The following is a 144,179-nucleotide window of genomic DNA, read 5'->3' as shown; positions in this document are numbered from 1 at the left end:
AAACTTTTCCTTTTTTTTTTATTATATATATATTTTTTTATATTTCAGTCCAGTTCCGAAACTGTAGCTTTTTTGTTTTACACTCAAGACACAGCCATGCACAATTTAGAATTCAAAAAGTATATTGCTTCAACCACAATTTAAAATAGCTTATCCAAAACAATAGTTCCCCCCTCTCTCATACGCCTCACATCCAGCCTAGTTTCAAAGAGCAGGGCAGGGGCTTGCTGAGAGGAGTCCAGCAGTTCTCAAATGTCATAATCAGAATAATAATTTAAAAAGAAAACATTTGTGTTTGTAAGCACGTACAGTCTTGTTTCTTTCTCATATTAGACACCAATAGAGGGATTTCGTCACAGCACGTGTACAGGGTTCACACATTCAGAAGAAAAGGGGAATTTACAAGAGACGAGAGGAATCCTGGAGTGAGTCGCTTTCCACATTCGTGGTGCTTTTCATCCTTTTACGTTTTCATGTGCTCCTAGTTCACATCAGGTCCGAGCCCTGATTAAATATGAAGGGTCTTTTAATAGCGAAGTCCACAATCTAGAAATAAATTTGCATTGTGTTTGAGAGTGTGTTTCTCCTTGTACATCTGCTCCAGTACATAGGTGAAGGCTGCAGTATAGGTCGCTCGGTGAGTGTTTACGATGGTCGTGTTAGCCTGGTTAATGGGGCTGTAGTCTCCGTGACAGGCACAAGATGCTGCTATCTGTGGGATTTGCACAACCATGTCCATCATCGATTTGATCTGTTGTATTTCTTGGAACCAGGGTGCACAATATTTACAAATACATATCAAAGAGCAGCCTGTCGTAAGGTTTTCATTAAAAAAAACAAAGAATAAAACACAACAATGTACATTAAATATCATCCTCAAAATACCTTTTGTAATGCTAACTTATCAAAGGTTATCAGAGCTGAAGGAAAGTAATTCAGTAATGTCATGCATGAAACTGGTTCCTACAATAAAACCACACTCCCATTTACCTGCTTTGATACTCACTGTAGGTTGGGTTGTGACATCCATTGCGACATACACTGAAGCAGTAGCGCTATAGATATTGCTACCCATGCCTTTAGATGTCTATGGTTGTCGCTAACTACTGTTCTACATCTACTCTAGTACCCTTCTGTCTATGGTAGGGTAGTCTAGGTGTAGTATCCTGAATTTTCACAGTGATTTGAAAGACGGACTAAAAGCAGGCTGAGGTTATCCTATCTACGCACAAACATAGCACAACTCTCACACAAACACTCATTTGTAAAGAAAGATACCAAGTTGACATGATCTATCAGACACCTACATCCACTACAAGGGCGTACACTTAAGACTTCTACTCATGTACTGTATTGAATCCATATTCTTCAACCAAGGGAGAATTAAGATAACCTCAGCAAAAATCAAACATTTTTGACTTGTGACCGTAGTTGAAAAAGGCATCAGAAATAGCACCCCTATTGATGTTTGTTGCAAACCAGAAAGTCTTAAAAACTAAAGAGCGCCAACAGTTGGGAAGGGGGTTGGGTTGGATTTACAGACTGTTCTCTTATGCCCTGTTTAGGGTATTATAAGATGCGTTTTGGTCGATCAGATCACAAGTAGAAGAGGGAGACGTTCCTCTTTACACCTGGTGTTTTAATCCACTTTTGTCCACTTTCAACCACTTCTGTCCTGATTTCTCCGAGGGGAGGGTCTATGGGCTGGTAAATGTATGTTTTCAGATCTTGCGATCTAATGGCCAAAATAAGTAAGCACAATTTACATATGAACGCACCGAAGACGACGGAAAAACATACGGAGAGCATCAGCTTTTGTTTCTGCTCTGACAGGCACAAGATCACGCTGAACGCTGCGAGTGTGTGTTAGAAATCAGGAATGCTGAGAGAACATTGTGCTTGGCATGTACGTTTTAGTCTTCAAACCAAACTTGGGTCTCCAGCCAACAAAGCTTAAATCCCGTCTGGCTAGTGTGCTTCCCATAATGTTTACACATTAGATCAGTAGGCGGAGAGTAGATGGTCTTTTGTGGCTATTTGAACACATTCGACCACATGAGCGTTTACACTACGAAAGGAATCAGGTCAAATGCGTTTTCGACTACCTCTGGAAGTGGTCAAAAGTGGACAAGCTCAAAACGTTATTTACACCTGTACTTTCCGTCGTCCACTTGTGATCCGATCAACCAAAACGCATCTTAATACCAGGTGGCCTTAGGGACCATTCACAAAAGATGCGATCTAGTGTTCACAATGGAATGGAGTAGAACTGTTTGCAACCCAGTCTTGGGCAGAACATTCTCTACGCAAGTATGCAAACACTGATGCGAATGCTTGGCCAACACATTGCGAATGTATGCTCCACGTGTATTCTGAATGTTGAATACATACAATACATTATTGTGTTACTGTTGCTTTTATAAAGCTCAGTTTTCTAGGCAGTAAAGTTATCCTTAAATATCCTTCATCAAACTGAATGTTATTATTCTAAGTACCTGGCTAGATAAGATGCAATTTGCCCAGTGAGATTCTCTTCAAATTGCACTCCTTGTGGCAATGAGAATGCAATGTGTACTCGCTTTATATTATGAAGTGCATTCGGACACTGGAATTGGGCTTGCGTGGCTCGAAGTGTCCGCGTAATTGCGTAGAGCTTTGAGCCTTAAAAACATGGCACTCATGTCGCAAGACAACACAGCAAAGCCAAAGACTGACGCCAATGTGTGCCGCATGGCCAAAAACAATAATGAGTCTTATGTGAATGGCCCTTCATCATGCAAATATTTTCAGCCAATCACTGCTCTCTGAAAGATTGTACAGAATGTTTTCTAATAATGTGTGATGAGCAGAGTCAAAACACCAGCATGGATTTCATATAATGCCCAAGAAGTAGCTCATTAGCCTGCTCTACATTTGGCTCCTCATGGCTTGGTTTTCAGCATTTTTCATTTTCTCTTAAAATGCATAGTATAGACCTATATGTTGTGGTATTCATGCCTAAATGCTGGGTTCTGTGGCAGAAATATTGCACAAGAAAATGCAGTCTGTGAATCCATTCTGAGAGAGTGACAAAAAGAGAGAGAGAGAGAGAGGATGCTCTTTTCCTTTCAAATGCTTGTTATCTGTGTTTAATCCAGTAGCAAAGTAGTTTACATATCGAATCTTTGAGTAAATATTTTGAAACATTTCAAGAACATGTCCAGGTTACATTTAACCCCAAAATCAAAAGAAATATGAAATTATATTTTGCTTAAAGAAAATGAAGCCTGTTTAAGGAACCATTAAGATTTATTGAATTGTTAAATTATTTTCATAACAATCAAAGATGAAGTGCGCATTTTTTAAAATTAAAATAACTTTCTCTTAGTATTTATAAATCTTATTACTAGAATGAAAAAATTATCCTCATTAATTTGAAAAAAAAAAAAGAGGTAATTTTTTAAAAGGTAAATATCATGCAGTAATGAAATTTTATTTCAGCAATAAAAAGACATTTGGGGAATTTTTTTTTACTTTTTTTTAGACTTTGTTCAAATGTCTTAATACAGAAATCGTAGTATTAATAGTCCTGAAAATAGGCATCATTTCATTTATGCAGAATAGATCTTAATTCCCCCCCCCCCCCTCTTTATTTTGGGATGAAATGTGACCTGGACATGTTTTTTTGTGAGATTAATCTTTGTTCTTATATGTCTCTTGCTCTCAAGCGCTCTCTCTCTGTCTCTCTAGCATACTGTCGTGTGCTCTCTTGTTTTGCGCACACACAGTGTAGAAAGGAAATGATTGCTGTGAATAGCTGTGGTAGACAGTCATGCAGATGTCTTGAGGAGATCCCGAGATTTGGAGGTACACTTCTTCAGGCACAGGAAAAACTGTAAAACCCAAAGAAGGTTGCTTGTAATCCAAGACAGTACAGAATAGATTAAATAAGAGATTGGATGATTTTAAAGGTCTACTGTAATCCATATCATCTTTCATTTCAGAGAGAAGGAACACAGGAGTTGTTTTTCAGTTTGTCTCCTTTCCAGATGTGTAGAGGTGAACACACACTGATGGACTGGTGCAGCAGTTCCATACATCACAACTTTTGTGTCTGTGTGTGAGGGCAGGCAGCAGGGGCCAATCCCATCCCAAAGGCCTTGAATTGCTGTCAATCACCCTTATAAGGGTAAGTGCATGTGCAAGCATGTGCTTGTGTTATTGTTTGTGTCCAGATTCAGATATTGTGTAATTGTGCTATGACACATAAACACACTGTACCTGCACTCTGTGCGTATGAATGTGTATGTATGTGTGTGTGTGTGTGTGTGTGTGTGTGTGTGTGTGTGTGCGTGTGTGTGTGTGTGTGTGTGTGTAGGGGGAAGTTCCTAGCGGCTGCTATTCTTGATGGCTTCCTTGGCAGCTACAATCAGCGGACTCAAACTGGAGAGGGGTTTGGCAAGCTTCAGGAATGAGTGCTGGAAAGAGAAAGAATACATTTAGGAAACTTCACTTTTTATATCCATTTTGGTCTATATATATTCCTTTAAAACCTTGGAATTACAGTAGTCAACATTTGAAGTGGATCAAAAAAGTTAATCAAAGTTGTCCTAAGAGTATTGTTCAAAATTCATGTATAACTTTGATGAAAGGTTTTGATCCACTTCAAAAGTTGACTACTGTAGTTAGATTTGTAGTAAGAGAGTATTGCAGATGGATTAAGTACATTTGCAAGTGTCTACTGCCTAAGCAGCAGCATGCTCTTCTGAGGTTTTTAGTCTTAGCCCAAGACTCTGAAAATGGTTGAAAACCAAATTCCGATGCAATGACAAATTGCTAACTCCCATGACTACACCAAAATGAGCTAATCATTGAGGAAGTTCAAAACCCGCACACACTGGAGCCTCAACGGGGCCAGAGTGGCATCCATACACTTCACGGAGCCAAGGCCAGTCCGAACTGAAGAGCCAAAAATGGATAAGCTTTGCCCCCGAAGCAAACCTAAGGAACTGCCTGTGTCTCTGAATGATCTGAATATGAAAATATGCAACCTTCAGATTGATCGTAACAAACAAATCTTGGGTTCGAACTTGAGATCCCAATTGTTAGCTACCAGCGCCAAGTCAGCAGCTCGCCTGAGCTCTTTAACTGCCTCATCAGCTAAACCAGAACCCTCATCCATCTCCTTCAAAACGTAAGCTTGATAAGCCACCATAGTATGCAAAGCCACACACGCTTGACTGGATGCCATATAGGATTTGCTGATCAGAGCAGATGTGACTCTACACGGCTTTCCCAGCAGCAAAGGCCAGGACATCCGAGTGGGAGCTGAGGTTTGCCAGAGATCAGTCGCTTCTCTTCGACCACCAGCACCTCCACATACCACTGTTTCGCCAGTCTAAAGCAGCTATATTAGTAGCCAAAACACTCATTAGCTTAGATTGAGCCTGAAGGTCCTTTCACACTGGACGCGATTTTGACGCACGAATAATTCGCGCGATAGTTTTATTTTTTGATCAGCTGTTTGTGTAATGAGTGCTTCCACACCGAACGCGAATGTGCTGCGGCGAAAAAACGAGTTTTATTTTTTTCGCTTCGATGTCGATTTTTTTTAACTTTTGCGGCGACAGAAAAGGCTTCAGCCAATCACATACAGGGAAACAAAGGCGAAGCTTGTTGACGCTTTGGTTGCTCTGACGTAGCAGCATTATGTGCGAGAGAAGAGAAGTGTCACAACATGAAATGTAAACTAAAAACAAGCAATACATTGAAACTAGAAACCTTTTAGAATGACAGCATTATTATATTGCCTATTCCGCATCTCAACGCACGCATACCCTATCATTTATGACATCTCACCAGCAAAAGAACGAGGCATGGGATAAAATAGCTGGGATAGTTGGTGTCTCCAGCGAGTTGATGAAGTGCGTGCTGATGATTTATAATATTTTTGACTAGGAGGGAAATAATTGATTTGGAATATTTTCAACATTCATGGTTGTGTGTTTCATATTATTTTTGCATGCATGTATAGGCCACACACCAGAGCATGTGCGTAAATAAAGCAGAGCGGGGTGACGCTTAAATAGGCCTATAAGTTAAAAAACATACGTTTCATATATACGTTTAAATAATATAATGCTATTTTTTAAATTTCATCTATGTTGATGATCTATATGAAAAGGGAACCGCATGAGATGAGTAAGGATCGTAAGATGCCCAATATATCGAAAACATTTGGAATGGGTCAGACATAATTGACCACTTATTAAGTTTTGTTTTGTGGAAAGCCTTTCTTTAAAGTGAATTTCGTTTTGTATAAATTGTATCTTAATTTTAATCAATGTTTCATCAACAAATTGCCTGGATTAATAGGAATAAGAAGCAAATATAGTAGACAATATAATTAGGACACGGAGGCGCCGGCGCGTGAACTGGAGCGCGTCTCATACGGAAAACTGACAGAAAACACTTTATTAATAAACAATTCAAATGTTTAATAGATAATCCTTACTTTGGCCGGTTCTTTGTGGCAAAGTTTTAGCTACTTTACAAGATTAGCATACTCCCCTTCAGACTCTCTGTTCTTTAAGATTGGGTGCACACAAAACCGTCTTTTCTGTCTTTATAAAGAAAACAAAAAGCTCGTCTTCACTGGATGATGATAATGATGATGATGAAGTGTCCGTGTTTTCTCAGCTGTCGGCGCGAAAGTTTTGGAATGTTGAAGCTCTGAACGTCGCAAATTCGCGTCGCGGCTGATGTGAATGGTTTTGACGCGAACTATTCGCTTTTCCGTTTCGCTTTTTCGTTACGCGTCCGGTGTGAAAGGGCCTTGAGGCTGGGCTGATTCATCCCAAACCAGACATTTTATCTATTGCATCTTTTAAGGATATCTGAGAGTTAGATTAGTAGCCAAAACACTAATCCAGCTTAGATTGAGCCTGAGGCTGGGCTGATTCATCCCAATCCAGACTTTGTATCTATTGCATCTTTTAAGGATATCTGAGAGTTGCATTAAAAAAGACCACATCTGTATATGTGCTTTGTTATTGTATACTTATTGTAAGTGTTACCAAATTATTCATTTAATAGTGACTTTTCATTTAATAGTGCATTTGTTGGAATCAGTGGAAGGCAACACTAAACAACCACTAACAGTCAAACCTGCTAAAATTCACCAGTCTTATATTAGGACTTTGGCTGACGATGATGGTGTTTTAGCTTGTCAGTTGAAATTGTAGTGTAACAATGGGGTTATAGGAACAACTATTTCTATATACCTATTAAGGTGCTAATATAGAGCAGTATGAGGTAATGCATAATCTGTACAAATGTAGTTAAAAAAACGATATTACTTAATACAGATGTCTGAAGCATAGTTTGTTACCTGCAGCAATTCTTTTGCTGACCCTCTCCGGTCTACATCCATCTCCAGACAGCGGTTCAGGAAGTCTCGAAACACTGAGGATAGCCGTTCAGGATTTTGTAGCTCTGGAGTTCCATTGGTTGCAATTAAATACAGGGCCTACCACAAGGGAAAAACATTAATGTAGTGGAACAATTATAGAAAAGTCTGCATATCCAATCCAAGTTACAATACAGCAAAAGAGGAAATGTTCAGACATTAATGTTATTTCTCCCAACTTTCTATTATGCTTTTTCGAATGTTACCCTTCATGCCGTGTGTAATAAATATGCTGTGCATAATGCCAGCCTATGGGCTTTATTGGCTGCCCGTGAACAACGTCTACTTATTACTTTGACCCGCCCTCAAACACTGTAGTTGTAGCTAAGCAGCGACATGTTGTAGTAACGTGTCATGTTGTGGACATGTTGAAAAGATGCTGTTTTCTGATGTGTAAATCCACACTGGATATTGATACAGTGAAACTGACACCATTGTTTCTGTTCTCATCAGTGTATACAAGTGCCGAGGAAGCTAAAATTCAGATATGGTAATGGACGTTTTGTTTCCGACACGTACTCTAAGCGGTAGACCAATCACAACAGACTGGTCCATCTGACCAATCAGAGCAGAGGAAGCTCTGAGAAAGGAGAGGTTTAGAGAGACTGAATCCTTGATCGAAGCGTTTCAGAGACTGTGAGAAAAGAGTTGATGCTGCAATGTATATTATGAGAAAATTAAGTGTTTTTTGACCTTGGATGCATGTAAACCTATTGTAGGAGACCTTTAAAACAAAATTAGGAACTTGTAAAATAGCATAATAGGGGCACTTTAAATGTTTTACTCATTTGTGTTACCAGCTCAGATGCTTTACACTTAGACCAACCTCAACACAGTTCACTACTGTACTTTAAATTGTTTTAGGAAATTCCTGCGCTAAGGATTAATTGCCATTTTTTAAAAAGAACATTTATAATGTGTCTTTTATAAAGCTCTGTAAGGTCTTACCCTGAGTGGGTTCTCATTCAGGTATGGCGGTTCTCCCTCCACCATTTCAATAGCCATGATGCCCAGGGACCAGATGTCCACTTTAGGGCCATAGGCCTTCCGGGTTACGACCTCTGGGGCCATCCAGTAGGGTGTACCCACCATAGTGCTACGCTTGTTCTGCTCAGGTGTGATCTGAGCACAAAACCCGAAATCCGCTTTAGAAACAAAGAGAGAGGGGGTTAAGATGTTGGTCTTGATGCATAACAGGAAATTACATTAACATTTCTGAAGAATTTGTGTGTTCACACTTGGCATGTTTGGTTAGATTAAAAACGAAACCCTGGTGCGATCGCTCTGTTAGTGCGGTTCATTTGAATAAGTGTGAACATTGCCACCCGAACCCTGGTGTGCGCCAAACAAGCGGCACCGAGACTGCTGAAAAGATAGGTCAAATGAACTCTGGTGTGGTTTGAATGAAATATGAACACAACACGAATTATAAAAAGGACAGAATGCTTAAGCAAACCTGTTTTTTCTCGTCACAGTCGCGATGTTGCCCATTACTGTTCAGAACTGCGTCTCCTCACAGCACATCTTCATTTGAGTGTGTGACGGAGGGATTCCTGATGCTGTTTTGACTCCATTACACATTTCATAATCTCTTCACGAGTTCTCAGCTGGTCAAAATACCATCATATGTAGGCTATGCACATATAACGAGCGCATTTAGCACATATCGCTATTCCTTTAGGTTCTGTGTTATAACGCCAATGTGAATGCTAAGCGAACCAGGACTAAATTTTGGTTTTTTTGGTCCGGACCAAGCGAACTGCACTATAAGTTTGAACACACCAAAAAAAGGAAGTTATAAAATAAGTTAATAACTTACTGAGTTTCACAGAACCATCCATGCCCAGGAGAATGTTGTCACTCTTGATATCTCTATGAATCACCTGATTAGAATGGAGGAAGTCCAGAGCCTGTAGACACTGTGAAGACAAATACAGAGTAAGATCAGATCTTCATAGTAATTCAGAGACTGTAGGTGTGTAAATACGCAGTGTAATTTGAGTGTGTATGTTACCTCTCTGCACACTGCAGCAATCTGTCCCTCATCCATGCAGGTCTCGGTTACCACATCAGTTAGTGAACCACCTGCCAAATACTCCATCACCACCCACAACTCATCTCCTACTAGATAACTGAGACAGAAAGATGAAAACGATTTAGATTACAGGCACCAACCTGACCACTGAATGAGAAGTTAGATGATAGTAACACGGTACCTGCATTTAAGGTTTAGTACATCTTTATAGGTAGTTTTCAGTATTTCAGGTTGGACAAAAAGTTAAAGTTTTTAATGGCATTTACAATTATTCATATAGCAGATGCTTTTATCCAAAAAGACAAAAATGTGAATACTACAAGTAGAAACATTAAATCCAAGGGAGAAAACTATTCATAACAAATATTTTGAAAAAATTGTTCAAAATGACATTAACATTATGGCTATCGATAGAATAAAATAACCAATATTAATCAAGTTTTTGCCATTGTCGTGATTCATTTCACATTTTGCCTCTAAATACATATTTTTGTCATTTGTAGTCCATTTTCTCTTTTCAGGAAAGAACAGAAAACTAAATAATATGTAAAAAAAATCCACATAAATAATAGCAAATTGCTAAAAATGTCATAGTAATAAAAACAACTATTTTACCCAAACTGTCACACTGTATTTGAGAATGCTTCCATGAACAATTTACACAGACTTAGTGAATAAAGGCAGTTTTTAAAACAATAATAATAGTTTTTGTAAATAATTGCATTAATTGAACTCTGTTAAATGTTAACACGTTAATCAGTTAATATATACTACTGTAGAAGGTTGTACCTGTCCAGGTAGTTGACTATATTGGGGTTTTTGTTTTCCCTCATCACGAGAATCTCGTTAATAATGAGCTCTTTCTTTGGCTGCTGTTGCAGATTCATCTGTTTAATGGCCACCTGAACCAAGTAAAAGGGAGAGAGGTCAGCAAAGAGCAGAAGGCAATGTGGAGGCTTTCTTCAGATCGAAGCGTAATCTGGTTTACCTCTTGTCCTGTGGCAATGTCAATAGCTGTGTATACTGTCCCAGATGCCCTTAAAACACACAGTGGAGAAGCAGGTTAAAACTTTTCTATACTGTAGTGACTTAGCATGGACTCATCCATTATTCAGTGCCCAATAGAGGGCAGCTCTGGATTTCTTAATGCCCTTAGAGATCACCTCTCAAGAAATATGTACATGTATATGGGTGGGTAGTTGACATGTCCTGCTGTGTGATATGCTAAACAACAGTTTTCTAATTTAGCTTTAATGACCTCACATGGCTTGGAAGGTGCTTTTACAAATGCATGTCACACTCACAACACAGGACCATTTAAAATGAACTAATAAAGGCAATAAAGAAAGAAAAATTGGTGATGATGGTTGAGCAGTCTTAACCTAAAATATACATTTCCCTTATACATTCGACATATTAATAGACATGTTATGTGTCAATCATATCCATAAAAAAACTTAAATGAAACATTTAAATAAAATGAAAAAATATATATAATATAATATTCAAGGCTTATTTTGATTATTAACTCATTGGCAGTGAAATAAAACAAGGTAGTGGTAATATTATTGTGAGCGATGGATTTGTTTTAATCTCCACACAGTAAATGCTAATACCAACACAAATTTACAGGGATATAAAATATCTAACCTTTGACCTCTACACCCACAATCATAGTAGTATACTGGGGTATTTACACAAGGCTGAAAAAAAATGTGATGCATGAAGATTAACATAATCTTACCAGTGTCATCAGTGTATAATTCCCCACTATCTAATACACACATATAAGAGTAATACATACATGTGTAAGCTTGAAGTAACGGCTGCTCTACTTGATATATGAGGCTGTTTATCTCCTTTGTCAATCCATGAACACACATCTTTTCTCTCTTTCTAGGGCATCAGGCCACAGATTATTATCAGGGTGCATAAATAATAGAGCAAGGGTGCAACTGGATCAGGTGCATTCAGGGTAAAGCCACATTGGACTGATCCTGGAGCAGTATTTGCTGCTCAGAATACAGGGACTGACAAGAATATGTACAGGTCCGACATCATTTGTGCACGAGCACAAGGGTAAAATGAAAATATAAACCAATTTATGTGTTTAATTGAATGCAATAACTTAGAAAATAATGTATAATAAAAAATATACAGAAAAAAAAAAACGACAGGTACACTAAAGTTAAAAAAAGAGAAAATAAATGTTTAAGAAACATTAAAAAAACTGCCCACTCAAGTTAACTCACCCTCATGCAAAGATGAATGATTTTAGAACATCTGGAAAACAGTATGAGAGTCATAAGGGCTACTTTTTTGGTAATTTTATGGCACTTTTTTGAAAACATCTGAAAACAGCCTTGCTTTGAGAGGAGGTCAGCTGATGACCTCAAAACACACTCCCTCTCTTTGGCCTGTAGTCATGTCTGAATTAAATTTTCATTTGCTCACTTTATTCTTGACTTCTTAAACCTGACATCCAACCCCTCCTATCCTTTCTTCTCTGTTGAACCAGTCTTGATCTTCTCATATCCATACGTCTTTGAAATATGAAATGAGAGGTGTGGTGTGGTGTGTACATAGATGATGACTGTATAAACATACCCTTGTCCAATTTTCTCAAAACGTGTATATTTCTTCTTGGGATCACCAACACTAACAATGCTTCCTGGAAGAAAGAGGAGAACCTTGTAAGACTATATGCACACAGAAGCAAATGCATACAACCAAAGCTTTTGGACGGGTAACTGCTGAAGAGAGATGCATGATGAGTTTGGTTAACAATATAAATAATTGTTAATGATGGTCAGTGACATAGATCTGTTTGAGTGTGTCTGTTGGGAGTACTGTTGGCAGAGTAAGAACAGTAATCTCTGTCTGTTATAAAACCTATAATCTCTGTTTTAGTGCTTAGTGCTGTCAGTAATCTGGATCACAAGTGTAGAGTCAAATGGAAAAAAGACAATGATTCACAGAGTGCACACAAAAGAGACCAGATCTGCATTCCTATTAAAACAAATTCTAAAGAAATGTGTGTAAGATACGTATAGGAATTTGATCCGAATTGGGAACCGACTCCAAAGGATCCTAATGGTATCGAATGAGATTTATCTAAAAATCAAAAATGATCATCTTGGGTGTTATTAAAAAAAATTCTTATTTGCCATTGGAGAAGAACATTTAAAAATGGGAACCTTTAAAGCAACTTGACAATTATATATCAAGTATTGTGGCTGAAACAATATTACAACACAGCACAGAATTTTCCATATCATACCACATCGATTAACTGACAATGAAGTATCAGTTCATTGAAATATTATTACTAATACTTTTTGGATTTCTGAGTAGATGTATAACTTTTTAAAGGCTAAAGGGTAACACTTTACTTGAAGGGGTGTGCATAAGACTGACATGACACCTTCATAATCATGACATGACACATGTTATGAATATGAAGGAAGTTTTATGCATGTTTGTGACAACTGTCATTAAGTGTCATTTGCTCAATTATGACATTGTTAATGCAAATATGACATTGTTTGAGATGTCTTTGTTATGACACCTTGGCATAAACCAATACATCATAACCTGTCAGTGTCTTTGTCATGACAACTTGACATTACTAAGACAACACAACCTGTCATAAACATGACACAGCAGATTAATTATCAAACTTAAGAAACCACTTAGCTTTATTGGTTAACATTACATTAAACTGTCAGGTGGTTGGTTTTGACATTGGCTGTCATGAAGCCATTATAACTGTTTAATGACAAATTCAATTTGTACCACTGTAGTTGAGGTCACAAAAATATTCATGACACAATTATAATGGACTGATGACAGCCAATGTCAAAACCAACCACATGACAGTTTAACTTAATTTAATGTCAAGTTGTTATGACAAAGACACTGACAGGTTATGATGTTATGGTTTATGTCAAGGTGTCATAACAAAGACATCTTAAACAATGTCATATTTGCATTCAAAATGTCATTATTGAGCGAAAGACACTTAATGACAGTTGTCATAAACTTGCATAAACCCTACTTCATATTCATGACATATGTCATGTCATGGTTATGAAGGTGTCATGTCAGTCTTATGTACACCCCTTCAAGTAAAGTGTTACCGGCTAGGGTTATGGTTACACTATTTTGATGGGCCACTTTGGAGATTCTACTAACTATGAGTAGCTTTGCAACTACATGTCAACTAACACTCATTCAAGTATAAGTAGACTATAGTAGACTGTTAGGGTTCGGGTTAGTAGAATAAGTTGAGTTAAGTAAAGTTACTTATAGTTAGTAAACTGCCTAAAGTGGACCATTGAAATAAAATGAAACCAAATATTGCTATATTATCTTATTACAGTTCAAATAAATAATATTCTACCACCACATGCACAGCTAAAATCAACACGCTTGACCACATACTGAGTTTTTCCAGTATTTCCTCATCTGTCATCTTGGATTTCTTCCTCTGTCGGTCAGTGTGACGGTACAGCGTACTAGACGTGTTCTCCGGCTGGACTTGTGACTCTGGAGGGGTCGTGACCTCTTTGACAGAAGCAGGAGGTGCAACTGGCTCAATAACAGAGCGTGTGAAGATCTACAAAAAACACAGTGATAGAGTAAATGCATAGGAGAGAGAAACAGACAGGGATGAAAGGAGATTTTGAATACATTTCTTAATTGTTTCTCATAGACACAAAGATTAAATGGAGACTTTAAGGGTGTGTTCACACTTGTAGTTAGTTTCTCTTGGTTGTTTTGGCCCAGACCAAAAAATGAAAAATGATACAATTAGTTCTGGTTTCGACGGAACTTACCGAACATGTCAGTGTGCTAAATGCACACATTGTTATTGGGTACAGACAGTGGTATTTTTACCAGCTGAAAACTCGTGATGAGCTCATAAAATGTGTTTAGGATTCAAAATAGCACCAGGAATTCCTCCGTTTACACACACAAGTGAAGATCAGCTGCAAGGAGACGCTGTTCTGACGGTTACACTGAACTGTAAAGGGCAAAGTAGCTCCTATGATCAGAAGAACCAGGTATCCTTGAGCATTCTGTCCTTTTAAGGGTCGCATCTTGTGTCACATCCTGTTTTTGGTTCATTTAATGTCTTTAGTGCGGTTTAAATATGAATGTAACACAGACCAGAGTTCATTTAGAAGCGGACCAGGACCCAATGAAAATGTGGGTCTCGGTCCATTTATTTGGCGCACACCAGGGTTCGGATGGCAGTGTTCACACTTATTCAAATGAACCGCACTAACAGAGCGATCGCACCAGAGTTCGTCTTAATTGAACCAAACCTGCCAAATGTGAACACAGCCTAAGTTTCCCCCTTTTCTCCGATTTTTCTCCTGAGAAAGTACCCTAGTAGTCTGACATCTCACTCTAGAATTTTGTACATTATTAAACACGGTTTTGTTCATAATGTATTATATATCTAATCTACAAAATAAACATGCTGTACTAACAGATTTGGTGTGCTCAGGCCGTGGAGCGATGATGGGTGGAACCTCATCCTCATCCTCATCTTCTTCTTCTTCCTCTTCATCCTCCTCTTCCTCGTCTTCTTCTTCAGACACCGGAGGTGCAATAGGAGGTTCAGAAGTTGTCTTAGCCCCTTGCTGCGCTCCCACAGACACACACACACACACACACGAGTAGAGTGCAAACAGGGTTGAGCACTTGATCCACAATCAATAAATATCACATATACTGCTCATTTGTAGCCTTCATAACTAGCACATTTAAACAAGAGCGCAATGTTCTACATATATAATTCAAGCTGTCATGGTTAGGCCTGTACTACTTTGTTTCAGTCATTTCGACCTCTAGAGGGCGACATCATAAACACAGTAGACCCGGGTAAACTGAGGCTATTCCAGTTCATGGCTATGTCTGGAATGGAATACTAGTTTATACTAATAAATAGTGTTTACACATTTAAAATTAAACATTAGAGATTACTACACAATAACAGCTTCAAACAAGAATATTTCAATTTGTCCAGTTATAGTTATATTTTTAAATACATTTTAGGTTTATTTGTCAAATAATATGAGTCAAAACTGCTGCAACTACATCTGGTTCATTCATCACACATTAAAACAAAGCAAATTGCATTGTGCACTCAGTACAGCGCAGTGCGTTTAATTGCATTCTCCACATTTTGCAAATGTGTTTTTGAAATGTGTATACTATGAACAGTATACATGCGTTACTAATCCTTATGCTAGTTTGCTTATTCTTTTTATGTACATTCATGTGTGTTTTAATTTTCTGACAAAGACTTGGCTAAAGGACTATTTTTATACTGTTATTGCTGTGCTATGTCCGATTGGTGTATCTGGTTTAGGGTTCTACAGTAAAAGTAGTTCATAAATACGCCATAGACACTTTACAAAGTCAGCTGAGACTAAGAGCACTGAAATTATTAAAGGCATTATCATAATGGAATGGATACTCGCAGGACCAGTGAAAACCCAAAGATTTACTATTATTTACTATCATCAAACGTAGCAAAATCTAACCCATTTAGTGCAAACATACATATCAACAACACAAGTGAGGTTTGGGATCAACGTCTTTAAAAGCCAGCTGCGATGTTGTGATGATTAAATTATGAAAGGATTTTTAAAAGAAGCTTTGGCTTGAGAAAATCTCTACACTCTTAAAAATAAAGGTTCCCAAAGGGGGTCTTCGTAGCAATACAACAGAAGAACCATTTTGGGTTCCCTAAAGAACCCTTTGTGCAATGGATGTTAAATGTTCTTCATGAAACCATCAATGCCAATTAAGAACCTTTATTTTTAAGTGTACAATCTGAACTTTCAATTCAGAGCACTTGTTTTGTCAGAATGCATGGGAATTAAAACAGCTGAAACTGAAAACATAGCATACTACTTCCTAAAGAGTAAGCATTAAACAAACCCATATGCTCTACAAGGGGAATCTGAATTAAAACAGCAGCCTTATTTGTGTAAAGGTCACACTTACAGAATTAAGCATCACATGCATTTCCATATTTGTCTCTGCCAATTAAAAACTGGAATTTGGGCCATAAAAAAATAAAAAATAAATCTAAACCTGAAATATAAGGAAGAGATTCCAGAAGCGTCCAGCACCTGTTGGTATGAGATGGATGGCGAAAGATAAAAGACACACATACACACACTTGCATGCACGTGACGCTGTTGTTGTATGTTTTCATGGTTAACTGCACTTTAGGGAGTATTTAATAAGGCAAGCAGCAATTGTTTTATAGCTAGCAAGCAAATCTAAATGGAGCACTAGGGTATAAATCAAAGAAATTAAATATCAGAGGGAAAAAAATAAGAACGATACCAAATTTACCTAAATTGACATTAAGGTCCCTAAATTTCTTTCTCTTTAAAACCCCAAGAAATAAAAATAGGAGAATTCCTAAAAGTTGACAAATATATTTTAAAAATGAACTTCATATGAAATCAAGAAACTCCTGCTTGCCAAGCAATAGCAAGTAGCAGTCATGCCTTGATAGCAACCCTCTGGCCTAGATAGAAACACTGATGAATTTCACTTAATACATTACATAGAATTCCAATTAATACAGGAAATAAATGATTTCCTGAATACAGGAAAGACAAATTCATTCGCCAATCAATTTCATGGGGTATTTGTTAAAATGTTGGTGTATTATGGACTAGCTTTGTTGTGCATCCAACCTAAATTTTCATTCTCGTTTTAGATGAGAAATAAAACATTGTGTTAGAGATATTACTGAGATTAGCCCAGGCAAGCCTTGAGTTTCCAGTGAGATCTCAATTTTTTTTTAGTTATTTTTTTCTCACTGCAGTGAGTAAAGTACAGACTACAAAAACTAGCTTGTGGAAAACCACAAATTTGGGCTGTTGGGTCCCTGCTAGCTTGTGTACAGTAATGTGTTTAGGTATCAAATGCCCAAATATAGTGTCTCTGACTCATGGCTGCACAGTAGAGGCATTAGCTTTGCCAAATGATGCAGCTTCCTTAGTGCTGTACAGTATAAAGGTGAAGTGTTACCTTGTCAAAAAACGCGCTGCAGGTTCTAAGGCTGACAGGTGGCCCGGAAGACAGGAGGCGGTTCTGAATGATGATAAGGTTGAGAACGGGAGGATATTTTACTTGACACAAAAAAAAAACCCACAGAGTATTCAAACACTACAACCAGGCAACAGAGGATAGGAGGGAAAGTGTGACAGGAGGGAGGAAGGTAAAGGAGAAAGGTGGCTTGGAGGTGAGACTCTTGTGAAAATAATGGGCGAGGAGGAAAATACAACTAAGAAAAGGAGTGAGCATCTTCATTATTGCGGTCTAAACATGGACATTCATTTGCCAACACTTTACAGTTCACAGTCACCAAACAATCAAGCTGTCAAAGTGTTTATAAAAAGATCAGATCAATTGTCCCAGCAAAACCGGATTTTCTGCCAGATAAAATGTCAGATGAAGCGAGATAGACGCACATTAATCTGGGCAGTGTTTAACTGACATTTGAACATCTTAAGGGTCCCTGACACTTAAATAATCAATGCTTTGAATCGTGCGTCACAACACACACTTCTGTATGTAGTCTATAATTACGGAGAAAATATTCTGATGAAAAGCTGTAACCACTTACTGTATTTTCTGGAATATCAGTTGCATTTTTTAACATCTGAAATTGACTTCTATAACATCAAGCAACCGAAGTGCACGTAAACATTCACACGAACAAAACCTATCAGTTCTAGCATTGCTAACTTGACAGCACAGCCTATTTCTTCATCAAACAAAAATGCAGTCAACTAAACATAAAAAAGTTACACTGCCAACTTGAAATTGTCTGTTGTCATTAGCTGGGGAAGTTTAAAGGACGTACGGTTTTCTTATCCGAAGATTTCAAACAAAGTGTATTTCGAATTTCACTTCACCCTCTCTCTTTAAAATGAAATCGCTTCTTGTCCTTTCATGAACTGAACTCTGATGTTCGTGATTACTCGCGTAGTGATTGAGTGAAAGTCATTTGTTGTTTTTACGGTTGTACGGGGAGCAGATTTTTTATCTGCAATTTAAAACTATTCCTAATTTGAATGCTTAACCCTTGTGTTCTGTTCGATTTCTGTGTACACCCCTTATGGACCGGGTCAAATTGACCCTAATTGGATTCAATACAATTCCTCAAAAAGCACACTATGAAAAACAACAAAGATTTAGATACAAACTATAAACTTTTAATATCAACATTTGTCAAACATTACAAAAACATTATATCTGAAAATATGATGTATGAAAATGTTTTTAAAACATTTTTTAAAACAGTTTTGTTTTGACAAAATTGGAAAATAAACAGTATACTGATTTTTTTGCATATATATTTTTTTAAACTTTTTTTTTACATGTTATGCTTTGAACATCGTAACTGAACAAAAAAAAATTGCTGTATAATGAAATTTTTTAATTTTCCTAAGGTTAACTTTCCCTAGTTTCCTAAGACCTATTTTCCTAGTTTCATTATTCACTCACTGGGAAGTGAGAAACCAAACATAACAAAAACATACATCAAATAAATGTTTTTTATTTATTTTTTGGCTCTGTGAAGCTGCCTTTGAAAATCCTACATAAAAGTTTTGGTTAAAAGCTAGGTATTTTAGATATTTTGAATATTGAAATGAGAGCTTATTTTACTATCTGTGTCTGACAAAGATTTTCATCTGTAATTTGCAAATAATTCTGAACACTGTAATTTTAGCTTTTTCAAGTGTGTTTGGTCAGGGTTAGAGCACTTTTAGATGCACTTGCACGTTAGAACTGGAGTTGAAGTGCCCTGACATACAGAAAATAAATGTTTTTATTTTGTGTCTGTACAGTTGCTTTTGAATGGCTGTCTATGAGGGTCAAATTGACCCGCGAACATCACGAACGTAACAGTAATTTTGTTTGTATATGTCAAAACACATCAGCATGTTGAAACTTTGCATGCATGTTCATCATGATAAATGAGAAAAAGTCACAAAATATCAAGAAAAAAAACAAAGGTTAACCAGTATTTCCAACAACTTGAAAATCGAAACGGGTCAAATTGACCCGCAACATAACACAAGGGTTAATCTTATTTGAGTTATTTACTGATGAACTGTGGGTTATTTAACTCTTAGATGTTCTTCTATTAAATAGAAATGACTAATTCTATACAATAAAGAAGAGAGAAAAAATGAAGAGATGAAATCTAATTATTTTTGTAGAATGGTATCCAAGGCATTTTAACATTTGAAAATAGTTTGTGAACTAACTGTGAAAAATGTGAACTATTTATAGGTGTCATTGATCATAATTTCTTTAGTAGACAAATAAAACAGCATTTGCTTGTAATAAATATTTGTATGCGTTTTTTCTGTGGTAATGTAAACAGCAAAAAGTGTTCTAACTGTAATCGGTCTAGCCTAACTTGGAGTCAGCTACATGATGGATTTATATTGTGTTCTGCGAGCTGCTCACGTGATTTACCATGATTTTAATGGAGTAAAATAAGTTATTCCATTTTTGATTCTCTTCCCAAATCGTCACTCACATCTCACCCTCTCTCTTTTTTCCCGGGGATTTATTTGTGAAACATTTATTTTCCTCCTTTTGTTAACTTTGAATACATCACATTTGAATGTGATAGAGTAGAAAAACACTGTAGATCAGACATATTTTTACAGCAAAATAATAGTAATTTTGTTTTTAAAATGAAGTAAATGATGTATATTAGAAATGAGTGGTCTGTGTGTTCATACAGAAATGTTTTATCTTGTGGGGTTCAGCTTTCATCTCTCCTCAAAATTAACTTTAACAGTTTGTGCTTGTTAGGCGAGATAAGGTATGTCAATTTTATTCATGTAATGCTTTTCCCACGTGCTGGTAATTCAGTTTTGCTTTAAATTAGTTTGGGCTTGGTGTCTGTAATAAATATTGTTTATAATCAATGACACTAATTTGTTTATATAATGTATATAATGTTTCTCCATTCCTGTTTTGTACACCATTCAATTTGTAGGATTTTTTTTTTTGTGGCAAGAGTGGAATTAAAAGTTAAAATTATAAACATTTCATTTTATTTACCAGTATTTTACATTATTTCTGAATGTAATAAAACGCAGCTTATACACAATTCAACTTATCCGTGTTTTTTATTATCTTAATGCACTTTTGACCTGGTGTGACTTGTATTCTTTTTTTTTCTGGAAAGTACTGTACTTTCTATCAAATTACTCTCTCGCTCTCATTTTCAGCCGCTCCTGCTAGGGGTCGCCACAGCGAATTACCCTCATTTTTATTTGGAATATGTTTTATGCCTTCCTGACTTGGAGCATCAAACCACTTAAATGCATTAAAATATAATATCATAATACTGCATTCAGCTTCAATGCTGTAACACTAAAGCCTCGCTCACACTACAGGAGTTTTAAAATCCTAACCGATTTTGAAATCTGGTTGCAGCTCACACTTAAGGAGAATCTTTGCAGATTTTCTTACCTCAAATCTTAAACATGCTAACACTACAAGATTTGAAAATCGTGGCGCATCACACACTACACAATGTTATTAAGATTCGTGCCAGAGAAAGCGCCTCACGTGATCTCACGCAACAGATCGGAAGCGGAAAGGTGGATGTAAACAAAATATCTGTCCTTCATATCAAGTCATATTCGTGAAAAGGTTGCCGTGTGACCAAGGAAAGCGAAATCTTTAAAAAAAAATCATCCTTTTAATAAGGATATTTCTAATGAATGGCGTCAGCTCTGTTCAATACAATGATCAGCAGCGTTGCTCAATGCCCATTGCTGCTCAGCTGAGCATTGTAAAGTGGAGCTCAAAGTTAAAATTAAAATAATTAACAGCTTGTTTCATTTAACCTATCTTTGAATGAATATAACTTTATAATGAATATAAATATTTTATAATGAAAATATTTTTGTGTAGGCCTAGGCCTAATTCTGTGAATTACACTGTGCAAACCAAAGTAATAGCCTACAGTAGCTACTACCCACTGGATGAAGAAAGGGCTCTCAGTCTCCACAGAACATAAAATATTCATATTATTTTATTTTTCGTGTTGGCATTTGAGGAAAAAACAATGTTACGGACATGACCGCTCTAAGCGACTTTAAAATATGCTTTAAAACTTTCACAAAGACATCAAACAGAAAGCACAAAACCTTTCTTTAAATCGAATTTCGTTTTGTATTAATTGTATCTTAATTTTAAACAATGTTTCATCAACCAATTGCCTGGATTTTTATAAATAAGAAGTAAATATAGCAGACGATAGATAATCACGAAACGGAGGCGTCGGCGATACTTCATAAATGAACCGAAACTCAGCGTATAAGATAGCCTACTTGCCTCACATACATGTCTACTTTTAAACAGAACAATTCAAAACGAAAGAAAACAGACTACAGACTGCTCTCTGCTCATGTAATCCGTATGAAATGTGCATTTCTCGCGTGCATCCTGCGGAAGACGGAAGAGTTGCAGATGGTTCAGGATCGATATCGAAAAATCTATATTTTTGACAACACTAGATTGTAGGCTACTTAGTTTATTATTTCAGATGCCTTTATTATGCATTTAGTATTTTATTATTATTTATTATACTGTATTATGCTTATTTATTTAGCAATAACTGGATAAATGGAGATAATGCGCGCATCGCGCTGATGAGTCACTCAAAATTACCTCAATGGTAATTCCTTCACCATGACAGCCCTACTTATTGGCTATTGTGACAGTACTGACGTAATCACAATCTTGCTCATCCCGATAAATATCAAACATGTTTGATATGATCGGGGCGAGCCCGATTTGTGTAAGAGCAGATCGGGAGGTGCAAGATTCGATCTGTGAATGCCTCACATTACCAGATAATCTGTGCCGAACATCGGAACCGATCGAGGTCCTCGACAAGATTTTTTCTCCGATTCTCGGGAGGGGAAAATCGGGCATAAATCGGCCTAAAACTCCTGTAGTGTGAGCCAGGCTTAAGATTTCCCCGATAACTGTGAAGACACATTATCTAAATAAATAAATAAATAATTATATTCCTGTTAAGTTTCTTTGTTTTGAATTCCTTTAAATACTTACATAAATGTATGTTTTAAAAATATTTAATGAATAATGGAGTGGTATTGTCTGCTGGACTTAACGTGCTAAATAACGTGTGGAAACTATGCCCTTAAGCCTATTTAATGCTCTTTAAGAAAGTTATTCATGTAGTAAAATCAACCCACGCTCAGGAAAAATGTGTGCCTGTGGCAACATCTTTGAAAAAATGTAATTATGTTGCTTCTTGCACGTTTCATGGCAGTTTTAAAGTCAAATATCCAATGAGTGACGCTAAAAATCTTGTTTAATTGCACCAACTTTTAATATGTTGGTTTATATACGGTAAGTGATGCTAAAAGATTAATGCTCTAAAAAAAAATGTACCACCTACATTAAACCCAACAAATGATGAGATAAAGATGAGCTGAAGCAACAATGCCATTTTACCTTGTTTTTACGCACTTTTGAGCTATTTTTCTGAAGAGCTTTTCCTTGCACCCGCAACCAATTAGTTAACAAATAATGCACTATGGTAAAGGTGTTTTGAGGTGATACAATATTATTGTACAAGGAACCATGCGAAAATCAGGGGTCGTTTGCACGACACCATTTTCAACTAAAAACAGAAAACCCTTTATGCGTTTTGGCCGTTAATTTACAGGACAGCGGTGTAAAATAAAAATTGAAAACGGGTTTCAGAGTGCACGTTTTGAAACCGATACCATTATCGTCTCCCAGTAAACAGCAAAAAAAGCGAATTTGTTCAAATCGCCAACTACTGGCCTGGCAGCAATATATAGCGTTTTTAATCATTTTCACAGATCTGTGTGAGCGGGGATCGTTTTGACAATGTTGTCGTCTGTACGTGAAAAACAAAATCGTTTTTTTTCCGTTTTTAGTACATTGTTGTTGTTTATACGTACCCTTAATCTTCATTAATAATAAATTGCCCCTGTGTAATCAGAATTTGTTTAAAAGAAATAAGTTTTTTGTTTTACTGCCCCTAGTGTTCATTTGTTACTTTTTTCTTTTTTTTCTAAAAATGTATGTAGAGGCACATTTTTTCTAATAAGCAGAGTTGCACAAAACTGTTCTTCTCAACCAAATTCAACTCAATTTTAAGCCTTAAATATGTTGAATTGGATTTATATTACCAAGCGGTAAAAGCTGTTTTGTGCGTAAATCTATAAAAGATAATGCGAACACACAAACACACAGGGCCAAATTAAAGCATCACCTCACCGCAGGAAAGTTTAAAAATGAAGCACTTGTGAAGCTGAATCTTTCCACTGCTTTCTGCATCAGTCATTATGTGATTGACGATAACCTGAATTTCACACAGTCCAAGTTCATTTTGGAAATTTCACAAGACGGAAAATTAACATGTCCAGATTTACACAGATACGACATGGAATCTGATTCAGGTGCTGAGGTCAACGGAAAATGTAATTGTTTTAAAAAAATAAAATGTGAAACCTCCATTTAAGCAGTATGCCATCTACTGTTAACACAATATTACTTACAGTATCATTATGAAAGATACTATATTAGTCTTGACCATTACTACTGTAACACTCTGCCGGAAAAATCCGCTTTAACCAGTTTAAGCTGGCCTTGCAAGGTGTCTAGCTGGTCTACATGGTTCACTAGTAGTATACTTAATAACTGGTAGAGTCTATTAGAACCTCTTGGTCAAGATGTTTATACCTTATAGCCCACCAAACACAGCTTTAGCACCTTAACACGCTATGAGACATGTATAATATATACATGTTTAGTGCTAACTTAATACTTTTTTTCAGTGGGTGGCAAATCAAATCAGAGGAATAAGCATTTTGAAGATATGCGTTTGCTTAATTCTGTGGTTTAAAATCACCTTTGAATCTAGGTCAACACAACAGTTTTGTCACAGTAATCTGGCAATGATGGAGGACACCATCAATAACATCAATGTTAGAAATATATGCAGTTGATGGGGAAGATATTGAATCGAAGCTAACTAGATGCAAAAGATCTTTATCATCACAATATAAGAGCAAATTTTATTTTACAGAATCTTTGAGTCATGATTACATTTAGGGCCAGATTTACTAAACAGGGCAAATTATCGTGAGCGCAATCCTATAAAAGCCCTGATGGGAGCGAAATGTTCTGAGCGTGATCTACTGACAACGCACAAATTAAAGAACACAGACGCAGCCGGATCATTTCCACAATGACCAACGCAAACTACCAAGAGCAGCGCAAATATAGCATCTGGTTTAAGACATGCTTTTTTGGGTGTTCAAAAATGGTGCAAACACCAGTAAATTGACGAGCGCAAACCTTAATAAATCACCTTGCATGATTCATTTAAAAACTCTCCTCCCATAAATTTTGCGTCTGAAAGGGAAACTCCTACAAATGCATATGTAATAAGGCCAGCCGCAAAAATAACCGTGTCCACACCTTTTCAGCGCTAACTTTACAGTCACTGCGTGTCTTTAGTAAATCCTTATCCTGCCAGTAGTTTTTTAACACCAAAAGAGGGTTTGCGCTAGAGGAAGTTGTTAGTAAATCTGGACCTTCATCTGTTACAAAGGAATGGCTCAAAAAATACATAATGGTTACATAACTACAAAGACAATGTGCAATTCAGCTAGTCCATGTTATTAACGGTTATGTTTGTGAGGGGCAGACATGGCATTACTGGATGCTTGAATCATGAATCCTTTAATTCATGAAGATGAATTGGTAAATTGAAATAAAATGTCAAACTGGGAAACAAAATAAGAAAAAGACCCCAAAAACACTCACCAGTGTATTGGCTGCAATGTAACCATGAGCAGATTTATCTGGAAGCAAAAAAATCCATTAGTCAGAGTTTTACTCAAGCAACCTAATTTAAAATATAATTATATAAATGTAGTATGTATCAAATCCCAATTGCAGTCAGTGTAATACTAATTCTAAAGGTACTTGGTTTGGTATTGTCCAGCCACTCTTAAGAAACGGAGCCATTTGTGCTATTTATACTAATATAGTAAGTTTGGTATTCATATAATTCAAATATTCATACTTGGTTACCTCCAAGAAGTTTTAGGGTTACTGCACCACATCATTTTATTTCCATTTAATGGTGTTTGTTGTACCAAGAAGAATTAATAGATTTTTAATTGATCACTATGATTTGAAGTACCGAATTTCATATAATATCTATAAAAAAAATGTGTCCTAAAAAATAATTCTTAATCCTGCTAATTACATGCAAATTAAGTTATAGAGACATACTATACATAACAAAACAGGCACCATTTCATCGTTACAATACATTTTTCAAGGTAAGGCCCATGGATTTCATTTGGGGTTGGCAAAAGAAGAAGAAGAAAAGCCAGCCTACTTAAAATCTACAGAAAATGAGAATATCTAACCATGACCATGTATAGCCTTTATGTATATACTTAAGTCAGTTGTTATTGCGATCAGAAAGCTTTGTGCAACAGGGGTAGCCAGAGGGGTTGTCAAGCTTCACTACAGGGCCACCATATTTGCATGTGTATTTGAGTGGGTGTGTGTGCCTCACCTCCTGACGTGAAGCTCATGTATTTCTGGTTGTTGACAGTCTCTTTGGAGTCGTAGAACTTGAGAACATCTATAACAGCCTGAGGGTTTTTCTTCTGTTCCAGCTTAGTAATATTAGACGTTTGCAATAACCGAGCCCATTGCTCTGGAATACCCTGTTTATGTGTGCATTGGAAATAGAAAAAAATGGACATAAGTAAATCCAGCCCGTTCTCATCCCAAGGCGTCATACATGTGACGCTTTTGACATTTCGTCGAAATCTTACGCACATGGCATCCTTTAGCGTCAATATGAGACGCAGATCCTAAGGCGTCATAACCGTAACCCTACCCCAGACCTAAACCTACCCATAACAGTGCGTGTTATATTGACGCAAAAGGATGCCATGTGCGTAAGATTTCGACGAAATGTCATATGGCGTCACCTAAATGACGCCAAAGGATGAGAATGTGTTGGTAAATCATACATCTTTTGCACGTGCCGAACACAAATGAAAAAGTAAGAACCCTGAACCAGACTTTGTGACATTATTAGCAATTTCTAAACCAGGGGTTCTCAAATAGCGTATCGTGGTCCGGTTCCGGAGTCCGGACCCTGGTTTGGCTCCAACTGGACCGCGAGACATGACAACAGTAGCACCATTTCTGTGCGCATTGGTTCTCTCTCCTGCGAAAGACGCTAAATCGCCACATTAACAACAGTAGCGAAAACACAGTGAACAGCAAAATAGATCAATACTTTCACAAATAACACTAAAGAAAATGAAAATGCCGCAAATACAATTATTTATGTCACATGACTCCAACCATTCACGTTTTTTGACAAGACGTTTTTTTCATCTACATTTAGCATTATTAATCAGCATGTTAAGAGAATTTCATTAAGCAACATTATAACTGGGGAAATCATTTGGAGATGATAACTTAAACTTTGAAATTACTGGTTAATTTTGTTTTCTACTCATGATGAGGGCATTTTGATAATTATTTACATAGTTTGTTTGTTTTTAGTAGAAACTTATTTTAAGCAAAATACTGAAATGGTCCAGAATTCAAGAGGAAACCCTGAACCCCCATACAGTATTTCTCTCTAAACATAATAATAGCCTGATGAAATATCTGATCTTACCTTTTAATATTCATATCCAATTGGGCTGAACTGATGATTTTTATTATTACTATTATTCTCAGACATCACTGCTTTGGATCTGAGGGCCCAATATACTAATCTTTGATTCACCAACTATTTTCTGCCCAAGTGGAAATTGATAACTATTCCAAAAAAGTATTGTCTGGACCTCCACTGGGAAGGAAATTTAGAGACCGGACCTGGAACTTTAAATGAATACCCCTGATCTAAAAAAAACATTTGTGAACCAATTGAACTAAAGTTGCAGAAATGGCTATCACTCTATACTGTGTGATTACAATAGTTGCATGTATGATAAATACATGAATTTGCAACAATACTTTAAAATCTATGGCACTGGTGACAGACATGAAGTTGATTACATCTTTATGGGCCATTCACACAGACAGGACACATTCTTTCATTCAAGTGCAATGCGTTTTAATAGTTTTGAAAAGCTTTCCCCCCCTTTTTTTATTTATTTGAATTAGATTTGACCTATATTTAAATATTTTACATATAGCATTTGCCCGTTGTATTTTTAATGATGTTCAATCAAAGGTTAAAAAGTGTGTGACGTTAGACAAATATATAGAGGGGTCAAATTTATTTCAGCACATTCTGTCACTAAACAATATTGGCGTTATGGCATTTTTCTAAAAATCCTCCATTATAGTTTCTGATTTTCATAACTAATGCTATTATTTAAAACAAACAAACACACATGCCATATTCATACTGTACACACATGCCAAATGTCATTAAAGGACACCATTCGCATGAACCATTCATCACAGAAAACAATGACTCTCAAATGAAAAACCTAAAACCCCAGAGACTGGGTGAACTCACAGTGAACTCCCCCGTTACTGCGTCAAAGCCTACATGGATAGTGTGCTCGAAATCAGAGGGCAGGGATATCTCTGGACGCTCTTTCTCTTTCTTCTTATTGGCTGTTGAATAGAAAAACAAACACTTTTAAACCTTACGGATCAGCTCATTAAAACAGTACCATTCGGTTTGAATGGTACAGTATAGCCATTCAGGGTCTCTGCTGGTTTGCTTAAACCAGTGTGGATTATACTGGTAATTGCTGGTTTGGAGGAGCTGGTGAAGCTGACTAGCCAAGGAAGTCTTGCTGGTTAAGCTAGTTAGCCTGTTAACTGTCAGTGTCCTGGCAGTGGGACGTTTGACGCACTTTTATTATTACCCTTTTTTTCATATCACATATTTTCGTAATTAAGATAAATGAGGTATCATTCGAAAGTTAAACACACAGAATTTTTTTTGAAATTGGACATTGTGTTACCATGAAAACGGTGGTTTAAAACCTTTTAGCGGGCTAACGTTTGTATGATCTTAACTTCCGATTTGGAAGGCAACTTGGTTAAACATGTTGCTTTGATCCAAGTTATTTTGTAAAATATATATTTTGTAGAAAAAACATTTTTTTAGTTCAGTACATTTGAATTACAGTAAACTGAAACTTCTATAACTTTTTACACTTTCATTGAAGTGTACATCTGCAATACAATTCTGAGTGAAAGGAGTGTCCAAAGCGTTCATGAATTACAACCATTTAAGTTCAGATTTAGGCTCAAGGGCGGGGGACAAAAATAAGACAATTTTAAATTATTAGGTCAGCAAAGAATCTGCGCCCACAGTACACTGCAAGAAACTGTAGATTATTGCAGAACATAATGGTCGGTCATTTGCAAAGTTTTACCTGTCCCTTATATGTTTTTATTAAATATTTTGGCTAATTTAATTATGCTTTAAAGGTGCATTGCGCAACTTTTCATGTTAAAAATACCTGTTTTTCTTCCTATACATGCTTAAAGAACTGCCTGATGGGCTGAATGAGCCCTTCTCTGCTTACTGATATTGCCTCTATAATCCTGTACAGTAAAATATATAAGAGGGATTCGGGCTCGAATTTGAGACTGGGCGTGACGTCATGCGCGTTCACGCTCACCAGGCTGTCTAGCAAGTTTGTGTATTCGCCGGCGCCGCCATTCTCCGCATCAGCGGACAACTCGTGCATCAAAAGTAGAAGATGGATTCAAAGAGACCGGCTTGTAGTCCATTCCAAACCCCAACGCAAACTCCACGTAAAGTAAAAAAAAGAAAAATTTTGTCTAGTGCCACCAAAAGGGCCAAATTGGAGTCAGACAGGCGTCGGAGTAAGACGAGAGTCAACCTCGGGAAATGGAGAGATCTCCGGTCTGCTCTTGGTCTTAAACGGGATCCTCAGTTGGCTTTTTTCTTGATAAAACGGTAAGATATAGCCCAGTCTCTAATGTTTGATACGGCCAATCTATGTATGAAAACAAATGACGATGCGTAAAATGTGTAATGCTTTAGCGTAAGTTAGATACATATACAATCAGAATTGATTTTATACCATTGTCAGTGAACAGTTTCATAAACTAGGAATTGTGTTCGGACCAACAAGGAAGAACGCTGTTGCATTGGCTATATTGTCTTTTTCGGTAAAAAATAGTAAATAGTAAATCCTTTCACTGCTGTCACTGCTATCCTCAGTGCTTCTCTCCACAGTAACATCAAATTGGTCAGAGCTTGTATTCTATCAAAACGAGGAAAACGTAAAATATTTTGGTATTGTGATAAAATACATGTTAATGTGTCAATACAAGTATTGACACATTTCACATTAATGTTTGTCAGTGTGTATTGTCCCTGTCAAAATATCTACTAAATAAATCAGCGCTACATGTAGTTTAGTGAATAGCAAAACAGTTCAAGATTCTTGAGTGGGATAACATGCTGAAAAATATGACCGATAATTAGACACAAATTTTGAGTAAATTCTAACAGAAAAAGGATGTATTGTTATTGGAATATTCTCAGATCAATACAACAGGCTGAACCCCGCAAGTCTTCGGCGACTTAGCCTGTTTTGGCTTTTATGAAAACGTCATGGTGACATTTGATTGTTTATTACCTTGAGACATTTGAGTGAACGTTGTTGACCAACCGTGTACGGTATGATTATTATTTTGAACTATTGCGAAGTAATCAATTATATTGTTCATGAACATGTTTTCATAACAATACAATCATAGGTGGATACAGTAAACATATAAACAAAGTTTTCTACTACCCCCGTTTTCCCCTCACACATAAGAGTAATTTACTCAAATGTCTTTCCTTCCATATATTTGAAATGACTTGCAGATTTATAACTTTATTACCTCTGAAGACATTTTGGCTGTACTGTACACCAAAGATCTGTACAGCAGATGCTCTTTTAGTTATGAACAGCTCGTGCATGCGTGCGTGTGCGTGTGGTCTATGAGCGTGCACAACTCTGGTTGCAGTTTCGCTTGTCGCCAGAGGGGGCGTAGTTCTGAGAAACCTGCGTTTTGCACCTTTAAGCATTTTTCCATATTTAAATACATTCCGCATATTTTCCACCACAAAAAGCACAAAAAAAAAAAAAGTGAAAACTAATTCTGTGTGGGACAACTGGGTGCACTTACTTTTGTCTCCCCCGGGAAAGATGGACCTGAGACGGGCTTTCTTGTTCTTCTCTTCTGGAGCCATTGGAAGTGGTTTGGAACTGTGTACTGAGGAAGGGTCACGGGAACTACTGTTCATTCTCAAGGGGGGGGCAGGTGGTTTCTCTTCAATATCGACACTATCGGACATCTTTAGTTGCACTCCCTATGGCCTGCAAAGACGGAAAGAAAGGTTTTGTAAAGTCCATTTTTCAGATACATGATCATTGAAAAATTGGTAGACACTTCACAAGGTTCTAAGCATTACAGTACCCCTCTAGTCAATAATTGTATCCCTTAAAACTCATCTTTGATCATTAAAATTACATATTTAAATGTTTTTCTTGTGAAAAAAAAATCTTCATGCCTTAAAATAGCTTGAATGTAACTCTACACCCTTGCTTCATTTAGTATACACAGATCCATATGCAAATTAGCCCCACCTCCACTCACTCATACAGGGTCATCTACAAGTCGATGTATCAGAATGGTAATCTCTACAACATCGGACATATAACGGCAATTCATTTGATTAGCCTTTTGCTTGACTGGGTTATCAAATAGCTAATAATGTGTTGCTAATGTTACAAAAAACATGTTCTTGTTCGCCATCTCAGAGTCAGACAGTTGCCTTCTAAAATCAGTATCTTTAGAAAAGCTTTGAACAACTCAGAACATCAATGGAGAAAGGCATATAGTTCATCATAACGTCGTAATATATATCACATAGATAATTAAAACGCTATATTGCTAAATGTACCCGATTTTTCAAATCTACAGAAAAAAAAATATACCGGGATGACCTGGCTTCTCTTGAGGCTCCCCTGCTTCAGAGCATAGTTAATGCATGAACGTTGACCATATTGGTTACAACATATTTGATTTGGCGATTTCAAACAGTGTTTTTGAGACTGTCTTTGGTTCACTGCAGTTTTAAGGAGAAAATACTCAGCGATGGCGTTTACTCCTGAATTTGCACATGTTTTTTTCTTAAAGCATATTAAAAACACCACATAGACAGATATAAACAACATTAAAAACTTGATTTTCACCACAAGGGATCTTTAACAGTTATTGTATATATTAATATCAGATATATCATATGTAGCATATGTATTAAATTATAGATATATACGTATAATATAAAATAATAATTTAATACATATGTTTGTATACTGCATTTTGTAATGTATAATGTTGTATGCATGCTTTATAATCAAACCATTAATTAATGAAACCCAATATATAGCATGTCTCATCACAATAATCCTCTCTTATATTTTTTTATTGTTGATTTATATCATGTCCTCCTCATAACTTAAATTATACTCAGTTTGCCAGCCCACTCCGATTATGCAAATAAGCTTTATTTCAGGATTTTAAATAAATATATATATATATATATATATTCCTACACAAATTGGCACTTTAGGATTGTCTGGTCCACCTTCAAGTGGTGTGACCTCTGTAAAAGAGCCTTCCAACACAGAGTGAGACTACCAGAAAATATCAAGTCTGAATAACATTTCCAATGTTTGCCTTTCTTCTCCTCACCTTTGGAAGAATCAAAGGCAAATTTCACTACTACCTCCCTCACTCGAGAATCTCCAACTCCGGGAAAAATCCTTAACTTTCATACACTGTATCTGGATGTTGATTTAACAGCTAAAGGCAATACTACACTTAAACCTTTGCTGAACAAAGGTTTTTAAGATAAGCTACTGACTTTTTACTGAGGTATCGATTGACTGACTCTTGCATTTCCATAATTCCATAGCTTCATTCCATGCATTTTTTCTAAGTTTCATTTATTCACTTTTCGGTTTACTTGTGTATGTGTGCGATATTGCATGTGTTTATATTTAGATTAGTTATTGTGCTTCTGTAGAATAGTTAACAATTTTAAACTAAAAAAACTTTGGTGTACATTCAGTCAAGGTTGTTGAGTGTTCACTGCTTACAATATTAATGTCCCTTAAATTATCCAATCTTGCTACATGCTCTGAATAGTACTGTAAACAGTAAGACATTTATTTTTCCTGGCCAGGGAAATGACATTGCTTAGATATACACTGAATATTTTCTGGGCGATGTACATTTTGCTATACATTTTAAAGCTGATACAAATATTTACAATTAATCATGATGATTCGTAATTAATTATTTATATCTCCTTTTTTGCTACACTATGAACAGAAACAAATTGGTGATGTATCTGAGAGTGATATTATTTGTCAAAAAAAATCAGGGATAATTTTATTTCTCAATTCATGACCCCTTTAATATTTGGATTTAGAAGGGTGCTCGAGTGCCACTTTTGTGACTGCTGCGCACACTCAATGCATTTTTTAATGCACTATAATACCACAGGGCTCCAAAGCAGACTACTACCTGACAGCCTATGTAGCATTAGGTCACCAAAGAGTGAAATCAGATGAGGGACACACTCGGACGGCATTTGGGACAGGGCCAGAAGATGCTGCCCCAAATCCATTCTTTTGGTTTAGAGCAATTTTGAAAGAGCCAGTATTTATACTCTTCAGTAAATAAAGACACTAATGGCTTATTTCTAGTTGTCTCTGCATTAGTCAAGCAGAACATACTATAGAAAAAGAAAATAACTGAAGAAGAACCTTTGAAAATCTCTTTGTGCATCTCTACTCCAACACTCCCAGAGAAAGAGATACAAAAGATGTCACTTGGGTGGAACCCTTTTAAAAAGGTAACATTTAGGTAAAAAAAAAGGACAGGTACCACCAAAGTGACAGGCTTTTTTCCCCTTGAAAGTGATTAAATTAAGAATTAGCTAATGTTAATCAAACACTGAACAGTCATAACATTCCCAACATTCACTGGAAGGAAAACACTCACACACCCACACAAACAAACACAAATGCGGTTTCATCTTTTCAAAGTAATCAATTGTAATTAGCCTGTGACCCTGTGGATGTCATAGATTTTTGCCATTATGAAAGCATACATCAGTAAAGCCTGTCAGTGCAGTGTATGTACAGTTTGCATTCTAGTAACAAACTTTGTTGGTTTGTTGTTCCAATTTCCCCATTCCACATACCAATATGTACAAACCCTGGGCAAAGCCTACAACCTTGTGCCACAATATCAGTATTTGGAAAAAAATTGAGATTTCACAAACAATTTCTTTCATCATAAAGCTAAATTGATGGCAGCTCACATAGTGAGACAAGCCGAAGCAAGCATTAGTCAAAGATCACAACTGTTCTGTGTATCTGCCACAGCCAACTGCAAAATCAAACAAAAGAAAGAGTTTGCCACAATTGGTCATCTTTTGTCTGGGACAGCCCAAAATCATACAATGTGTCCCGGGCATTAAAGGGTGATTGCGGTTCTTCCCATTTCATGCTGCCAATAGGGACTTTCGCACCAGATAGTTCTAGGAACTAGTAGCCACCAGGATGGTTCCCCTAGGAACATTTTCCTGATTGCATTCGCACCGCCAGTAGGAACTCTGAAGTGACGTAAGCCACGCTTGTTGTTGTGACTTTTATTTTGACGGCGCGGCGGACCTTTATTTTGACGGCGCTGAGAACGGCAGAGCCTTAAAACACAGTGCTCGCATTCTCCGTGTTCATTAGTTTACGATCTGTCTAACAGTCCTGTCTAATACATTATTAGATAGAACTGTTAGCCTATACATAGAAAGACAGTATGCAAATGTATTAGCGTATGCCATGAGGTTGTTGCTAGCTGAGCAGAATAATCATGTTTGGCTGCGTTGGATTTTCTCTTCAGCGTAAAGGTCCATCATCTACCTCCTTTTTAAAAATGGGGGTGCTGGTGTTTCGCGTGCGTTCGGCCAATCCGCGTACACTAACGTCATGGATAGTTCCTATAGTGCTGTTTATGGTGCGTTCACGTGCTATGGTAATTATGGTAAATACCAAAAGCCGACGTGGAAAATACACATGAACACCCCCCTCATGTGGTATTTTCCACTGGGCAGCTCGTAGAATATTTTGATGCACGAGTTGCCGAGATGAGATAACCTTTGACCTTTTCAAAATGGCGGAGAGCAACGCGAGAGTCGTGAATGGTAAAAATATATACTATTCATGATCTAGAAAATATACAGCATATTATTTACCGTTTGAGGTTTGATAAATCATCTTCTTGCTGTAGCAGATGACTTAAGCAATCTAAAATAGTTTTAGCTAAATAACAGGTCTGGATCTCCATCTTTTTACCACATTACGACAACAAAAGCACTTGAACGCAACACACTGGTAAATACCATATTTTCCATAGCACGTGAACGCACCATTAGATACTACTCTGAAGTAGGAGATAAATTAGTTCCTCCAAAAGGAGTTCCTAGAAATAAAATCGTTCCTAGTTCCTGCGGTGCGAACACGCCGACATCCAGTAACTTTCGCCAGTAGTTCTAGGAACAATGAAAAGGTTCCTCTGGTGCGAAAGCCCCTAAAGCCATGTTAACATCTTTTCAGACTGAAAGATCCCTAGTTGATAGCTCTTCAAGATTAAGGGTAGTGCTCTTCACCAAGGTGCATCAAACCACCATGCATTTCATTTGATAACACTGAAGCAAGGTACCGTCAACATACTTGTATTTGTTCTATAAGGGTAGTGATGTTTTGAACTCATAGCAGCTGCTTTACAGCCAGTAGCACACATGGTGTTAACTTGATATACAAAAAATTGACCACAAGCATAAACAAAATACAACATGTAAGAAGTCATTATGCTGCTCCATAAAGCAGAAAACAGAAGCATAAAATGAATGAAGAATGAAACTTGATAGCAAAATGTGTTGAATTACTATGTAGATTGCTCACCAAGTCAAGTGACATATTGACATGTCTGTAATGAAAGTCATTTTACATTTTCAATCTGTGGTCCATTCACCTGAGAGAAATGTTCAATTTTGTAATATTTAGGAAGGCTGGATCATAAAATGACAAACTAGATTTAAATTCCACAATAATGTCAAAAAGAAATTCATAAGTGCACATGCATCGTCCATCAGGCCACATCACTGCCTTTTATTTTGTTGAAAAAAAGCAGTAAGGGCTCAAAGCAATACACAGATAGATCCTATCCATTCGTACCTACTGACCTTTGATAGTTATTGATTCATTACAGTGCATTGATTGTTCGACTGATTTGAATTTAACAAATGACAGAGTATAGAGCATGAGAAACTCCTAAACGGCAATGAGTTCATTCATGCATGGAGTCAGTTTGTGTGTATTTTCCTCTGCTGTGTAAGGTGTGGTGCTGACTCTCTTTAACTGTCGTTTTTCTGGCCAAACCGGAGGTCTCACACACAGAATGAGAATTCCCCGTGAGAGCCATAAATCACACCCAGCACACACAAATATAAACCCAAACGTGCATTAAACAGTTTCTGGGTTTTTAACAACTCTTCTTTCCTGCTGTCATCATCATCTGTCATTTTACAAGACAAAATATTGTATTTAAGTGTTAAGTGTAAATTGCATTATGCCATCTCAAACTATGCTGATTTAACTCAGCCTTCAGGAATTGTCCACTAGTGGCAAACAAAACAAAACCAAAGATAAAAATTATAAAAAAAGAAACATCCCTTATTGACAAACCCCACCTGTCACTATCTCTCTCGCTCTCCTGGTTTTCTGTTTTAAAGTGTTTTACATGGCATGATAAATATTTTTACATTCAAATTGCCAAAGCATTTTTAGAATTACTGCATTCAAGTAAAACAGTGCCAAATTGAAAATATAGCGCAAAAGCAACAAAACAAATTAAAAACAAAAGAACTCGGTGTAAATGACAAACAAATATAAAATATATGACATTATAAGGAAGAATTCAAGTAAATAAAAAGTAATAATAATAATAAACATAATAATAATATCACGAGAAAGAGCATTAATAAATTGTGTATAAATCATTTTATTCAATACGGCCATAAAGTAGAGTGTTTGCAAGCAACCCCTTCAGCCATGACTTTATTCACAACAGGGCACGGCTTTGAGAACCTTATTGTTTTTAGAAATGTTTACCACATAATACAAATAAAGCAGAAAAAAATGATGTATTAATGTTACTTTTTTGAAGTAAAATCATTAAATGCAATGGAACAGAAATAAAAATTCATAGGTGTAGCATGCCTCATCTGATGGAGCTCACATAAAACAGAAGGTTTCACTTTATTTTACAGTACATGTACTTACCTAAGAAAGTACAGGGTAATATAAGGTAACTACATGAGTTAAGGTTGGGTTTAGGGTGAGTTAAGGGTTATTACCCAGCTATTGCAATTACTATATTAAAGGGATACTTCAGGATTTAGCATTAAGCTTTGTATTAGTAGAAAACCTGTAGTATTTTCGAATTACCATGCTTTCCACCCTCATATCCCCCTGAGACGAGAGATTTATGTATTTTTTGTCAAATCGTCATTTTGCGTCATCGCAGGATTTTTTGGCCAGAGGCTAAAGACTACAGCCAGTAGTAGGGGCTGTCCCGCATGTTCTCAACCCGCCATAGAGGGTGGGATCTCACTCACAGAATGTACACATAGTGTCAGACATCTTTTTTTGGAAGCTAAGCTAGCAGGCTCTTGTTCTGTGGAGAAAGCTGAGTAGTAGGGGTTACCATCCTCTTTTTCCCGGAAACATGTCCGGCCGTCGATTTCTGCTTTCTGCAGTCACCATTCATTGTTTACATGCACACCTTTTGTTTCAATCTAACTGAATTCATTCCGATTGGTGAATATGAATGTAGTGTTTACATGAACGCTAAACAAGTGATCGGTTGATGTGCGTTTTAACATTGCTAAGAAAATCCCCGCTCCTCCGTGAGAGATACGAGACCAGTGCGTCTCACAGGTGTCGCTCATCGGTAATCACGCCACCGGCCTCGCGGCGTTCTCCCGCGGCCCTCGCCTCGTCCTACTCTCCACAGTAAACATAATGAATGGCGACTGTAGAACGCAAAAGCCGAATCCCGGACATTTTGGGCGATCTCGAAACACATTTCCGGGCAGACTCATCACGGAGACTCACTAGTAGCCTAGACTTGTTGTTTAACGACTGCGCTCTGTTACCGGTAGGCGTGGCCTCCTAGGGCAGCGAAGCAAGTGCATTCTGGGAGTTCTTGTCTTTCATCCACATAAGCCAAAAATACATTTTCTGGCTTTTCTCAGTCTAGAAAGCTCCAAATTCAAAAATTATTTCACATTTCTTCTACATAAATGACACATTTTAAATACACATTCATCTTTCCAGAGGTGAAGTATCCCTTTAAGTACATACAGTATGTACATGCAAAACAGGACTGTAAAATAAAGTGCTACCAAACAGAGACTAACGGCCCACTCACACCAAGGACAATAACTATAAAGATATAGGCTATACTAAAAGAATAGCAGAGTCCACACACCACAACTAAATTGATAATGGCACACAGAAACGATATCGCTGGAATCAATTTCAGAATTACTTTTTTCCATCTGATGAAGGATAAATACAAAAATCAGTTTTGAAAGTTGTGAATTGTGAAAATGATGTGATCTCTTAGTAGGGCTGGGCGGTATGACGGTATATATCGTTACCGCGGTAGAAAATGTCAACCGTAACAGATTTTTTTATTCCGTGTATACCGCGAAATGCAAATAAGTGGGCGTGGTTAACTCGCGTGCAACGTGCGTAAGACTGAAACACTGAGAATTGTAAAAAGAAACACGGAGAAAGCAGATCAAGAGGATCCACAAAGGAATTACATTTTCTAAAGGGTTGTTGTTGTTGTTAACGTGATATTTTCGGGGGAAAGGCGCAGCAGTCACTAGAGCAGTGCAGCACCCAGGCTACAGATTAGTGCACGCTCGCAACGGGGAAAGCTGGACAACAGCAGTTATCAATATCGTAACAAATAGAAATAACCTTAAATAATGTATAGTTATCTGCATCTTTCCGTCTCTTATGTATAGTTTTTAAACACGCAAACAGCTTGCCGCCCGTGGTAATGAACAACCTGCTTGTTAAAGTGATTGTATAATCCTGTAGCCTATCTGAGGCAAAATGACTAAATATGCATCGCGAGTTATATATTTCTAAATCCAAACAATTGGCCACCGAACCAGCTGATAAAATCTTCCTTTGATTCGATCCGTGATTACAACTTGACACTCAAATTAACCGATCGCATTTTACTGATGCAGAAGACGCGCGCGTGCACACGCAGTCACGCACTGAGGGAGCGCGGTGTTCACCGGCTATGGTCAAATAATGACGCAGTTACAAGGTGTGTATAATTTAAACTAGGCTACTTAGTCAACACTAACAGTAGCTGCTGTTCGGTTTTCAAACTGCTGCTCCCCTGCTAGTCACTTCTGAACTTCTATTGATTAAAGCGCAGGGTGACGGGTTGCCAGATATCACAAAAAGAGCAAAACAAGCCCCTTAAAAACGCAGTGTAGCCTAAGCAGACATGGCAAAAATGTACCGGGGAACACATTTAAACAACTAGTATTACTATCCTACAAAATTAAAAGGAAGTAACTAATTTATCATGAATAGAATAGTTCATATAAAATATTCAGATATTATAAACTGATTGATGAAGTAAAGCATAACATGAGATTGAAAAATGATTCAGAAACACTTTATTTAAAGTTTAATTGCTCCTATGAGTTGTATTTAATATCAATCAGTTGGGGGCAGTTTATCTAAAAGTTGATGAGTGTGTTTTGTTTATATTTAGCAATCTAAATAGTTTACCAAATAAATAATTTACCAAATAAGAGAAAAAGAAAACAATGTGAAGTACTTTTCATTTCTAAAGTATTTGGGTTTATTTATTATACAAAGCCCTTTTTGTCGATTTTTCGAGAATAACTACATATATAAATATCTATATCGTGAAATATATCGTTACCCTGAAATAAAATGAGTCATACCGTGAAATAGAATTTTGGTCATACCGCCCACCCCTATCTCTTAGCTTTAAAACCATACGTGCCATCGTAAAAACTGTAAATCTATCCCTCACAGCCTCGTTTTCATCCATGTGGAAATCAATATGGTGCCTAACTTGACTAAGGTATATGGTATCATCCTTAGCTGACTAAGCTGAGCTGAACAATTATGAAACAATTGTTGATGATTATACATTTCCTAACAACAACACTCATTTTTTCAGTCTTATCAAAAAAACAAAACTTAACTTGGACAAACCTCTTCCACTGGGCAATGACGGGCATCTCTCAAACTATTCATGACAGCCAGTTAAACAAAAACTGAATATGACAGCGTTATATTTCAGGGTTCTGTGGTCAGTTACTTTGGAAAACATGCCTAGGGAAGGTGAGCTTATGAGACATTACATGGCAGCAGAAGAGATATGATAGAAGAAGAAATAGAAGGAGACATTAGACAGTCGCTGCAGCAGTAGTCATTCCAATTAAACTGGACACTGAGGAAACCATTCATCTTTGATCAGATAGACAATACTATACTATAGTAGTATTTCTGCAGTTTGTGTATCATCCAAATACCTTGAGCAAACATCTAGATTTTCGACAATGTGCAATGGACAAGCAGAACACACTGTGTGAGATACTGTATCCCAACATTCAATGCCTATCGAACATTGTTAGCTTAGCAATATGCTAACACCAGACTATATTAGAATCAACAGTCTTCTATTTGATGTGTAGATTTGCTGACTATGTACAGGATTTTAAAATCACTTCTGAGGTCCAGCTCATAGATTTTTAAACCGCTAATGTGCATATAATTGAAGTTTTTTATGGTTTATTGCGTTTCTTTTCAGATCACTGTGGTCTCCGTATTGCTCATTTTCCTCAAAAGGATATTACAGAGAGGAAAGACTAATGCATCAAGGGAGAGATGAGAGATGCACAGAATCTCTCTCATATTCTCTCTTTGCTGGTCTGTGCTCAGCTTTAAATAGGTCAGAGTTTTAATGCTACAGTCGGGGATAAGGAAACACTACAGCGGCCATATTTAACCCTCCCAACAGAAAAGACTGTCGCTGCTACATATGAACTACACACAGATTTAGGCCACTAGCTCAGAGAGATAGAGATAGAGAATCTCAAAAACTTCAAACAACAGATGCAATAATAGATGGGATGTTGGAGAAGCTCTAATCTAATGTCTTTTGGTCAACTGTTTTGACGTGGTTTGAAAACGCCCCAACGATTGGGGAACACCCACTAGCATTCTACCGAATAAAAACATACTTGCATGATCTTGTGGTCATCAACTATAAATCAATAGTTCGATGCCACCATCCCCACCTATGGACCTGTTTACACCTGGTATTAAGATGCGTTTCGGTCGATCGGGTCACAAGTAGACGAGGGAGACACATTACCGTTACACATAACTTCACAACACAACGAAACAAATAAACACCTCCATTAACTGGAGTGGGCTCAGGCTCTTTATCAGTGGTGGACAACATCAACATGGGGGTATGAGGACTCCAGACACCGGAGAATGGCTTCTCTCCATGTTCCTTCTTTCATGTCAGGTATAATAATTTGCTCCAAACCAGTATAAAGATTTCAAGTCTCATCGTCCAAAAACTAGCACTGGGCTAACTGATATATTCCAAATTATAGTTAGCCCTTCATGGGCAAGGGCTATAAACTTAGCTGCAAGATCCAGATACCTGCGGTCTGGTGTTCTGTCAGGAGGAAGACAAGGTGAGACGAAGCACATATATCTTCATTAAACAAAACAAAAGAGAATAATCCAAACAAGTGAAGGCAATGTAACAGTGTTAGAGCACAGACAAAACCAAACAATGAACTAAAGAGACTGTAAATACACTTGTGAACTAATGAACTACATTAGGTGATAATCAATGATACAATGAATAACCATGGCAATGAAAGAAAACAGGAGTCAAACACAGGAAATGACGATAAACTAAAAGTCCTTGAAAACTAAACAGATTGTGACCGATTGAACAGACGTTAACATTTTATAACACACAAACCCTTTTACAACTTTAGAAACATTCGCATTTTTATGAATCCTTTAAATTGATCAGATTCATTGGCTGATTTTATTCATAGTAAATGAGTTTAAATATGTTATATCACTCTCATTTTGCATTAACAGTGTCATTATGTAAATCAGAACTGTGACAGCAGTATGATACACAGTATGATAATTAAATTGATCCATACAAAAAGAGCAAATTACTTTCCTTTTATTAAACTGGAATTTATTTGATAAATTAGGTCTTTATAAAAGGTCTTTTTAAGTTTTATCCATTACTGATCAATCATTCATAATCATGTTAAATGTTGCATTTGCAAAAGGGTTTATTTAAAAGGCTGTCTGTACGTTAATATGGGACATTTTTATATTTTAATTGTGCACTGTCTGCCCGAGTATATTTAATATACAAATAGACCAGATGACACTGAACATACAGCCTGCAGCATCCCACCAGACAGATGACAGCCCTTTATGATGCCTCGAAAGTCATTACCCTTTCTCTGAAGGTCAGTGAGAAAATGAGGAACCACCTATGGTTCTCTCTTTTCCTCTCGCTCATATTTGAGAATAGGGAACGAATTCATCTTCTCCTCTTTCCCCTCACTTTAAATATAAAGAGAGCAACAAAGGTATCCTTTGTAATCCATTGCTCATAAGACATGCCACAGATTTAGAAAAGATATAAACACACAAAGACTCACTTGGCGAATTCCAATCCATTTTATAACCACTTTGTCTACGACTAACAGCATTGCTTCACACAGTTTGTTAAAACATATTTTAGATCAAACTAGATTTGAAGGTTTCTGTCTTGAAACCTTTCCATACCAGAATGAAATCCTATAGGTAAGGTGAAACCTAAAGCAATGCTGACAAATTAGTAACGTCCTCTAAATGCCAAACAGAGAAAATCATTTTTAGTCATTTGAAAGTTCTTTGTGAATTCAATTAGTGAAGCTGAAATGTAAAATCACTTGTGTCTAGATCTACTGACTAGCAACATAGATTACGAGCAACACCAAATACGAGCTACAGGCAAAACAAATGAAAAAATTGTCAATTTAGCTCGAATTTGAGGTTCACAGAAAACTGACTTCACAAAGCCCTCGTCTAGCGATCCCAATCCTCCAAATAGTATTTGAACATTTAAAAGGATCTTTATTTGTAAGTTTTTCTGCTTGCTTCTCGACGACTGGCGCTTCCCCTCAGCAAAAGTTTGGTATTTTAAAGCGCAGCATTTCAACTCTCGATGGCAGAGTCTGAACCACTGAAATGTGATTTTCAAACTCATGCTGATGTCAACAAAATTATCTTACGCACACGCACAAATACGCCTCTCAGACAGCGAGCGATCCCGATATACACATACACAGAATTAAAATATCTGTATTGGGGAGTATTCACGCAAACATTATCTGTTATGTCTTAAGTGAAGGTTTAGTTAACTGTTGGGGAAAAACATCTACGTATATAGTTAATATAATATAGGCTAGGCTCTCCGTTTCATTAATGTTAATCAAACAACTGTGGTATTATGGGCAAAAAAGTTTAATAAACATTTTTCCTATAGATATTTGGTTTTGACTTGGTGTGTGCCAAATTTGGTGGTATTTCCAGGGATTTTAAGGTATATGGTTGCTAGGTGATTTTGTTTTGGAACCTTCAAGAAAACTTGATTTTTCTCAAAATTGACTATTCCAACAAATATTATTTTGAAGGGGTTTTTTTTTATAGAGAATGTGAAAATAATTCATTTGTGAAAATGTGCTCATTGCGAATCATTTTGCCAGCACGGGTCACATATCTAGAAAGTGCTTTGACTAAAAAAGACAAAATTGTAATCTTTATCAAAACAAGGAACAATTCTTAGAAATCTTTTCCAGGATGATATGACAAATAATATTAGTTATATAGTTAGCACTATAGCACTAAATAGTATAATAGTTAGCACTATAGCACTAAACAGTCAATAAATAGAGATCCCACTATAGAAATAGTTAAATTACAATGAAGTAACAAATACTACATTCTGTGCCCAACTAAACCTCATGTTTATACTTCTCACACACACACACACTTAAGTCCGTAGACAGTTATTTCAGTGATTAAAACTAAATGTAAGCTACTGTGAATTAAGATTACCCACCCAGAATTAAGATTAAACAAATACTGAGTTGCTGTTAGGATAAGGCTTGTCAAGTACAACCATTGGCTACTAGGTTGAGTTAAGCTGCTTTTTTCACCACATCTTTACCAAAATCTCCTCTTTGGTAAATCTGACATGTGGTAACTTGGCATTAGCCACAGCCTCTAAGAGAATTTATCTAATAGTAAATATGGTTTTATTATTATGGTTTCACAGTATTAAAAACAACTGTAGTCACTTTGTTGTTGGTAAATTTTCATCATATATTTTAAGGGACCAGTAAGTTCCCTCCTCTGTAATTTTGGTTATAATGTGACAGATTTCTTAAGTAAAACAAACTACCGGTATAATAAAAATGAACATGCAGAATATAGTAGATTTTTTTCAATGCAAAACATATATCAAAAAGGATACATATATATAGGGCAAAATATTAGCAGAAAAATCAAAGTTGGCCAAATGGGTTTTGGCAGAAAGTATTGATGGCTGAGGGTCAGTGTGTGTCTGTGACTCCCTGCGGAGATGGCTGTAATACTGACAAACAGTATGGCAGTAAATGGGTCTGCTAAAGCTAAATCAGCCTTAGGCTAATGAAAACCTTCCTCAATAGGTTTCATACTGCACACATTCTCTCACCCTGATGGACAAAAATGAATATGCATATGAAAACAACAATTGGCACACATATGAACTCACATGCACGCTCATAGTAACAGATGGATACTGGCTAGGCTAAATTACTCATCTCACTAGAAACTAACCAACATACTTCACATTACTTCACACTCCCATAACTCTCAACATTTTCAGTGTCAGACTGTCAGTTATAGGTTTTATTTAAGCATTTGCAGGACAAATGTTCCAGTTTTTCAAAATATAATATTAAAAGCAATATGATGTTGTGAAATTGGCAAGATGTTCTGAAAGGGCTTAATGTAATTAAACAGATTTCCTTTTTGTCATATGAAGGAAATAACGTTTTACCATGCATTCATTTTTTTTTATTATTACTTTTCAAATGCTGGTTACATATACATTTTTTGTTTGTTTCATCTTTGTTACAGAACCAGACTTTCAATATAAAATATAAAAACACATCATATAAATTTGAATTCCTACATGCTTAAAACTAGGATCATCTAAACATGAGAGAAAAATACACATAAATCATTTCAGTAAGTATTTTGTGAACATTATTGCTATCAATTTCTCACACATAATAACCAACAAATTTGCCCCTAATAAAAGGTGTCAAAAGTGTACTTGTGTCAGTGAAGAGAAGAGTGAGAGAGTGTACTTGTTTGAGTGAAGAGCACGCTTGATATGACATGTCTCATGTGTCTTCCATACGCTGTGTGAAGACAACAAACAGCACACACACACACTGAAACAGAGAGAGAGGCTTCACTCATATAACCTACTTAATTTGCTTTCTCAGTGCCTCTCTCTCCCCCACACACACAGTTAGGGTTAGAAATTGACTACAGGATGAATAAATCAATAGAAGAGAAAGCCCTAGTATGCTCTCTGAGAAGCAGACAGGTAGAGAATGTGAGTCTGTAAGTGCCTGTCTCTCCCTCAGTTTCTCTCTGCAGGCGGTTACCAGATGGCACTCAATCCTCTATGCTAATCCAGTATAGCAACTGGGGCCCTACTAGCACCTCACAAATGCACACAGACAGACACGCGCGTAAAATGCGACAATTTGACCATTGAAAGAAATGAGGGGGGAGGAGTTCTTTGTGTTTGCATGCACGTGTGTGTGTGTGTGTGATCATATTTCCTCAGGCTCTGACACCAGTGTTAAGTCTATTCAGTACCTTGCGTGTGTTTTAAGTGATTGGTAACACTTGGCTTAGGTGATTGTGAAAATACACAGGAAACATTGTTAAAAGTCATACAAACACACACTGCAGAAACCCTCAATTTGGTTTTTAGGATGACTAGAATATAGTAGGTCTCTTTCCAAACTCATTTTGAAGATCTAATTTTTTAAGCAAAAAACAAATTTAAGCAATATATATTTATATATAATATATATATAATAATATCCATAATTGCATCTGCACACTCCACTCTGGCTTCAATTATACCGAAGAACTTGACGTCATTCTCAACTTCCTAATAAGAACGTTATGTTTCCTTCGTCCCTTCAGTGAGGTGTGAGGACAGGATAAAGGCCCATTCACACCAAGAACGATAATTATAAAGATATAGTTCTAAAAATTATTCTAAATATAAAAGAATAGTAGAGTCCACACAACGACTAGCTATAATGATAACGGCACAGAGAAATATACCGTTGGAACCACTTTCAGAACTTTTTTTTCAGCAAATTAACAATAAAAACATTGACAGCCAATCAGAATCCATTGAGGTCCACTTATAAATGTTAAAAAGATTTTTACATTATAAAAAAACTATAATTTAGAAGTAACAGGCTATTTTCTATTCTGTTTTTGACCCTCTTTGAAACACTATGATAGGAGTGCCACATATAAGACTTGAAAGTAAATACCCACTATGACTGGGTAACAGTTTTGCATATAAAAAAAAAAAGTTCAACGTCCTCGCTACACGTGTGGAATTACTTTGAAAACTTCTGATCTTTGAGCCAGAGTTGTACCATTGTTTGTCGCACTGTCGTTCATCATTTTCTGTAAAGTGAAAGTAAAGTGAGTACATGTCAAATGATCTGTAACAGACTAAGCAATAGCAAAACTAATCTGCAGTCAAATGAATGCTGACACAACTTTCGAGTATTCAAAAACGATGACGCATATTTAGTCATCTGACTCATAGATATCCAGGTTTATACCGGTATTGTGCTATTCACCTTCACACTGTTGCTAAAGAGAAGTTTCTTTGTACACTCTTCATATCACAGTCCTGCAAAGATGACAGAAAACGTACTCGCAATTGCTGTCCTGCGGCAAAACATGAGGGCAGTTGTGTTTTAAAATGGAACAAAATGGTGGCTGGGTGCAACCTAGAAATAAAACAATAAATAATCAAATAGAATAATCCTGCTAGAAGAATAGCTTGAGAACTTAATTATATCCGTTCAGTCTGTATAATCCAAGTAAGCTTTAGTTTTTTCGCATACACAATAAGGTTAATTTTTACGACGTTTCAGTGTGGATGTGAAACTTTTGGAAAATGCTAGTGTGGACAGTAAGCGCTTTGAAACACAAATGTATCTGGATTAATGTAGACGTAGCCTGAAACAAGTCTTTTTGAGAGCTTGGTTTCAATAAAAGCCATTTTTGGACTAACGGGGAAATAGAGTTCTAAAACTTACAGGATATTTTTATAGTACAATGACCTCTTATTTGTCAAAAGATCAAGCAAAATTTGATTTCTTAATAGTTTGAGCATTTAAAGAGGCAGACAACAAAACTGCAGCTTGAGCAATATTATCCACTGGTGTAAGAAAATATAAATCCACAGAGTCCATTTACAAATGCTATGAATAATGAACTCTTATTCAGATTTGTGTTAGCACAGACGTCTGAGCTGTATTTTACTGTATTTTGCTTGCAATAACAAACTAACCAAACCGATTCACTAAAATGTCTCGGGTAACCCATTGTTTCATATAAGAGAGAGCCAGTGTACATTTAAGGCCTGTTCACACCGGGACGAATTTCGCGCGCGATATTCGCCGACGTTTAACGCCTCGTGACTAAATAAAGGGTGCCAATGTGAGTGTGCACACCGACACGAAAAACGCCACGCGTAAAAGCGTCATTTTTTTTAAAAACACCTCGGGTTCGTTTTTTTGGTTTGACGCACCGCGTCAAAAACTATCCGACCAAAGGGATTGGCGCTTTTGCTCACGTGTCTGGAGCTTCTGAAGTTACAGTAAAACACAACTTGGGGGGCGCTCAAACACAAAACGGTCTTGCCGAGCACACATACGTAACGGCGAAGATGCGCCAAGTAGCGTCTACACCATAGATATCCATAATAAAGGCTAGATGTCTCGTCCGCGCTGCTGGCCAAATATGGCCTTTATTATGGATATCTATGGTCTACACTGCCGGGAAGAAATAAGACGAGGAAGATGCGAGGCAAGATGAATGTAGAGCTGCTGGTCTCGTTGGTGTCGGAAGTTCGGAACAAAGAACTATGACAAACGCGACAGCGACTACAAAATAGGACTATATCTGTTTTACATTAAGCGCCATCTAATGTCAGGGAATGAATTTGCATGTTCACTCGGCTCATTGTCAGCGAAAATCGCTTGGGTGTGACCACAAAAAACGTGTTGAAAAACGCTGACGAATAACGCGCGCCGATATTCGTCCTGGTGTGTACGGGGCTTTAGGCAGGCATGTTTAAAGGGGTCATATAATGGTGCATGCACTTTTACAAGTTGATTGTACTGAAATGTGTGTTGGCAGTGTCTGTACACAACCATCATATAATGATAAAAATCCATCCAGTGGTTTTGTTTTAATCTCCTTATATGTTTTCCCCTGCCTCAAATCGAGCCGTTCGAGCCTGTGACGTCACAAGCTTGCACGCCCCTCCCACGATTGTTGATTGACAGGAGCGTTTCAATACAGACCCGCCCTCGCTCATGAGGGAGCTGTCAATCATAGTCTGCGCGGCGCGGACCGGCGCGGTCATTGTTGATATGCTGGAGCACTGTCTATGAGCAGAATGGCGTCTAAGCGATTGTGGTGTTCTGTTCTTGGGTGTAATAATGAACACAGCAGTCATTTTAATGTTCCTAAATCCGAACCGCTGAAGACGCAGTGGCTGTGTTTGTTTTCGAAGGGAATATTCCCCACGAGCAACGTCAATGCATTCATGTTTGCGCGAATCATTTCTCACCAGACTGCTTTATAAACGAGGATCAGTATAAAGCTGGATTTGCTAAGAAGCTGCTCATGAAAAAAGGATCGGTACCAGATATTCGTGTTCCTGCTGAATCTCCAGAAGAACGGAAGTGAGTGTAACGTTTTATTCAACTTTATATTAATATATTAATCTTTACAAATCGCTAGCTGCACGCTTCACAATGAATGCGTCTAAGGTTTACACTCAGGGTACATTACGGCATGTTTTCTATGTATGACGTTCTCAATATAATTCATAATCCCACGTTTATACTGAACAACGCGTTATGGTTATTGTGTTATTGAGTTACAAATGGTGTAGCACAGACCAGAGAGGCGGGGTGAGCAAAGCTCATTATCATTTAAAGTCATATGCACTGAAACGGCGTGCTGAACACAGAGCTGTTTTTGACCAGGTAAAATAAGTTCTTACTATACTAATGAGAATTTTTAATTAAAGTAGATTACAAACTTTTAATTTAGACCCTAAAGAATCATATTAGCTTGTACAAAAATGGCATTATATGACCCCTTTAATTAGTGTCTCAAATCACTCAGCTATAAAGCTGCAAGCATTGCACAGCAGTAACAAAAATATCAATGTAGTGTTATGTCATGCAACGCCATTAAACTACTTGCTGAAAAATCTACTTTTATAATAAAGTAGATAAAAAAAAACTGCAAGGTAAATTAGTTGCAACTTGGTTAGCCAATCCTCAGACAATCAGCACAAAGTTTTAAGGCAATGCTTTACGTTACACACTTTCACAAAATTACAATGCTTCTTAATACTATTAGGAGAACCGGTACTTTTAAACAAATACAAATGACTGAAAGCAAACACTGTTTAACAGGAAGTACCAAAGCCTGAGGCCAAGTCCAAAGATAGTGTTGCCTTTATCTGGCTACAAATTCAAATTTGAACCATGTTTTTTTTTTTTTTTTTTTTTTTTTTTACGACTCATTGCACTTGAAATTTCAAATAATTGTCAAAATGCTCTTCTTGGAGAATATTCAACACAGTCGGTTATGTCTTAAGTGAAACAAAAAGGTGTCAATATATTAGATCAGTGCATTTGGTCTTAAAGGTGACCTATAATTCAAAATTGAATTTACCTTGGTATAGTCAAATAACAGGAGTTCAGTGCATGGACATGACATAGAGTGAATCTCAAACTGGACTGTTTTGGCGTTCTCATTTAATTCACGTTTATGAAAAACACCCCTGAAAAACGGTCGGTTCTCCACACAATACCGACTGTGACGCAATAGTCGGGATCATTAATATGTACGCCTTCAAATATTTGCATAATGCCAGCCCTCAATGCCAGGCGGAACTGCGCAGCCGAAGCATGGCAGTTGCTCAGTGTGGATGTACACATGAACACAAAAGTATTTTTTAGTTCCTTCATCTGAGCCTCTGAAGAAACAATGGGTCAATTTTATTTTCTCTGGAAATTTTCAAACATTTCACCGAGTCTTTCCTCAACTTGGGCCAATACAGAGCTGGCCTCGGATCGAGCTACCAAGCAACACTTTCTGATGTGTAATTGTTCAAGTTCAGACAGGTAATCTTTCTCTCAAAATCGTTCAATACTGTTCAATACCAATACCAATCACAGCAGTGGCCGCGGTTACACTGAATCCCACAGCAGACACGCCCCTTCAAACAGAGTGTTCAAATCAGAGGCTAAAAGCAGGCTAGGAAAAATGCCATTTATTTCTAAATTATGAATATTTTTTATCTAAAAAACATACTAACATTATAAGGGTAACCCAGGAAACATTATAAAATAATAAAAAAAAACATTCTAGGGCACCTTTAAAGTGGCAGCAGCCTAATATATGTCATTGTAGTCTCACGTAGCCAGACTGACGGCAGAAGGTCTGGACTCCAGCGCAGCTTTCATTGGTCAAGGACCACCCAGAGGCCGTCTGTCTGACATGTTAAGCAAACAATCAAGTCGATGTGCCTACGCTAACAGACTAACATGCATCTAATAAGTTATTCATTCAAGAATGTTACAAGTTTACTGCAACAATGGAGCTGCGAACTTTTGAAAATCCATAAACGCTCATCGTAACAGATAAACACGACTGCTTTCTTTTCCTTTCAAGTGTGCCATGGTCAGACTGGAAATTACCTTAGTAGAGTCACGCGACAAATGTGTAAGGGAGGCAGCCCCTGTGTTAAAAACTGGTAGAAAGTGGTCAGCGAAGAAAGCTGTAGTAGAGGCAAAGGCTGACCTTCAAATTGGGGATATCGTGGGACAGGTACAGCATGGAAGAGGGGGTTTTGGGCTTAGTTTAGCTCCTCCTAAATGGCACAAGGCAGGCCCAGCTCAAAGGAGGAAGCTGGTAGTCAACGAGGTGCGACAGCAGGAGGAGAGGATGAGGTGTATAAAGGCCATTTCCCAGGCCAAGCAGGGAGAGTGGATGAGATGGGAGAGTGTGGAACAACGCAAGATAGGCTGGCAAGACCTTTGGTCAATGGAAGAGAGTAGGATCAGTTTCCTTATTAGGTCAACATATGATGTTCTCCCATCACCGCAGAACCTAAACCTCTGGGTAGGAAAGGATCCCTCTTGTCCTTTGTGTTCATCACCTGCCACATTAAGGCACATTTTGACAGGATGTAAGGTGGCTCTTAGCCAAGGTCGGTTTACTTGGCGCCATGACCAAGTACTGCGATGTTTGGCTTAAGCATTGGAAGGCAAGCGTAGTATGACCAATAAGTTGCCGCCTGTTCTAGCAAAACATTACACACAGAAGACAATATTCCTCTGCCCAGGCGAGCAACCACCAAGAAAAGGTGTTAAAACCAATTCTCGCCCAGGACAACTGGAAGCTGCTAGGGACTGGAAAATGCAGGCTGATCTTGATCAACGGCTTATTTTTCCACCTGAGATTGCCACCACTAACCTACGACCAGATATTGTTTTGTGGTCTGGATCAGCACGCATTTTTCAACTGATAGAGTTAACAGTGCCATGGGAGGATGCGGTAGATGATGCATATGAGAGGAAGAAACTGCGGTATGCTCATCTGGCCACTGAAGCAGAACAGCAAGGATTGAGGGTCCAGGTTTATCCAGTGGAAGTGGGTTGTCGAGGTTTTGTAGCACACTCTACAACCCGGTTCCTCAGAGATGTCGGATTCAGTGGCCAAGAGTTGCGTCGCACAGTAAAGAACTTATCTGAAGCAGCAGAGAGGAGCAGCAACTGGCTGTGGTTGAGACGGAAAGATTCTAGCTGGCTGTGTACAGGCCGCCACGCTACGGTTTCGTAGAATTCTTGAAAATTTGAAGAGTCTGTTGGTTTATTTGTATAGGTTGTATAGTATTTACAGTCATTACGTTCCTGTGTATATTGCGTGAATGACGGGTGGTTGGGCAGATATTGTGTTTTGCGGTAGGTGGTATGCCATACGGAACCGTTGCCACTGAAACTGCATATTAACGCACCAGTGGGGCTCGACAGCCTTAGTCAAACGGGTTGGCGCGTATGGTTGGGTTGCGGAGAGATTGTGGTTAGGTCTCAGCAGCAGGAGGGATGTAGAGGTCAGTAAGCTGGGCTGAGTTAAGAGGGGGACGGAGGGGGGTGACTCTGGGACGCCAGAGTCACTGTCGAGCCCTCTTGAGGTGTCGTGGGCTAGTCTACGAAACACTGAGGACGGAAGGTCCCCACTTGAAGACCCTAGAGATGTCCCCTACTCGGCTCAATCCAGACGGTTGTCGTGCTGGTCCACTAGGGAGACCACACTGTAGTTGCAGCCGTCGTGTGTGCTAACGCGCCAAGTACACTGCAGCCATTAACGCTGAGAAGCATAGTTTACTGTAAAGCTACTTCTTAGTGTTACTTATCTTGGCGAAAGCCGAATACAAATCAGCATGAAGTTTTAACATCTACTCTCGTGTAATGGAAATCCCATGAGGAGGTTTGGGGCTTATTATACAGAGGAGCTAACAAGTAAAACAACACACACCTGGTGATACAATAAAAGGGAAACCAATGAACAAAAGAACTACAAAAGGGACTACAACCAGTCACATAAAACTAAGGCATGAAACAATAAAAGTCATTAAACACAAAATGGGGAAAATGAGACCGGTATCATAACGTAACAGATGTGTTGAGCCAAGTTGGAGCTAAACTCTGCAGGACAGTGGTACTCAAGGACTGAGTTTGGACACCGGTCTGGACTACTGTCTGTGCATATTAAACCACTAAAAGAATGCAATATCAATATGAAGTCTGAATATGAGCGGTGCAGTTTCGTCTACTAGTCCACACATATTCAAGTATGCATGACGCTTGTGATGTTCTCAGCATCTGCCGTCTCTCACATGAGGACACTCCAAATGAACTTCATCTCCAGAGCTGCTCTAAGATTTCACTTCACAAGCATTCACCATTTGATTTAATAAAACATTTGTAAGTTACACATACTTGAAGGTCTTCACTTCACTACTGCAACCCACCAAAGTAAAAAGTTTGGTTTAATTTGAAGAAATGATGACAGATATATATTACTGTAGAATGTATTTCTCAAGTAATAATAACAGTTTATTAAAACTTTTTTAGACATCACAATTTGTTGTTAATGTTTTCATTTAAACTCTAAACCACTGCTGTGTTGTGTGCCAACAAATGAAATTAATTGTTTAAATTTAATTTGATGACATTTTAAAAGATTAATTAAATAGCTTAATTTGTATGTATTACTGCAGCGTCTGTGATCTGGAGACGCTATGATCAAGACCAAATGGTCTGTAGGTGTGTGTGAGTGTGTGTCCTGTGATGGACTGACCATCTGTCCAGGGTGTCCCCCTTCTGTGGCCCAAGAAGCTGGGATAGACTCCAGCATCCCCACGACCCTGTAGAGGATAAGCGGTTCGGAAAATGGATGGATGGTTGTTCAACCCAGTGTAATGGGTTGATTTACGCTAGTTTACATGAATACTGGGTTCTTTTTTTAGTTTACCTCATACATGGGTTAATATTTCCAGATTAACTTAAATCCTTTAAAATGTTGTATATGTATAAACACTACACAACCTTTGCTTTGGATTAATACAGTTCTAAATGTCATATTTTATAGCTACATGTAGGCCTATACTAAATAAACTACATTTAAACTTGATTAACAAACATTTTATAAATAAGCAATCAACAGTTAAAAGTAACATTTTATTTCAAGTGTAATCAACGATTCGCTGTTATTCTTTTTCCACTAAAATGGTGCTAGTTCCTGTGCTAGTGATTTGCCGAAATCTGAGCCTGACTCCTTATAACCTGCCCATGAGCAAACATGCAGTACAGAGTTCTGGGAACATATTTTAACATCCAAAGTAATTAGATTCAGTATTATAACAAATAAAATCAGTTTATTTTATCCAAGGCAAAAGGCTTTTACATCATGACTAACATGTTCAGCTGAGTGATATCTCGTCCCGTTTTGTTGTGTTGCAACTTGCGTAAAATAAAATTTACAACACAGTAAAGACTTTTAGATTAAATAAAAAGGATACAAACCTTATTGTCACGTGCGGTTGTACAAAGTGTGCAAAGAAAAAAGGAGAATTCAGAATAACAACTTTTAATAAATCCACGCAGGGCAAACACAGGAGAAAAGGGAAAATACAACCGCTTACATTAATGAGACCGGACAAAGAACTGAACCAAACAGGGAGAGTGTATATATATATATATATATATTAGGGGTGTAACGGTTCACAAAATTCACGGTTCGGTTCGATACGATACAGTGGAGTCACGGTTCGGTACATTTTCGATACAGCAAAAAGAAAGAAATGCCAGAGAAATTTCCTATTTATTAAAAGAAAAAATATTTTTAAATAAGTTTGAGTTTTCCTACATCTTAAAACTTTCAGGTTTATAAATGGGGGTAATCTTTGAAGGATGAACAAATAATGTTTTGGTCATCACATTAAAAATAACATTTAAATATAGGCCTATATTTATGTATATAATATTTAGATAATATTTTAGTCTTGAAGTGCTGGAAAAAGATGTGTGAAGTACTTGAAAGCATTTCACTATTCGAGCCAAACTTCCATGGTAGTGTTACTATATTAAATCCATGGTGAATGTTGCTGATCTGTGGACTTAAAGCCTCTAACTAGATAATTCACGGCACAGTGTTTCTACTTGTTCCCACTTCAGCGCTGTTTGATCTGATAGAGATCTACGGTTAATAACGGAGAAATTTGAATGCTTCTCACTAGATCTCGCAGCGATGTTATTACTTCAGTGGCGAATTCAAATGTTTTCTTCACTGGATCTCTTCGCTTGATCTCGCGCTGCACAGATGTTGCTGATCCGAACTGATAAACGGTCCGTGAAGCACAATATAATGAGTAGCGCAGTTTCGTTCCACTTTCATTACGTTTGCCATTTGATGTTGCGCACCGTTGTGGTGGTTGCGCCGTCGCGCCAGCGTGGATTTTGTCGGCAGGAAAAATGGTCCAAGGAATCGTTCGGTTTGTATGCGTACCGAACCGGAAGCCTCGTACCGAAACGGTTCAATACGAATACATGTACCATTACACCCCTAATATATATACACACACACATATATACACACACACACACAAGACCAAACGAGGAACTAATGAGCTAATAAATGAACAACAGGTGAACTGAATGAAACTGACACAGAATAGTAACTAGGTCAAGACAGGAACAAAACACAATGAAAGCAAAGCATAGTCCACTCCAGACACGTATATTTCACAGATGACCTGTACCAATTTTGGGCAGCGCTGAGAACTGCTCTCTCCTGCTCTTTCCCAAAAAGCCTGCGCTCTGTAACTCAACAGCTGGGTTGTAGTAACGCTGCTGCTGGGTTGTTAAGTCGGAGGGTGGGGGAGGGGTGTATTGAATCTGTCAGTTAGATAGACCCAGCCGTTAACCCAATAGCTGGGTAACACAAAAACGACCTAATACTGGGGGAAAAAATTCCCCCCAAAATTTACCCAACAGGCTCAACCCAGCGTTTGGCTAAAAAAAAAAAAAAAAAAGATAGTGTATATTGTATTTGCCCTATCGTTTGTTTTTTGCATCTTTGTTATTTATGATAAGACAGATTTTAAAAATATATATATATATATAAAATATATACATTTTGTTATCATGAAATAAAATTAGGCCTATACTTATATTATTAAATATATCGCCCACCCCTAAGCTTTATTAATGGAGCCAAATAGAAGTGAGACTCTTTACACATGTATGCACAGATGCATATATGACAAGACAAACAACTTGCTTTTCATTCACAACATAACAGATGCCCACCAATTCTCACAGACAGCAGATTTATGCTAACTCACACATTCACAAGCTGCTGAAACACTTAGCCTGTAGTACCCCCCAAAAAACCTCCTATTCGGAAAATCCCCCAACACACATATTCACATTTGACACACACACACACATACTTTAGCCCCATCACTCTCTGCACATTCTAAATATTTGCCTCCGGTATCCACAGGCCAATCTATCCACAAAATCCCCAGTCCAATAAACCTTGACCTTATACATTACTAAAGACACATGCAGACTCCATGGGGTTACATAGAAATATAAAGAGCTCCGCTAAAGTTTAAACCTTAAATCACAGAAGAAGAAACATTTACTTTAAAACATACAGCATCACAAATAAAACCTGTGCACAATAAAGCAAAAATCCATATAGTTCAGTATATGATTGAAGAAACTAATTGAAAAATCATTTCAGAAATTTTCATAGGCTACCACCTAAGATTGTGGTTTGCATCAGGTTTATATTTCATTGTAAAAGGCTGTAGTATGAATTGGTGGTGCATGTGAGCTAGTTGGTTAGTGTGTATGTCTGTGTGTGTGTTAGTCATGTGATGGACAGGCCATCCATCCAGGGTGTTTTCCTGCCCTCGGCCTGAGATGCTGGGTTAGGCTCCAGCAACACCGCGTCCTGATGTCTGACAAATGTTTACACGTTTTAAAATCTATGCTATGAAAACAACAGCCATCTTATAAGGACCCTGCTTTGGATTTTTAGTCAGTTGAGGGGCCTATGAATGAGTGATGCAGTGCTCTGACAGTCAAGGATAGCTTATGGCTTGGGCTAATAGGGCCAGATCGCCAGAGCCTCTGACTGCCAGGCTTACAATATTGGAAAAAGTAAAAGAGATATCAACAGTAAAAACTGCTTAAATGTGTGCCAGTAATTGTCGGTAACATTTATTTATGCATTTATATTTAAAAAAAATTATCAGCAGCACCTTGACAAGTTGCAATTCAAAACAAAATAAATTAGCAATTATGAGAAAATAAATTATTATTTTTTTCAGGCATAATTTTAGATTACAGTAAAAAAAAGTCATGTAAATAAAAAAAGAATTGTCACAAGTGAGAAATATAAAACCACAATTAACAAATATGGATAAAAAATTATCCATATTTGCCCCTGGAAATAAAACTGCAGATGCTATTCTCAATTTAGGAAAAGGATGTCAAATGTCTGTAAACCGCAATTGAATCAGATGATGGTTTAGGTTCTGTTAATGTCAACCTCATCTAAAGATACACACAGTGCTCCCAGCTTCTTGTTATTATGGTTGTGCTGATCTGGCTTCTTTTGCTCATTATATATTTTCTACTTCAGTTAAAAAATAAATAAAAAAAACGGTAAGAGAAACGGGACTGGGGTTGTAGTTCAACAGATGAATACATATAACAGGAAACACACAGAATATGATATTATACAAACATATGAACCAACAAACAAATGAAGGGTTATGAGAGGGAAACCCCCACAAAATCCAAAGCATTATTCTCTGTAGAGGAGCTCTTCCTCTTCCTTGAAGAGGTGTACTGTATACTGTCTATTGCTGTGTGCTGTAAATTAGATATAGGGATGCACAATATATTGATTAATTAGCCGTCAATAGAAATATGTATTTAATCAAGTTTGATTAAGTTGATGTTAGAAGCAGATAAAACTACCTTTACAATTTAATAAGCAGTTATTTATGGCAGACCATCTATCTTTTCTATTATGCATCATGTTTTGATGCATAATCACTTTTACCCCCACTTTTTTGACGTTGCCCTAAAACTTAACTAACCTTTCTACAAAAAGAATTGTAACCACTATATGTTCTAATGTTTTGAAGTGTGGTTTCACAAAATTCAAAATTTGTGTGAAATAGATAAAAAGATACAGGTTATCTCCCATCATTATGGTTATTATCAACCATAACCTAATATTAATTTTTGGTTTATCATTATTGGCCAAATTTCCTATGCCAGCGCATCCCTAATTACTGCATAATTAGTGTAGCTGTCAGGTCTTTGTGTACAAGCCCCAACACATGATCACACACTCCACCACTCACACACATAACACCCCTATCCCACAGGACACATATGTTAATGAATGAAATCCCCCACAATGCCATCCTCCACCCAGTAGAGATCTGCACAGATCACTGGTCCTTGCTCTTTCTTTCTGATACTCTATATCTAAAAAATACATCTATAAGGATGTCCTAAAATGTGTATCTGTGAGTGTGGCCTGGTAAACCCTATATTATGGGAACAAAATGTCCCTACAAAGATGGCAAGATCTCAAATCCTTGTGGGGACATTTTTTGGTAATAATAATAATAATAACAGCGTATACATCATACTATGATCGATGTTTTCTGAAAAATTAAAAATGCAGAAAGTTTTGGAGGTTTAGGGGTAGGGTTAGTGTAAGGTGATAGAATATAGCCTAGTTTGTACAGTATACAAATCATTATGTCTATGAAAGTCACAATAAAACACAACGTGTGTGTGTGTGTGTGTGTGTGTGTGTGTGTGTGTGTGTGTGTGTGTGTGTGTGTGTGTGTGTGTGTGTGTGTGTGTGTGTGTGTGTGTGTGTGTGTGTGTGTGTGTGTCCTCTTGTGCGTCTGCGCAGGCTTGGCAGAGGTAAAAAAAATCAATCATCCTGAAGCGTTCTATATAAAAGACCCAAATCCAGACATGTGCAGTCTAACAAAAGGTCGTATACGACCACCAATGACATCAGTCTGTCTACTGAACCATCTATCCACCCTTTTCTGCATCTATCCAGCTGTAGCACCAATGGAACAAGGAACAAGATTCATCATTTAGAATGGATACATCCACATAGAAACAAATGCAGCTTTGAATTTCAGTGGCAAAAATAGCAGTGCTTTTTGTTTCCACATTTGCCGCTATTCTATGATTACACACACACACACACCCACAATGTTAATTCGTGGCATCAACAAAGATGCATCTGCCATTGGAATGGGGCAGGGGCAGGGGCAGCTGACAGCAGCAACAGACCCCAGGATACAACTGGATCTCCTCGACACAATGTATTAACACAGCTTCTCTCTCTTTCCTCAGTCATCTTCCTTTTCATCTCCTCTTTGGAAAGGCCGTATGCTAGGAGCCGAGCAAAAGCGCTCCCTCCCTCGCTCCCTCCTTCCTTCCCTCCTTCCTTCCCTCCTTCCTTCCCTCCTTCCCTCTCTCTCTCTCTCTCTCTCTCTCTCATCCGTATTCGAGTCATCGCAGACAAAAAAAAGAGCCCTTGAGAAGAAGCAACTCACCTGAAACATGTCTTGACATTCCCTGGCTGTATCCGTGGAAGCCTCCTTCTGTTTTCCATGTACATCCTCCACAGCATATTTTCCTGAAACCTAGTATACGCACAGACTCTCCATTCTGTGGTCAGACCGGTTCCTGACCCCCAAACCTGGACTCACTGGCTTTAGTCGGCAGCCTGCCTGCCTGCTTCACTGCCTGCCTACTGTTCCCTAGCCCGTGATGTCACAAAGCCCTCGCAGCCTCATTGGCCAAGGGGCTGCATGTTAATAAAGGCAGCTGCTAGGAGAGAGGGAGAGAGGGAGCGAGGGGGAGGGCGGCAGCCAGAAAGACTGGATCTGCTGTTTCACAGACGAGTGGAAGCAAGGTAGGGATTAAAAAAAGAAATCAAAAAAAAAAAAAAAAAAATTCATTCTGAGTAAAAACATCAGTATTAATAAAAAAAAAATACACACTCAGTTTCATTCGGAGTAAAAACATCAGTATTAATAATAATTTAAAAAAAAAAATACACACTCTGTTTCATTCAGAGTAAAAACATCAACATTAATAATAAAAAAATATGCACTCAGTTTCATTCAGAGTAAAAACATCAGTATTAATAAAATAAAATAAAAATCCAGACTCAGTTTCATTCAGAGTAAAAACATTAGTAGCCTATTAATAACGTTTTACCACATTATTACAACATTTAATTTTAAGTAAATGTTTGTTAGTCTCGTTTTTATGGGCACCGTTATAATGTAATACCACGGTATATGAATATAAGTATGTGGTACCATGCTATCAGAAAATAGGTATTAAATACATCTAATAACAACACTGTACCAAAGTGTATGTTTTTGTCAATGAGTAAAACAAACAAAAATAACTGATGACAGATTTCTAAAACATTTAGAGAAAATCGCAAGCTGGCTAAAGATACAACAAATATTAATAAAATAAATACCCAATGTAATTTTAACCTCCTTTTTCATGGTTAATTAATAGATAATTGAAGAATTGTTCACTTGAGTGCACACCAAGGCAAGTCACCTCTTTACCCCAGCCTACCCCTGATTAATCTGCGGGCAGTTACACCAAACAAAGACCTGCTGCAACTTGCCCTAATTTGTCTATGATGTCATCTTTTTCCCTCTTGCTCAGCTCTGATTGGCGGATGGCTGCAGCAGCTGCTGTCTTGAGGCGGAGTCTTATCTTAGCTGCTTGGAATCAGAATCACACTGGTTGTCCTGACAACCTCATGGTCCTGGGGGAAAACAGGGATGATATGTGATGCTGATCTGTGAAGTAGGGGATGAGAGATGACGGACACTGACAAGCATTTTAAAAAAAGAAAATCTGTCTGTTGTTTTCTGTCTGAGGTGTGGTAAGATGGGGGAGGATGCCCCCCCTTTAGAACAATATGCATGTGCAGAATGATGATGCATCAGCCAATGTGTTAGTAAGGAAAATTTTGTTAGATACAATTATTTAAAGAGGCAATTTTAAGATAATTTTACACTTTGTTTAGCCCTGCTGGATACAATTTTACATAATGTATATAAATTACTTTTGATATCATTCCTATTAATATTTATATAATTTAAAAGGTGTCGTTAATGATACCAAAAATCAACTATTTTATTTAAAATAGTTTTTGGCAGTATAGTTAAATAATTGAATAGCTGGTGACAGACAAAGCAGAATCCTATTAAAAAATGATCTGAAAGATAAATTCATTCTATGCTAAATTAATTTAGCAAGATAGCAATTTACATAGCAACACCGAATTTAAATTGAATGTTTTCACTCAATTAGTCTAGGTTTCAATGAAAAGTCTGAAATGTACATCTAATTTGTGGAATTATTAATTAATAACCCCATGAATAACATTAAGTAAATTAAATAAAAATAACAATAACACTAGTAACAACGTGCAACCTAACTTTAGTTTTAGAAAACTTTAAGAAAAGTGAAAGCTCTTCAGTAAATTTTCACCAGAGTGTTGTAAATATCATATGAAAAATACATTCTTAGTTTTTTAATTAAGAATTACACTTTATGAATTTGCTTAATAAAATAATGAATTGAACTATTATTGTTATTAATAATATTTTTTATAATGATTTCACATGTTTAAAATGGTCATACACTCTATTTTTTAAATGTTATAATGTTCTCTGAGGTCCACTTATAATATTAGCAAATTTGCTTTTTTTTTTACACCAAAAAACATCCTAATTTAGAAGTAGGCCCAAAGTGTTGTTTTTGACCCTCTTTTTGAAACACTCAGTTTTCGTAGGTGTGCCGCATTCAAGTAAACGGCCACTGCTATGATTAAGTAACAGTTTTGCATATTAAAATAGTTTTCAATGCCCCCGCCATTACACGTGTGAAATTGTTTTGAAAACTTCCAAATGTTGAAAAATGGCAACCAGTGAAATTCAGTCATACATGTTTGAGCCAGAGTCTGATCCCGAATCAACCGAAAACAAACCTACACCCTTAAATACCAAGTATACTCCAGTGAGACAGCGTGGTAATTTATCATCTTTAGTTATTTTAATTCATATGGCCAGTTTCACAGACAGGGCTTAAGCCTATAAATGCGTGTTTGAGCTGTTTTAACTGAAAGCAACTTGCACTGACATATCTTAAAATATGTCAGTGCCATTGTTTTGTCTTAAGATGCACACCAGCCTAATGTTTTTCTCTACTCTAAGGCATGTGTATAAAAGCTACCTAAATGTCCTAATTGAACTAAGGCCTAATCCTGGCTTAAACTAAGCCTTGTCTGTGAAACCAGGTCCTAATGTATTTGTGAGGTACTTATTACATTATATTAGTGTTTAAACAATGACTGTGTTTAAATCTCTTTGCATAGTTGAAACATTTGCCAACTGTGGAACATTTATGCAAATTGCCATAGGCTGAGGGTGAACCAATTCCAGGGTAAGGCTAAGGATATGCACCTTCCCTTTAAAAAACATATAGATTTCCAATAAATAATTTGAAGATACAACAATCTACACATCCCTGAACGCTCCCAATAAATTATTTGTTATTTGTCCGTTATTAAAACGGCTACGTTCATGTGGCAAGCCATGGGAATGGAGCGAGGCCGGTGTCCATACCAGCCTCGAGTTTCTCACGGAGGAGCTCTGGGAGGATAAAAGGAGGAGCGACGACAGTAAAGGGCGAGAGAGGACAAGGCATGTCTATTTATGTTGTGTGTGTTTTTTTTACGAGCCGTTGCCGGCCATCAGGGGACGGGAGGAGAAGAGGGCCGTCCACCTGGGGTATCCAGTGCCAACGCCAGGCATTGCGAAGAGGTTCTCCTGGCTGGTTGAGGACCGAGCGGCAATGCATTTTTTTTCTTTTCCTCTCTCTCCTCTCTCGTCTCTGTCTCTACTCATCCTTCCATCTCATTTTCCAGCCGCGGTGACTGGGGGCGGGGGGAGTAGAGCGCAGTCTCGAGGGAAACCCCCGGCCTGCGTGGGGCGAGAGCCAATCGAACAGAGTTTCTCACAGAGGAGCTCCAGAAGGATAAAAGAAGGAGTGACGACAGTGAAGGACGAGAGAGGATGGAGGACCAGGCCGTGGACATTTATATTGTGTTTTTATTATGTTTATATGTGACAGTCATCCGTGAGGGGCTGCAGCTTTACTTTCATTTTGTGTTTGTTTATTTTGATATTAAAGTTTAGTTGAACGTTCGCCGGTTCCCGTCTCCTTCATCCCTGAGCTTTAAACATTGCTACTGAGATAGATTCCCTGTCAATGCAAGCCATAGTCCATAGTGACAGCTTTCCTCCTGATAACTTGACCCATCATCACTCCTTGGCTGTGCATTGTGTCGCTGAACCAAGGTTTTAGCACATCCCTGCAGCCGCGGGTACTTTGACGTGCATCTTGCCGCTTCGCCACGCCTGACACAGAACATATTGTTCTGTGAGAAACCATGACCTGGTCATAAAGTTTATGAGGGGTGCGAGAAGTCTGAAGCTCTACTATACCTATTTGGGATGTGACCTTAATATTCAGTGACATTAGCCCTGTCTTATACGTCACATGGCAGGGAATGCCTGAGCGGGCTGTGAGCTCATTAGAGGCATGGCATCCTCTTGGGGATGAGCGAGCGGAAAGTCTATTTAAGACATTTGTCTGGCAGCTGGCTGGTCATCGACAAATATCTTCGCCAGATTTTATAACTTGGATATCATTCGTTTGCGCCATTTGTATTGTCTGTGCAAACGCAGAGGAGTTTAACTGAATTGGAAGCAATGCCTTTCCCTTTTTACTGGGATGTTGAGTGGTATAGGTCGTATAGACCTGGGGGTGGAGGTTCTGGTGGTGCTTCTTGTCCGTATGCAAGTGACATGCACGTGCTTCAATAAAAGCAGCGCATTAATTAATAGAATAGTGATTAAATTGACTTGGAACTGTATGCATTAAGCAAGCATTACGTTTTATTGCTCACCTTCCAGCCAATCAGAATTGAGTATTTAGACGGACCATGGAATATATATATTTTTAAAACTTTACACTTGGAAGGTAAAGAATTAAATATGTATTTTAACTTGTAGTGTTAGTTGAAAGAGTGAACATCTATGAAAGTAACTATTTCCAGTAGTCATTGTTCTGTCTTGATGTCTGTCTTATATGTCAATATACAACAAAATAATCACATATTACATGATTTGAATCTACGATGTGGAGACAAAGACGGTTGGAACGCACACATTCCAGCCCATCAGAATCGAGTATTCTGACAGAACATAAATATTTATATGTAGGCTATATAGGCATCTGGTCTGACATAGGATTTTCTTTATTTCTATTCACCAGATGGCACTAATCTGCCTTCATATTTGATATTCTACACACCTTTGCTCTGCTTTTAATTTAAAGTCACAATTAAATCTATTGATAAATGATTAATCCTTGGATTTTTTTTTAAAGGCACAATATGTACGACTTTTTCGCCACAAGAGGGCGCAGTTTCCAACAATAACAAAGGCGTAGGTTGATGGCGCAGTGATGAGCTGAATGATGGGACTTGCTGTCAAGCTGATGGATCTAATAATGTTTATGGATGAGTGCAAACATTCATGTTTTTTAACATTACAGTGGTATGAACCAGGTCGCGATTGCTAGAGAGACAGATAGCACAAGCGAGTCCCACGGATATAAAGGAATAAGGACATTTAATTCTACCGAACTACCCGCAAATGCAGGATTACTTACACAGGTCAGTTTATTAGACGAATTAAACTTGTGAGGTAGCGCAGCGCTGCTTCACTTGGTCTAACGTTACACTATCACACTAAATGGCATTTAAATGTGTGTTGAAAGTTATAATGTTATAACGTTACTACGTGTTAGTTTGTTTGCTATACGAAACTAGCAGTAAGCTAGATCAACATTAGAATAACATACTGACAATATTCTAACATTTCATCATATTGAGCTAACGTCATATAACATTGACTTGTTTTATGTATATTAGCTCACCTGTCTAATAAAGCTGTCAAGTCGTGACTCGTGAAGCTCTGTCAAGTCCAAGTTAGTCGCGGACGTGGAGCTCTCGGCATCTCAAAAACGCCACGCTGATATTGATCCTCATTTCTGGTATTGATCCACATCCTCAGTTCTCCTTGTTCGTCCCAAAGTCTACTTGCCATGGTCTATGTTTGAAAGAAACAAGAACTGCGTGCCGCTAAACGTTACGCACTACGCAGTTGTCCACGTCTGTTGCCATGGTTACGTCATGGCTATAGCAGTATGAACGGAAACCGAGGATAGCACGGATATTGCGTCATTGACAGGCGACATTTTTTTCCGGGACGCCCACTTATCTAAAATTGAAATTTCTCTGAAATAAAAAAATCTTTGGAGACTTTTGGGATATTGTAAGTACACAACTGCAGGAAATATATCACACTGTGCAAGTGATATTTGGATATTTTATTACAAAATTCTTACATATTTTACCTTTAATTCATGTGCCCTTGTAATCTTCAGTCAAAACAATGACATCTCTTCTCTGATGATGTGTGCACTGTCACGAGTGCTGGCCAATAATCCTTCCCTCCCCATCTCAAACAAGCCTGTTGCTAGCTAGTTTATCTTTCCAACAATCTAAGGCATTTACAGAATGGTAAAAAATAAAGTTACCGAGACTGTAACCATAAACATTATTAGTCCTAACTTTACTTTTCTTATTTTGAGTTCTTGTTGAGCATTTTCCCAAGAAGTCTCTGGTGCGAAGGTAGTACAGAAGATACACTGTTTTGTGGAAAGGTGGATGTTAACTGACATAATTGTAAAAAGGGCAGCAAATGACACTGCACAAGTGTCACTATGGGAAGCAGAAAGTTTCCAACTTGATGGCTCCGTTATCAACTCCTCCCATGACTGCAAGTGGAAAATCTCACTGATCTGTAAGGCCAGTCGAAGACTCAATTAAACACACCTAAAGTTAGACTTGTGTCCCAAACGACATACTATACACTTATACTATGCACACAAATGTGTTGTGTATACACTCACCTAAAGGATTATTAGGAACACCTGCAGCAAAGCATTTGTGAAGCCACAACACGCACAACCTTGAGGTGGATGGGCTACAACAGCAGAAGACCCCACCGTGTACCACTCATCTCCACTACAAATAGGAAAAAGAGGCTACAATGTGCAAGAGCTCACCAAAATTGGACAGCTGAAGACTGGAAAAATGTTGCCTGGTCTGATGAGTCTCGATTTCTGTTGAGACATTCAGATGGTAGAGTCAGAATTTGGCGTAAACAAAATGAGAAAATGGATCCATCATGCCTTGTTACCACTGTGCAGGCTGGTGGTGGTGGTGGTGTAATGGTGTGGGGGATGTTTTCTTGGCACACTTTAGGCCAGCGTTTCTCAAAGTGTGGGGCGCGCCCCACTGGTGGGGAATGGAAACATGACAAGTGGGGCGCGACAAACGGGAGAAAATGTGGTAATTTTTGTGCCCATCTCTATTAATTCCTTTATTTATTGAGCATAAACTCAAAACAAAACAACGACACATTTAAACGCCTTACTTAACCTTTTCACACGTAAGTTTAAAAGTTTTTCGAGGCGCCCGTTATTTAGATCGTATCCCTTTATGGTTTCCATGGTGACGCGTCATTGCAGTCACACCGCAGCCACAAGCGCTGAATGACTGATTATCTGCTTTTATTTCACAAATTTGTTAGCTATAGCAGGAAATATCTGATATTCCGATTGTCAAATATGAGCAAGTGGATGCGTTTTGTTGTTTAAACACCTTGAGCTATACGCGATGGGCGTTAGTTTATGCCGGATTTTAGAGAATCGGATCTGTTGGATTTAACAAATGTCAATTTATCCACTTCTCCCGAAATACATGAAAGTAAGTGGCCGGTGAACTGAGAGAAGCATAGAGTAAACTTGAAAGTTACTTACACGATGTGTATTTGATATGAATAATACGTGTCGTCTAATTATAATGGAAATAATTATTATTGCCGCTTCCATAGACAAAAGTGTGTATTTGACAAACTCTAAATGTATTGCTTTTTTAGTACTTATGTGAATTTAAATGTCTGAAACCTAAAATAAACATTATGTGGTTGAAAACACTGAATAGTTGTGATGTCAAGCGGTGAGCGCTCTCCGTCTCTGGCTCAGACAATATGTGTAGCCTATAAAACAGGCCATTGCAGACACTAAATTAGTTAATCACTTAATGTTGAACTTTCAAAGTGCACCAGATTTATGAATTTATCTTTAAAACGTACAAACCTATCTTCCGGGGGAGCATGCCCCCGGACCCCCCTTGGGGTGGAGAGGTCCACACCACACACAAAATACTGTGGGAAACACAGTAGCTTATATGATAGTCTTCGAAAAATACAAAATACAATTATTTTTATAAAAATACCTAAAATACGTACATTAGGATTTTACCACCTCCGCCTCGTTTTGAGCCAGGAAAAACCCTGAGATTATTAATATTCTTTTTCAATTTTGTTTGTTCTTTTTGCATGCAGTTTGCGAAGTGACAAAATAGTAAAGCAAAGCACAACTAGTCCACACTTTTATTTTCTCCGTTTCGGAATTTGATGTTATCAGAGGCAAAATACAAACACAATTGCATTATTATTTTTATCTACTGTCATGTTCATGTTTTTAAAATGTCATGTTAAAAAAATACATTTTAACTTAAAGCCTAGTTTATTAACATTTTGTTGGGGCGATTGCATGAGGACAGGTGGGGCACAAACCCTTCCCTACCTTCAAAGTGGGGAATGACAGAAAAAGTTTGAGAAACACTGCTTTAGGCCCCTTAGTGGCAACTGGGCATCGTTTAAATGCCACGCCCTACCTGAGCATTGTTTCTGACCATGTACCCATACTCTGCTGGCTACTTCCAGCAGGATAATGCACCATGTCACAAAGCTTGAATCATTTCAAATTGGTTTCTTGAACATGACAATGAGTTCACTGTACTAAAATGGCCCCCACAGTTACCAGATCTCAACCCAATAGAGCATCTTTGGGATGTGGTGGAACGGGAGCTTCGTGCCCTGGATGTGCGTCCCACAAATCTCCATCAACTGCAAGATGCTATCCTATCAATATGAGCCAACATTTCTAAAGAATGCTTTCAGCACCTTGTTGAATCAATGCCACGTAGAATTAAGGCAGTTCTGAAGCGAAAGGGGGTCAACACAGTTATTAGTATGGTGTTCCTAATAATCGTTCAGGTGAGTGTACATTATATAAGGATATTTTGTCATACAACATCTCTCGGGATACTCCCAGTAAGCACCATCTTATTTTGATTAACCGACATCACCTGCGGTAAGTAATTAATTCATGCAAATGGGTTAGTTATCACTGGCTGCACTTTGGAAGGTCAGTGCTAAAAGTGGTCAAAGTTAAAATGATTTGAACTACAACCATTGTGTTGATCTGCATGCAATGCACCGCCATAGGCAACACTAGTTAATTTCCTCACAGTTCCATGCATTGGTAAACATGAATACAAATCATGTGAAAGGACCTTTAAAGGACCAGTATTATAAATAGACATTGATATGGACAAAATTGAGCATTTACAGAGAACCACCCAGATAGAGTCCCCCACATTCCTCAAATGAATCTCTTACTGATGCTCCATGATTTACAGTGAAGAGCAGACAGCATTGACCTTTAGAATAATGACTGTAGTTTACACCAAAGCCCAAAGAACCATGATTGATCATTCCTATAACAGTCCAGTATATAACACTTTCATTTAAATCTTTCTAAGATTAGGCATCAAATATATTCGATTTTCTAAAAATATAAACAAAAATTCACATACCGCAGAAACCAGATTTGTGATAATTTTGTGAATTTATTAAAAAACAAACAATAAAAAAAAACATAAGTTGACATAAGTATTCAGACCCTTTGCGATTACATTTGAAATTTAGTTCAGGTGCATCCCATTTACGTGGATCATCTTTGAGATGTTTCTACACAATGCTGAATAAAAGTGGGGACAAATACAGACTTCATGAGAACTATGAAGCCCTGCGGGATGCTCTGTCAAACTTTGAAAGGCAGGCAGCCAAGTGTGCAAAGTAGCAATACTACGCAAACATTATAGATAAATATAGGCATAGGCCTAAGCTACTTTGTCTACTATTGGTTCCTCTTTAAACCTCTTTCCTATAGCTCACCCAGTGCCTTCCTTCATCAGCTGTGAGGACTAAATAACAAAAAAATAATCAGACACCACAGACCATGCAGCCTGTACCCTCTCCTTGCTTACCTGTCTGGCATTCATTCATTTTTCAGTTTGTTCTTGTGGTGATTTTGTACCAAGATTATTGAGTACAGATCTAGTTGTAAACATTTCCTCTATTTGTAACTGCTGGCTTTTGAGCTAGGGAATATTTGTGGTTCCATGCTGGTTAATAATAATAATAATAATTCGTTACATTTATATAGCGCTTTTCTGGGTACTCAAAGCGCTTTACATGGAAGGGGGGAATCTCCTCAACCACCACCAATGTGCAGCATCCTCCTGGATGATGCGACGGCAGCCATTTTGCGCCAGAACGCCCACCACACACCAGCTTATTGGTGGAGAGGAGACAGTGATGAAGCCAATCAGTATATGGGGATGATTAGGAGGCCATGATGGACAGAGGCCAAGGGGAAAATTTGGCCAGGATGCCGGGGTTACACCCCTACTCTTTTTTTAATGACCGAAGAGAGTCAGGAACTCGGTTTAACGTCTCATCCTAAGGACGGTGCTCTTTGACAGTATAGTGTCCCCGTCACTTTACTGGGTTAAGATGCTGAGCAAGTGTTGCATCCTATTAATAAAATCTGCAATTAGAGATGATTAGCTGTCAGTGTATTGACATGAGCACATATCATTAATATGTGGTTGTGTCCATACACACACAGTTACTGTAATATGCATCTGTAAACATTCACATTCATACATTCACATACATATGATTAGGTTTATGTAGCAGATACATTTAGTAAACCAAGAAATGGGGCATTCCTGAACAACATGTACACACAGAAACACATACTGATGCACATCATCTCATTCATTCACATGTTTTCTGTTTTTTTTTTTGTGGTTTTTTTACAGCTCTTTCGCACATTTGATGTGCTTAGCGTTTTTGGGACGTAGGCCAGTGGGACCCACCCACAAATCGGAGTACCGGCGCCAAGGATAACCCATTTCCTCTCTATCTCTCTTCCTCTACCTGTACCTTGTTCACTCATTCTCTTCCACGGCCCCATAGTTCTGCAATACAGTAATGAATCCGAGTTAGTCGTCATGGCAACCCCTCTGCTCCTGCTTTCGCCCACCTAGCAGCCATGTTAGCTAAAGATTTGTGAGCTTGATCAGCAAAGCTATATAGAGAAAAATAGTATGATAGAGAATAATTATTTAATTTGTAAAATGCCATTGTCATGGTTCACTCTCCTCATACCACATGGAGTCGTTATGTTTTGTCATCACCTGCCTTCGTCCCTCATTTCTTGTCACGACACTAATTACGTTCAGCTGTTGCACTCATCAGTCACCATCATCAACACCTGTATATATGTTCAGTTCTGTTTTAGTTCAGTGTCCGAGTACAGTAGGTGACGGTATGCACCTAAAAGTTGTTTGCAATCCGCCATTAAATAAGAGAAGAAGTTCAATGTCCAATGTCCGATGTCCGATCTTTAGCTAAAAATGGGTTGAAAGGAAATCAGGTAGAGGTGGCAGTACCAGTTAGCAAAGTAGAGATCTAATCATATATACGGAGCACAATTAAGATACAGTGGCAGAGGGTATGGGATAATGGAAATAAAGGAAGACATTTATACAAGATACAGCAGAAAGTGGGGGAGGAAAAGGCATTTGGGAAGAGCAGGAGAGAACAGTGTCAATTTAGTAGAATTAGACTAGGTCACACAAAGTTAAATGCATCTCTACACCTTATTGGAAAACATTCATCTGGAAATTGTGAGATATGCAGTCAACTGGAAACTGTGGAACATGTGCTGTTTGTGTGCTCTAAATACTCAACTCAACTCAAATCAAAGACTGGCTTTAAGGAATGGACTGGAACATGAAGGAATTAAACAAATGGACATTACAACTATTTTCTCAAATAACTCTGGAAAGATGGTGCTTAAACTCATCTCATCTGTTTTACAACAAACTGGACTGAACACAAGGATTTAAGTATATGTAATTAAGATACAGCTCCATATGGTTGCAAGTCGCCATTAAAAAGAAGTTCAGTGTCCGAGAATTCATGAAGGTATGAGGCTAAGGATGTATGGGAAAGAGTTAGAGAGGGTAGGTACATTTAACATTTTGGGAGTGACATTGGATGTAAGACTGACATTTGCAGAGCATATTAAGAAAATGGAGGGTTACAGTCATAGCATTAAATAATATTTTTGAATAGTAGGTGGTTCATTCGAAGAAGGTTTTTGATTACTTAGATGTGAGTAAATTGCACAATGCTGAGCTCCAAAGTCTTGTCCCACAATTGCAGTTTTACTAGAGTTGTATTCCTGTATTTCAGTACTGTCTGTGGCTGATGCCACGTCAAAGAGGCACAAGATCTCTTTCTCAGACCTTTACCACGACTGTTCCCTGCTGGTGGAATGACCTACCCAACTCAACCAGAGCTGCTGAGTCCGTAGCTATTTTCAAGAAACGGTTGAAGACTCATCTCTTTCGGCAGCACTTGTTCCAGTAATACTAACACTTTCTCTTCCTTTATATTATAAAAATAAAATAAAAAATTGTTTACGGGTTCAACGTTGGATTTAACTGTGAAAGGTTATAGCACTTACATTTTGTTGTCCTGCTGTTAGTTTAACTGCTTCTATGGTTCTCATTTGTAAGTCGCTTTGGATAAAAGTGTCTGCTAACTGAATAAATGTAAATGTAAATGTAAATGGCTCCCAGGCCCAGAGAATAGTGTATATTCACAATAATTTTATTTACTGATCAATAAGTATTATTATAATTACTATTATTATTATTAAAAAATACAGTGCTACCACTACTACCACTCCTACTTTTATTTTCATGAATGCTGTTCATTGCCAAGTGCTACCGCCGCTATCGCCACTATTTTTATCTTTGTTATAATTATTATTATTATGAATACTGTCTCTACATTCTCTCTACTGACTCTAATTCTATTACAATTTATATGATTATCTCAATATTGCTTCTATCTAAATCTCTAAACTATCCCATTGCTTAAACTTACCAATGTACCTGCATACATCACTAGATTGATATATTTATATTTAGCTGTTTTTTTGTTTGTCTGTTTTTTTTATTTTTTATTTTTTACTTTGTGTGTGCTCCATGTACGTCTCTCATTCTTTTGTATGTGTATATAATTCAATGATCTTTTATCTTGTATAAACTACAATGTTTTTGTTAACTTGCAATAAAAAAAAAAATAAAAAAAATGTAAATGTAGTACTGTCTTTCTAATAAACTGAGAAGAAGGTACATTCAAAGAAGGTTTTTGATTACCTAGATGTGCGTCAATTGCACAATGCTGAGCTCCAAAGTCTTGTTCCACAATTGCAGTTTAACAAGAGTAGTACTGCTGTTTTGGAGTAGTACTGTCTTTCTAATAAACTGCATGTACATTGTAGCGAAACACCTTTTAAACAATGTGAATCAAACCGACAATACTCTTTTAGAAGAAAGATATTTCTTGGAAATCATTTTAAAGTTCAAGCTGAAATGACAAATGTCTTGAAATGTGACCCGATCTGGCGAAATGAGTCGGAAGTCGCAACGTTCTATTTTAAGATATGGGCCGATTATGTGGAAAAACAATGAAATAATAGATTTTTTTTTTGTTGCTAATTTCAAAGAACAGACATTCAAAAATAATCTCCCAAAGTTTCGTAGCCCAGATAATTGAGTAAAGGTATTTAAATTACTATTAAAGTTTACAAAGTTTTACTAAATTCGCTGGAAATGAACATTTCATTTTCTCAACTCCTCTCGTCACCTCTGAGCATATCCCGGGTATCCCCTGAAACGTCACTATCTCTGCTCTTTAAATGGTGTTACACGTTGTATAGAACCAATCAAAAAGCTTAGAAATGTACACAAATGCTGATCATTTGTCGATGGGAAGCCGTTTCGACTGACCGGCACACGATTGGTCCAGCCACCCTCCTGTCAGACTCGCAGCGAGCGCTCTGTGTAATAAACAAGCTAGCAGATCTCGTCAGAAAGATTAAATATTATTCATTTGAGAAATGTCGCTGTCAAAAGCGAGCAAAGTTGCCAAAGCGTCATCAAGCCCCCTGGCCCTGAGTCCGCGTTTTTTTCGTATGCGTTTTTTCGTATTGATTCGGTGGCTCCGAATGGTCAAAACACCATTCAAACTGCTTGCTACGGATGCGAAAAACTTACGATTGTTTTTATATAACGGAAGAAAGTTTCGTAGTGTGCAAGCTTGATTGACATAACGTGATTGACAAATGTGAATGAGTGTAGCTATTTATCTGCAAGGAGAATCCATTAATGTGTTTGATTAACCCAATATTTGTTGGTATCTCCGTTATGAATTTGTTACGCTGTTATTGTCAACTAGCCTACTACATTAAGATATGATTGCATAGACTAGCATTATTTGATCTCTGTTTCCTTGTCTCTCTGCCTCTCACTTTCTCTCTCTCTCTCTCACACACACACACACACACACCCTCTCTCTCAAGCAAAAATGTAGCACCTCTGTTCAATCTTTCTGATTTTAGTACATTTTTGTAAAAGGTAGGCCTACTGTTAAATTATTTATTTAAATAAAAACTTTAAAATAATTTGAGCTTCAGCCTGGTTTAATAGCATTTATATATTAATGTCTTTGGTCAAATTAAGCAGTAAAATAATTAGTTTATCCCTTTAAATGTAATGGATTTTGAAAGATATCAACAAAAAACGGGCAAAAAACTTTAAAAGCGATTTTCTCAGGTTTTCAATTGGAAAAAGAGGGCAGACGGCCATAATTCAAATGTGTATATCTTTACAACCAATCAAGGTATGACTTTGACTAGGATATCAATTGAAAGCTTATGGTCTCCTCTTTCCATTAATGTCAAAATCTCAATTTTTAAATTTGGGTCACTGTGACTCATTTTGCTGGATCAGGTCACAAATATGTACAAGAATCCTTTGAGCAAGTGGCAATTAAAGACTGACATTATTGGCCTCACACCACTGATTTTCTGGAAAGTCTCAGATGACCCAGATGGGACTCGAACCCACAAGATGTGCGTCAATTGCACAATGCTGATCTCCAAAGTCTTGTTCCACAATTGCAGTTTTACAAGAGTAGTACTGCTGTTTTTGAGTAGTACTGTCTTTCTAATGAACTGCATGTACATTGTAGCGAAAAACGAAAAACAAGAGTTCAAGACAAATGACAAATGTCTTGAAATATGTACAAGAATCCTTTAAGCAAGTGGCAATTAAAGACTAGCATTAAATAATGAAAGAAGGTTTTTGATTACCTAGATGTGAGTCAATTGCACAATGCTGAGCTCCAAAGTCTTGTCCCACAATTGCAGTTTTACTAGAGTTGTATTCCTGTATTTCAGTAGTACTGTCTTTCTAATAAACTGCATGTACATTGTAGGCTCCCGCCAACACACAAAAAAACCTTTTAAACAATGCAAGTGTGAATCAAATCCACAATACTCTTTTAGAAGAAAGATATTTCTTGGAAATCATTTTAAAGTTCAAGCTGAAATGACAAATGTCTTGAAATATGTACTAGAATCCTTTGAGCAAGTGGCAATTAAAGACTGTGACATTATTGGCCTCACGCCACTGATTTTCTGGAAAGTCTCAGATGACCCAGATGGGACTCGAACCCACAAGATGTGCGTCAATTGCACAATGCTGAGCTCCAAAGTCTTGTTCCACAATTGCAGTTTTACAAGAGTAGTACTGCTGTTTTTGAGTAGTACTGTCTTTCTAATAAACTGCATGTACATTGTAGCGAAAAACCTTTTAAACAATGCAAGTGTGAATCAAACCAACAATACTCTTTTAGAAGAAAGATATGTCTTGGAAATCATTTTAAAGTTCAAGCTGAAATGACAAATGTCTTGAAATATGTACAAGAATCCTTTAAGCAAGTGGCAATTAAAGACTGTGACATTATTGGCCTCACGCCACTGATTTTCTGGAAAGTCTCAGATGACCCAGATGGGACTCAAAACCCACAATCCTCAGCTCCGAAGGCTGATGCCTTATCCATTAGGCCACTGGGCCACAATTTCTAGATAGAGCAATGGGTATTTCTGCACAAGAATATTACAGTCAGAGCATTAATTAATGTTTTTAAATTGCAGGTAGTACACTCAAAGAAGGTTTTTGATTACCTAGATGTGAGTCAATTGCACAATGCTGAGCTCCAAAGTCTTGTCCCACAATTGCAGTTTTACTAGAGTTGTATTCCTGTATTTCAGTAGTACTGTCTTTCTAATAAACTGCATGTACATTGTAGCGAAAAAACTTTTAAACAATGCAAGTGTGAATCAAACCGACAATACTTTTTTAGAAGAAAGATATGTCTTGGAAATCATTTTAAAGTTCAAGCTGAAATGACAAATGTCTTGAAATATGTACAAGAATCCTTTGAGCAAGTGGCAATTAAAGACTGTGACATTATTGGCCTCACGCCACTGATTTTCTGGAAAGTCTCAGATGACCAAGATGGGACTCGAACCCACAAGATGTGCGTCAATTGCACAATGCTGAGCTCCAAAGTCTTGTTCCACAATTGCAGTTTATCAAGTGTAGTACTGCTGTTTTTGAGTAGTACTGTCTTTCTAATAAACTGCATGTACATTGTAGCGAAAAACCTTTTAAACAATGCAAGTGTGAATCAAACCAACAATACTCTTTTAGAAGAAAGATATTTCTTGGAAATCATTTTAAAGTTCAAGCTGAAATGACAAATGTCTTGAAATATGTACAAGAACCCTTTAAGCAAGTGGCAATTAAAGACTGTGACATTATTGGCCTCACGCCACTGATTTTCTGGAAAGTCTCAGATGACCCAGATGGGACTCAAACCCACAATCCTCAGCTCTGAAGGCTGATGCCTTATCCATTAGGCCACTGGGCCACAATTTCTAGATAGCGGAATGGGTATTTCTGCACAAGAATATTACAGTCTTGAAATATGTACAAGAATCCTTTGAGCAAGTGGCAATTAAAGACTGTGACATTATTGGCCTCACGCCACTGATTTTCTGGAAAGTCTCAGATGGGACTCGAAACCCACAATCCTCAGCTCCGAAGGCTGATGCCTTATCCATTAGGCCACTGGGCCACAATTTCTAGATAGCGGAATGGGCATTTCTGCACAAGAATATTACAGTCAAAGCATTAAATAATGTTTTTAAATTGTAGGTAGTACATTCAAAGAAGGTTTTTGATTACCTAGATGTGAGTCAATTGCACAATGCTGAGCTCCAAAGTCTTGTCCCACAATTGCAGTTTTACTAGAGTCGTATTCCTTTATTTCAGTAGTACTGTCTTTCTAATAAACTGCATGTACATTGTAGGCTCCCGCCAACACAAAAAAAAACCTTTTAAACAATGCAAGTGTGAATCAAACCGACAATACTCTTTTAGAAGAAAGATATTTCTTGGAAATCATTTTAAAGTTCAAGCTGAAATGACAAATGTCTTGAAATATGTACAAGAATCCTTTGAGCAAGTGGCAATTAAAGACTGTGACATTATTGGCCTCACGCCACTGATTTTCTGGCAAGTCTCAGATGACCCAGATGGGACTCGAACCCACAAGATGTGCGTCAATTGCACAATGCTGAGCTCCAAAGTCTTGTTCCACAATTGCAGTTTAACAAGAGTAGTACTGCTGTTTTTGAGTAGTACTGTCTTTCTAATAAACTGCATGTACATTGTAGCGAAAAACCTTTTAAACAATGCAAGTGTGAATCAAACCAACAATACTCTTTTAGAAGAAAGATATTTCTTGGAAATCATTTTAAAGTTCAAGCTGAAATGACAAATGTCTTGAAATATGTACAAGAATCCTTTGAGCAAGTGGCAATTAAAGACTGTGACATTATTGGCCTCACACCACTGATTTTCTGGAAAGTCTCAGATGACCCAGATGGGACTCGAACCCACAAGATGTGCGTCAATTGCACAATGCTGATCTCCAAAGTCTTGTTCCACAATTGCAGTTTAACAAGAGTAGTACTGCTGTTTTTGAGTAGTACTGTCTTTCTAATAAACTGCATGTACATTGTAGCGAAAAACCTTTTAAACAATGCAAGTGTGAATCAACCAACAATACTCTTTTAGAAGAAAGATATTTCTTGGAAATCATTTTAAAGTTCAAGCTGAAATGACAAATGTCTTGAAATATGTACAAGAACCCTTTAAGCAAGTGGCAATTAAAGACTGTGACATTATTGGCCTCACGCCACTGATTTTCTGGAAAGTCTCAGCTGACCCAGATGGGACTCCAACCCACAATCCTCAGCTCCGAAGGCTGATGCCTTATCCATTAGGCCACTGGGCCACAATTTCTAGATAGCAGAATGGGTATTTCTGCACTAGAATATTACAGTCAAAGCATTAAATAATGTTTTTAAATTGTAGGTAGTACATTCAAAGAAGGTTTTTGATTACCTAGATGTGAGTCAATTGCACAATGCTGAGCTCCAAAGTCTTGTCCCACAATTGCAGTTTTACTAGAGTTGTATTCTTGTATTTCAGTAGTACTGTCTTTCTAATAAACTGCATGTACATTGTAGGCTCCCGCCAACAGAAAAAAAACCTTTTAAACAATGCAAGTGTGAATCAAACCAACAATACTCTTTTAGAATAAAGATATTTCTTGGAAATCATTTTAAAGTTCAAGCTGAAATGACAAATGTCTTGAAATATGTACAAGAATCCTTTGAGCAAGTGGCAATTACAGACTGTGACAAAATTGGCCTCACACCACTGATTTTCTGGAAAGTCTCAGATGACCCAGATGGGACTCGAACCCACAAGATGTGCGTCAATTGCACAATGCTGATCTCCAAAGTCTTGTTCCACAATTGCAGTTTAACAAGAGTAGTACTGCTGTTTTTGAGTAGTACTGTCTTTCTAATAAACTGCATGTACATTGTAGCGAAAAACCTTTTAAACAATGCAAGTGTGAATCAAACCAACAATACTCTTTTAGAAGAAAGATATTTCTTGGAAATCATTTTAAAGTTCAAGCTGAAATGACAAATGTCTTGAAATATGTACAAGAATCCTTTGAGCAAGTGGCAATTAAAGACCGTGACATTATTGGCCTCACGCCACTGATTTTCTGAAAAGTCTCAGATGACCCAGATGGGACTCGAAACCACAATCCTCAGCTCCGAAGGCTGATGCCTTATCCATTAGGCCACTGGGCCACAATTTCTAGATAGCGGAATGGGTATTTCTGCATAAGAATATTACAGTCAAAGCATTAAATAATGTTTTTAAATTGTAGGTAGTACATTCAAAGAAGGTTTTTGATTACCTAGATGTGAGTCAATTCCACAATGCTGAGCTCCAAAGTCTTGTCCCACAATTGCAGTTTTACTAGAGTTGTATTCCTTTATTTCAGTAGTACTGTCTTTCTTATAAACTGCATGTACATTGTAGGCTCCCGCCAACACAAAAAAAAACCTTTTAAACAATGCAAGTGTGAATCAAACCGACAATACTCTTTTAGAAGAAAGACATTTCTTGGAAATCATTTTAAAGTTCAAGCTGAAATGACAAATGTCTTGAAATATGTACAAGAATCCTTTGAGCAAGTGGCAATTAAAGACTGTGACATTATTGGCCTCACGCCACTGATTTTCTGGAAAGTCTCAGATGACCCAGATGGGACTCGAACCCACAAGATGTGCGTCAATTGCACAATGCTGAGCTCCAAAGTCTTGTTCCACAATTGCAGTTTAACAAGAGTAGTACTGCTGTTTTTGAGTAGTACTGTCTTTCTAATAAACTGCATGTACATTGTAGCGAAAAACCTTTTAAACAATGCAAGTGTGAATCAAACCAACAATACTCTTTTAGAAGAAATATATTTCTTGGAAATTATTTTAAAGTTCAAGCTGAAATGACAAATGTCTTGAAATATGTACAAGAATCCTTTGAGCAAGTGGCAATTAAAGACTGTAACATTACTGGCCTCACGCCACTGATTTTCTGGAAACTCTCAGATGACCCAGATGGGACTCGAACCCACAAGATGTGCGTCAATTGCAAAATGCTGAGCTCCAAAGTCTTGTTCCACAGTTGCAGTTTAAAAAGAGTAGTACTGCTGTTTTTGAGTAGTACTGTCTTTCTAATAAACTGCATGTACATTGTAGCGAAAACCCTTTTAAACAATGCAAGTGTGAATCAAACCAACAATACTCTTTTAGAAGAAAGATATTTCTTGGAAATCATTTTAAAGTTCAAGCTGAAATGACAAATGTCTTGAAATATGTACAAGAATCCTTTGAGCAAGTGGCAATTAAAGACTGTGACATTATTGGCCTCACGCCACTGATTTTCTGGAAAGTCTCAGATGACCCAGATGGGACTCGAACCGACAATCCTCAGCTCCAAAGGCTGATGCCTTATCCATTAGGCCACTGGGCCACAATTTCTAGATAGCGGAATGGGTATTTCTGCACAAGAATATTACAGTCAAAGCATTAAATAATGTTTTTAAATTGTAGGTAGTACATTCAAGGAAGGTTTTTGATTACCTAGATGTGAGTCAATTGCACAATGCTGAGCTCCAAAGTCTTGTCCCACAATTGCAGTTTTACTAGAGTTGTATTCCTGTATTTCAGTAGTACTGTCTTTCTAATAAACTGCATGTACATTTTAGGCTCCCGCCAACACAAAAAAAACCTTTTAAACAATGCAAGTGTGAATCAAATCCACAATACTCTTTTAGAAGAAAGATATTTCTTGGAAATCATTTTAAAGTTCAAGCTGAAATGACAAATGTCTTGAAATATGTACAAGAATCCTTTGAGCAAGTGGCAATTAAAGACTGTGACATTATTGGCCTCACGCCACTGATTTTCTGGCAAGTCTCAGATGACCCAGATGGGACTCGAACCCACAAGATGTGCGTCAATTGCACAATGCTGAGCTCCAAAGTCTTGTTCCACAATTGCAGTTTAACAAGAGTAGTACTGCTGTTTTTGAGTAGTACTGTCTTTCTAATAAACTGCATGTACATTGTAGCGAAAAACCTTTTAAACAATGCAAGTGTGAATCAAACCAACAATACTCTTTTAGAAGAAAGATATTTCTTGGAAATCATTTTAAAGTTCAAGCTGAAATGACAAATGTCTTGAAATATGTACAAGAATCCTTTGAGCAAGTGGCAATTAAAGACTGTGACATTATTGGCCTCACACCACTGATTTTCTGGAAAGTCTCAGATGACCCAGATGGGACTCGAACCCACAAGATGTGCGTCAATTGCACAATGCTGATCTCCAAAGCCTTGTTCCACAATTGCAGTTTAACAAGAGTAGTACTGCTGTTTTTGAGTAGTACTGTCTTTCTAATAAACTGCATGTACATTGTAGCGAAAAACCTTTTAAACAATGCAAGTGTGAATCAACCAACAATACTCTTTTAGAAGAAAGTTATTTCTTGGAAATCATTTTAAAGTTCAAGCTGAAATGACAAATGTCTTGAAATATGTACAAGAACCCTTTAAGCAAGTGGCAATTAAAGACTGTGACATTATTGGCCTCACGCCACTGATTTTCTGGAAAGTCTCAGATGACCCAGATGGGACTCGAACCCACAATCCTCAGCTCCGAAGGCTGATGCCTTATCCATTAGGCCACTGGGCCACAATTTCTAGATAGCAGAATGGGTATTTCTGCACAAGAATATTACAGTCAAAGCATTAAATAATGTTTTTAAATTGTAGGTAGTACATTCAAAGAAGGTTTTTGATTACCTAGATGTGAGTCAATTGCACAATGCTGAGCTCCAAAGTCTTGTCCCACAATTGCAGTTTTACTAGAGTTGTATTCCTGTATTTCATTAGTACTGTCTTTCTAATAAACTGCATGTACATTGTAGGTTCCCGCCAACACAAAAAAAACCTTTTAAACAACGCAAGTGTGAATCAAACCAACAATACTCTTTTAGAAGAAAGATATTTCTTGGAAATCATTTTAAAGTTCAAGCTGAAATGACAAATGTCTTGAAATATGTACAAGAATCCTTTGAGCAAGTGGCAATTAAAGACTGTGACATTATTGGCCTCACGCCACTGATTTTCTGGAAAGTCTCAGATGACCCAGATGGGACTCGAACCCACAAGATGTGCGTCAATTGCACAATGCTGAGCTCCAACGTCTTGTTCCACAATTGCAGTTTAACAAGAGTAGTACTGCTGTTTTTGAGTAGTACTGTCTTTCTAATAAACTGCATGTACATTGTAGCGAAAAACCTTTTAAACAATGCAAGTGTGAATCAAACCAACAATACTCTTTTAGAAGAAAGATATTTCTTGGAAATCATTTTAAAGTTCAAGCTGAAATGACAAATGTCTTGAAATATGTACAAGAATCCTTTGAGCAAGTGGCAATTAAAGACTGTGACATTATTGGCCTCACGCCACTGATTTTCTGGAAAGTCTCAGATGACCCAGATGGGACTCGAACCCACAAGATGTGCGTCAATTGCACAATGCTGAGCTCCAAAGTCTTGTTCCACAATTGCAGTTTAACAAGAGTAGTACTGCTGTTTTTGAGTAGTACTGTCTTTCTAATAAACTGCATGTACATTGTAGCGAAAAACCTTTTAAACAATGCAAGTGTGAATCAAACCAACAATACTCTTTTAGAAGAAATATATTTCTTGGAAATTATTTTAAAGTTCAAGCTGAAATGACAAATGTCTTGAAATATGTACAAGAATCCTTTGAGCAAGTGGCAATTAAAGACTGTAACATTACTGGCCTCACGCCACTGATTTTCTGGAAAGTCTCAGATGACCCAGATGGGACTCGAACCCACAAGATGTGCGTCATTTGCACAATGCTGAGCTCCAAAGTCTTGTTCCACAGTTGCAGTTTAACAAGAGTAGTACTGCTGTTTTTGAGTAGTACTGTCTTTCTAATAAACTGCATGTACATTGTAGCGAAAACCCTTTTAAACAATGCAAGTGTGAATCAAACCAACAATACTCTTTTAGAAGAAAGATATTTCTTGGAAATCATTTTAAAGTTCAAGCTGAAATGACAAATGTCTTGAAATATGTACAAGAATCCTTTGAGCAAGTGGCAATTAAAGACTGTGACATTATTGGCCTCACGCCACTGATTTTCTGGAAAGTCTCAGATGACCCAGATGGGACTCGAACCGACAATCCTCAGCTCCGAAGGCTGATGCCTTATCCATTAGGCCACTGGGCCACAATTTCTAGATAGCGGAATGGGTATTTCTGCACAAGAATATTACAGTCAAAGCATTAAATAATGTTTTTAAATTGTAGGTAGTACATTCAAAGAAGGTTTTTGATTACCTAGATGTGAGTCAATTGCACAATGCTGAGCTCCAAAGTCTTGTCCCACAATTGCAGTTTTACTAGAGTTGTATTCCTGTATTTCAGTAGTACTGTCTTTCTAATAAACTGCATGTACATTTTAGGCTCCCGCCAACACAAAAAAAAACTTTTAAACAATGCAAGTGTGAATCAAATCCACAATACTCTTTTAGAAGAAAGATATTTCTTGGAAATCATTTTAAAGTTCAAGCTGAAATGACAAATGTCTTGAAATATGTACAAGAATCCTTTGAGCAAGTGGCAATTAAAGACTGTGACATTATTGGCCTCACGCCACTGATTTTCTGGCAAGTCTCAGATGACCCAGATGGGACTCGAACCCACAAGATGTGCGTCAATTGCACAATGCTGAGCTCCAAAGTCTTGTTCCACAATTGCAGTTTAACAAGAGTAGTACTGCTGTTTTTGAGTAGTACTGTCTTTCTAATAAACTGCATGTACATTGTAGCGAAAAACCTTTTAAACAATGCAAGTGTGAATCAAACCAACAATACTCTTTTAGAAGAAAGATATTTCTTGGAAATCATTTTAAAGTTCAAGCTGAAATGACAAATGTCTTGAAATATGTACAAGAATCCTTTGAGCAAGTGGCAATTAAAGACTGTGACATTATTGGCCTCACACCACTGATTTTCTGGAAAGTCTCAGATGACCCAGATGGGACTCGAACCCACAAGATGTGCGTCAATTGCACAATGCTGATCTCCAAAGTCTTGTTCCACAATTGCAGTTTAACAAGAGTAGTACTGCTGTTTTTGAGTAGTACTGTCTTTCTAATAAACTGCATGTACATTGTAGCGAAAAACCTTTTAAACAATGCAAGTGTGAATCAAACCAACAATACTCTTTTAGAAGAAAGATATTTCTTGGAAATCATTTTAAAGTTCAAGCTGAAATGACAAATGTCTTGAAATATGTACAAGAACCCTTTAAGCAAGTTGCAATTAAAGACTGTGACATTATTGGCCTCACGCCACTGATTTTCTGGAAAGTCTCAGATGACCCAGATGGGACTCAAACCCACAATCCTCAGCTCCGAAGGCTGATGCCTTATGCATTAGGCCACTGGGCCACAATTCCTGGATAGCGGAATGGGTATTTCTGCACAAGAATATTACAGTCAAAGCATTAAATAATGTTTTTAAATTGTAGGTAGTACATTCAAAGAAGGTTTTTGATTACCTAGATGTGAGTCAATTGCACAATGCTGAGCTCCAAAGTCTTGTCCCACAATTGCAGTTTTACTAGAGTTGTATTCCTGTATTTCATTAGTACTGTCTTTCTAATAAACTGCATGTACATTGTAGGTTCCCGCCAACACAAAAAAAACCTTTTAAACAACGCAAGTGTGAATCAAACCAACAATACTCTTTTAGAAGAAAGATATTTCTTGGAAATCATTTTAAAGTTCAAGCTGAAATGACAAATGTCTTGAAATATGTACAAGAATCCTTTGAGCAAGTGGCAATTAAAGACTGTGACATTATTGGCCTCACGCCACTGATTTTCTGGCAAGTCTCAGATGACCCAGATGGGACTCGAACCCACAAGATGTGCGTCAATTGCACAATGCTGAGCTCCAAAGTCTTGTTCCACAATTGCAGTTTAACAAGAGTAGTACTGCTGTTTTTGAGTAGTACTGTCTTTCTAATAAACTGCATGTACATTGTAGCGAAAAACCTTTTAAACAATGCAAGTGTGAATCAAACCAACAATACTCTTTTAGAAGAAAGATATTTCTTGGAAATCATTTTAAAGTTCAAGCTGAAATGACAAATGTCTTGAAATATGTACAAGAATCCTTTGAGCAAGTGGCAATTAAAGACTGTGACATTATTGGCCTCACACCACTGATTTTCTGGAAAGTCTCAGATGACCCAGATGGGACTCGAACCCACAAGATGTGCGTCAATTGCACAATGCTGATCTCCAAAGCCTTGTTCCACAATTGCAGTTTAACAAGAGTAGTACTGCTGTTTTTGAGTAGTACTGTCTTTCTAATAAACTGCATGTACATTGTAGCGAAAAACCTTTTAAACAATGCAAGTGTGAATCAACCAACAATACTCTTTTAGAAGAAAGATATTTCTTGGAAATCATTTTAAAGTTCAAGCTGAAATGACAAATGTCTTGAAATATGTACAAGAACCCTTTAAGCAAGTGGCAATTAAAGACTGTGACATTATTGGCCTCACGCCACTGATTTTCTGGAAAGTCTCAGATGACCCAGACGGGACTCGAACCCACAATCCTCAGCTCCGAAGGCTGATGCCTTATCCATTAGGCCACTGGGCCACAATTTCTAGATAGCAGAATGGGTATTTCTGCACAAGAATATTACAGTCAAAGCATTAAATAATGTTTTTAAATTGTAGGTAGTACATTCAAAGAAGGTTTTTGATTACCTAGATGTGAGTCAATTGCACAATGCTGAGCTCCAAAGTCTTGTCCCACAATTGCAGTTTTACTAGAGTTGTATTCCTGTATTTCATTAGTACTGTCTTTCTAATAAACTGCATGTACATTGTAGGTTCCCGCCAACACAAAAAAAACCTTTTAAACAACGCAAGTGTGAATCAAACCAACAATACTCTTTTAGAAGAAAGATATTTCTTGGAAATCATTTTAAAGTTCAAGCTGAAATGACAAATGTCTTGAAATATGTACAAGAATCCTTTGAGCAAGTGGCAATTAAAGACTGTGACATTATTGGCCTCACGCCACTGATTTTCTGGAAAGTCTCAGATGACCCAGATGGGACTCGAACCCACAAGATGTGCGTCAATTGCACAATGCTGAGCTCCAACGTCTTGTTCCACAATTGCAGTTTAACAAGAGTAGTACTGCTGTTTTTGAGTAGTACTGTCTTTCTAATAAACTGCATGTACATTGTAGCGAAAAACCTTTTAAACAATGCAAGTGTGAATCAAACCAACAATACTCTTTTAGAAGAAAGATATTTCTTGGAAATCATTTTAAAGTTCAAGCTGAAATGACAAATGTCTTGAAATATGTACAAGAATCCTTTGAGCAAGTGGCAATTAAAGACTGTGACATTATTGGCCTCACGCCACTGATTTTCTGGAAAGTCTCAGATGACCCAGATGGGACTCGAACCCACAAGATGTGCGTCAATTGCACAATGCTGAGCTCCAAAGTCTTGTTCCACAATTGCAGTTTAACAAGAGTAGTACTGCTGTTTTTGAGTAGTACTGTCTTTCTAATAAACTGCATGTACATTGTAGCGAAAAACCTTTTAAACAATGCAAGTGTGAATCAAACCAACAATACTCTTTTAGAAGAAAGATATTTCTTGGAAATTATTTTAAAGTTCAAGCTGAAATGACAAATGTCTTGAAATATGTACAAGAATCCTTTGAGCAAGTGGCAATTAAAGACTGTAACATTACTGGCCTCACGCCACTGATTTTCTGGAAACTCTCAGATGACCCAGATGGGACTCGAACCCACAAGATGTGCGTCAATTGCAAAATGCTGAGCTCCAAAGTCTTGTTCCACAGTTGCAGTTTAACAAGAGTAGTACTGCTGTTTTTGAGTAGTACTGTCTTTCTAATAAACTGCATGTACATTGTAGCGAAAACCCTTTTAAACAATGCAAGTGTGAATCAAACCAACAATACTCTTTTAGAAGAAAGATATTTCTTGGAAATCATTTTAAAGTTCAAGCTGAAATGACAAATGTCTTGAAATATGTACAAGAATCCTTTGAGCAAGTGGCAATTAAAGACTGTGACATTATTGGCCTCACGCCACTGATTTTCTGGAAAGTCTCAGATGACCCAGATGGGACTCGAACCGACAATCCTCAGCTCCGAAGGCTGATGCCTTATCCATTAGGCCACTGGGCCACAATTTCTAGATAGCGGAATGGGTATTTCTGCACAAGAATATTACAGTCAAAGCATTAAATAATGTTTTTAAATTGTAGGTAGTACATTCAAAGAAGGTTTTTGATTACCTAGATGTGAGTCAATTGCACAATGCTGAGCTCCAAAGTCTTGTCCCACAATTGCAGTTTTACTAGAGTTGTATTCCTGTATTTCAGTAGTACTGTCTTTCTAATAAACTGCATGTACATTTTAGGCTCCCGCCAACACAAAAAAAACCTTTTAAACAATGCAAGTGTGAATCAAATCCACAATACTCTTTTAGAATAAAGATATTTCTTGGAAATCATTTTAAAGTTCAAGCTGAAATGACAAATGTCTTGAAATATGTACAAGAATCCTTTGAGCAAGTGGCAATTAAAGACTGTGACATTATTGGCCTCACGCCACTGATTTTCTGGCAAGTCTCAGATGACCCAGATGGGACTCGAACCCACAAGATGTGCGTCAATTGCACAATGCTGAGCTCCAAAGTCTTGTTCCACAATTGCAGTTTAACAAGAGTAGTACTGCTGTTTTTGAGTAGTACTGTCTTTCTAATAAACTGCATGTACATTGTAGCGAAAAACCTTTTAAACAATGCAAGTGTGAATCAAACCAACAATACTCTTTTAGAAGAAAGATATTTCTTGGAAATCATTTTAAAGTTCAAGATGAAATGACAAATGTCTTGAAATATGTACAAGAATCCTTTGAGCAAGTGGCAATTAAAGACCGTGACATTATTGGCCTCACGCCATTGATTTTCTGAAAAGTCTCAGATGACCCAGATGGGACTCGAACCCACAATCCTCAGCTCCGAAGGCTGATGCCTTATCCATTAGGCCACTGGGCCACAATTTCTAGATAGCGGAATGGGTATTTCTGCATAAGAATATTACAGTCAAAGCATTAAATAATGTTTTTAAATTGTAGGTAGTACATTCAAAGAAGGTTTTTGATTACCTAGATGTGAGTCAATTCCACAATGCTGAGCTCCAAAGTCTTGTCCCACAATTGCAGTTTTACTAGAGTTGTATTCCTTTATTTCAGTAGTACTGTCTTTCTTATAAACTGCATGTACATTGTAGGCTCCCGCCAACACAAAAAAAAACCTTTTAAACAATGCAAGTGTGAATCAAACCGACAATACTCTTTTAGAAGAAAGACATTTCTTGGAAATCATTTTAAAGTTCAAGCTGAAATGACAAATGTCTTGAAATATGTACAAGAATCCTTTGAGCAAGTGGCAATTAAAGACTGTGACATTATTGGCCTCACACCACTGATTTTCTGGAAAGTCTCAGATGACCCAGATGGGACTCGAAGCCACAAGATGTGCGTCAATTGCACAATGCTGATCTCCAAAGTCTTGTTCCACAATTGCAGTTTAACAAGAGTAGTACTGCTGTTTTTGAGTAGTACTGTCTTTCTAATAAACTGCATGTACATTGTAGCGAAAAACCTTTTAAACAATGCAAGTGTGAATCAAACCAACAATACTCTTTTAGAAGAAAGATATTTCTTGGAAATCATTTTAAAGTTCAAGCTGAAATGACAAATGTCTTGAAATATGTACAAGAACCCTTTAAGCAAGTGGCAATTAAAGACTGTGACATTATTGGCCTCACGCCACTGATTTTCTGGAAAGTCTCAGATGACCCAGATGGGACTCAAACCCACAATCCTCAGCTCCGAAGGCTGATGCCTTATGCATTAGGCCACTGGGCCACAATTCCTGGATAGCGGAATGGGTATTTCTGCACAAGAATATTACAGTCAAAGCATTAAATAATGTTTTTAAATTGTAGGTAGTACATTCAAAGAAGGTTTTTGATTACCTAGATGTGAGTCAATTGCACAATGCTGAGCTCCAAAGTCTTGTCCCACAATTGCAGTTTTACTAGAGTTGTATTCCTGTATTTCATTAGTACTGTCTTTCTAATAAACTGCATGTACATTGTAGGTTCCCGCCAACACAAAAAAAACCTTTTAAACAACGCAAGTGTGAATCAAACCAACAATACTCTTTTAGAAGAAAGATATTTCTTGGAAATCATTTTAAAGTTCAAGCTGAAATGACAAATGTCTTGAAATATGTACAAGAATCCTTTGAGCAAGTGGCAATTAAAGACTGTGACATTATTGGCCTCACGCCACTGATTTTCTGGAAAGTCTCAGATGACCCAGATGGGACTCGAACCCACAAGATGTGCGTCAATTGCACAATGCTGAGCTCCAACGTCTTGTTCCACAATTGCAGTTTAACAAGAGTTGTACTGCTGTTTTTGAGTAGTACTGTCTTTCTAATAAACTGCATGTACATTGTAGCGAAAAACCTTTTAAACAATGCAAGTGTGAATCAAACCAACAATACTCTTTTAGAAGAAAGATATTTCTTGGAAATCATTTTAAAGTTCAAGCTGAAATGACAAATGTCTTGAAATATGTACAAGAATCCTTTGAGCAAGTGGCAATTAAAGACTGTGACATTATTGGCCTCACGCCACTGATTTTCTGGAAAGTCTCAGATGACCCAGATGGGACTCGAACCCACAAGATGTGCGTCAATTGCACAATGCTGAGCTCCAAAGTCTTGTTCCACAATTGCAGTTTAACAAGAGTAGTACTGCTGTTTTTGAGTAGTACTGTCTTTCTAATAAACTGCATGTACATTGTAGCGAAAAACCTTTTAAACAATGCAAGTGTGAATCAAACCAACAATACTCTTTTAGAAGAAATATATTTCTTGGAAATTATTTTAAAGTTCAAGCTGAAATGACAAATGTCTTGAAATATGTACAAGAATCCTTTGAGCAAGTGGCAATTAAAGACTGTAACATTACTGGCCTCACGCCACTGATTTTCTGGAAAGTCTCAGATGACCCAGATGGGACTCGAACCCACAAGATGTGCGTCAATTGCACAATGCTGAGCTCCAAAGTCTTGTTCCACAGTTGCAGTTTAACAAGAGTAGTACTGCTGTTTTTGAGTAGTACTGTCTTTCTAATAAACTGCATGTACATTGTAGCGAAAACCCTTTTAAACAATGCAAGTGTGAATCAAACCAACAATACTCTTTTAGAAGAAAGATATTTCTTGGAAATCATTTTAAAGTTCAAGCTGAAATGACAAATGTCTTGAAATATGTACAAGAATCCTTTGAGCAAGTGGCAATTAAAGACTGTGACATTATTGGCCTCACGCCACTGATTTTCTGGCAAGTCTCAGATGACCCAGATGGGACTCGAACCCACAAGATGTGCGTCAATTGCACAATGCTGAGCTCCAAAGTCTTGTTCCACAATTGCAGTTTAACAAGAGTAGTACTGCTGTTTTTGAGTAGTACTGTCTTTCTAATAAACTGCATGTACATTGTAGCGAAAAACCTTTTAAACAATGCAAGTGTGAATCAAACCAACAATACTCTTTTAGAAGAAAGATATTTCTTGGAAATCATTTTAAAGTTCAAGCTGAAATGACAAATGTCTTGAAATATGTACAAGAATCCTTTGAGCAAGTGGCAATTAAAGACTGTGACATTATTGGCCTCACACCACTGATTTTCTGGAAAGTCTCAGATGACCCAGATGGGACTCGAACCCACAAGATGTGCGTCAATTGCACAATGCTGATCTCCAAAGTCTTGTTCCACAATTGCAGTTTAACAAGAGTAGTACTGCTGTTTTTGAGTAGTACTGTCTTTCTAATAAACTGCATGTACATTGTAGCGAAAAACCTTTTAAACAATGCAAGTGTGAATCAAACCAACAATACTCTTTTAGAAGAAAGATATTTCTTGGAAATCATTTTAAAGTTCAAGCTGAAATGACAAATGTCTTGAAATATGTACAAGAACCCTTTAAGCAAGTGGCAATTAAAGACTGTGACATTATTGGCCTCACGCCACTGATTTTCTGGAAAGTCTCAGATGACCCAGATGGGACTCAAACCCACAATCCTCAGCTCCGAAGGCTGATGCCTTATGCATTAGGCCACTGGGCCACAATTTCTGGATAGCGGAATGGGTATTTCTGCACAAGAATATTACAGTCAAAGCATTAAATAATGTTTTTAAATTGTAGGTAGTACATTCAAAGAAGGTTTTTGATTACCTAGATGTGAGTCAATTGCACAATGCTGAGCTCCAAAGTCTTGTCCCACAATTGCAGTTTTACTAGAGTTGTATTCCTGTATTTCATTAGTACTGTCTTTCTAATAAACTGCATGTACATTTTAGGCTCCCGCCAACACAAAAAAAACCTTTTAAACAATGCAAGTGTGAATCAAATCCACAATACTCTTTTAGAAGAAAGATATTTCTTGGAAATCATTTTAAAGTTCAAGCTGAAATGACAAATGTCTTGAAATATGTACAAGAATCCTTTGAGCAAGTGGCAATTAAAGACTGTGACATTATTGGCCTCACGCCACTGATTTTCTGGAAAGTCTCAGATGACCCACACTGTTAGACTTTGCCGTAATTTTACAGTTACTTACCGCAAAAAACCCCAGTAAAATACCATTTATATTATTTACGGTTAACTACTGTAATATGCACTGCATTGTGGGTATTTTTAATGAAATTTACAGTAACTTACTGTATATGGGTATTTGCAGTACTTTACTGTTTATGCAAAAGCAGTAGTGGTACTGTAAATGCATCTCTGATATATGAATGAGCATATAAGCACTGTACAATTAAGGTGTAATCATTGCCTTATAATTCATGGGATGACTGCACTTTTGTTCATTGTGTACACAACTTGAAATTACTTATAGGGCTATATGCATTTTGTATTTATGTTTTAGGCATATTAAAATGTCATATGATAATGTTTTATAGATTTTTCCCCCCATCTTGTTCTGCAGATGAAAATCATGAATCTGCATTCTCATTTATAAGCTATATGCACACACGCTGAAAGTTAAATAAAAAAAAACCAACAACACATGAATGGAAAGATTTCAAATGAGTTCTTAGTGAGAGACCAGAGTAATTTTTATATTAGCATTTTCTCCAATAAATATATATATATATTAAATGCACAACTGGTTCCCGTCTATGGTTCCCATACAGGCAATCATTTTATTTATTTATTTATTTTTTATTATTTATGCCAGGTAAAACAGCACACGTGTGGTGATATAAATGTATTTTTTCATTATTTTAAATTATATATATATAAACTTTGCTTACACCTCACAAAATTTAAATTGTTGCTCTCGTGCAAAGCCCGCGACAACCTGGCAGAATCTATTTTTTAGATCTATGGGCAGAATGTAAACTGAGGTTTGTTGTGTGACGTCACGTGTCGAGAGTGCGCGCGCTCCTACGTCCCTGCTGACTGAGTGGATCGCATCCCTTAGACGCCAGCTGTGAGTTTTTCGGAGGTAAGTAATTTTTACTGAACAAATTCTTTTATACATTACTTTTACAAAGTAAATTAATACCAATATCAATTAAATATAGCTAAATGTATGAAGAAAGTAAATAATAAAATCTAATAGGCTATTACAGGAGAATCTGAAGGAACTTTCCTCAAAAACCGCCGTTTTCATATCCCATTAACTTAACTTACATGTCATAGAATTGACTGACTGCCTTTTCCAGCAACGTTAGATGGACCCAATCTAGTATTTACACAAACAATGGTTTCCCGTCTTTTTTACGACCAGTTATGGCATATTTTACTCGTCAGTTAACGTTAAATGTGTGTGGTGTTTAGGACCTAACGTTAGGCCTAGCGCGTTTTCTCAAAGGCACTCTCTCGCGCTCTCTCATAACAAAGTGTAACTTACACGATGTAAGAGATGTGACGGCTACATACACATTCTGGATTCACTCTGCACAGGACAGAAATATGACATGTTAAAATAGTAACGAATTTAAAGCAATGTAAAGGCAGACTAATAGATTAATAGAAAAATATTCATTGCAACATATTTTAGAAATTCTATGTCAATTATTGGTAAAACTGTAATCTGATTGACTGTGTAAGTGATCAATCTAGCAGTAATCCTAGATCTGTGATTTATCATGTTCATAACATATAGTCATATTAGCCAATAATCATAGATGAAAAATAATGTTTCTTCTTTTTCTCTCTTTTCCCTGTGTCAACAGGAGCTAACTACAGCTCAAAGGCTCTTTTAAGAGCCACAGCACTGAGCATCTTTGGCTTTGTAAGTATATGTTTTGACTAACTATCAGATGCATTATGTGATTAACATTGTAATGCATAACTTGCAAGGGCTCTACGCTTACATTTATTTTTAGGAGCACTTGTGTGAATCAAGAAACATTTCTGATTATTTTCAGTTGTACACTTTTTTTTCAGGATTCTTTGAATAGAAAGTTCAAAAGAACAGCATTTAAGTTATCTGAAATAGAAAGCACTACTGTTCAGTCAGTAATTTTTTTTTTTTTTTTGGTTGTTGAATGAAATTAATACTTTTATTTAGCAAGGATGCATTATATTGACCAAAAGTGACAGTAAAAATATTTGTAATGCTACAAAAGCTTTATATTTCAGATTTAAGTTTGAAGGGCTATTAAGTTACTCAGTGTACCTTTTACGTAATTGTACATTCAGGCAATTAAAGGGATAGTTCACCCAAAAATAAAAATACTGTCAGTAACCCTCATGTTGTAAACTCATGACCATTTCTCACACATTTTCTCTGTTTTTGTTTTTTGTTTAGTTTTTTTCAGATCAGCCATCAGTGGTTTACCGGTATGGAGGCCAGTCAAGACCAACTGGGATGCTTTTTCATGCTTCATGCTTTTTTTGCGTATTGTCATGATCTCTGCTTTGATTTGTTATGAATTCAGTTTTGAATTCTTCTTTTGATTCTAAACTGAACTCAATGGCTCTGCGAATTGGGTAAGAGACAAACATAAATTACTTAATTGGGGAATTTGAGAGATGAAACCATGCTGATGACCTGGGTCTGTGGTAGAGTAGTGAGTTTGATGTGTTATTAAAATCGAGGTTCTGTGGGGTGCGGACTGATGTGGCAGTGAACCCGAGGTTACACCGTGAGTCAGTCCTAGAGCTTCTCCTGTATGATTTTAGGGGAAAATCGGGCCTATTGGATACGTCCAATATATTTCTTAGGCGCTGAAAGAACACCACAGACACAGTATAATCACCATGGGAAAATCTCAGAGTTGTGAAAAATATGATACGCCGGTGTTTTGCCAGATGAGAAGTTTATCTATGTATCATCTTTTTACTCTTTTATTTAATTTTATAACTGTATCGTATATCTCTTTTAATTCCTTATAAAACTGTTTTAAAGTGCCCCTATTATGCTATTTTAAAGTTTCCTAATGTTGTTTTGCAGTCTCCTACAACAGGTTTAGATGCATCAAAGGTCAAAAAACTGTTTAATATTCTCATAATATATATTTGCACATCACCACATTTTTCAATGATTCTCAAACTACTCGTCAGATGAATCAATCTCTCTAAATCCCTCCTTTTCACAAGCTATTCTGCTCTGATTGGCCAGAATGCTCAGTCTGTTGTGATTGGTTTACCGCGTACAGCGCGTGTGTCGAAAACAAAAACGCCCATTGCCATAACAACATCAGCTGTCCTGAGGCTTCCTACACCGTAAACTAAACACAGTGACGAACAATGACGTCGATTTTACCATATCAATCCGAGCGCGAGTCCAATAATGAAACATTGGAAGAACTCGTTATTCAACCCGAACCTCCATCACAAGGACGACTCGAGCAGGACGTTTCTCAGTGATACACTACTCAGTTTGAGGTACATTGTGAGATGCTGCAACTGTAATTCCTCAGTATCCGCATTAAAGGGTTAGTTAACCCAAAAATGAAAATTCTGTCAGTAATTACCCACCCTCATGTTGTTCTAACCCCGTAAGACTTTTGTTCATCTTCGGAACACAAATGAAGATATTTTTGATAAAATCTGAGAGCTGGATCACTCCTCCATAGGCTTCTATCGGATTGAAACTTGCCGGGCCAGAAGCGCTGCGCAGTTACACTGCGTGAACTAACTAGAGGCCCACAGAGAAGGAAATGAATAGTTGAATAAAGTTGTTATTTATTTTTTTGCGCACAAAAAGTATTCTCGTCACTTGATAAACTTAAGGTTGAGCCACTGTAGTCACTCGGACTATTTTAACGATGTCTTTAATAACTTTTCTGACCCGGCAAGTTTCAATCCCTTAGAAGCCTATGGAGGAGTGAGACAGCTCTCAGATTTAATCAAAAATATCTTCATTTGTGTCCCGAAGATGAACAAAAGTCTTACGGGGTTGGAACAACATGAGAGTGAGTAATTACTGACAGAATTTTCTTTTTTGGGTGAACTATCCCTTTAACAAGTGCATGTCCATCAACAAACCGATTATTTTACTTGTACTTAATTATTTACAGAGTATTTTTCTAATTTATTGCGGTGAACACGTGGAAACTGTATCAATAACAGTGGATACATTAGCCGAGCTCTAGCGTGAATGACTGATGTAACAAAACAAATCTTGCTCCATGCTTAATCTTTCCTCAAAGTAGTCAGAACGACAGACAATCTGCATTAATAGACAGTTTTAGGTAATAGTGGCCCACAACTGCTTAGCAGAAGTATTTCAGTAAGACCAGTTAGCAGGACACCTACACAATATAAAACTCAAAACTAAGTATTTGAACACCATCTTTCAAGAGCAAGCAGTTCTCGAATCCTGCATTGAACTCAGAGATTTGAGAAGCAGTTGTCAGTAAAATAAATGGAACACAGCAAAAGTTTAGGATTATACTGCTGTGGTATCATGGTAAAGATGAATTTTAACCACTGATTCTTCACATGCTCATGCTTAAACGGTAAAAAAAACTGGCGTATTCAAAAATCCATAATAGGGGCACTTTAATTTTCCTTGCTTTTATTTTGTGATTATTTTAATTCCTTACTGTGTAAAGCACTTTGCCAGAGTGTATGAAATGTGCTATATAAATAAATAAAACTGCCTTGCCTAATGTTGCATCACAATAAATGTATACAATGGATGTAATTGATTGTGACAGTGAATAAAGAATATGCTTATGTACATGGACTCAAGTCACTTTTTGGGAATTTATTAAATTCAATAGCATTCATGTAAAATATAAATTAAAGTAAATTTACTTTTTCATTCTGTAAAAATAAAGTGCAGTAATGTCAATATACTGTAAAATGAAAATGTGGTAAGGGCATCTTACTGTAAAATTAAATCGCGGTTAGGGCATCTTACTGTAAAATTAAATTGCAGTAAGGGCATCTTACTGTAAAATTAAATCGCGGTAAGGGCATCTTACTGTAAAATTAAATCGCGGTAAGGGCATCTTACTGTAAAATGAAATTACAGTAAGGGCATCATACCGTAAAACACATTTACAGGTAAGCTACTGTAAAGGGGAACTTACAGTAACTTACTGGCAATAGTGCTGCCAGTAAGTTACCGCAAAAATACAATAAAATGTCTAACAGTGCAGATGGGACTCGAACCCACAAGATGTGTGTCAATTGCACAATGCTGAGCTCCAAAGTCTTGTTCCACAATTGCAGTTTAACAAGAGTAGTACTGCTGTTTTTGAGTAGTACTGTCTTTCTAATAAACTGCATGTACATTGTAGCGAAAAACCTTTTAAACAATGCAAGTGTGAATCAAACCAACAATACTCTTTTAGAAGAAAGATATTTCTTGGAAATCATTTTAAAGTTCAAGCTGAAATGACAAATGTCTTGAAATATGTACAAGAATCCTTTGAGCAAGTGGTAATTAAAGACTGTGACATGATTGGCCTCACGCCACTGATTTCCTGGAAAGTCTCAGATGACCCAGATGGGACTCGAACCCACAATCCTCAGCTCCGAAGGCTGATGCCTTATCCATTAGGCCACTGGGCCACAATTTCTAGATAGCGGAATGGGTATTTCTGCACAAGAATATTAGGTAACACTTTATTTTACGACCCGCAAACAACTGCGTAAGTAAACCGAAATTACGGTGTAAGTTTCTGTAATTATAGTGTACTTCCGTGTAGGTATAAGGGAACAATATGTTAAGTTTTGGGTAACAAAGGGGTAACAAGCAGATATACAACCTGCAAATAACTTCGTAAGTAAACCGAAATTACGGTGTACGTTTCTGTAATTATAGTGTACCTCCGTGTAGGTATAAGGGAAAAATATGTTAAGTTTTGGGTACTAAAGGGGTAACAAGCAGATATACAAGCAAATTATTTATAATGTTATTATTTTAAAACTAACAGGTACCTATTCTGTTAATATATTCCAGGCAAAAATTGTACGTCTGTTGTATATAAAAGTTATCATCACATTTCTGGCAAAATATGTACAGTGTGATTTCAAGATTATTTCTGTTCTGTTTACAGTTTGTGTTGATGTAATTTCAACATTGTGATTGTTTATTGTTAAACTTGTTTTAATAAATGGTTTTGGTTTAATTGTGCTACTGTACTTTTACAAGTACTAATTTAGAAATTTGTTGATAATGCTAATGGTGAAGCTAGGTTTGTCTGTTTCAGCATACTGGTTTAATGTTGTACTTACCCTGTAACTACACAGAACAAGGAGGTAACAAGTGCCACTTTAATTTACAGCCCGCAGGAGTTACACTTGCCCTGTAAAATACACAGTTGAAACGGGTAACAAACACTACTTACTATGTAACAATACGAAACAACACTATTCGCACAGTAATTACAGAGAAAGGTACTCTTATTAAGAAAAAAAAAAAAACGTTTTAATTACACAGTATATTTGCCCTGACATTTAAGTGTCATTGCAATACAATGTGATAAGGTAAGTACTAAGTACTACATGGTACGGTCTAAATTAAAATCAAACCAGAAACTAATTTTTTTGACTTAACATTAAGTAATCTAGTAAGAAAAGCCAATAAATTAAATTTTTATCATACTGTGCTTACATACATTACAGCCAATTATATATATATGTTTAATTTTCAACCCACAGAGGTCACAATTACCCTGTAACATTGCACAAGAACATATTTTGCCAGAAATGTGATGATAACTTTTATATACAACAGAGGTACAATTTTTGCCTGGAATATATTAACAGAATAGGTACCTGTTAGTTTTAAAATAATTACATTATAAATAATTTGCTTGTAAATCTGCTTGTTACCCCTTTATTACCCAAACCTTAACATATTTTCCCCTTATACCTACACGTAAGTACATTATAATTACAGAAACATACACAGTAATTTTGGTTTACTTACGAAGTTATTTGCAGGTTGTATATCTGCTTGTTACCCCTTTATTACCCAAAACTTAACATATTGTTCCCTTATACCTACACGGAAGTACACTATTATTACAGAAACGTACACCGTAATTTCGGTTTACTTACGCAGTTGTTTGCGGGTCGTAAAATAAAGTGTTACCGAATATTACAGTCAAAGCATTAAATAATGTTTTTAAATTGTAGGTAGTACATTCAAAGAAGGTTTTTGATTACCTAGATGTGCGTCAATTGCACAATGCTGAGCTCCAAAGTCTTATCCCAAAAATTGCAGTTTTACTAGAGTTGTATTCCTTTATTTCAGTAGTACTGTCTTTCTAATAAACTGCATGTACATTGTAGGCTCCCGCCAACACAAAAAAAACCTTTTAAACAATGCAAGTGTGAATCAAACCAACAATACTCTTTTAGAAGAAAGATATTTCTTGGAAATCATTTTAAAGTTCAAGCTGAAATGACAAATGTCTTGAAATATGTACAAGAATCCTTTGAGCAAGTGGTAATTAAAGACTGTGACATGATTGGCCTCACGCCACTGATTTCCTGGAAAGTCTCAGATGACCCAGATGGGACTCGAACCCACAATCCTCAGCTCCGAAGGCTGATGCCTTATCCATTAGGCCACTGGGCCACAATTTCTAGATAGCGGAATGGGTATTTCTGCACAAGAATATTAGGTAACACTTTATTTTACGACCCGCAAACAACTGCGTAAGTAAACCGAAATTACGGTGTAAGTTTCTGTAATTATAGTGTACTTCCGTGTAGGTATAAGGGAACAATATGTTAAGTTTTGGGTAACAAAGGGGTAACAAGCAGATATACAACCTGCAAATAACTTCGTAAGTAAACCGAAATTACGGTGTACGTTTCTGTAATTATAGTGTACCTCCGTGTAGGTATAAGGGAAAAATATGTTAAGTTTTGGGTACTAAAGGGGTAACAAGCAGATATACAAGCAAATTATTTATAATGTTATTATTTTAAAACTAACAGGTACCTATTCTGTTAATATATTCCAGGCAAAAATTGTACGTCTGTTGTATATAAAAGTTATCATCACATTTCTGGCAAAATATGTACAGTGTGATTTCAAGATTATTTCTGTTCTGTTTACAGTTTGTGTTGATGTAATTTCAACATTGTGATTGTTTATTGTTAAACTTGTTTTAATAAATGGTTTTGGTTTAATTGTGCTACTGTACTTTTACAAGTACTAATTTAGAAATTTGTTGATAATGCTAATGGTGAAGCTAGGTTTGTCTGTTTCAGCATACTGGTTTAATGTTGTACTTACCCTGTAACTACACAGAACAAGGAGGTAACAAGTGCCACTTTAATTTACAGCCCGCAGGAGTTACACTTGCCCTGTAAAATACACAGTTGAAACGGGTAACAAACACTACTTACTATGTAACAATACGAAACAACACTATTCGCACAGTAATTACAGAGAAAGGTACTCTTATTAAGAAAAAAAAAAAAACGTTTTAATTACACAGTATATTTGCCCTGACATTTAAGTGTCATTGCAATACAATGTGATAAGGTAAGTACTAAGTACTACATGGTACGGTCTAAATTAAAATCAAACCAGAAACTAATTTTTTTGACTTAACATTAAGTAATCTAGTAAGAAAAGCCAATAAATTAAATTTTTATCATACTGTGCTTACATACATTACAGCCAATTATATATATATGTTTAATTTTCAACCCACAGAGGTCACAATTACCCTGTAACATTGCACAAGAACATATTTTGCCAGAAATGTGATGATAACTTTTATATACAACAGAGGTACAATTTTTGCCTGGAATATATTAACAGAATAGGTACCTGTTAGTTTTAAAATAATTACATTATAAATAATTTGCTTGTAAATCTGCTTGTTACCCCTTTATTACCCAAACCTTAACATATTTTCCCCTTATACCTACACGTAAGTACATTATAATTACAGAAACATACACAGTAATTTTGGTTTACTTACGAAGTTATTTGCAGGTTGTATATCTGCTTGTTACCCCTTTATTACCCAAAACTTAACATATTGTTCCCTTATACCTACACGGAAGTACACTATTATTACAGAAACGTACACCGTAATTTCGGTTTACTTACGCAGTTGTTTGCGGGTCGTAAAATAAAGTGTTACCGAATATTACAGTCAAAGCATTAAATAATGTTTTTAAATTGTAGGTAGTACATTCAAAGAAGGTTTTTGATTACCTAGATGTGCGTCAATTGCACAATGCTGAGCTCCAAAGTCTTATCCCAAAAATTGCAGTTTTACTAGAGTTGTATTCCTTTATTTCAGTAGTACTGTCTTTCTAATAAACTGCATGTACATTGTAGGCTCCCGCCAACACAAAAAAAACCTTTTAAACAATGCAAGTGTGAATCAAACCAACAATACTCTTTTAGAAGAAAGATATTTCTTGGAAATCATTTTAAAGTTCAAGCTGAAATGACAAATGTCTTGAAATATGTACAAGAACCCTTTAAGCATGTGGCAATTAAAGACTGTGACATTATTGGCCTCACGCCACTGGTTTTCTGGAAAGTCTCAGATGACCCAGATGGGACTCGAACCCACAAGATGTGCGTCAATTGCACAATGCTGAGCTCCGAAGTCTTGTTCCACAATTGCAGTTTAACAAGAGTAGTACTGCTGTTTTTGAGTAGTACTGTCTTTCTAATAAACTGCATGTACATTGTAGCGAAAAAACTTTTAAACAATGCAAGTGTGAATCAAACCAACAATACTCTTTTAGAAGAAAGATATTTCTTGGAAATCATTTTAAAGTTCAAGCTGAAATGACAAATGTCTTGAAATATGTACAAGAATCCTTTGAGCAAGTGGCACTTAAAGACTGTGACATTATTGGCCTCACGCCACTGATTTTCTGGAAAGTCTCAGATGACCAAGATGGGACTCGAACCCACAAGATGTGCGTCAATTGCACAATGCTGATTTCCAAAGTCTTGTTCCACAATTGCAGTTTAACAAGAGTAGTACTGCTGTTTTTGAGTAGTACTGTCTTTCTAATAAACTGCATGTACATTGTAGCGAAAAACCTTTTAAACAATACAAGTGTGAATCAAACCAACAATACTCTTTTAGAAGAAAGATTTTCTTGGAAATCATTTTAAAGTTCAAGCTGAAATGACAAATGTCTTGAAATATGTACAAGAACCCTTTAAGCAAGTGGCAATTAAAGAGTGTGACATTATTGGCCTCACGCCACTGATTTTCTGGAAAGTCTCAGATGACCCAGATGGGACTCGAACCCACAAGATGTGCGTCAATTGCACAATGCTGAGCTCCGAAGTCTTGTTCCACAATTGCAGTTTAACAAGAGTAGTACTGCTGTTTTTGAGTAGTACTGTCTTTCTAATAAACTGCATGTACATTGGAGCGAAAAACCTTTTAAACAATACAAGTGTGAATCAAACCAACAATACTCTTTTAGAAGAAAGATATTTCTTGGAAATCATTTTAAAGTTCAAGCTGAAATGACAAATGTCTTGAAATATGTACAAGAACCCTTTAAGCAAGTGGCAATTAAAGACTGTGACATTATTGGCCTCACGCCACTGATTTTCTGGAAAGTCTCAGATGACCCAGATGGGACTCGAACCCACAAGATGTGCGTCAATTGCACAATGCTGAGCTCCAAAGTCTTGTTCCACAATTGCAGTTTAACAAGAGTAGTACTGCTGTTTTTGAGTAGTACTGTCTTTCTAATAAACTGCATGTACATTGTAGCGAAAAACCTTTTAAACAATGCAAGTGTGAATCAAACCAACAATACTCTTTTAGAAGAAAGATATTTCTTGGAAATCATTTTAAAGTTCAAGCTGAAATGACAAATATCTTGAAATATGAACAAGAACCCTTAAAGCAAGTGGCAATTAAAGACTGTGACATTATTGGCCTCACGCCACTGATTTTCTGGAAAGTCTCAGATGACCCAGATGGGACTCGAACCCACAAGATGTGCGTCAATTGCACAATGCTGAGCTCCAAAGTCTTGTTTAAAAAACCTTTTAAACAATGCAAGTGTGAATCAAACCAACAATACTCTTTTAGAAGAAAGATATTTCTTGGAAATCATTTTAAAGTTCAAGCTGAAATGACAAATGTCTTGAAATATGTACAAGAATCCTTTGAGCAAGTGGCAATTAAAGACTGTGACATTATTGGCCTCACGCCACTGATTTTCTGGAAAGTCTCAGATGACCCAGATGGGACTTGAACCCACAAGATGTGCGTCAATTGCACAATGCTGAGCTCCAAAGTCTTGTTTAAAAAACCTTTTAAACAATGCAAGTGTGAATCAAACCAACAATACTCTTTTAGAAGAAAGATATTTCTTGGAAATCATTTTAAAGTTCAAGCTGAAATGACAAATGTCTTGAAATATGTACAAGAATCCTTTGAGCAAGTGGCAATTAAAGACTGTGACATTATTGGCCTCACGCCACTGATTTTCTGGAAAGTCTCAGATGACCCAGATGGGACTCGAACCCACAAGATGTGCGTCAATTGCACAATGCTGAGCTCCAAAGTCTTGTTCCACAATTGCAGTTAAACAAGAGTAGTACTGCTGTTTTTGAGTAGTACTGTCTTTCTAATAAACTGCATGTACATTGTAGCGAAAAACCTTTTAAACAATGCAAGTGTGAATCAAACCAACAATACACTTTTAGAAGAAAGATATTTCTAGGAAATCATTTTAAAGTTTAAGCTGAAATGACAAATGTCTTGAAATATGTACAAGAATCCTTTGAGCAAGTGGCAATTAAAGACTGTGACATTATTGGCCTCACACCACTGATTTTCTGGAAAGTCTCAGATGACCCAGATGGGACTCGAACCCACAAGATGTGCGTCAATTGCACAATGCTGATCTCCAAAGTCTTGTTCCACAATTGCGGTTTAACAAGACTAGTACTGCTGTTTTTGAGTAGTACTGTCTTTCTAATAAACTGCATGTACATTGTAGCGAAAAACCTTTTAAACAATGCAAGTGTGAATCAAACCAACAATACTCTTTTAGAAGAAAGATATTTCTTGGAAATCATTTTAAAGTTCAAGCTGAACTGACAAATGTCTTGAAATATGTACAAGAACCCTTTAAGCAAGTGGCAATTTAAGACTGTGACATTATTGGCCTCACACCACTGATTTTCTGGAAAGTCTCAGAAGGGACTCAAACCCACAATCCTCAGCTCCGAAGACTGATGCCTTATCCATTAGGCCACTGGGCCACAATTTCTAGATAGCGGAATGGGTATTTCTGCATAAGAATATTACAGTCAAAGCATTAAATAATGTTTTTAAATTGTAGGTAGTACATTCAAAGAAGGTTTTTGATTACCTAGATGTGAGTCAATTCCACAATGCTGAGCTCCAAAGTCTTGTCCCACAATTGCAGTTTTACTAGAGTTGTATTCCTTTATTTCAGTAGTACTGTCTTTCTAATAAACTGCATGTACATTGTAGGCTCCCGCCAACACAAAAAAAACCTTTTAAACAATGCAAATGTGAATCAAACCGACAATACTCTTTTAGAAGAAAGATATTTCTTGGAAATCATTTTAAAGTTCAAGCTGAAATGACAAATGTCTTGAAATATGTACAAGAATCCTTTGAGCAAGTGGCAATTAAAGACTGTGACATTATTGGCCTCAGGCCACTGATTTTCTGGAAAGTCTCAGATGACCCAGATGGGACTCGAACCCACAATCCTCAGCTCCGAAGGCTGATGCCTTATCCATTAGGCCACTGGGCCACAATTTCTAGATAGCGTAATGGGTATTTCTGCACAAGAATATTACAGTCTTGAAATATGTACAAGAATCCTTTAAGCAAGTGGCAATTAAAGACTGTGACATTATTGGCCTCACGCCACTGATTTTCTGGAAAGTCTCAGATGACCCAGATGGGACTCGAACACATAATCCTCAGCTCCGAAGGCTGATGCCTTATCCATTAGGCCACTGGGCCATAATTTCTAGATAGCGGAATGGGTATTTCTGCACAAGAATATTACAGTCAAAGCATTAAATAATGTTTTTTAATTGTAGGTAGTACATTCAAAGAAGGTTTTTGATTACCTAGATGTGAGTCAATTGCACAATGCTGAGCTCCAAAGTCTTGTCCCACAATTGCAGTTTTACTAGAGTTGTATTCCTGTATTTCATTAGTACTGTCTTTCTAAGAAACTGCATGTACATTGTAGGCTCCCGCCAACACAAAAAAAAAACCTTTTAAACAATGCAAGTGTGAATCAAACCAACAATACTCTTTTAGAAGAAAGATATTTCTTGGAAATCATTTTAAAGTTCAAGCTGAAATGACAAATGTCTTGAAATATGTACAAGAATCCTTTGAGCAAGTGGCAATTAAAGACTGTGACATTATTGGCCTCACGCCACTGATTTTCTGGAAAGTCTCAGATGACCCAGATGGGACTCGAACCCACAAGATGTGCATCAATTGCACAATGCTGAGCTCCAAAGTCTTGTTCCACAATTGCAGTTTAACAAGAGTAGTACTGCTGTTTTTGAGTAGTACTGTCTTTCTAATAAACTGCATGTACATTGTAGCGAAAAACCTTTTAAACAATGCAAGTGTGAATCAAACCAACAATACTCTTTTAGAAGAAATATATTTCTTGGAAATCATTTTAAAGTTCAAGCTGAAATGACAAATGTCTTGAAATATGTACAAGAATCCTTTGAGCAAGTGGCAATTAAAGACTGTGACATTATTGGCCTCACACCACTGATTTTCTGGAAAGTCTCAGATGACCCAGATGGGACTCGAACCCACAATCCTCAGCTCCGAAGGCTGATGCCTTATCCATTAGGCCACTGGGCCACAATTTCTAGATAGCGGAATGGGTATTTCTGCACAAGAATATTACAGTCAAAGCATTAAATAATGTTTTTAAATTGTAGGTAGTACATTCAAAGAAGGTTTTTGATTACCTAGATGTGAGTCAATTGCACAATGCTGAGCTCCAAAGTCTTGTCCCACAATTGCAGTTTTACTAGAGTCGTATTCCTTTATTTCAGTAGTACTGTCTTTCTAATAAACTGCATGTACATTGTAGGCTCCCGCCAACACAAAAAAAACCTTTTAAACAATGCAAGTGTGAATCAAACCGAAAATACTCTTTTAGAAGAAAGATATTTCTTGGAAATCATTTTAAAGTTCAAGCTGAAATGACAAATGTCTTGAAATATGTACAAGAATCCTTTGAGCAAGTGGCAATTAAAGACTGTGACATTATTGGCCTCACGCCACTGATTTTCTGGAAAGTCTCAGATGACCCAGATGGGACTCGAACCCACAAGATGTGCGTCAATTGCACAATGCTGAGCTCCAAAGTCTTGTTCCACAATTGCAGTTTAACAAGAGTAGTACTGCTGTTTTTGAGTAGTACTGTCTTTCTAATAAACTGCATGTACATTGTAGCGAAAAACCTTTTAAACAATGCAAGTGTGAATCAAACCAACAATACTCTTTTAGAAGAAATATATTTCTTGGAAATCATTTTAAAGTTCAAGCTGAAATGACAAATGTCTTGAAATATGTACAAGAATCCTTTGAGCAAGTGGCAATTAAAGACTGTGACATTATTGGCCTCACGCCACTGATTTTCTGGAAAGTCTCAGATGACCCAGATGGGACTCGAACCCACAAGATGTGCGTCAATTGCACAATGCTGAGCTCCAAAGTCTTGTTCCACAATTGCAGTTTAACAAGAGTAGTACTGCTGTTTTTGAGTAGTACTTTCTTTCTAATAAACTGCATGTACATTGTAGCGAAAAACCTTTTAAACAATGCAAGTGTGAATCAAACCAACAATACTCTTTTAGAAGAAAGATATTTCTTGGAAATCATTTTACAGTTCAAGCTGAAATGACAAATGTCTTGAAATATGTACAAGAACCCTTTAAGCAAGTGGCAATTAAAGACTGTGACATTATTGGCCTCAAGCCTCTGATTTTCTGGAAAGTCTCAGATGACCCAGATGGGACTCGAACCCACAATCCTCAGCTCCGAAGGCTGATGCCTTATCCATTAGGCCACTGGGCCACAATTTCTAGATAGCAGAATGGGTATTTCTGCACAAGAATATTACAGTCAAAGCATTAAATAATGTTTTTAAATTGTAGGTAGTACATTCAAAGAAGGTTTTTGATTACCTAGATGTGAGTCAATTGCACAATGCTGAGCTCCAAAGTCTTGTCCCACAATTGCAGTTTTACTAGAGTTGTATTCCTGTATTTCAGTAGTACTGTCTTTCTAATAAACTGCATGTACATTGTAGGCTCCCGCCAACACAAAAAAAACCTTTTAAACAATGCAAGTGTGAATCAAACCAACAATACTCTTTTAGAAGAAAGATATTTCTTGGAAATCATTTTAAAGTTCAAGCTGAAATGACAAATGTCTTGAAATATGTACAAGAATCCTTTGAGCAAGTGGCAATTAAAGACTGTGACATTATTGGCCTCACACCACTGATTTTCTGGAAAGTCTCAGATGACCCAGATGGGACTCGAACCCACAAGATGTGCGTCAATTGCACAATGCTGAGCTCCAAAGTCTTGTTCCACAATTGCAGTTTAACAAGAGTAGTACTGCTGTTTTTGAGTAGTACTGTCTTTCTAATAAACTGCATGTACATTGTAGCGAAAAACCTTTTAAACAATGCAAGTGTGAATCAAACCAACAATACTCTTTTAGAAGAAAGATATTTCTTGGAAATCATTTTAAAGTTCAAGCTGAAATGACAAATGTCTTGAAATATGTACAAGAATCCTTTGAGCAAGTAGCAATTAAAGACTGTGACATTAATGGCCTCACGCCACTGATTTTCTGGAAAGTCTCAGATGACCCAGATGGGACTCGAACCCACAAGATGTGCGTCAATTGCACAATGCTGAGCTCCAAAGTCTTGTTCCACAATTGCAGTTTAACAAGAGTAGTACTGCTGTTTTTGAGTAGTACTGTCTTTCTAATAAACTGCATGTACATTGTAGCGAAAAACCTTTTAAACAATGCAAGTGTGAATCAAACCAACAATACTCTTTTAGAAGAAATATATTTCTTGGAAATCATTTTAAAGTTCAAGCTGAAATGACAAATGTCTTGAAATATGTACAAGAATCCTTTGAGCAAGTGGCAATTAAAGACTGTGACATTATTGGCCTCACGCCACTGATTTTCTGGACAGTCTCAGATGACCCAGATGGGACTCGAACCCACAATCCTCAGCTCCGAAGGCTGATGCCTTATCCATTAGGCCACTGGGCCACAATTTCTAGATAGCGGAATGGGTATTTCTGCACAAGAATATTACAGTCAAAGCATTAAATAATGTTTTTAAATTGTAGGTAGTACATTCAAAGAAGGTTTTTGATTACCTAGATGTGAGTCAATTGCACAATGCTGAGCTCCAAAGTCTTGTCCCACAATTGCAGTTTTACTAGAGTCGTATTCCTTTATTTCAGTAGTACTGTCTTTCTAATAAACTGCATGTACATTGTAGGCTCCCGCCAACACAAAAAAAACCTTTTAAACAATGCAAGTGTGAATCAAACCGACAATACTCTTTTAGAAGAAAGATATTTCTTGGAAATCATTTTAAAGTTCAAGCTGAAATGACAAATGTCTTGAAATATGTACAAGAATCCTTTGAGCAAGTGGCAATTAAAGACTGTGACATTATTGGCCTCACGCCACTGATTTTCTGGAAAGTCTCAGATGACCCAGATGGGACTCGAACCCACAAGATGTGCGTCAATTGCACAATGCTGAGCTCCAAAGTCTTGTTCCACAATTGCAGTTTAACAAGAGTAGTACTGCTGTTTTTGAGTAGTACTTTCTTTCTAATAAACTGCATGTACATTGTAGCGAAAAACCTTTTAAACAATGCAAGTGTGAATCAAACCAACAATACTCTTTTAGAAGAAAGATATTTCTTGGAAATCATTTTAAAGTTCAAGCTGAAATGACAAATGTCTTGAAATATGTACAAGAACCCTTTAAGCAAGTGGCAATTAAAGACTGTGACATTATTGGCCTCACGCCTCTGATTTTCTGGAAAGTCTCAGATGACCCAGATGGGACTCGAACCCACAATCCTCAGCTCCGAAGGCTGATGCCTTATCCATTAGGCCACTGGGCCACAATTTCTAGATAGCAGAATGGGTATTTCTGCACAAGAATATTACAGTCAAAGCATTAAATAATGTTTTTAAATTGTAGGTAGTACATTCAAAGAAGGTTTTTGATTACCTAGATGTGAGTCAATTGCACAATGCTGAGCTCCAAAGTCTTGTCCCACAATTGCAGTTTTACTAGAGTTGTATTCCTGTATTTCAGTAGTACTGTCTTTCTAATAAACTGCATGTACATTGTAGGCTCCCGCCAACACAAAAAAAACCTTTTAAACAATGCAAGTGTGAATCAAACCAACAATACTCTTTTAGAAGAAAGATATTTCTTGGAAATCATTTTAAAGTTCAAGCTGAAATGACAAATGTCTTGAAATATGTACAAGAATCCTTTGAGCAAGTGGCAATTAAAGACTGTGACATTATTGGCCTCACACCACTGATTTTCTGGAAAGTCTCAGATGACCCAGATGGGACTCGAACCCACAAGATGTGCGTCAATTGCACAATGCTGATCTCCAAAGTCTTGTTCCACAATTGCAGTTTAACAAGAGTAGTACTGCTGTTTTTGAGTAGTACTGTCTTTCTAATAAACTGCATGTACATTGTAGCGAAAAACCTTTTAAACAATGCAAGTGTGAATCAAACCAACAATACTCTTTTAGAAGAAAGATATTTCTTGGAAATCATTTTAAAGTTCAAGCTGAAATGACAAATGTCTTGAAATATGTACAAGAATCCTTTGAGCAAGTGGCAATTAAAGACTGTGACATTATTGGCCTCACACCACTGATTTTCTGGAAAGTCTCAGATTACCCAGATGGGACTCGAACCCACAAGATGTGCGTCAATTGCACAATGCTGAGCTCCAAAGTCTTGTTCCACAATTGCAGTTTAACAAGAGTAGTACTGCTGTTTTTGAGTAGTACTGTCTTTCTAATAAACTGCATGTACATTGTAGCGAAAAACCTTTTAAACAATGCAAGTGTGAATCAAACCAACAATACTCTTTTAGAAGAAATATATTTCTTGGAAATCATTTTAAAGTTCAAGCTGAAATGACAAATGTCTTGAAATATGTACAAGAATCCTTTGAGCAAGTGGCAATTAAAGACTGTGACATTATTGGCCTCACGCCACTGATTTTCTGGAAAGTCTCAGATGACCCAGATGGGACTCGAACCCACAATCCTCAGCTCTGAAGGCTGATGCCTTATCCATTAGGCCACTGGGCCACAATTTCTAGATAGCGGAATGGGTATTTCTGCACAAGAATATTACAGTCAAAGCATTAAATAATGTTTTTAAATTGTAGGTAGTACATTCAAAGAAGGTTTTTGATTACCTAGATGTGAGTCAATTGCACAATGCTGAGCTCCAAAGTCTTGTCCCACAATTGCAGTTTTACTAGAGTCGTATTCCTTTATTTCAGTAGTACTGTCTTTCTAATAAACTGCATGTACATTGTAGGCTCCCGCCAACACAAAAAAAACCTTTTAAACAATGCAAGTGTGAATCAAACCGACAATACTCTTTTAGAAGAAATATATTTCTTGGAAATCATTTTAAAGTTCAAGCTGAAATGACAAATGTCTTGAAATATGTACAAGAATCCTTTGAGCAAGTGGCAATTAAAGACTGTGACATTATTGGCCTCACGCCACTGATTTTCTGGAAAGTCTCAGATGACCCAGATGGGACTCGAACCCACAAGATGTGCGTCAATTGCACAATGCTGAGCTCCAAAGTCTTGTTCCACAATTGCAGTTTAACAAGAGTAGTACTGCTGTTTTTGAGTAGTACTGTCTTTCTAATAAACTGCATGTACATTGTAGCGAAAAACCTTTTAAACAATGCAAGTGTGAATCAAACCAACAATACTCTTTTAGAAGAAATATATTTCTTGGAAATCATTTTAAAGTTCAAGCTGAAATGACAAATGTCTTGAAATATGTACAAGAATCCTTTGAGCAAGTGGCAATTAAAGACTGTGACATTATTGGCCTCACGCCACTGATTTTCTGGAAAGTCTCAGATGACCCAGATGGGACTCGAACCCACAAGATGTGCGTCAATTGCACAATGCTGAGCTCCAAAGTCTTGTTCCACAATTGCAGTTTAACAAGAGTAGTACTACTGTTTTTGAGTAGTACTGTCTTTCTAATAAACTGCATGTACATTGTAGCGAAAAACCTTTTAAACAATGCAAGTGTGAATCAAACCAACAATACTCTTTTAGAAGAAGATATTTCTTGGAAATCATTTTAAAGTTCAAGCTGAAATGACAAATGTCTTGAAATATGTACAAGAATCCTTTGAGCAAGTGGCAATTAAAGACTGTGACATTATTGGCCTCACGCCACTGATTTTCTGGAAAGTCTCAGATGACCCAGATGGGACTCGAACCCACAATCCTCAGCTCTGAAGGCTGATGCCTTATCCATTAGGCCACTGGGCCACAATTTCTAGATAGCGGAATGGGTATTTCTGCACAAGAATATTACAGTCAAAGCATTAAATAATGTTTTTAAATTGTAGGTAGTACATTCAAAGAAGGTTTTTGATTACCTAGATGTGAGTCAATTGCACAATGCTGAGCTCCAAAGTCTTGTCCCACAATTGCAGTTTTACTAGAGTCGTATTCCTTTATTTCAGTAGTACTGTCTTTCTAATAAACTGCATGTACATTGTAGGCTCCCGCCAACACAAAAAAAACCTTTTAAACAATGCAAGTGTGAATCAAACCGACAATACTCTTTTAGAAGAAATATATTTCTTGGAAATCATTTTAAAGTTCAAGCTGAAATGACAAATGTCTTGAAATATGTACAAGAATCCTTTGAGCAAGTGGCAATTAAAGACTGTGACATTATTGGCCTCACGCCACTGATTTTCTGGAAAGACTCAGATGACCCAGATGGGACTCGAACCCACAAGATGTGCGTCAATTGCACAATGCTGAGCTCCAAAGTCTTGTTCCACAATTGCAGTTTAACAAGAGTAGTACTGCTGTTTTTGAGTAGTACTGTCTTTCTAATAAACTGCATGTACATTGTAGCGAAAAACCTTTTAAACAATGCAAGTGTGAATCAAACCAACAATACTCTTTTAGAAGAAATATATTTCTTGGAAATCATTTTAAAGTTCAAGCTGAAATGACAAATGTCTTGAAATATGTACAAGAACCCTTTAAGCAAGTGGCAATTAAAGCGGAATGGGTATTTCTGCACAAGAATATTACAGTCAAAGCATTAAATAATGTTTTTAAATTGTAGGTAGTACATTCAAAGAAGGTTTTTGATTACCTAGATGTGAGTCAATTGCACAATGCTGAGCTCCAAAATCTTGTCCCACAATTGCAGTTTTACTAGAGTTGTATTCCTTTATTTCAGTAGTACTGTCTTTCTAATAAACTGCATGTACATTGTAGGCTCCTGCCAACACAAAAAAAAACCTTTTAAACAATGCAAGTGTGAATCAAACCAACAATACTCTTTTAGAAGAAAGATATTTCTTGGAAATCATTTTAAAGTTCAAGCTGAAATGACAAATGTCTTGAAATATGTACAAGAACCCTTTAAGCAAGTGGCAATTAAAGACTGTGACATTATTGGCCTCACGCCACTGATTTTCTGGAAAGTCTCAGATGACCCAGATGGGACTCGAACCCACAATCCTCAGCTCCGAAGGCTGATGCCTTATCCATTAGGCCACTGGGCCACAATTTCTAGATAGCGGAATGGGTATTTCTGCACAAGAATATTACGGTGAAAGCATTAAAATAATATTTTTAAATAGTAGGTAGTACATTCAAAGAAGGTTTTTGATTACCTAGATGTGAGTCAATTGCACAATGAGCTCCAAAGTCTTGTCCTACAATTGCAGTTTTACTAGAGTAGTACTGCTATTTTTGAGTAGTCAAATGACGTCAGAAAAGCGTCAGTACATTATAATCGGTTATGGTCTATTACTGAAACCGATACCGAATCGTCCTCGTCTGCATCGCGATGCATCGTAGAAACAATTAATTTCGACACCCCTAGGATACACAGGCGTATCCTTCCCTCGCATCCTAAGGGGGTGGAGCTGGGACACAAAGATGCACAAATAAGAAGTGAGGAGCCCACTGAAGCTAAGCAGGGCTGAGCCTGGTCAGTACCTGGAGGGGAGAAAATGACTGGTTGGACGTTGTCCTGCTCCACTTCACAGACGCTGAGTGAAAGGAGAATTTTAAAATGACGGGACACTTATTTATATGACACTTTATTCAACAGGAAGAACATTCCGAGCGTCATACGTCATTACGCTATTTCAACGTCATTGCACATGTACGCAGTCCTTTCAGTTTCGGTTTTTAATCCGATCAAGTGTTTACATGTTCTCTCGATCGGATTAGAAAAGGAAAAAGCACCCCTTTCAATCCGATCGAAATTTGATTCCATTCGAGCTCAATCGGATCAATAAAGGTTGAAAAATCCTTCCCTCGCATCCTAAGGGGGTGGAGCTGGGACACAAAGATGCACAAATAAGAAGTGAGGAGCCCACTGAAGCTAAGCAGGGCTGAGCCTGGTCAGTACCTGGAGGGGAGACCTCTTAGGAAAACCAGGTTGCTGCTGGAAAAGGTGTTAGTGAGGCCAGTAGGAGTAACTAATGCATTCCAATATACAACATGCAATATACAGTACAGAATGTGCATTTTATTCATTCATTCTTTTTATTGCTTTAAACATAAATAGCATTGTTCACAAGTTTACACTTACAAATAATCAGATAAATCAGTAAAAGAGTATGCGTATTTGGCGTGCGGTCCGGGGGAGGGCTCCGAGCTTGGAATGTGGCCTGAACCCAGAGTTCTCCCCCGTATCCCTGGCTGGGATAGGAACTAGCCGAGAATGAAGAGTCGGGGTGGAGGAGGAATGCAAAAAAGAGTGTCGAGGAACAGAGGTGAGTGGGCTTTATATACAGTATATAGGCCTCCAATCGTACTGATTGTGAGCGTGCTCCTCCCGACCTTTGTTAATAAAACATGTTTTGCAAAACCAATCCTGCACATCTAACAAACAGCACTGACCTCCTTTTGTTTAGAGATACATAATTCAAATGAAACTACACATGCAATTGAAATCAATTTTCAAGACAATACATTTTAAACTAAATGGATTCAAAACTATGTCATTAAACACAAAAACTTCTAGAATCTTGATTCATCATCTAGATATTGATCATCTTAGCACAGGTAAATCAGAATGTTTATTGTGTTTCTGTGACAGTTCAGGTTCAGGCTCTTCTGAACACTTGACCAGTTTCTGTAAGCACTTTGTCAGATCTGGGATTAATTCTTTCAAACACAGTTGCTTTTTTGCTCCATGTGTTTGCATTAATTTTCACTACGGGCTCTGTAGAGGTGGGAGTGTCATAATAATAGGTTTTTATTTATTTACATTTTTCAGCTTTTTTCTCTGCTTCAGACCCTTGTTTAGCTTAGTCTCAGAAAAATATGGAAGGATGGTACATCTTACGATCCATTAACAGTTCAGCTGGCGATACACAGCAGTCCAATGGAGAAGTGAGGTGTGTATCTGACCCATCATCCACAGCTTTTTTGGGAAGTCATTTGAGGGTGTGCGTTCCCTTTTCTGCCTTTTCGCGTGTGCATGAGAAATTACATGTTGGAATTTGTACTGCTTTGCAAATTGCTGGAAATCCTATTGTAACATGGCCTATTGCCACGATTCCTGATTTAGGAATTCTGTGTCTCTGGCTTATCATAACTGGCTGCTGTTCCTGTCAATAAAGCCTTCTCATTGATAATCTATCACCAACAGATAGCTTTCCCATTCAAATGAAAGGGATCGGTGCCAAACATCTCCCAAGCTTCAGAAGTTGTATTTTAGTTTTCTCAAGCTTGACACCTTATCCATAGTTAATCTCCTCTAATTTACTCTGAGCCAAAACTGACATTTACTCATGAGTTTATAGTTAATTGTTTTGAATTCTGGGCAGAACATTTCTTAATCTGGCGTTGTGTTGCTCTAAAGTGGAATCCTTGACTGTTGCATTCACTGGGACCACAAGGGCAACCCTTCAAGGGGAACCTAAAAAGTCCTAAAATTATTTAAATGACTTCAAGATGATATTTCAAGGCCCCATGTATCTTGGATATCCCTCTGGTACTTCTGTTGTAACATTAATAAAATAAAAATATTTTAATAAATCATTTAATTAATGTGGCACATCTTTGTTTTTAGTTTTTCTTCTTAAAATTTTAAACCAAGTATAAGAAAAAAATGTGGTTTTGCAATACCAATACATTGAGGTAATCACTCAAAACAAAATTATGATAAATATGGTCAAGCAACCTGCATTGTAACACTTGAGATGGATTGACCCAATATTATAATATCAGTGTATATTATGACAAAAAGTGGAAATCCATGGACACAGAGAAGTAAATAGCAAAAAAAACATGTTATAAAGTTGAACCACAACCAGAGATGATGTAAATATTATGGTAGGCACTCCAGTAAGCAATCACTGTAGGGAAAAGCCAGATGATCGCTTTCTTGAGATACAGTTGGAGCTGAAGGATAAAGACAACCTCTAAATGTTGTTAATTACTGCTACAGTCAAGAAATGCAACAAGGATATTTAAGAATGGCAAATAATATGAATGTTTATCTCCAGATACATATGAGCTTTGGGTTGCTGGGGTGGGTTTTGCAAACATATACAGTATACTTTAAATTCTTCTGTACAAAAGCTGTTTGTGTGAATCTGTCAAGAACATGTTCGGGTCATATTTCAGATCAAAAGAAAATGATAAATATCTTTCAATAAAGAATATAAATATAATAATGAAGTATATTTTGCATAAGAACAAAAATATCCATTTCTGAATTCTCGGTAGTGAAAAAAAATATATAATTTAAATTGTACAGTACATTGAAAAGTACTTTTGTAGGTATGCATTATTGTATAGTACTGCATTTAATTTGTGCAGATTAAAAAGTGTTGATGATTGTAGATGATTTTCATTACTGTATTGAGTTTTTTTTTTCATAACAGTAATGGAAATATAGAGACCATATAATTGTTATAATAATGTCAAAATGTAAAAAAAGCCCTAAAATAGGCTTCATTTCTGTAATTCAAAATGTAATTTTTGAATGAAATATGGCCCAGACACTTCATTCACCAAGTACAGTTTGCATCTGTCTATTTATGGCTGTATCTACAAAAGCATTTTGCAATTTGCCAACCAAAACCATTTTCTAAATGCTTTAGTAAATCAGTTTTACAGTCCACTGCAAAGATAAGTGTAAATCAGCAAAAGCCTATTCACAGGCAGGGGTCTAACTGAATCAGCAATTAATAAAAGGCAATCAACTAAAAAAAAAAAAAAAAGACACCTCATAACCATGTATACTCAGAGAAGCAATAATCTCACCAATTCCATGTAGGATCCTAATGAGTTCTGTGCATATTATAAGAAATAATTAAAGATTTCAAAACAATGACATAAAATCTTTGATCCCAATTTTAAGAAGGGTATGCCAGGGAATTACAGAACTGAATGAAACACAGTTGCACACACTTTTATAGAGCCTATATCATCTCACTCAAGAGAAACAGGAGATGTGTTGTGCAACAACTTCTTGGCCATCTCCATCTTTATCTTCACTCAAGTTGACCACTAAGTCACACTTTTGTTGCACAATCCAAACAGCAGTATCTTCACACTAGTCCCAGAATCTTGAGGAGCATTCCTTCTCCAGCATTTCCAGTTCACGGTTTACCAGTAAAGTCAAACTCCACGCTGAATCCACACATTGAGCTTTAGCTGGAAGTTGATCCGTTACATGTTGCCTACCCTGATGTTGGGATTCAGCATGGGATCCAGGTTCGGGTCTGACTCAGCAGAGGCCCGACCCAGTTTAGCCATGATGATGATGAGGGTGAAGAAACCAATCACTCCAACTAACAGCAACATGAAGATTCGCTGTTTCAGTGTGAGGGCCTTTTTCTTAGTGTTACTACGATTCCTAGGAAAAAGAATAAATGCACACAAGCATATTTGTAAATATTATGTAAATATTTTTTTTTTTTACCGTAATAGATTTAACCCTTGTGCCTCATTTAAAAAAAAGTTACACATAGCTCCATAGAGGACAAAAATGTCCACGTCAAAAACTGTCATAAAAATGTGAAGCTTGGGAGCACAGTCTTAAGTTTGGTATCATTTTAAAGAAGACCCTTGGCAGATTGTTGCTGAAGTAAAAAAAAAAAATGAATAAGTCAATCCAAAAAAGTTATATAGGTTTAAGTGTATGAAAATTATTTATGAACATTATTTTATATAAAATATACATTTTATAAAAACAAGTTGAACTCTAAAACGGCTAGAAAATCAAAGCCATTAATATAAATAAGTTGTGTTCCAAATTTGAGGTTGATATCTCAAAAAATGAGCTTTCAGTAAGATTTTGTTTGGGCGCAGTAACAGACTTTCCCCATTGGATGCCATGCAGCAAAACTCCATTGGTGCACACTGATTGGATTTTAGATTTGCAGTTGAGTTTTTCCTCTCTCAATATTACAAACACACACATATATATATATTTTATAACACATACCAACCACACTCTGACACCCACACAAATATCGTTGCATAATTTATCCAATTGGCTCTATAATATACCGAAGCAGAAAACAGGAATAAAGCAAGAATTTGCTTTAAAGACCAAACCTGAAAAAATGGCACAATCTGATAAAAAAAAAATAGTACAAGTTTTAATTTTGAAGCCTTGCCAACAAAAGCCTCTTAACAAAGATTGGATCATTTTATAGTTAAATGGCATTGGGATAAAAAAAATGCAGTTTTAATGGGTTTCAATGGGGCCATTTTTGTCCTAAAGGCGCTGAGTGGGAGTATTTTGTGTACCTAGTGCAAAAAAAAAAAAAATTTAAGGAAATAGCGGTGAAATAGTAAAATTACAATAAAATACACACCTGTGCCAAATTTTATGCAGTTAGCATTAACACAGGCAAAGTGATCAAAAAAACAAAACTGAAAAGACCAAACATGTCCCTAAGGAGGCACAAGGGTTAAATCAATTAAATTAGTAAAATAGTAGTGATTAGTAAAAAATACTTGCATGAATTTACATGTACTATTTGTATAAAAGAAATGCTGTCAAAACTGCCAGTGAAAATATATTACAGCATACGACAAATAGGATTAGGCCATAGCAAGCATTTGCAATAAATGAATTTGAGCCACAGACTGAGGACACTCACTTTAGGAGCTGTGCAAACCAGCTAAGGGCAGGTCGTCTGCGGTATTTATCGTCATCAAAGTCAATCTGCATCACTTCACTGTTTCCTGAATCCCGTGTGTCGTACACCTTTCTTGGGGAAGTAGCTGAGAAGATGCATTGCAAGAAATCAACAAAGAATATATTAGAGACTATACTTTGCCAGACACCTACAACACACTACGTGAGATACTATATCCCAGAATGCAATGCAACCAAGTTCCATTTCTTGAGTGACAAATAAATACATCAAATGTGATTTTAAACCTGTTGTTCTTGACACATCATGTGATGGACTGTCGAAGTGGAATCATTTATTAATGAAAAAGGATTAAAAATGGTCAAAAAGTTGATTACATTGGATCAATAAATCACTCACATCATTCACTGTATTAAACATTCAAAGTAGTAATGTGAAAAAGTGTGACAAAGTATTCTACTGTCTGAAATTTGCACATTCATTGTTTATTGTAGCAACAATTATTTTACATAAAGTATGCATTATTTACTGCATAGTATGCAGTAAACTAGTATTCTAGTCTGAACACAATAGTCACAACACAATATAATCACAATTTTTATTTCATTTCTGTAGCAAGATCGTATAAAATAAAAAAATGAATTTGTTAAATAGTTACATATTCATGCCACAGTACGTCAGTGCTGGAGGATACCTGTGTTAATAGTGACTGTGTCGGTGGTAGAGGTGGTGCTCATATTGATGACAGAGTGTTTCTGGGCACTCAGTTCTCCATTATTGTGGATGTGCTCCACATCCTGATGGGGTGGTAGACTGGTGAGTGTGGGGTTTGACATCGTTATATCCACTGCAGGGGCTAGAACATAGATATGTTTATTAAATAAGTTTGAAGAATGTTTGAAGAATTATCTGTATTACTTTTTTATACCATGGTCTGTCTGAACACTCTGATTGGAAGGAAGGTGTGCAATACAATTCTGTCAATATTTACTCATCCTCAAATTGTTCCAAATCTGTATGAATTTCTTTCTTCTGCTGAACACAAAAGATATTTTGAAGAATGTCGGTTGATGGGCCCTATTGACTTCCATAGTAGTTTTTTTTTTTTTTTCATACTATGGAAGTCAATAGAGCCCATCAACTCTTTGGTTACCAATATTCTTCTAAACATCTTCTTTTGTGATCAGCAAAAGAAAGAAATTCATACAGTTTTGGAACAACTTGCGGGTGAATAAATGTTGACAGAATTTTGCTTTTTGGTGAACTATCCCTTTAATTCACATGTTGTCACAAGTTTGCGCTGCTCACACAGAAACGTGTTGTCAACCCTGCCCCAAAACTTTTATTAATAAATTAACTTCGCAACTGAATCACTAAATTAGCAGCAAGGAGGTTGTAACGTCTGTGTTTAAGTAATTAAACTCACAGCTTCATTGTTAGTAGAGAGTCGCTTCACAGACACAGGTAATATATATATATATATATTATACAAATATTATATATGTATATATATACACTACCGTTCAAAAGTTTGGGGTCAGTGAGAATTTTATTTTTATTTTTTGGAGGAAAGAAATCAATACTTTTATTTATCAAGGAATAATTAATTTGATCGAAAGTGACAGTAAAGACATTTATAATGTTACAAAAGATTCTATTTCAAACAAATGCTGTTCTTTTGAACTTCCTATTCATCAAAGAAAAAACAAAAAAAAACTGTACAACTGACAGACCAACAACTGTTTCAACATTGATAATAATAATAAATGTTTCTTGAGCATCAAATCCTCCTATTATACTGATTTGTGAAGGATCATTTGACACTGAAGACACTGACACTGGTGATGCTGAAAATTCAGCTTTGATCACAGGAATAAATTATACTTTACTATATTTTCACACAGAAAACAGCTGATTTACACTGGAATAATATTTAATACTATAACTGATTTTTGTTGTATTTTTAATCAAATAAGCGCAGCCATGGTTAGCAGAAGAGAATTCTTTTAAAAGTATTTAAAATCGTACCGACCCCAAACTTTTGAACGGTAGTGTATATATATAAATGAATAAAATTATTATAAGAATAGCTATCACAGTCTTAATTTCTTAACTATGCAGTTTTTTTGGGGGGTTTTTTGGCAGAAAACAAGAGAGACCTTAAAGCATTTATTTTGTTACAAACACAACAGCTGTGGAAGATGGTTACGCAAGCCCTAGTAGTGCTGTCAGAAGCAAACCATGCACGAAATATGCATGAAATAAGGAAATGCAAATAAATAACAAAAACACATCCCTGATGAATATTTGTATTTGACACCTATTCTAAGTACTGACCGGTAGGAGTGTTTTCCACAAAATCATTATAGTAAAATATATTTCTCTAATCTTCCATGACATTTCCGTGACTGGAAAACTGCTTCACAGATTTCCATGTTTCCCAGGACGTGTGGGAACCCTGCTAAAAATTGTAAATTACAATTATGACAAACTCACTCTCAAAAGTTGACCATTCAGAGTAACACGTAACATCATGTGTTGAGGTTTCCTCCCTCTCTGGTGGGTCTTCAATCTGGACAGAAAGAAGTCCAGATGCAAATGCAAATGAATGGCTAAATCAGTGTTAACACTTAATGTTGAAAGACAAATGTCTTGAACAAGATAAGATGATGTAAGATTTACTCAAAAAGTTTGCTGTTAATATTTATTATATCTTCAAATTCGTTGATTCCGTATTTACATGTCGCATTCAGTGCCAATGGGCCTTTAAATCTGTGGGATTATTTTGACAAGTCACTCAATCCTACTGAAAATTGATTAATTCAATTTTAAACCAATTTAACTATTAAAAGTATCACTGTCCTTCTCCAATCTTATTTTCAAATATCAATAAGTCTAATGGCTAATGCTTGATCTAAAGTCTTAAATATTTAAAATTGTAGATGCACCTCATGATATTGAATGAGAAAACACCCATAATGTGCAGTGCTGGAATCTAGACAAAGTGTCCCTAAAGAAGCTTAAATATACAATTATTTTATTACATAATTCCTTTACTTCCATTTGTGGAAATGCTGATTATTTACTGTTACTATTTATCTACTATTTAACTCAGGTGTGGAAAAGGTAGGTGTGTCTATAGTCGTGAAGTGGTGTATCATAACTGATGGCATATTTCCTCACCAGCGGAAGGCCCAGTCCTGCTCTAGCCCAGTTGACGGAGGACAGTAGTTCTCTCAGCATGTCTGCAATAGGACTGGCCAGGTTTGGGGGTGGAAACACAGGACCCTGGCATGTTGGGCACTGGTACCCAGCAGGTGCCGTGTAGAGAGGCTGACGGGAGGCCAACTCATTCAGACATGACCAGTGGAATAAATCTGACATGGTAAATAATGAAATGTAATGAAAATGATAAAATAATAATCCCAATAATAAAGTCTATCCCAGAATATTCCAAATGAAAGCCACACCAATGCAGACATTCATATAGACTACTGTGTAAAATGCTTCATTACTTTTTCTGAACTTCTGACTCTGAGTTCACTAGAAGAGATTATATCTCTGTAGCTTCTCACCGTAACAAACTAGTCGAACAGTATCCTGGGAATCTAAGGGCTGGCTGCACAGGCTGCAGTTGGAGTTGTAATCGCTGTCTTGTAGCCACTGTAGGTATGACTGTACAATACACTGTACAAATAAGAGTAACAGGAAACAGAAGTGTGTTTATCTGTGTATAAATCTTCCAAATGTACTGTATATTCTTCCTAAAGGGATAGTCCACCCAAAAGTTACATTTCTGTCATAATTTCCTCACCATTGTGTCATTCCAAACATGTATGCATTTCTTGTTCTTTCTTTTTTTTGAAGGAACAAGATTTTTAAGAATTTGTAACCAAATATTTTTGGTTTCCAATGACTTCCATTGTATTTTTTTTTACCATACAATAGAATTCAACAGTAACAAACCTATTTCATTACCAACATTTGTCTACATTATCTTGTTTTATGTTCCACTGAAGAAAGGTTTGGCACAACATGAGAGGGGAGAGGGAGTAAATGATGACAGAATTTTTATTTTTGGGTGGACTATCGCTTTTCAGTCATGAATTTTAACTAAATAATATTAAAGCACTCACCTTGTTGTGATTGGATACAAGGCAGTGCTCACACACGTTGACACGATGTTCAAAGCAGAACAGGTTCGTTACCTTCCTCTTAGGACACTTGCACAGACCCATGATCTCCCTGTCAAGCAAAAGATCCACATATAATCCTCCAGAATCCATATATTAACTCGAGTACAATAAATTAGACTTGATTCGAGGGTTCATTCTAAATACTCTTAAAAAAACTCTTTTTTGTTTGTTATGCAGCTCTTCTCGGCACTTAATATCAAACTATCTTTTCTAGTTTAACACACACACACACACACACACACACACACACACATATATATATATAGTGTGACGGATCCGTCACACCTAAGGTAAACGTAAACATTACCGAGCTCTGACAGTGACAGTCCACGGATGGTTAACCCCTCGACTGTATCAAACTTCCCGCAAACTAATCAACATACTAATAGTGAAACAATATGATATTTACCTGAAAATATCAAAGGAAATACCAGTCAACCACAAGTTGAAGCAAATGTCAACACTCTCGAATACTTTCCTCAATATCTTTTTAACATCTCGTCAGAGTGCTTTTTTGCCACGTCTCTTCCGCTACCGTCGCAGAGCAATGGCGTCACTATACACAATACATCAGTCGCATTACAACTATTTCGTATCTATATTTTAATTTGTGGGTTTGTGATCTGTCCTGGCTATTTTATAAATTGATTTTGTTTTAAAAATCGTTAGCCAAAACGTCCCAAGATTTACACACAAAAAAAGCCAATACTCTTATTTTGAAACTACCCTGAATCCAAATATTGGGAGTATCACTCTGGGAGTGACCATAGACAGGGAGTGACCGTTGCATTTGTATGGATACCAGCCCACGGGTGGAGGGGAATGCTGGTGAATAATATTCAGACAAATGTGGGAACAGAACAGGAGATTGGAATTCAGTATTAAGAAGGGATGAATCAAAATCAATAATTGCAAGTCAGTAGAGGATTGAATGACAATTTTGACGAAAAGCATCCTGCAGGGAAATGTAAATTCAATGAACAAGAAACAGCTGAGCTCAAATTATTATATCATTAGGAAATTTACTGGCTAAAAATATGGGGAAATCCCTATGAAATATGGAAATGTAAATTCAATGAACAAGAAACAGCTGAGCACAAATTAATATATCATTAGGAAATTTACTGGCTAAAAATATGGAAAAATCCCTATGAAATATGGAGTTTGGGGATTCTAAAACATTAGGAGTCGAATGGTGGCGGTAATGCACCTTAAAGGTCTGCCAGCCGCCAATAAAAAGAAAAGAAGAAGAAGTGAGCTGAATTCTGAACATTGGACCATAGCATTGGACGGCATGAAGAAGCTGGGTGAATATGTGAGCTTTTCCCTGCGAGTTGTCCACCACAGGGTAAATCACTGAAGTGACTGGTGCCGAAAAAGGTATTATATAAAGCCCTATGTCCGTTTCAGAAATTCGGACTACTTCACGTAGTGACGCGTGCATATGTGTTTGCTAACCAACTTTTCATTCAGTAATTTATGCATTGCGTAATACAACGCCGCATGTAAAAGAAAAAAAAGTTCAACATATGCCTATATTTAAATTCCAATACAGATAATTCTAAATTTTTTATATATAATTTTTATTTAGGTAAGCATGACAGAACATAACATAAGTTATAAAAACTGATTTGTGAGCAGTGCAAAAGCCCGTCTACGGATATATTAGACTGGTGCAACTGAACAAAAGTACAACTGTGGCAACAAGTCAGCTGCCTAAAGAAGCTGCCACGAATAAGAAGAAAAACTAAGGTTTTGAGCACTGGATCTAAATACAGCCTAATGGTGCGTTCACACCGGACGCGAATAGCGCGTCAGGCGCGAGTGATTTCAATGTTAAGTCAATGCAAAGACGCGTTACGCGCGTAAAAAATTCCTGCGGCGCGAATGAGGCGTAGAGCGCGGCGCGGTAGACGCGAATACGCCTCATTCGCGCGTCAAGTTCGCGCGAATGGCGCGAATTGAGCGTCTGGCGCGTTAAGCACGTTACGCGCGAATGATTTAGTTAGTGCTATTTGTGCAATCACGCGTTTGACGCGAATTCGCGTCTGCCGCCCGAGTTGAAAAATCTGAACTTCTGCGTCAATTCGCGCCGCGTTAACCAATCAGGAGCCTAGCTGCTTGCTGCTGTCACGTGGTGAAGTATCTGGATGCTTCAATAAATTATTTTGTAATATATGACTGTGGTTCTAATGCACAACAAAGCAAATATTTTATCACATAAAACTTGATTTCAATATATGAGACATATTCATTTTGCATTGAATGCTATTTATTCCATATCTAGATTATATGAAATATTATTATAATGTAAAGACAACCAACATATAAGTTCGTGTCTGGACAGTGATGTGTGAGAGAGAGAGAAAAATCACAGGACAGATTAATCACTTTTGGAGGCTGGCTTCATTTATTATCAAAACAAAAATAAATGACAGATTAGGTGGATGCGGGCGAGGGTGAACCTCGCGCCGGGCTGTAGAGCGCGGGCTCGACAGGCATAGCTAGACCACTCGAGGCCGAGGGCTTATACGGCCTACGCTGTCCTCATCAGCGTCCTCACCATTAGGTCCACCAAACCTAGCTCCTGGAGCAAATTGTGAAACTCCTGAAACCCTCCGGAGGTTCTGGTGGACCCGAGTACAGCGACGATGTCCCCTACGGAGCTGCTTCTGCTCTCCAGAGCATATACGAGCCGTGACTCTCTCGAATAATGCTAATGCTAATGCTCGATAAACATCTAAAAAGATGGCCGCCAACGGGTTTCGAAACTTTCGCCTCCGGATTTCGCCTCTGACGCGCGTAAATTTCGCTTCAAACTTTTGTTTTTACGCGCGTCAATTTCGCCATTGACACGCGAATTAACACAAAGTGGTCAAGCGTCAAACTAGACGCGGTAGACGCGAATTTGACGCGCTATTCGCGTCCGGTGTGAACGCATAGTTATGGTGCGTTCACACCGGACGCGAATAGCGCGTCAGGCGCGAGTGATTTCAATGTTAAGTCAATGCAAAGACGCGTTACGCGCGTAAAAAATTCCTGCGGCGCGAATGAGGCGTAGAGCGCGGTGCGGTAGACGCGAATACGCCTCATTGCGCGAATTGAGCGTCTGGGGCGTTACGCGCGAATGGTGCATTTTGTTCATTCACGCGAATTCGCGTCTGCCGCCCGAGTCAAATGTGTTACTAAAAAAAAAAAAACATTTTCCCAACTTATTTAGAGGATGAGTGAAAAAAGCGATGGAAAAATCTCAGGGGCAAATCGCGTCGTATCTGAAGGGCAACGCTGAACCCAGCGGCCAGCGCAGCGCAGCGCATTCCGCGTCCTGTGTGAAAGCCCCTTTACGCGCGTAAAAAATTCCTGCGGCGCGAATGAGGCGTAGAGCGCGGCGCGGTAGACGCGAATACTCCTCATTCGCGCGTCAAGTTCGCGCGAATGGCGCGAATTGAGCGTCTGGCGCGTTAAGCGCGTTACGCGCGAATGATTTAGTTAGTGCTATTTGTGCATTCACGCGTTTGACGCGAATTCGCGTCTGCCGCCCGAGTTGAAAAATCTGAACTTCTGCGTCAATTCGCGCTGCGTTAACCAATCAGGAGCCTAGCTGCTTGCTGCTGTCACGTGGTGAAGTATCTGGATGCTTCAATAAATTATTTTGTAATATATGACTGTGGTTCTAATGCACAACAAAGCAAATATTTTATCACATAAAACTTGATTTCAATATATGAGACATATTCATTTTGTATTGAATGCTATTTATTCCATATCTAGATTATATGAAATATTATTATAATGTAAAGACAACCAACATATAAGTTAGTGTCTGGACAGTGATGTGTGAGAGAGAGAAAAAAATCACAGGACAGATTAATCACTTTTGGAGGCTGGCTTCGTTTATTATCAAAACAAAAAATAAATGACAGATTAGGTGGATGCGGGCGAGGATGAACCTCGCGCCGGACTGTAGAGCGCGGGCTCGACAGGCATAGACCACTCGAGGCCGAGGGCTTATACGGCCTACGCTGTCCTCGTCAGCATCCTCACCATTAGGTCGACCAAACCTAGCTCCTGGAGCAAATTGTGAAACTCCTGAAACCCTCCGGAGGTTCTGGTGGACCCGAGTACAGCGACGATGTCCCCTACGCAGCTGTTTCTGCTCTCCAGAGCATATACGAGCGGTGACTCTCTCGAATAATGCTAATGCTAATGCTCGATAAACATCTAAAAAGATGGCCGCCAACGGGTTTCGAAACTTTCGCCTCCGGATTTCGCCTCTGACGCGCGTAAATTTCGCTTCAAACTTTTGTTGTTACGCGCGTCAATTTCGCCATTGACACGCGAATTAACACAAAGTGGTCAAGCGTCAAACTAGACGCGGTAGACGCGAATTTGACGCGCTATTCGCGTCCGGTGTGAACGCACAGTAACGTTACCTGCCGCAGTATTTAAAACACTAAAAACAGCAGGACATTCTAATAACGTGCCTTAATGCAACTAAGACAGTAATTTTAAAATATGAAATGAAATATTAGAGCTGCACAATTATGGGTATCGAGAATCACGATTTTTGTTTGTTTAAAATAGAGATCACAATTCTCTCTCGATTTTGAATAGACAAATATACAAAATAACATGTTCTGATAAATATGAATGCAGTATTTAAAAAAAAAAAATGTAATCTTAGATATTTTTTTATAAATCGGTTTGAATGAATGATTCAATGACTCACAAGACTTCACTAGTTTTTGAACGAATCTCTTGAATGACTGATTCAATGACAAATACGTTTTTTAACAGTCACTTGTCGCCACCTACGGGTGTAATGGTGTAATTGATACAATCTTTTTTTTTTTAAGAAAGAGAAAGTGCCGTGATTTCTACCGAAGGATTTTTACCGTCACTGTTTTTATGCATTAGGCATTTTCTTTATAATAGTTTTCTATGGAAAAAAACTTACTTAGCACGTTGAGTTCATATTCTGGGCGCATCGGTTCGCCTTTATAAGAATTTGGTCTTTTAATATCACTGTTTTTGTATATTAGTACTTAGTAGAAAACTGGTGAAAATAACTGGCAGGTGGGGAAATCCTATAATGTCACGTGAAAATGTAATTATGAATTATGCTTGCATCCATTCTAACCACTAATTCTATTTTCATTTTATTTTTATATAGTCTTTCTTAGCAGAATATTCTGCAAGCACACTGGATTTGAGTTTGTAACAAATGTTGGAAATATGACTTGCTCAGAGGAAGCAGAGGCACAATTAGCAGAGATAGAGCTGCTATTAAGCATGTTTCCAAGTGAAGAAGAGTTACAAGTGGACGAGCTCTCCCATGCAGAGCTCAGGGCTTATGTGGAGGGCTCTGCTCATACTCCCCCCAGTTCCAGACCCCAATTCAACATCAAGCTGAAGGTGGAGAACCTTGCAGTAAGTGTGGGAAATACATTCAAATGCACTCTTTGTTCTTCATCATTGAATTCTTATGTCAATCTTTGTTTTCTGATAGGTGGTGAGCATTACATTGTTGTGCACTTACCCAGCTGACTACCCGAAAGTGTTGCCAGATATTACTGCCAGGTATTTCAATATTTTGAGTTTCCAATTACCATTTTTGGTAACACTTTACTTGAAGGGGTGTGCATAAGACTGACATGACGCCTTCATAATCATGACAGGACACATGTCATGAATATGAAGGAGGGTTTATGCATGTTTATTACAACTGTCGTTAAAGGGACACTATGCAGCTTTTTTAGCTTAACTGAACAGCTTCAGAGTTATTGAAATGTTTATATAACTTCTTTCGGGTTGAATGGTGGGCGTCTCGACCCCCCCTGGTGCCTGTGAGCGAAAAAATCTCACTTGCAACTTCGGTGCGGCGGGCCGCGTCAGGAAGTATCGCGTGATATCAGCTCTCGCGATGTAACATATTCCTTTACGGCAACTGCACACATACACACAGGAACAAGGTAGATGGATGGAGTTTGTCACACTATCGTCATGGCTGAGCCGGCATATAAGATGCAGAAAGCTAGGAAAGCATTGTCGGAGGAACAGAGAAAGAGGAAACGGCAGACTGACCGAGCGAGGAGTCGGACACGAGCATAGGCATAATTTGCGGGTGTGTTATGTCCCCATTGAAACTTCTCGCGGCACGGATGTAACGTTACCATTACAAACAAATAAAACATCTCCAGGTAACTCTAGTAGAGCATTCATTTCGTCCGTTTGTTAAATAAGAGGCGATCTGAAATGTGTTATTTTTTTAAATCAAGTGACCAAAGTGCTCGTTGCCTCTGCGATCAGTGGTGCAGATAAGTTACAGTGTTCTGTTGTGACGCGCGCCTGAATCCGTTGCGGGGACTGAGATACTCTCTATATTTTGTTATGGTAAAATCACAAAACCTAATGCACAAAAAACATGTCCCTGCTTGAAATACAACCACTAATAAACAATCGGTTTTGATGAGGAAAATAAACTATACTACTAGTACCGACTAGAACCCAGAACCTCTGACACACTTGCAAAAGTTCTGCCTCTGGACCATTAAAATTGTCGGATCTATGTATTTAATCACGTGAAAATTCTCACCACTAACAACATATATTATATCTCATTAAACGACAAATTAAACACAATGTACTATTGTATACTATCTATGTAACAGGCCATGTCACGCTCTGAGTGAGTGGTATTTACGACAGTAACGTTAAATTCAAGCACTCCACAGTAACTCTAGGGGTCGCTGTTTGACAAAAACGGGATTTCTGCATAATGCCCCTTTAATTGTCATTCGCTCAATTATGACATTTTTAATGCAAATATGACATTGTTTGAGATGTCTTTGTTATGACACCTTGACATAAATCAATACATCATAACCAGTCAGTGTCTTTGTCATGACAACTTGACATAAACCAATACATCATAACCTGCCGTTTCTTGGCCATGGCAATTTGACGTTACTAAGACAACACAACCTGTCATAAATATGTCATAAACATGACATAGCAGATTAATTATAAAACTTAAGGAACCACTTAGCTTTATGGGTTAACATTACATTAAACTGTCAGGTGGTTGGTTTTGACATTAGTTGTCATGAGACCATTATAACATCTTAAAGGTGCAGTGTGTGATTTTTAGCGACATCTAGCGGTTCGGTTGCGAGTTTGCACTAAGGGCTCAGCCCACTGCTCACCCCTCCCTTCCGAAGAAGCTACGGTGGCTAAAACGGGACAAACATATTGTCGTCTGGAGACAGCAGAGAATAGCCGGAGTAAGCCAAGAGTGTGTAACATTGTCACTGTTTCTGTACCACAGTCCATTATAAACCACATCATGGATAAAGTTTACAAAGCCATAGTCAGGTGAGGATCAAGGGTCTTAACCCCCTGGGGTCGGCTATCGCGCCGGCGCGATTGTCTCGCTTTTTTTCTTATCAGTGTAAAAGAGACTCAAAATACTCGGTTAATTTTGATCTTACATATAAGTGTTGTACATCATTAGATCCTGTTAAGTTTCTATTTTTTTTGTGGATACTCACAATAAAAACAAAGTGTTGTGCTTTTCACCAAATAAAGAAAAACAAACATGATGCGAGTTCTGCGTTCTCTCTGTCAGTGAAGTCCATTCTGAAACGCGTCCTAAGATTAACTGTAACTCCGCGATTACTTGTCACACAGGCACGAGAGGTTTTTCTTTATGAAGCTTAAATTCTCTTCTTTTAAATGAAGTAATTTATATAAAAAACAAATATTCTCAGTTTATGCAATCTGTATGAAAAGAGAGTGCTGTCAGTATTTTTTTCCCCAGCTCATTACACTTCATTACGCGTTAATCTGACACGCCCACGGAGGACGCGCGCTATTCAAACGCAAATGTCGAGGCAAGCCATGACAATGCCCACATCAGCCGTTCCACCGCGGCGGTAAAATGTGTGGTGTATTTGCTGCCTTTTACCGCTAAGAGGCGCTACAATCATAGACTTTGAAAAGTGTTTGTTTATTCCGGTTTATTCTCTCTAATGCGTAATCTGCTGCCGCACCGCGCTGATTCAGAGCGATTGAAAGCTGGTAGCAGAAGAATTCAACAAGTGAAATGTAGTTAAAATAATTCATAATCACAATACTGAAATTAGGCTACTGAAATGTAATTGAATAAATAATAAAAACATTTCAACATAAAACATTGCAATAAAAACATTTAGGCTACATGAATGAGGCTTTACAACTTTATCAGCGTACAGACGGTTGCTCAGTGATCAACGCAACGACACGAGCTTCGAGGAGCTTCAATCGACCCGAGATCGAATCTCAATGTAGCATACATGTTGTTAACCGATGTTGTCCTACGTTTATATTTTCCCACCTTGATGCTTAAATAGGTAACTGTTTATATCTGTTTACTTATTTAAAGTCAAGAGTTTTGTTTGATTATCATTACAACATAAATTTGCTACATTCCTGTAGAACCGCAGCCGCTGCACAAACGACAAAAACTGATGAAGGAAGATTGTCAGCCGATTGCATCAGAAAATGAAAAAGAAGAAGCTCGTCTTTAGTCTGCTAAATTATTGTGTAATGTAAAAGAACACAAAAATTACTTATGTTTGAAACCAAGTTCGAACATTTCAAGGTTTAAATAAAGTGTCGGGACAGTTTTTTTTTTTTTTTTAAACAGGGTTGCATCGGTTTAGAGTTTATTTCTTTTGCGATGCAAAATAAGAAACACTAGGCTAATCTTATTCTTGCGACATTTTAAATTCGTATTGCCAAAGAAATTACAGCTAAATTAAACAATTAAAACAGTACAAAACGAAAATTGTCCAAAGAAACATATTTAAATTAAAAACATGCGTTTCTCTTTGCCTCTCTCGCGCTGGATCTCTTTTTAACAAGTTTATTTAGTCTCCCTCGCTCTGATAATACTACTGTATATGTCGCTGCGTGTCAGCCATACAAATCACGAAAAAATTATTTAGCCTTTAATTGTTGCTTCAAAGACACAGCATGCCTTGTTGAATTCACCGTACAATAACTTCAATTGAAATTTTGTGTGAAAAAAAACTTTAAATAGGCTACAATAAATAAACTACAATATTTATAATATACTAAAACTACTATTATAAATTTGTATAAAATATGGGGCCTACATTTGGACACAGATTTATCCTTACAATAATTTTGCCTGCTCATCAGGCTGGCTATCCGACACTCTCCATATGAAAGAGGAACATTAACACCTTTGTTCAGCAACTGTCCCTCCAACCCCCCACAGGCTATCGGAGTCTGAGGCTGACTTAACACAAAGAGAAGTCGCAATTCACACTTAAATCGCTATTCTAGACAGTGTTGATAATGAAGGAATTAAATGGAATTACATGTAGCCTAGTGATATTTCTGTCATAAAAGTTTATTACTAAATATTTCATTATTTCAATAATTGATGAAATAAAACTGGTTTGGGGCAGCTTTTTCCAAGCAAAACTAAATATAATCTGAAAAAAACGCTTGTTAATTTGTTGTCATGAACAAAATGTTCAACTCAATATTAAATTCTACAGGGATCTTTGGATCCTTACAACCAGGCATGCAATTTGTGAATTAAGTTTTTATTTAATTTTGTATTATTCAAATAAATATCGAAACACGGTGCTTTGTGGTAATGCTGCTAAATTAAATAACATTTATAGAACAATTATGAACTTAAATGAAACAATATCGCAACATTTCGACAAATACATTATTATGTTTTTACATTTTAATTCAGGGCGATTTAGCCTACATTTAATTAGAGCGAGATTTTCACCCTTGTCTTGTCATTTTCTCATTGGGAAGCGCATGTTTGAGTAGATCCTCTGTACCTCTCGTTTTCATATGGATTAGCCTACATAATCAGATAACATTTATTAGCCTAAATATTTAGACATTTAAAGGCTTTAGACATAGCCGATTTCTTATCGTGACTGAGCTGAAGTGGCTTTCGGTTCATTTTTGTGACGCGCAGTTCCCGGAGACAGAGACGACAGATAGCCTATACTGTTTTTGTCGTTAGCCTAATATGAATACAAGTTTACAGTTTTGAACGATGTAAGCGACTCTACTCTTATCTGTATGACCAAAAAATTACGGAGTCGCCTACTAAGTTATTTTAGCTGTAATAATGAGAAAAATAAATTAATCTAAATGAACGCGCCGCCGTGTTTGTCGAACACTAACTCACCATGCCAGAATAAAACCCGACTTTAGAAAAATGCATAGGGCCACTCGGCGTGGTGTGCCAAAACACTTAATTATAAACTTCAATATTTCATTCAAAATAATCTCAACACGCTTTGTGAAATTTGAAAAGCCGTGCATGCATTAAGGCCACTGGAACTAATGAACAACTGAAACGCTGGTTTTGATTATATTGTTTGTCGTTTAAACGTGCCTGTTGCATATCTCTATTTTATATATTTGATATTGGTGAAGTAGCCTATAGCATTGATTAGCTGCGGAGGGAGGGGTGTGTGGGGATTAAAATAATTCAGCAGAAGCAGGGATGTTTAGACCAGAAGGAAATCCCAGTCCCCCATGGCAAATCACACTTTACTTAAAACCATGTTTTTAAAAACTCTAGGTTGTAGGGAACAGACCTCTCTGCCATGCGCGCGCACGGTTTGGAGCACAATATCTGTCTCGCATGCGCTCGCTCTAGATAGATTACGGGATATTTTAACTAATTTGCGGTATAATAACTAGTCGATCACGAGTGGCTCAACAGGTATCTATAGATAAACTATATCCTTCAGGAATTTGACCGACCGGGTTGACACTTCAGCGTGAGAAATCGGGGGTGTGGCATGAGAGCCTGGAATAAAAAAAATAATATATATATAGCCTATACACTCACCGGCCACTTTATTAGGTACACCTGTCCAACTGCTCGTTAACACTTAATTTCTAAGCAGCCAATCACATGGCGGCAACTCAGTGCATTTAGGCATGTAGACATGGTCAACACAATCTCCTGCAGTTCAAACCGAGCATCAGTATGGGGAAGAAAGTTGATTTGAGTGACTTTGAACGTGGCATGATTGTTGGTGCCAGAAGGGCTGGTCTGAGTATTTCAGAAACTGCTAATCTACTGGGATTTTCACGCACAACCATCTCTAGGGTTTACAGAGAATGGTCCGAAAAAGAAAAAACATCCAGTGAGCGGCAGTTCTGTGGGCGGAAATGCCTTGTTGATGCCAGAGGTCAGAGGAGAATGGCCAGACTGGTTCGAGCTGATAGAAGGGCAACAGTGACTGAAATAACCACTCGTTACAACCGAGGTATGCAGCAAAGCATTTGTGAAGCCACAACACGCACAACCTTGAGGCGGATGGGCTACAACAGCAGAAGACCCCACCGGGTACCAGTCATCTCCACTACAAATAGGAAAAAGAGGCTACAATTTGCAAGAGCTCACCAAAATTGAACAGTTGAAGACTGGAAAAATGTTGCCTGGTCTGATGAGTCTCGATTTCTATTGAGACATTCAGATGCTAGAGTCAGAATTTGGCGTAAACAGAATGAGAACATGGAACCATCATGCCTTGTTACCACTGTGCAGGCTGGTGGTGGTGGTGTAATGGTGTGGGGGATGTTTTCCTGGCACACTTTAGGCCCCTTAGTGCCAATTGGGCATCGTTTAAATGCCACGGCCTACCTGAGCATTGTTTCTGACCATGTCCATCCCTTTATGGCCACCATGTACCCATCCTCTGATGGCTACTTCCACCATGTCACAAAGCTCTAATCATTTCAAATTGGTTTCTTGAACATGACAATGAGTTCACTGTACTAAAATGGCCTCCACAGTCACCAGACCTCAACCCAATAGAGCATCTTTGGGATGTGGTGGAACGGGAGATTCGCATCATGGATGTGCAGCCGACAAATCTGCGGCAACTGTGTGATGCCATCATGTCAATATGGACCAAACTCCCTGAGGAATGCTTCCAGCACCTTGTTGAATCTATGCCACGAAGAATTGAGGCAGTTCTGAAGGCAAAAGGGGGTCCAACCCGTTACTAGCATGGGGTACCTAATAAAGTGGCCGGTGAGTGTATATATAGGCTATATATAATTTATTTTTTTACAGAACTGCTTTTGAAATTACGATTGGTAGCCTATTATTATACAGATGCAAAGTCGTTCTGTTGGATACTATTTTGTTTTTTTGTATTTTTACTTAGTGTGAAATGGAAATGCATGATAATTGTATTTTATAAATATAAGCAAAAAAAAAAAAACTGTATGGTGTAACAGAGTTTTAGAGCTAGACAAATCTCCTTGCAATAATAAATATAAAATTTACAGCAGACCATGTTTGTGCGGGATTTGAACCCCGTGTCATCTTGATGATGAACCGTAAGTTCTACCGCTCAGCTATGAATTTTCTCACTGAGAAATACCCAAACGTCTGTTTCTGACATGAGCAAGAAAACGTTTTGTCTTTAGCCTGTGAGAGTGTAGGCCTACTTTAGCCTTTTAAAGTCTTAAAAGATTATATCTTATCTGTATGACCAACAATTTGTTGTAGGCTTATTTGGAAATTACCATAACTTGTAGTATTTCATCCTTAGGCTACTGTTAATAGACGTTAGCCCCACTTACGTTTTGCTAAATGTCCCTTTGCGCCACCTGGCGGTCATTTCGCGAACGACTTTGCAATGCGACTGGTTTATTTTTACCGCGGTGGATGGCTAAAAATGGTATGTGGATGGCTAAAAGGTGTGACTATGTGCTTTTGGCTTTCATTTAAATTTTGATTGTTTGTATATATATATATATATATATATATGTGTGTGTGTGTATAAACATTTATTTATTTATATACACTACCGTTCAAAAGTTTGGGGTCGGTACGATTTTAAATACTTTTAAAAGAATTCTCTTCTGCTAACCATGGCTGCGCTTATTTGATTAAAAATACAACAAAAATCAGTTAAAGTATTAAATATTATCTCCAGTGTAAATCAGCTGTTTTCTGTGTGAATATATAGTAAAGTGTAATTTATTCCTGTGATCAAAGCTGAATTTTCAGCATCACCAGTGTCAGTGTCTTCAGTGTCAAATGATCCTTCACAAATCAGTATAATATGAGGATTTGATGCTCAAGAAACATTTATTATTATTATCAATGTTGAAACAGTTGTTGGTCTGTCAGTTGTACAGTTTTTTTGTTTGTTTTAGGATTCTTTGATGAATAGGAAGTTCAAAAGACTTTTGTAACATTATAAATGTCTTTACTGTCACTTTCGATCAAATTAATTATTCCTTGATAAATAAAAGTATTGTTTTCTTTCCTCCAAAAAATAAAAATAAAATTCTCACTGACCCCAAACTTTTGAACGGTAGTGTATATATATTGTCCTTGCATTCTTTCTTGTGTGACACCCCTGAATGAAAGGCTCATTAGTATGCAGACTGCTCAGGTGAGAACTGCCTAATTATTCATGAGGGGGTTGGGCCGTTCCGCCCATCCGCATATTGCCTTTGCAAACAAAAAAATGTTTTTCACAATTTAAAACAATCTATTGTTTTATGTGAATGATAAGGCAGAATGATTTTCAGATCAATTTGAAGCAAAAACTCTAGGCGATAACATCCACTAGTCTTGTGGACAAATATTTAGTATGTTATTTGTGGCCTTATATTTTAAACTTTATTTTTTAGTTTTTTCAATAACCACGCATAAACAATATTCTCTCAAAAATACAAACATGTACATACATGTTGCTCACATATTATGGTAGCCCTGTGTGTGCTATATAGAGTGTAATTTCACCTGTGCCATTAATATGTTTATAAGCAACTGAAAAAAGCACAAATGTCAGAGCATGCCAAAACATCTCAAGGACCCCGAAAACACCTCAGACCCCAGAGGGTTAATATATAATATAATAATAGTAATCAGCTGATTGTCTCACAAACGTAACCAGCACATTTCTCCCCACATAGCAAACCCATAATACAGCGAGGGAGAAGAACCACATGAAACTATTCAACTATATATGTTTTCTAACAGGGTAGTAAAAGTTTAGCTGGCTAAATATGAGCTGTTACTGTGGCTGAGCTGGTTAAAGCGTAAAGCCTTGTTTAAACTCGACGCGTCCGCATGAGCGCAAAGGTGCGCGCGGCCAAAATGACATGATTGTAACAGCGCGCGCGCCTCCGCATGCCCTAGACACCATTTACTACACACAATAGGCTTTCTTTCTCTGATTTTGAAAACTCTTCGCGATCGACTTAAAATGCTTCCAAGATCGACTTGTCGACCGCGGTCGACGGGTTGGTGATTCCTGTAACGTTACTGTTTTACGGTCAATGACAAGAGTACTAATCAGCTGTCTCACGAACGTAACCAGCACATTTATCCCCAGATAGCAAAGCCATAACACAGCGAGGGAGAAGAACTAAGTTACATGAAACAGTCCAACTACATATTTTACACCACTGACAAGGGAAAAGTCACTACTCACGGTGTTAATGGCTAGCTTCTAGGTTTCTGCGGCTTCTCTTTCAAGGTAGTGACGAAACGCGGTCTGTAGCGCTGTTTTTTCGCGTTCGGCTAGTGTAGAAACATGACGTCACAATATGTCGACCTTCATAGAAGGGGGTGCCCGCGGTTATGTAGATATAAATGTCTCATTCTAAGGTAATAAAAACATTACGGTTTATTAAGTAAGTTCTTTATACACCTCTGAAAACTTATGGATGTCATATTGCATTTATGTTAATAGATACTCAAAATTATTACACATTGCACCTTTAATGACAAATTCAATTTGTACCACTGTATTTGAGGTCAAGAAAAATATTCATGACACAATTGGATTCCTTCTGAATTTTTACTAGATTAATATTTTTGTTGCCCATTTCAGATGTTCTGAGCTCAGTAGATCACAGCAGATGCTGCTTCACTCCAACCTCAACACCTACCTGTCTGAAAACTGCAGTGGTGATGTGTGTATTCTGTCTGCTGTGCAGTGGATCAATGAAAATGCACAAGCATATATCAGTAAATGTGCTCCTGTCCGCGATCCCAAGAAGGAAAATGTTTCAATGCAGTCAAAAGAAACCTTCACTAGACTCTGGATCTACAGCCATCATATCTACAATAAGATGAAGAGGAAGAACATTCTGGAATGGGCAAAGGAGCTGAACCTTTCTGGGTTCAGTATGCCGGGAAAGCCTGGTATTGTGTGTGTGGAGGGTCTGCAGTCTGCTTGCGATGAGTTCTGGGCCAGGTATGAATTGAAATCTAAACCAAATCAGTAGGGTCTACACTTATTCTTTTGTGAACACGCCTTTTGAGTGCAAACTCTAAATACCAAAGATATTTTAAGGAAATTTTAAAGAAAGTTTAATACCTAATTTAAAATAGATTTGTTTGTGTGTGTATAGGTTTGACTATACTTGTGAGGTCCAAAGTGAGGATCTCATTTATTATGTTAGGGGCCTGTGTGTGTTTCATGGCTACGTAGATGACTAATAAAACATTTTTTGAACTTAGACATACGTTTAAGTGCTTCAATTTGCCAAAATTTAAGTTTGAAAACCCCTGATATAGGCAAATTCATATACAGTAGATTAACTTTTAATGTTGATGGTTTTATGTTCTCTGCAACTAATAATTGACCGTACTTTATGGTTGACGCAAACCATCTTAATTTAATTTTCAAATTGTTTTGAATTATTATATTGGTCAAAATGTTGAAGAAGATTATTTTAATGTTTTGAAAGAAGTCCCTTATGTTCACCAAGGCTGCATTTATTTGATTAAAAACAGTAATATTTGTAAATGAAATATTAAAATTTAAAATAACTTTTATATTTGAATATCTTTTTAAATATAATATATTCCTGTGATGTTAAAGCGGATTTTTATTATTGGTGCATTTTTTTTTTTTTTATGTATTTTCAGGGTGAAAGTTTTAACATGGAAAAGAATTATGATTCGTCACAGAGAGGATGTCCCTTTGGAAAACAGCTCGATGGAGGAGAGAACGGACTCCCTTCGCAAGTTCACTGGATTTCATGAAGCCATTTTTGACCCTCACGGGACCAGAGGAAACCACATGGACCTTGGACAGCTTTATCAGTTCCTTAATGACAAAGGATGTGCTGATATCTTTCAAATGTACTTTGGGATTGAGGGAAGATAATAGTTTGTCTGTGTCTGCTTGTGTGCACATCATTTCTATTTTTGCCTTATTTTTTGGCTTAATATTGACATCATTACACATTTTAAAACAGGAAAACAATTTTATAGTAAAGACAATGAAATGTGCAATCCACATATTAGTAGGGTTGTAGTTCTGCATCACTGTTGTCTCAAAAGGATGCACCTGTGCCATCAATCCTCAAATTTCTCATCTTCATAAAGATGGTTTATCTACCTGTGCTGTCTGGAATTTTGTGTTTCAGCAACTCACTTCAAATGGAGTTTATCGTCCCTTTGTGGAACACAATTTTGTTCTGACTGTGTTCTCGCTTATATGGTGCATTAGTGCCTGCCCACTTTTTCAGCGGTGTTGGTTCTGGAAGTATTTTATCCATTCATTTTTCCTTTTGTGATTTTTAAAAAGTTTCTGTTAAAGCATTATAAGCAATGAACCAAACCAACCAGCTACGAGGTAAATCATAACATCGCAAACTTTAATTTAAAGCAAAAAGGTATTTAAAAATTAGACAAAAATGCAAAGGTACAAGACTGTGTACTTAATGGCTTTTGTGAGGAAAAAACTACAATCCCACGAAGCATTATGAACAAATATTTAAGTATATTGAGTTCATAGGGATACTGACTTGATTACATCATTCATAGCGCTTCATGGGAGTGAGCAGAGCTAAAGAGCTCTTTTGGCGGATTTTGATTGTCGCGGCTCTCTGATTGGTGGAATTTTCTGAACAGAAATCAACCTTAAATTATGGGTAATGTAGTTTTTCCACCACAAAATCCGCTGTTGAACGCGATTATTTTAGAAATAATTATTTTAGATACCGGTTGCAATATTGCAGGATGATAGCTTCAACAGAAGCAATTGCCATCGATTCATCTCTATCTCACAGTGGGGCTGTTCGTAAGTTATCGCCAAAAATAAATTTCCCCATGGAGAGTTTTTACTTCCAGATCCTGACTGTTGCACTCTATTGCAAGGACTCTAGAGATCGCTCAAATGAACAATTGATCAAGTTTGGCTTGCTGAATATTAGATCCCTTTCTACTAAAGCACTTATTGTTAATAATATGATCACGGATCACAAAGATGTGCTCAGTTTGACAGCTAATGTGCACCGTACCCAAGTGCTGCCTAATTTACTGCTCCACCCATATATGCATCTCTCTGCACCTCCTGCTACCTTACACTAGCAGGCGCCCTACTGTCCTCACTCGAGGCACGCAGGCGTAGACACCCATGAATGTAGACATGCCAATTACTATATCTAGACAGTCACTGACTCTGACCCATCAACATTGTACATACCGGAATGAGTTTTATGTGTATCGGACGCCCTTATGACACAGCAGTTTTGACTCTCCAGACCTTTATACTTCCTCACGAAGGTCCATCTACTTCAACATGCCCGTTTTATTCTTCCTCTTAATCAAAAGATTCCTCAAGGAAATGAAATATAAAGAAACAAGCAACCACTGTTTTCTGAAGGCATATTGTTATACTATATTATACAGCGAGTATTTGTTGTAAATAAGTTGTGTAAAGATGGTAGCTTGAAGGTTGGAGACAGGCAACTTCTGTCATTTAGAGATTTTTCTATTGTATGTGTAATAAATTCAGACTCAGATTATGTAAAAATAAAGTTTATTTAAAATTACAGCAAAATATTTACCCAAATGAGTTTTGTAAAACTGGAATAATTAGCTCATTTAAAACATGGTTGAAAGACTGATAGAGACGTTAACAAGACTGACTTTGTTCTAACTTAATTCATTCTTCATTTTCACAATGGCAAATTTTACATAAAGGCAACAGTTAAAATAATTTATTTTTACATTATGACTGTCTGCGATCTCCTGGAGGGTTAAAAAATGGAATACCACTTCTTCTAATGGTAATTTCCCATTGAGGTAAGTTGTACCATATGCAAGTTGAAACATTTTGTTTAGGGTTGTATGTCTTCCATTTGAATTTGTTATTCATAGAATTTCATGTATATCAATATTTATATATATATATATACAGTTTCCTATAAAGGTATCTGCCACTATCAGGTAACCCAGCTTTATTTCCTCCCCAAAGTCAGATTTGGCGTTTGGACCTTGTCTGCAGGTGAATCACATGCTGATACGTTGGGCTTCAAATATAAAATGGAGGGCCTTATAGTGTAACTCTACTTTGAGAAGTCACTTACCTGGTATTACTTACCTGGTGAAACTGGCAAAATGAGAGGCTTAATGTCTAGAACTGAAGCATAATAGTGGTTAATGATTCCAAATTATCACGTTTCCCTGATAAAACAACACATTGTGTTTATTTTCAGAAACATTTTATTTTTAATATGGCACACAGGTGTATATATAAATTGGCTGGAACTTCTTTGGCAACTGTGGCATGAACCTCTGCACCATGAGGAGGAAACTTTGTAGTCATGTCAGGGACCTCTGGGAAGCTTAGCAACCTGAGCATCTTTGACACGGAGCTCTAGAACCGTAGCAGGGACTGGAGTTGCAGCAGAATGAACCTTCACAGTGATTTCTGTGGAGCCTCAGCAGGTTTTGGAGCAGCAGTGACAGGAAACTTTATGGCTGTCTTCACTGGGAATTCTGGAGAAGCCCTGACAGGAACTCTGGACCCAAGGCAGCTGAGAAAGAGAGCTATGTGAAACCCCCTCTCTGGGACCCAGATGCCAGTGGCAGAAACCTCTAGGGCGTCAGTGCGAGGAACTTGTGGGACGGGCTGAACAGAGAGCTCTGGGTGACTCCATTGTTAAAAATATGATTGGATGGTGCAGGACTTAACTAAAACTAAATGAACTATTTACAATATACATCCCTAGGCAAGTAGTTCCGCAAGACGCTAAAACTACCACCTCAAGCCAAGGCGCCAGACGCAACCGAGGCCTGCCAGCCCCGCAAGACGCTAAGGCTGGAGAGATGGAGGGGCTAACTTAACTAAGTAAAACTAAACTAACTATTTACAATATGCACACATCCCTAGGCAAGTAGTTCCGCAAGACGCTAAAACTACTGCCTCAAGCCAAGGCGCCAGACGCAACCGAGGCCTGCCAGCCCCGCAAGACGCTGAGGCTGGAGAGATGGAGGGGTCTTCTGTGTCAGCCCGCCAGACGCAAGGCTAAACCCTCTCCATGACCTGAAACACAATTAGAAAGCATTTTTCATAAGGTATAAAAAATACATCTGTGCCATGTATAAGGATTGTAATGTAAAGAAGCTTGATGTCCATATTCAGATAATCAAGCCAAATTAACAAAAAGACCCAAAATAGGCCAATATAATTATATCTTCAAAATCATTTTAGCTTGTCTTAGACTCTGTACCTTGAACCAGTCATGGGAGAGCATCTCATCCAGATGGAGTCTCCGCTTTGGGTCGCTCTTCAGGCAACCTCGAATAAAGAGGCAGCAATCTGTGCAGAAAGATTGAGAGTTGTCTAATTATTTCCTTCAACTTTACACTTGCTCTCTAAGCTGTAAAAATGGGAAAGATTCCTGCATTATCCATAAGAACATCTTTTTTGTTCTAACCATCTGAGAAGTTCGGCTGGAACCAGACATCAGGGTCCATCAAAGCGATATCTCTGCTGTCTGGGAAACGGCAGCCGATCATGGCAAACAGCAGCACCCCCAGCGACCACACCGTTGCCTGCTTCCCATAGTACTTGCCCTTCTCAAAGTACTCAGGAGGGCAATACCTTGCTGTGCCTGGAGATAGGAGTTTGTCACATGTGTAAGCTAGCTTTTTATCACTTTAACTGAAATGGCATTTACTTTTTGTCAGCAAAAATAATATTAATATTGACTAATCTTTGAGAGTTTTGCTAGTGTATTGTTAATATCTCACTGTGTGATGTCTGATTAAGACATGGCGTAACTGGTCACTAGAGTTTAAATCCTAAAATATATGTTTTAAAGATAACACATACCAGAGTAGTTTTTGTAGGATGACCTTTTCATGAGGTCCCCGCAGCCGAAATCGATCAATTTGACCTCCAGGGTCTCTGTGTTGACCAGGAGGTTCGGCATTTTGATGTCTCGATGTAGAACACCCCTGGAACAGCACAGGGTAGCAGCCTCAATCACCTGCCAAATGAAGTGACGGGCCAATTTCTCGCTAAAGCGGCCTCTGGAATGCTGCCAAAAGCTGTGCATGTCCATGCAGGGTGAGGGCCGTTCTAAGACCATGATGTACTGGTCGAGATGGTCCTGCCAGTCCAGCACCTTTATAATGTGGCGACAGCGTGGGCCTTGATTGGCCATTACTGTCAGGGCCACCTCAAGTGGAACTGGTCTGGGATGGTCAGGCTAGAAGAATGACAGTTTTTATTATTTTTAGATAAAGGATTGGTTTCTCAAATAAGGATTTAGCCCAGTCTGTCTATCTATTGAAATATATATATGATTTACATTAAAATGTTATAAATTGCAAACATAGAGAGCACAGTCTACGTACAAGGTTGATGTATGGCTCGTTCTTTGTCTTCGCTGTGAATTTCACAGCTACCATGAGGCCGTCCTTGCAACGGGTCCCTTCAAAGACAGAGCCAAATGCTCCTTCCCCCAATTTCTTGCCAATGGCGTATTTCCAGCAAATGTGATCTATTAAAACAGAATTATTTTTATTTGTTTACTGTTTAATAAAGCAGTGTTATAGCAGTGGTCATACTTTCTGATGAAATGTTAATTGGGAAATATATTTGTAATATTTGTACTTTTAAAAATTCATTTGTCGCATGACTATTTAAGTGAACTGCAAAAAAAGCCAAATGGTGATTTAAAATTATGGAGGAAAAAAAAAACTAAAAGAAACCTTACTGCAGAAACAGCTGCATTATTTAAAACATATGCTTTCCTTACACATATTCATATTCACTTTCTTTCAGAGACAGAGAGAGAGAGAGAGAGAGAGAGAGTGTGTGTGTGTGTGTGTGTGTGTGTGTGTGTGTGTGTGTGTGTGTGTGTGTGTGTGTGTGTGTGTGTGTGTGTGTGTGTGTGTGTGTGTGTGTGTCATATTTTATGTCAGACAGTAAACTCACCCTCGACCCTCACGATCTTGTCACAGTCCAGCTGTCTCAGCAGATGTGATCCAGTGTCACCTGATGATGAACTGGCTGGACTGTCCTGATCTTGAGGCTTGACGTCCTCCACTTGCTGGTTTTCGGCAGTGGGGGGGACTTCAGGACTACTGGAAGGAGGTTCCTGATGATCATTATCCTCTACAGTAAAGGTGATGTCCTGTAAAGAAGTCTGATCTAAAGAGAGGAATATCAACCACAAGCTTGTTTTAAATCATATCATCCGTCACATCTTCAAACTATATTTCATCTATTCAAACATTCATCACATCGTGAAATAAAGTCATTTATCTGCCTTTTCATAATGTGTGATGTGGTTTTTTTTTATATTGTGAGTAAATGATTAAGAGAGTTTGTGTTGTTCAGAGCTCATCATTTACCATCAGTACACCTCCTGGATGGGGCTTCATCAGTGGCCTGGTCCACCTCACACTGCTCCACCTGCTCATCCTGAGCTTTGGTGGATTTGGGGCGAGAGGAACAAACGAAAAAAGAGGCAAACCTCCGAAATGTCCTCTTTTTCTGCCTCTTATTCTTTGTTTTCTCTTTCCCTCTCTGCTTTCTCTCCTGCCCGCCTCTCTCACCGATGCCCACAGGCGTCTCGTCAGGCCGAGGATGGAGCTCCGCCTTGTGGTCGGTGGGTGTCAGTGTTGTTCGGGGATTTATCCCGTGCACACACTCACCTCCTCCCTCAACTCCCACTCTACGGAATTGTCGCTGTCCCATTATCAACTCGATAAAACGCTATCAACAACTGCAAACACACCGCAAAAACTGCAAAAAAACTGTTGATATCTGAACTCCTTACTCGCTACAAAGTGAGAAAGTGAGTTTCACCCTTTATATTGTCCCGCCATCAACGTTCTATTTTCCTCTATGATGTTATAAGGGCTCATACAGGCTGAGAGCAGCAGATTCTCGCGAACATTAAAGTAATCTCTAGTGATTCCATTGATGTGTATGGGTTTGTAAAGTAGTTAGGTATTAATATCGCATTAAAACTTACATGTAGCCTACATATACATCCTATATGTATATAAAACATACAGCAGTGGTCAACAGTGATGTCAGGCCCAATAAAATGTAGGGTTGTTAAAAACAAAGATCCCCTCTGGGCATCACTTTTTAAATTATAATTGTTGTTTCATATTTTTTTTTCACCTGTTTTATGTTTGACTATATATATACCAAAAATGTAACTGTTAATCATACTTTTTTCAGTAAGAAAGCATGATTGATTTTTGTGATCTAATACAAATGCAAACACTAGCACATCTGTTTGATCTTGACTTTATACATTCACTGGTTAAAAGTAATTGCAAGAATGGCTCAGAGAAAGTAGTTCTGAAAGAGCTCTAGCGTCATTTGTTTGCAG

The 144,179-nt window shown here is 37.5% G+C and overlaps 4 protein-coding genes and 18 non-coding genes across 25 annotated transcripts; 1 reads left to right on the top strand and 21 right to left on the bottom strand.

Annotated features, from left to right (window-relative positions):
* Positions 1 to 4,222: 4,222 nt before the first annotated feature.
* LOC130082480 (serine/threonine-protein kinase PAK 3) lies at positions 4,223 to 59,664 on the bottom strand. Of its 4 annotated transcripts, none has more exons than XM_056247333.1 (17): positions 59,445 to 59,664; positions 30,789 to 30,979; positions 28,138 to 28,238; positions 26,158 to 26,311; positions 25,392 to 25,429; positions 17,550 to 17,612; positions 14,981 to 15,133; positions 13,926 to 14,100; positions 12,090 to 12,153; positions 10,471 to 10,519; positions 10,272 to 10,384; positions 9,462 to 9,579; positions 9,267 to 9,366; positions 8,396 to 8,592; positions 7,370 to 7,507; positions 4,358 to 4,457; positions 4,223 to 4,307 (listed from the first exon to the last, which is right to left on the bottom strand). In XM_056247333.1, the coding sequence occupies exons 2-16, from the start codon at positions 30,955 to 30,957 to the stop codon at positions 4,368 to 4,370; spliced, it is 1,722 nt and encodes a 573-aa protein (XP_056103308.1). In that variant the 5' UTR covers positions 30,958 to 30,979; positions 59,445 to 59,664; the 3' UTR covers positions 4,223 to 4,307; positions 4,358 to 4,367. The 4 variants fall into 4 exon arrangements, with proteins under 4 accessions (XP_056103308.1, XP_056103307.1, XP_056103306.1 ...); XM_056247332.1 differs by having other exon boundaries at positions 4,236 to 4,315; XM_056247331.1 differs by lacking the exon at positions 4,223 to 4,307 and having other exon boundaries at positions 4,309 to 4,457.
* Positions 59,665 to 75,188: 15,524 nt separating this feature from the next.
* On the bottom strand, positions 75,189 to 75,262 carry trnar-ucg (transfer RNA arginine (anticodon UCG)). The gene has a single exon. It is a non-coding gene; the product is annotated as a tRNA-Arg (tRNA).
* A 2,217-nt stretch (positions 75,263 to 77,479) lies between these two features.
* trnar-ucg (transfer RNA arginine (anticodon UCG)) lies at positions 77,480 to 77,552 on the bottom strand. Its single transcript has one exon. It is a non-coding gene; the product is annotated as a tRNA-Arg (tRNA).
* An 801-nt stretch (positions 77,553 to 78,353) lies between these two features.
* On the bottom strand, positions 78,354 to 78,426 carry trnar-ucg (transfer RNA arginine (anticodon UCG)). The gene has a single exon. It is a non-coding gene; the product is annotated as a tRNA-Arg (tRNA).
* Positions 78,427 to 79,578: 1,152 nt separating this feature from the next.
* On the bottom strand, positions 79,579 to 79,651 carry trnaq-uug (transfer RNA glutamine (anticodon UUG)). Its single transcript has one exon. It is a non-coding gene; the product is annotated as a tRNA-Gln (tRNA).
* Positions 79,652 to 80,801: 1,150 nt separating this feature from the next.
* Positions 80,802 to 80,874, bottom strand: trnar-ucg (transfer RNA arginine (anticodon UCG)). The gene has a single exon. It is a non-coding gene; the product is annotated as a tRNA-Arg (tRNA).
* Positions 80,875 to 82,375: 1,501 nt separating this feature from the next.
* Positions 82,376 to 82,448, bottom strand: trnar-ucg (transfer RNA arginine (anticodon UCG)). Its single transcript has one exon. It is a non-coding gene; the product is annotated as a tRNA-Arg (tRNA).
* A 2,374-nt stretch (positions 82,449 to 84,822) lies between these two features.
* On the bottom strand, positions 84,823 to 84,895 carry trnar-ucg (transfer RNA arginine (anticodon UCG)). The gene has a single exon. It is a non-coding gene; the product is annotated as a tRNA-Arg (tRNA).
* A 1,501-nt stretch (positions 84,896 to 86,396) lies between these two features.
* trnar-ucg (transfer RNA arginine (anticodon UCG)) lies at positions 86,397 to 86,469 on the bottom strand. The gene has a single exon. It is a non-coding gene; the product is annotated as a tRNA-Arg (tRNA).
* Positions 86,470 to 87,270: 801 nt separating this feature from the next.
* Positions 87,271 to 87,343, bottom strand: trnar-ucg (transfer RNA arginine (anticodon UCG)). The gene has a single exon. It is a non-coding gene; the product is annotated as a tRNA-Arg (tRNA).
* An 8,994-nt stretch (positions 87,344 to 96,337) lies between these two features.
* On the bottom strand, positions 96,338 to 96,410 carry trnar-ucg (transfer RNA arginine (anticodon UCG)). Its single transcript has one exon. It is a non-coding gene; the product is annotated as a tRNA-Arg (tRNA).
* A 1,944-nt stretch (positions 96,411 to 98,354) lies between these two features.
* On the bottom strand, positions 98,355 to 98,427 carry trnar-ucg (transfer RNA arginine (anticodon UCG)). The gene has a single exon. It is a non-coding gene; the product is annotated as a tRNA-Arg (tRNA).
* A 5,098-nt stretch (positions 98,428 to 103,525) lies between these two features.
* trnar-ucg (transfer RNA arginine (anticodon UCG)) lies at positions 103,526 to 103,598 on the bottom strand. Its single transcript has one exon. It is a non-coding gene; the product is annotated as a tRNA-Arg (tRNA).
* Positions 103,599 to 103,740: 142 nt separating this feature from the next.
* trnar-ucg (transfer RNA arginine (anticodon UCG)) lies at positions 103,741 to 103,813 on the bottom strand. Its single transcript has one exon. It is a non-coding gene; the product is annotated as a tRNA-Arg (tRNA).
* Positions 103,814 to 104,616: 803 nt separating this feature from the next.
* Positions 104,617 to 104,689, bottom strand: trnar-ucg (transfer RNA arginine (anticodon UCG)). Its single transcript has one exon. It is a non-coding gene; the product is annotated as a tRNA-Arg (tRNA).
* Positions 104,690 to 105,840: 1,151 nt separating this feature from the next.
* On the bottom strand, positions 105,841 to 105,913 carry trnar-ucg (transfer RNA arginine (anticodon UCG)). Its single transcript has one exon. It is a non-coding gene; the product is annotated as a tRNA-Arg (tRNA).
* Positions 105,914 to 107,064: 1,151 nt separating this feature from the next.
* On the bottom strand, positions 107,065 to 107,137 carry trnar-ucg (transfer RNA arginine (anticodon UCG)). Its single transcript has one exon. It is a non-coding gene; the product is annotated as a tRNA-Arg (tRNA).
* Positions 107,138 to 107,938: 801 nt separating this feature from the next.
* Positions 107,939 to 108,011, bottom strand: trnar-ucg (transfer RNA arginine (anticodon UCG)). The gene has a single exon. It is a non-coding gene; the product is annotated as a tRNA-Arg (tRNA).
* A 3,636-nt stretch (positions 108,012 to 111,647) lies between these two features.
* On the bottom strand, positions 111,648 to 111,720 carry trnar-ucg (transfer RNA arginine (anticodon UCG)). Its single transcript has one exon. It is a non-coding gene; the product is annotated as a tRNA-Arg (tRNA).
* Positions 111,721 to 115,804: 4,084 nt separating this feature from the next.
* Positions 115,805 to 122,039, bottom strand: zfpl1 (zinc finger protein-like 1). The gene is made up of 8 exons (XM_056247336.1): positions 121,900 to 122,039; positions 121,431 to 121,539; positions 120,870 to 120,981; positions 120,478 to 120,671; positions 119,791 to 119,866; positions 117,989 to 118,150; positions 117,298 to 117,421; positions 115,805 to 116,042 (listed from the first exon to the last, which is right to left on the bottom strand). The coding sequence occupies exons 2-8, from the start codon at positions 121,530 to 121,532 to the stop codon at positions 115,856 to 115,858; spliced, it is 957 nt and encodes a 318-aa protein (XP_056103311.1). The 5' UTR covers positions 121,533 to 121,539; positions 121,900 to 122,039; the 3' UTR covers positions 115,805 to 115,855.
* A 4,643-nt stretch (positions 122,040 to 126,682) lies between these two features.
* Positions 126,683 to 138,001, top strand: rwdd2b (RWD domain containing 2B). The gene is made up of 4 exons (XM_056247337.1): positions 126,683 to 126,926; positions 127,000 to 127,070; positions 136,412 to 136,777; positions 137,455 to 138,001. The coding sequence occupies exons 1-4, from the start codon at positions 126,726 to 126,728 to the stop codon at positions 137,693 to 137,695; spliced, it is 879 nt and encodes a 292-aa protein (XP_056103312.1). The 5' UTR covers positions 126,683 to 126,725; the 3' UTR covers positions 137,696 to 138,001.
* Positions 138,002 to 141,205: 3,204 nt separating this feature from the next.
* LOC130082482 (serine/threonine-protein kinase pim-1-like) lies at positions 141,206 to 143,530 on the bottom strand. The gene is made up of 5 exons (XM_056247335.1): positions 143,185 to 143,530; positions 142,766 to 142,981; positions 142,183 to 142,328; positions 141,656 to 142,034; positions 141,206 to 141,434 (listed from the first exon to the last, which is right to left on the bottom strand). The coding sequence occupies exons 1-5, from the start codon at positions 143,528 to 143,530 to the stop codon at positions 141,253 to 141,255; spliced, it is 1,269 nt and encodes a 422-aa protein (XP_056103310.1). The 3' UTR covers positions 141,206 to 141,252.
* Positions 143,531 to 144,179: the final 649 nt, after the last annotated feature.

The sequence above is a fragment of the Rhinichthys klamathensis genome, unplaced genomic scaffold, assembly GCF_029890125.1.
Source record: "Rhinichthys klamathensis goyatoka isolate OS25496 unplaced genomic scaffold, OSU_Roscu_1.1 h1tg000046l_1, whole genome shotgun sequence".
NCBI classification, from domain to species: domain Eukaryota; kingdom Metazoa; phylum Chordata; class Actinopteri; order Cypriniformes; family Leuciscidae; genus Rhinichthys; species Rhinichthys klamathensis.
Note: the sequence above shows the minus strand (reverse complement) of the source record. Positions and strands in the feature narration are given on the sequence as shown.

What these genes read in the sequence shown, in the direction of transcription:
- LOC130082480 (XM_056247333.1), bottom strand. Translation starts at nt 30,957, where the DNA reads ATGTCCGATAGTGTCGATATTGAAGAGAAACCACCTGCCCCCCCCTTG. An exon ending in ACATTGCAGCCAATACACTG is followed by an intron (nt 17,613 to 25,391) that starts GTGAGTGTTTTT and finishes ATCATCATTCAG; the next exon opens with AACCGCCTCCTGTCTTCCGG. An exon ending in GGATGGTTCTGTGAAACTCA is followed by an intron (nt 8,593 to 9,266) that starts GTAAGTTATTAA and finishes TTGTTTCTAAAG; the next exon opens with CGGATTTCGGGTTTTGTGCT.
- zfpl1 (XM_056247336.1), bottom strand. Translation starts at nt 121,532, where the DNA reads ATGGGTCTGTGCAAGTGTCCTAAGAGGAAGGTAACGAACCTGTTCTGC. An exon ending in CAGGACTGGGCCTTCCGCTG is followed by an intron (nt 119,867 to 120,477) that starts GTGAGGAAATAT and finishes CTTTCTGTCCAG; the next exon opens with ATTGAAGACCCACCAGAGAG. An exon ending in TGAATGGTCAACTTTTGAGA is followed by an intron (nt 118,151 to 119,790) that starts GTGAGTTTGTCA and finishes TCTATGTTCTAG; the next exon opens with CCCCTGCAGTGGATATAACG.
- LOC130082482 (XM_056247335.1), bottom strand. Translation starts at nt 143,530, where the DNA reads ATGGGACAGCGACAATTCCGTAGAGTGGGAGTTGAGGGAGGAGGTGAG. An exon ending in CAAGATCGTGAGGGTCGAGG is followed by an intron (nt 142,329 to 142,765) that starts GTGAGTTTACTG and finishes CTGTTTTAATAG; the next exon opens with ATCACATTTGCTGGAAATAC. An exon ending in ATCCTACAAAAACTACTCTG is followed by an intron (nt 141,435 to 141,655) that starts GTATGTGTTATC and finishes TCCTATCTCCAG; the next exon opens with GCACAGCAAGGTATTGCCCT.
- rwdd2b (XM_056247337.1), top strand. Translation starts at nt 126,726, where the DNA reads ATGACTTGCTCAGAGGAAGCAGAGGCACAATTAGCAGAGATAGAGCTG. An exon ending in TTGCCAGATATTACTGCCAG is followed by an intron (nt 127,071 to 136,411) that starts GTATTTCAATAT and finishes TGCCCATTTCAG; the next exon opens with ATGTTCTGAGCTCAGTAGAT. An exon ending in TGCGATGAGTTCTGGGCCAG is followed by an intron (nt 136,778 to 137,454) that starts GTATGAATTGAA and finishes ATGTATTTTCAG; the next exon opens with GGTGAAAGTTTTAACATGGA.